At 53.3% G+C, this 142,961-nt stretch overlaps 4 protein-coding genes and 2 long non-coding RNA genes across 8 annotated transcripts in view; 3 read left to right on the top strand and 3 right to left on the bottom strand.

The window, feature by feature from the left end:
* The window catches only part of LOC119093284 (uncharacterized), a 24,687-nt gene extending 1,738 nt beyond the window's left edge, over nt 1-22,949 (top strand). Inside the window, exons 2-3 of the long non-coding RNA XR_005093628.1 lie at nt 22,147-22,253; nt 22,803-22,949. This is a non-coding gene — a long non-coding RNA (uncharacterized LOC119093284). The remainder of the gene's footprint in view (nt 1-22,146; nt 22,254-22,802) is intronic.
* Nucleotides 22,950-72,852: 49,903 nt separating this feature from the next.
* LOC119093074 (ATP synthase-coupling factor 6, mitochondrial-like) lies at nt 72,853-77,347 on the top strand. 2 transcript variants are annotated; one of them, XM_037215963.1, is made up of 3 exons: nt 72,853-72,939; nt 76,731-76,886; nt 77,083-77,347. In XM_037215963.1, the coding sequence occupies exons 2-3, from the start codon at nt 76,732-76,734 to the stop codon at nt 77,255-77,257; spliced, it is 330 nt and encodes a 109-aa protein (XP_037071858.1). In that variant the 5' UTR covers nt 72,853-72,939; nt 76,731; the 3' UTR covers nt 77,258-77,347. The 2 variants fall into 2 exon arrangements, with proteins under 2 accessions (XP_037071858.1, XP_037071857.1); XM_037215962.1 differs by having other exon boundaries at nt 72,858-72,951.
* Nucleotides 77,348-78,980: 1,633 nt separating this feature from the next.
* On the bottom strand, nt 78,981-83,299 carry LOC119093536 (uncharacterized). The gene is made up of 4 exons (XM_037216495.1): nt 83,249-83,299; nt 80,294-80,475; nt 79,181-79,267; nt 78,981-79,107 (listed from the first exon to the last, which is right to left on the bottom strand). Exons 2-4 carry the CDS (start codon nt 80,458-80,460, stop codon nt 78,981-78,983), a joined length of 381 nt encoding a protein of 126 aa, XP_037072390.1. The 5' UTR covers nt 80,461-80,475; nt 83,249-83,299.
* Nucleotides 83,300-83,338: 39 nt separating this feature from the next.
* On the bottom strand, nt 83,339-97,229 carry LOC119093535 (pecanex-like protein 1; the record flags this gene model as incomplete). Its single annotated transcript, XM_037216494.1, has 14 exons — nt 83,339-83,586; nt 84,190-84,457; nt 84,937-85,120; nt 85,613-85,764; nt 86,936-87,083; nt 89,300-89,403; nt 90,222-90,455; nt 90,782-90,975; nt 91,497-91,685; nt 92,046-92,913; nt 94,465-94,639; nt 95,103-95,863; nt 96,334-96,600; nt 97,146-97,229. Coding segments are annotated over 14 exons (3,876 nt in total), but the record flags the coding sequence as incomplete, so codon positions are not given.
* A 5,412-nt stretch (nt 97,230-102,641) lies between these two features.
* Nucleotides 102,642-107,952, bottom strand: LOC119093283 (uncharacterized). Its single transcript, XR_005093627.1, has 3 exons — nt 107,534-107,952; nt 103,205-103,371; nt 102,642-102,664 (listed from the first exon to the last, which is right to left on the bottom strand). It is a non-coding gene; the product is annotated as an uncharacterized LOC119093283 (long non-coding RNA).
* An 894-nt stretch (nt 107,953-108,846) lies between these two features.
* LOC119093698 (mitogen-activated protein kinase kinase kinase 10) lies at nt 108,847-125,797 on the top strand. Of its 2 annotated transcripts, none has more exons than XM_037216699.1 (13): nt 108,847-108,924; nt 112,999-113,288; nt 113,672-113,806; nt 114,334-114,423; nt 115,644-115,790; nt 116,036-116,147; nt 117,411-117,743; nt 118,185-118,360; nt 118,739-118,849; nt 119,181-119,265; nt 119,700-119,828; nt 120,681-120,824; nt 125,689-125,797. In XM_037216699.1, exons 2-13 carry the CDS (start codon nt 113,058-113,060, stop codon nt 125,700-125,702), a joined length of 1,707 nt encoding a protein of 568 aa, XP_037072594.1. In that variant the 5' UTR covers nt 108,847-108,924; nt 112,999-113,057; the 3' UTR covers nt 125,703-125,797. The 2 variants fall into 2 exon arrangements, with proteins under 2 accessions (XP_037072594.1, XP_037072593.1); XM_037216698.1 differs by lacking the exon at nt 125,689-125,797 and adding an exon at nt 123,665-124,201.
* The last annotated feature ends 17,164 nt before the right edge of the window (nt 125,798-142,961 follow it).

The following is a 142,961-nucleotide window of genomic DNA, read 5'->3' as shown; positions in this document are numbered from 1 at the left end:
GCGGGAGCATGGCGCAAATATCCTCTTACTGTCCGTAAATATCAAAGGATCACCTTACGGTCACGTTACAGCAACGTGTCAATCTCTGGTTATGTGCCGTTGGAGGCGGTTTGTGTTAGGCTACGCTGGTCACTCCAGGAAGCGTCACTATGGGCCTGGCCACATTGGCGGTGCCCTGTCGGAACAGCATTTCAGAGCGGAGCATTGGACAAAGCCCGATGGATTAAAAAATATCGCGTTTTCAGGTGGATCGGAAATAAGTTTATCACTCAGTTTTGTTACCAGCGGGTATCATATTTCCATCGCTTGTCTTGTCTAATATTTTGTCTCATGAAGACGTCCAATAATGTATGCCGCCGTGTTTGGTGGCCGGCAACAGTGTGCGTGATATGACCTAACGAGCTGGTCTAAACCGCTTAGCAGAAAATACAACGAAAAATGCTTACAACAGGCGCTGACGGTAACTTGGTTATGTTAGACCTCGTTTGAAGCGTTTCTTGGGCCGCTGAAGCCGCTGCATCAGCAGCACACGAAGCGGGGTGACCATTTTCAGTGTGGAACGATGCCTGCCTATGTGTGTCGGGAAACCTCTATTTTCCTAATCCGTGAAAAAATTAGGTTGTGTCCCTCGATACACCTATACTTAACAAATGTTTGGTTTGATGACAGCAAAAATATATCATTAATGTGTTTTGTAAGCGAACCAGTTTTGTTGCGAAAATGGAAGATTTACGAAAGAAATGAAAAAAGAGGAAAGATAATTAAAATTGATGAAAAAAGAAACTTGATGAAAAAAAATGATGAAAGGTTATTTGAAATCATGGACATGTGACAGACAAGCACCTCACCGCTTACCTCGTTTGTCTTTTCGCATAGTGCGGTTTTCAGTTACTTGCGATGATGTACTGTGACATCGATTACAATCTTGTATTATGTGTCGCAGCTCTGTTAGGATCTGTTACTAGCCAGTTTCTCAAAGCGAAAGCATAATCTTGCGCCAAATATTAATGTGCGCTTCCGATTTTACAAACTACACGTCAAGCCAGCTTCTCAAAGCCGTCGTCACGTGACATTTGTCGTAGTTTGTACATGTGATAGTGGCGTAGATATGTGCGCCCCGTTGCCAAGACAACGACCGCCAAACTTCAGATGACTCTACCAGCCATAAACATGCGTCTTATGTTTTGAGTATGTGTTACCCGAACTGCCATCGATTAAGACAAAATAAAACATACGTTTCCACTTGTTTGGCTCAACATCGAACCAACCACATTAGTTTACGATTTTAGAGATGTTATCTCCAGCTACAATTATGACGCTTTGGTTGAAAAACAACGCTTATCAGGACATGAAAACAAAGGGACAAGTACCGATAGTGCAGTGGTTAACGCGTCTGGATACGGGGTATGATTACCCGCGATACCCGCGTTTCCGGCAGTGTGGGAGGCAGTTGACGCCATAAAGCCTAAGTAGCTGAACGCGTCCTAAATCCCCAACGACGACCATCAACAAAGGAAGAGTACGGTTGTCGGTGTTCAAGAACACCAGAGAGAGTGGGGACAGCACCCCGTCCGCAAGGAATTTGTGTGATGTCATTGGCCGTCGACTCGCCCGTGGTGGTGTGCACCCACCTCTCAGCAACACCATTTAGTTGCGTCGACCGCTGTGCGTTTTTTTTTTTTGCCATCGACGCGCTGTGTTTGTAAGTCTACGTGCTACGTAATAAACAGAGCAGCACGTGTCGTAGGTGTATGTGACATTGGGCAGTTTCGTGCAGAACTAGGGGCTTAGTTTGGTGGCAATGTTGTCCATAATTGAAAAATTCTGCGAAGAAAGCAATTTTCCATTCCTCAGTTCTCCAGTGCTCAATTCCATCCTAAAATGTTCCACCCATGGAGGTTTTATTCTGTATAGCGATTGTTGACGAGACCATGTGAATGGTAAGTACATAATGTCTGCGCTTATTAGGCATATGTTGGGCATTGAAAGTGAGCCTGTCAGATTTAACCTTCAGAGATTAAGGGAACATGTGACGTAAACCTGAGCTGTCATTGAACACTGAAAAAGGGCCATTCATGGATCCAATCACAAGCAGCCTGCTGTATCTGTCATTGGGAACATGTTCCTTCTGCATGACTGACCACCGGAAAAAGGTTTCTCTTATATGACACTATGCAGGCTAGCTGCTGCCCTTTGGCGCAGTGATGCACAATATGTATGCAGTTATGTTATCCAAACGAAGTCAATTTTATAGTAAAGTTATTGTGTCATGCTAAGGTATCTTATTAACATTTATTGAACAGCACATTGTTTTCACCCAGGGTAGGCACTGCAGGCAATGATGCTGCCTGTATCTCACTTTGAAGGTGTCTGGAATGCAATTGACATGAACATGGAATGTATTGTATTCATGACAAGTATTGTGATAGCCACACAAATCTCTTTCAACTGGGATGTATTTTGATGTGCTTGCAAAGGAAGCTTCTTAACCAGGCAGTTTTGCCTGATCTTTTGATCTTAGCATGCTCACCTAAGGCTTCTTGTCTGAAAGAATGGAACACTCACTACCACCTGCCCACACGTAAGTGCTATGCTCTTTTATTCTTTTTGTAGCTGTTGCATGTCGTTTAGGCTTGTCACTTCAGCAGTTTGTCTTTTAATGAGCAGCAATCCTGAGGTCGGTATTATAATCTACGACACAAATGCTTGCATTGATTGCATTGCCAAATTCATCAAGGACTTATCAAGATCAAGCTCTGTCGTACATTAGTTCTGGGCTTTGAGATACCCATGTAAGATTGTTTGCGTATACTTGTGTCGTAGATCGTGCATTTTATTTACATTTTTCAGTGTCGTAGATTGTAGTTGTAAGTTGTATATTTTTGCTTTGATAAACTGGATTATGCGATTATACGCCAAAAATCTTCGAAGTTCTGTTTTGAGAAACTGGCTACTTGTGTTATTTGTCGCAGCTCTGTTAGCACCTCTTACAGCCTTGTTTATGGCATGTCTAGACGAAACGACTGGAAGCGATCTTGCATAAGAAATCACCTTTTTGTTTGGTCTCAGAATGTTTCAAGTGGTCATCTGTCTGTTGTAGAACCTGTCCTCACGTGGTGATGATTTGAAAAGTACTTAATTAGTTTGTGTGAAGGGAATGGGTCCTGTCAAATCATTTCTTATCTTCATTTTGATATGCACGAACAAAACAGCATTTTGATTCGAAAAAACAGCTTGCCGTCTCGTAACAGACTTCGGACTTTTGCCACTTATGTGCCTTACCTGCGGCTGCAATGTCATGGCCAAAGCAGACAGTGCACTAACACTTGGGCCCATGCAACGAAAGCGAGCAATCTGTTAGGGTCATGCTGTGGAAAAATGTGCATGCGATGGTTGCAACATCAGGCAAAAACCTGGTCAAAGAAAGTTCACCTTATGAATCGGGGACGCACACCGCAAGTTGTTATGCTTTTAACTGAAAAGAAAACTGCAGTGGGTGCGATCCATTGAAAAGCGACATTTACTTTTACGATAGGCAGAAGTTGGCACCTTGCTCCGAATCGGCTCATATTAGGTATACGCCAGATTTCGTTCCCAAACGTATCATATTCGGAAGTGTGTGGGTGGTCCACTATGCGGTGATATTTTGGGTCGTCTACGCCATGCAGACGGCCCACTGTGCGCCGCGCGGCGGGCGGCCTATTTCGGGCGAGGGCGGGCGGCGACGCCACCGCCCGCCCGCGCCGCCCATCGCCGACAGCGCCGCCAAATTTAGCAGCCGACGCGTCGGCGGTGACGACGCGCCATGAACGCCGCCCCCACCGGCCAGACGGGGTCGATGCCCGGGCCGGCCGCGCCCTGTCTGCCCGCCGGCGCGCCCGGCTGACCCGCTGCCGCCGCCGGCGGCGTCAAGGTCACTGAGCGGTCACGAAGGCCGCGCCGCAGTCGGGCCGGGCTCAGCGGCGACGGACGGCGCTGAAGGGCGCCGGGTCGCCGCCGGTGCTCTCGGACGCCCCGAGCCGCTCTGCCCGGCGGCAGCAGACGGGAGCCGGATGCGAGCGGCTCTAGCCGGCACAGGTACCGACCGTCCGGCGCCGGCGGCGCGCGCTGGCCCACTTACGGCGCGACGCACAGCCGGCGCCGGTTGTTACCGGTGCGTGCCGACCTGGGCTCCGGTCGGCGCCGCGCTGTAGCCACGAGGCTCAGCCTCTTCTACGGGCTTGACCGCACAGCATGGCGGGAAGTACACTTCATGCTGGCTGCAGTAACTGCGTTGATGCAGATCTGCCTTGTGGCATATGGTGTCGCTCGCTCAGCATGTACGAGACTATTGAAAACAAGCGAGAGCCCCACTATGGTTTTCCATTCGTGATGTCATATTATCGTGATTCGTGATCCCATTGCGACGTGTCCAATGATCTAGCCAGGGTGACTTTGGGACCATGCTTGCATTTCCCTTCTGTCCCCTGCACCCTCCCCCCTTCCCCTTCCCTGGATATATATATATATATATATATATATATATATATATATATATATATATATATATATGGGACCAGCCATTCTTCCCGGTCTTCAAGAAGGTTATGGTGCAGACCCCCCACAGTGTCACAGGCCTTAATCACTGCCGCAGCTGTGAAAAAGTATACACGACCAATACCATGGTTAGAACAACAGTGGCTGGAAAACGGCCAGATGAAATGCTGGACGGTGTGGACTGCTCGACGACCAGAGGGGCCGGGTCCCTGGACGTTGATCTTGCCGGTGTCACGACATTAGTGCTACGGCAAAATCTCCAACCGACAAGAGTGCTCGGACATCCGTTGTATACGTCATTTTGTCTGCCGCAAAAACTTATGCGGACTTATGTTATACGTGGCAGTACTTCTACTGCGGAGTCTTATACACGGCATGGATGTTGCACGACGAAATTTGTGTTTTAAAAACTCTAGCACGTCATTACCTTCACTGAGAAAACTTATACAGTCTTTGCTGATACGCGACACTGCGTCTGCAGCAAAAACTTATGCATGACACGAGTGCTATATGACAAAAGTAATGCTGCATAAGCGCATACTAGTCATTACTTCTGCAACAAAGACTTGACCACAAATATTAGCTGTGGCACTAATGTCGCGCATAAGTCTTTGCAGTAGAGGTAATGGCGTATATAAGCAATGGCTGTATAAGTTCCCGCAGTAGAGACAACGATGGGTGTAGGTTTTTGAAGCATAAGTTTTGCTGTGCAGCTTTAATGTCACGTTTAGGCGTTTGCAGTAAAAATAAAGCCGTGTCCAAGAAATGACTATGTTTTTTGCAGTAGAAGTAATGGCGAGCATAATGTTTTGCGGTATAACTTTACCACGTACCAGTAATGTTACGCGTAAGTATTGGCAGTAGAAGTAATGTCGTAGCACTCCTGTGAGCAGGAGTGTTTGTTGTAGCACTAATGTCGCAGAACTGGTCCTACTGACGTTAGTCGCTGGCGCTTCATAGCAGAGGCGCGCGACAAGTTACGCCACATGTTCATGGCAAAAGATTCTCAGCCGGTCTTTCAGCTTGCGGGTAGGGTCTAAGAAACCGGCACTTATAGCTCAGAATCTTCCACGCCGATAACTGTCAAACCTTACCATTCAGTATGCCATTTACCCTAATTTTCTGTTAAAGCTGCAAGTATGGTGTCAGTGATAAGTATGCTTTTTCCTTTACGTTTGTTTCCAAGGCAAGTGCAGCTTGGTTAGGCTGGCCTTATGAGGCTGAATTTCTGCTTAGCGGAGGTGTTGTGCTGAAAATCACGCGCTAAATTGTGCATGGTGTCGCCAAGATTACCACCTCCGCTAAGGAGAAATTCAACCTCATAAGCCCAGCCTCACCAGGCTACACCTTTTGTTGGGAGCAAAGATAAAGGGAAAGGCATAATTAATAATGGCACCATACTTGCAGCTTTAGCAGAGAATTAGAGTAACTGGCGCACTGAATGGTAGGGTTTGGCAGATATCGGCGGCGTAGATTCTGAGCTATAAGTTGTCCGCGAACAAGAATGTTGGACTTCATGAAGTTGGACGATTTTTGACCTGACCTAGGGTCACTAGATTTGGAACTTCACGTGGGAATCAGGTATGGGGCATCCAATGGTGAAGGTTTCATGGTGATTGGTCTAGTAGGCTCTGAGATCTGAGTTGCCGGCTTTTGCGTGTAAACTTTTCCCATCGCGCTTTCGAGGTATTTGACCTCAGGGCAAGTCTCGATATTGCTTCCCCGTGACTCACCTCATTGCGCGGAATCGATTGGTAAAGGTTTCAAGGCGATCGAGCGGTGCAAAAGCAGGGTCACGAAGTAGGAGCGGGGTGGGGGTGCGCATTTTTCGTAAAATTAGATCACAATTGAGGGTGCAGGCTGATTTTGCCCGAACGTGCATATATATATATATATATATATATATATATATATATATATATATATATATATATATATATATATATATATATATATGCACTGAGTTTGAAGCATTTAGGTAATATTTTGGAAACCGCGGCAGACGAAGACGCCAAGCCTTATATGACGAATGTACCGTCATCAAATTCATCAGCGATCGCAGCACCGGCTGACCCACAGGTACGCAAGTCAATCGATCGGATGACGGACAGTGTCCTTGTTTGATGACACTGGCGTATCAGCACGCTGCAGCCCAGCCGAGTGAGGTTGTACAATGAAAGTCGCGTAGACGTAAAGCCCAGCTCACGACAGGTAGTGTGTGCGCGGGATGCGCGGGGTTTTCAGATACCTGACACTTTCAAAGAAAGCGTCAGTCGACCACAATTAGTCTATTTCTCGCGTCGAAACGGTGACACTGTGCCAGGTCCGCTGCCAGCTAATTTTCAAGCGATCATATTCGTGAGAAAGTGCATCCATTCATCCATCCGCCTTTGTAAACCACTCTGCCTACAAGAACGCATCTGAAAGACTGTCTATGGCTTTGAGTGATAGCTCACTCTCACCTCCTACACTTAACTCGTCCACCGCTGCACAAGACGTCTTGCTAGCAGTCATCTACCCGGGGGCGATGCATAGCACACATGCAGAAGCGATTCACTTTAAAGAGAGTGCTCTACATTTGTATGGGGTTTAACTGAAATAGTCGCCTCAAAGACCCGTGGGTGCTGTTCATAGTTCTGCGCTTCTCAAGATCTAAGCCCCTCTAGTTTTTGAGCTGCACGCGCAACAAAAGGGGAAAGGTATATCGGAAGCGTATTTCAAAGTCACCTTGGCAAATTGCAGAATATAATTGTCGAGGCGTTCATATCTGGCTTTCGTGAGCGTGATTTCCTGATAAAACGACCGTCAACTGGCCCTCAATCAATGGTGTGCAAGGTACGATGACGTAATCAAATCATGGCTTATCGAGGAGCATGTGTACTAAACAGACAATTGTGATGTGCAGAACAATCTTTTTCGCTTAAAAAGTATACCAATTGGTATAAGTGAGCTTGTTTCATCATATCTGATGCTCGCTTCAGTATCTTCAAATATGGAACATTCCCTTTTAACACGGGTCTGCCCTAGCTCTTTTGGACGCCGCCACGCGATTGATGCCTCTGACATTTGGATGTTGAATAAGACGCATGAAACCCAGAAAGCGGTGCCTTCAAGGTTAGCGTATTCGTATTGCACTTGTTATAAATGATGATGTAAAATAATTCACCGATATTGGTCAGAGTATGACGTGATGTCTCGAGCTGAACAAGTATGACCTGAGTTGGGCTGGACAGGTCCGATTGTATATAGGCTGAGTGCCTGGCAGCGCGCCTGGGAAACCAGAGGAACAGGGTCCGACTCCCCACGGTGCCCGCCCATCCTGCCGGGGTGAGAGACAGTCGACGTCGCATAGCCGCAGCAGCTGAGTGCGTCGTTAAGCCCAATGGCAAGCACATGGTAGTGCATAGCACGTATCGGGTGTGTACCTTCCAGATGTGGCAGCGCAAATTCGTGAGGCCCCTTGTGCCTGGTTCTACTTGTATTAAGTCGTGTGTTCGTTACCGCGATAACAAGCAGTGTTTTGTGTTCACGTCAATGTAATGAAATTACAAGCTCTTACGCTCTAAGATGACAAGTTTCTCTTGTCCGTACTCAGTTTGTTCTGCCAGCCTCGTCATTGTTTCTTTATCCCGAAACATCAAAGCATTCGCGTTGTTCTCAAGATTGGTGCACCTTAACTGTGTGCACTTGGAGTTGTTGGGTTGTCCCAGAAGCCGACAGCTATGCCAGGAAAATTCAGTGCAGTAAGTGCTGACTGGTTCGAGCTTGCGAACCCGGGAGCTCTACTGCGTTGGCCGTGCGAGCTCAGACGGGCGGTGTCCAGGGGAGCCTGTGCCCGTGGTCCGCTGCAGCGGCGCGAGCCCAGACGGGCGGTGTCCAAGGGGAGCCCGTGCCCGTGGTCCGCTGCAGCGGCGCGAGCCCAGACGGGCGGTGTCCAGGGGGAGCCTGTGCCCGTGGTCCGGTGCAGCGGCGCGAGCTCAGGAGGGTGGTGTCCAAGGGAGCCTGTACCCGTGGCCCGGTGCAGCGGCGCGAGCTCAGGAGGGTGGTGTCCAAGGGAGCCTGTACCCGTGGCCCGGTGCAGCGGCGCGAGCTCAGGAGGGTGGTGTCCAAGGGAGCCTGTACCCGTGGCCCGGTGCAGCGGCGCGAGCCCAGGAGGGCGGTGTCCAAGGGGAGCCTGTGCCCGTGGTCCGCTGCAGCGGCGCGAGCCCGGGAGGGCGGTGTCCAAGGGGAGCCTGTGCCCGTGGTCCGCTGCAGCGACTGGCCACCTCAGAGCGACGCACGTTTTCCGCACGGCCTGGATCGGAGCTGGGCGCGCGGGCATCGATCCGGCAGCGTCGGCCCGGGATCGAATTACCGGGAATGTGGCGTCGCGGGTCGCCGCGCCGCGTGCCGGCCGCCTGGCGTCCAAAACAATAAGCTGCGCGCCAGGAGTGAGGGGCCACCGCGAAATTAACCTCGGCGATGCACGACGTGCATGCAGAAGCGGTTCGAATGCAAAAACGGGGGGCGGCCCCCCTGTTTGTGGGGTGCCGCCACGTGACTAATACCTTAAAGTGTGACGTTGGGGTGGTGAGATAATCCCATGAAAGCCAGAATTATTAAACTTAGATTTTAGGACGTAACACGTGTCACGAAAAATTAAGGAAGACAATTCACCAATGTCGGACGCTGGGCACAGCCTGATGTGGGCTGGGAGGAGGAAGCCGCGCCGACGCTCGCTGGAGGACTGTGTGTGAGGGCGGCATGGCCAATGGTTGCCTGTTGGCTAGGTCACTCGCTATTTCTCAAATCATCCGAAACACGTCTACATTATCATCATCGTCAAGCATCTCTAAGCACGCCCGAAGCTGTGACATGCTGGGAAAGCGTGCCCGTGACACCCATATTATATAAGTGATCCTTGTGTTCGTTGAGTTGGTTCTAAGCCTCTGACAGCCTCTGTGCAGTGTTTTCAATTGTTTGTGGTGTAAAAAATGACTGGACATTTCTGAAAAGTGCCCTTAGACTAGTGTGTGTTGTGCTGGTTGTGTAGTTATCGCGTGAGTCAGTCGCGAAGCAGCTGCTTTTTTATTTCTAGATGTGTCTGAATTAAACTGTCCCTGCAAAGTTTGAATGGAAGCACTGAGGGCTTTGGCATTTTACATCACATGCCTATTTCGAGACCATGCAGCACGTTTAATGTTATATGCTAACCGTCGCTTTGAAAGGAGAGGGGGTTTACGCCCCCCCCCCTCCCCTCCGCCCTTTCTTAGTTTCCCGAGGATACTTCTCTGGCATGAAATGCAATCGCGTCCAAATTTTCAATAACCTATGGGGCTCTGACACCGAAAACCCGTCCCTAACATTGTTGGTTTCGGAGCAGTGGCAATTTTTGAAGAACACTGCACGGCGTTCTACGGCCTGCGCGGGCGGCGTGGGCAAATGCCGCGGACCGCGCGCGGTGAGCCGACATTATTACATTAACGGAGCCATTTATCACAAATATGAGCCCAAAACACGTAGAAATAACCTTATTGTATCAAGAGTTCAAGAACGAACACCCCTGTTTAAATTTCCTATTGCTCCGAGGCATTGCCTCGGGCAATGAGCAAGGGAAGCTGAAAAGCTGCGGTAGTCTGGAAAATTTGACTTTTGACCTGGCATAATGGGATCAGTTATTGATCTAGAAACATAGAACTGACACCAATCGCAAGACGTCGCTCAGACCAATCCACTGATATTTTTCTAAAAGCTCTACCTAAGCTCTTAAGTCTACATATCAGTTAAGAAAAGGCAGGGTGGTCGCTTCGCCCCCCCCCCCCCCCGCCCCCACCCCCCACCGCATCAGTTTGTGTCATGAAAAACGATTAATTAGGGCGAGGGTGAATGGTTTGCATTCTTAAACACTTGCGTTACGTGTTATACAGCCATGTTTGTAGGAAACATTTACTTGTCATAAATTTGTTGGGAGCAATTTTGAACCTTAATGTTTATCTGAAACGTGAAATATGCGACGTTTGCATACCCATGTGGTCATATTGGGGTGGGTAATTTCACATTATTTGGATCTTTCAGTCGGCTCGCGCTCAGCTCTGACTGCGCGCAAAAAAGGAATGGTCTCGCTGAATTTCCGTGTGAACAAATCACCTCAGAAATTATTGCGTAGTTCCTTGATTACTGTACTTATTTTAACAGCAGACGAAGCTAAATGCGTAATTTGATGTCAATTTTAAGGAGCTGTTTACCTTCCTTACGCGACATATTACCATTTGTTTCATTTCGATCTCCTCAGGTTCTATTTCGAGCACATCCTGAGTTAAATGATTAATTATCATCGATAGAGATAAAAACAATTTTCAGCTGTTTTTAACGCTTCTTTGTTTGATTTTTTCTTGAAGTTCTGGCGTTGTCGAATGCTTGTACCAGAAGCACTATTGTTGCAGTAAAGTAACATGCTTAAAGCCCTACCATCATCAGCACTGACAATTTTGAACCAACCCAGCGCAGCACCATATCTTGGCATTCTAGCCTCAAATGGTGAGCGTTTCAAAAATAGGTGCTATTGATAGTTTTTGTGACATTTTAGCAAAGAATGCTAGATCTTACCATTTTAAGATGGCGGGCCTGATCAATCTGTGATTGGGTACTGCCCCGGTGGCCCGTCTGACCTTGTCCTGAACAGGGGAGCCCCACCCGAACCTAGGGACGTCACTGCCGACCGTCCGATAGTGTCAGCGGCGTTCGCTCTGACCAAGCGAGAGTCAGCAGTGGCCGTTCCGAACAGGTCAGGGCCAGACGCGTCCCGTTTGAGCGGGTTGGAGCCGGGGGCAGAGACCCTTCCGCGCCAGCCGACGTCGGCGGCGACCGGGCCGTTTCGCTTCGACCCGACCGCCGTCTGACCCGACTGAGGTCATCGGCGCCCGTCTGCCGTCCGGCGGGGAGCGGCGCCACCGGCGAGCTGCCATCGGGCGGCGACGGCGCCTTACGTCAGCTGGCCGCGCCGTTCCGCCCGCCATTGCGGGGCCGCCGGCGGTCTGGCCGCGCCGGCGCAGGGGCGCGCCCAGGCCCGCCGTCTGGACCGGCCGTGCAGTGGCGGCTGCCTTTAGGGTTCTGTGGCGGATGCCGCCTCCGGAACAGCCGGGCCGGCGCCGTGGGACTGCCCCGCCGGCGTGGGTCGCTGATGCCGCCCCTGCACGCTCTCTGGAAAATGGGTCAACTGATCGGTATGTCTAGACGGGCGGCCGGCTGTTGCTAGGGCGGCGATCCGGGACGGCGGCCGCGGTCGATGGCGGCAGCTCTCCGCCGGCCGGCCCCGCCCGGGCCCACTGCAGAGGTGGAGGGTGTCGGCCCAGGCCCATTGCAGTGTGTCGCTTGCGCTCACTGCAGAGGTGGGACATGTGCACGGACCCACTGCATCATTGGAGTTGTCGTGGTGGGCCCGCTTTGGGAAGTGGGGTTGCCTGCACAGGCCGAGGAGGGTTCGGAGTTTGAGCTGCACAGCTATCTGCACTGCAGGGGTGGGATATCAGCTCGGACGCACTGCAGGGGTGCGGCTGTTTGCACGAGCCCGCTGCAGAGGTGGGCGTGGGGCGTCCGTTCGAATCATGTCGCAGGCCGCTGGCAGGATGACCGAGTTCGTCAGTTGTTGTTTGTTAAGTGACGGAACTGCTGACAACATGCCGCCCAGAAAAGCGTGGTCACGACTGGCATAAATTATGCACCATTTGCTATCACAGTGCACGATGCCAACACAGCGTTGCTGTGTTGTCGCCGGTAAGTGTGATCGGTTCCGATAAGTAGCCGAACGGTGTTTTTCGGAAGGAGGGACGAATGTCATGCAACACAAATTCATATGCGGTGTGAGAGGCAGACGGCGCCATATAATCTTAGCAGCTGAGTGGATCGTAAAGCCTTAGTGACACACAAGTTCGCGTGCTGCAAATAACCGACCTTCAGGATGTCAAAAGGTGCTGGTTAAACAACGTACCAAGGTCTCAAGCTATGTTATGTCGAGCTATGCAAGGCATCGAGTTGTGTGTATATGTTACGGAAATGTTCGACGTGTCAAAGGAGCGCTCACGATTACAAGAGGTATCGACAAATGTTATGATACAGATTGTAAAGGTTATAAGGGTGAGATTATGTTATGGTAAAACGTGATATAAATTATAGCATTAACCTGATATCGTCGTTTAACCAGACCCCTTGACAAAATTAAAATCTATCACTCAGCATGAGAACGAATAATACCGAAAGACCCGTAGCCTAAAACTTCTATTGTTTATGTGAAGGTCAGAAAATTATTGGATCACTTTACGATCTCCACTTACAATAATCAATTGCATAAAGGCCATTCTGCGGATTTTGATTACAATGTTCACAAATTTACTTATCTTTACTCATATACTGTTTGCTTCGTGTGCGTCTGCCTGTGTGTCAGTTTCGCTGTCTGTATGCCTGTCCCATTTTTGGCGTCGCTCCCGAACCGAACGTCAGGTCGATGAATGGTGAAATTTTTACACGATGCGCGTGTGCACGAGACAACGTTCAGTGCGAAGTTTCCCGGAGTTTAGATCAGCGCGCTGTGCGTTGTAAGTGCTTCAAGCTTCGTTTTTAGGTCACTGGTTTTCCATGCGCTGGGCGGCGCGAGAATGTGGCCGCCGCCGAGCGAGCTGGCAGTCGTTCGAAACCGTGGCCGCATTTCGGGAACTGTGGGTCGGAACGCCACGAAATTGGCACAGTGGGTACGAATTTGAACGGAAAATCGTGTGGTGCAGGGTTTGTGGATGCACGCATCACGTATCGCGCGCACATGGGCGGTTGATAAGGACTTGGCCCGTTTTGGGATCCTGTAATGTTGCATGCCATATGTCGACAACCAGATCCGATGAAGGCGAGAATACAGGTTCTGAGTGTCGATCATCGTGATGTACACAAGTCCAACGGCTGACGTAACGTTATGCGGCATGCGCTTGTCTCAGGAATCTTTGGTAAGCCGGCAATGCCAGCATTTCCAAAAGTGTTACCGAATGCAACACGCTTTCATCCAAACCGCCGTCATGGCAACGGCGAGGTTTAGATCACTGCGTAGCGCAATTTTATTCCTCCATGTTCGACCCGTTTTTTTAGGACAGTTTGCCCTATCGAGCTCAGATTACGTTATTATTATCCAGCAGCGTATTTCTATCTTTTTATTCAGCTCATACGTCGCCTTTCACTTAAGGATTTGAGTGAGTATTTTCGTGGCATGAACATGCCAACGGCCGATCGCTCACTCATCATCGTCCAGTATTTCGAGCAAAATGACGAATGCGCACGCGCTCGACGGTTCCACGCATTAGTGCTGCAGCAGAAACATCTGCGGACGACAGTGCTATGACACCACTTCCACTGTCCATACATAGGCGCGACATTAATGCTACACGACAAAACTTATGCTTCAAAAACTTATGAGCATGAGTTCATGCAGAAGGGTTAATAACTGGTATAAGTTTTGAAGCATAAGTTTTGTCTCCTAGCACTTAGTCGCGGGTAAGCTTTTGTAGCAGAAGCGATGTGTGTAAAAGCTTTTGAGCATGAATTTATGTGTATGCATAAATATTTATGAATATGAGTTTTTGCAGGAGTAATAACGGTTGTAAGTTTTGGAAGCATTAGTTTTGTCGGATGTAAGTTTTTGCGGCAGAAGTGAGGTGTATAACCAAAGTCTATGCAGGTTCTTGCAGAAGTCTTGACGCGCATAACTAATGTCGCAGCAATCCTGCCGGCAGGAGTTTCACGACATTCGCAGCACGAATGTCGTGAAACTCCGCGCTTGATGCTGCGTTTGACTTAAATGAAATATTCCACCTTTACAGGGGATTTTGAACCGAAATAGCCATCTTGAGGACCTTTTGATGTAGTTCATGGCCATGCCCTTTTTAAGATCCAAAGCCCTCTGGTTCCTGAGTTACACGCTCGCAAAAGTGCGAAAAGGTTTTCGGGAGACTACTTCAAAGTCACCCTGGTACTGATGTCGCCATAGAAATGATGGAATTGCGGTTATATTACAGGCTGTTTTCTGCTTATAGTCAACGCAGCATGGTCGCTGATGCATTCGCAGGAGCGATGATGCGGCACGTATGATACAATCCGCGGAAGGTGATTGACTGTCAGTAAAGATTTCGCTGCTGAATGCGTGTCGCAAACGTAAGCGTGAGCACTTTCGGGTTGTGCGGCACACGTCGCCAGCGGGACATTTTCCATATTTCTAGACCATAGGTCAACGTTATAAAAAGAGAACGCTTCTGTCTGCAAAAAAGTACAGCACCGAAAAAAGAACGGTATTCTCCCGAATGTTATAGAACACAGGACGCGACGGCAGATCTGACTTTCTTCTGCTGGCGTCTTTTTTTTATTCTACTGCCATATTTCTTACAGACAGCGCGGTTGGCGCCTTGTCTATCGGAGTAAAGAATCTTGCACGTGTCTGCGGGTGGCCAAGGCATTAGAAAATTAGGGAAATATTACAGTAATCTCAGATATATATTTTACTAAATATTTAGCACACCTTGTAGGAGAAACTTAAATTGTGAACCAAAAGATTGTGTCCTAAAAATACGTTTTGAGTTGCATTACCACGAACCCCGTTGTAGCTCTCTTTTTAAGGGAGCTTGCGGTGAAATGCGGTGTTATAACCGAAAACCTGTGCGGAAATTGTGAGAAAACCTGCAATTTCATAATCCCACGATTTGTGCAAGCGTGGGATCGCGCTTATCTGACATTAGAATGCAAATCAGGCGCTGAAAATGGGTGTGGTCACTGGTGGTGGGCTTGTATTGATCTTGATGTGATGGAGGTGTTCGTGCGAGGCTTGTACTTCTGAGAGAGAACGTTGTTTTAGTATTCTTTAAATAGGATGGCTCCCAATAAAATGTGATATATTGTACCTGCCTCCATCTTTAGGTTCGTGTTTGAACATGACAAGGTAGTGATGTCGGCGAACTGAAAGAAACACCAGCACCCATGTTGCAGGGGTGTCCAAGGCGAACTTGCTAGTTCATTATAACCTTGCCAACATTTTGAACCTATTGAGGTGTTACAGCATGTAATTAATCCATCGCACGCCATTATATTGGCAACTCATTTAGGCAGTAGGGACGGGTCAGCACAGCTCATTAATGCACATGCTTAGTATAAGCTCGCATGGTGCAGCTTTGCAAAATTGTCTTTCACTTAAAAATTCTGAAAATATAGTGCTGTATTATTATGGATGTACCTAGGACTGTCTTAACAAATTCTGTATGCAGGCAAGCATTACTTGTGAGTCATCATGGTCATAGTCACCGCAACTTGTGTCAGATCTGGGTGCTGAGAAAGGTGGAGAAGTATTTCTGTTGGTTTCTTGGATAGCAGTTCATAATATTTTTATCATGAGCCTTGTGTGCACCGGCAGCTTCATCACTTCCGTGCATTTCGCCCATCTAACCATAACAACATCCACTTGCCATGTATCCGGCGTTGTACAATGTCAGCGGGTTTGCAGTGTCATTTCACTCTATGTGATATTTTCTTGTTATGCATGCATTATTTCTTGTATGAACAATATTCCTGGGTGAAGCAGCTTGGTGGCCGAGCATGTTGCATAACTCTGGAAGCAGAACACGTGTTTGCATCTTTGTCACCTATGTTTTTTTTTCCAAAACAGGCTGAGCAAGAGATGTCGCGTATTGGTTGTGCTTTGCTGAAAGTGATTTGTATATTGTGTCATGTGTTTTTGGTCAATCATGTGTCAGATGCGGAGTTAATACAAGAATGCATGCTTGACCCATCTTTTCATAATGAAATTTATTATGAGAGTAGCAGGGATTACGATACAAAAATCATATCATTGTACATTATGTCATGCCACGGCACAGCACTGAGGTAGTGCCACGATGACACTGTTGACCCGTGTCATTGCACAATGTACCACATTGGTTGGGCTACTCTATGTCAAGCCTATGAGATAAAAGCCTACAATTTATGAACGACGTGACATTTCATTTAACAACGCCAAAGGACTATCACCAGCGAGAATGCTGTTGTACCACGGGGGTTATATGAGGGTTAACTAGTAATTGCATAAATAACCCTAAGCAAGAAAGACATTCCTGGTAGCTCAACTTTAACATCTTTACCATAGAAATGGCAATGCCTTCGCAATCAATTCATAGCAATGTTACAGATTCATTGATTTTTACATGCAACTGCATATCCAGTCACAAATAATAAAGTAACTACTGCGGAGATTACACGATATAAATGTTAGGACTACAGCACTGCAGGCAAGGATAAGTCGACAATACAATATTGACATCCTCACCAGTCCCTGGCAGGTTTCGGTAAGAGATTCATGATGCTATATGACAGTCTTCACAGCATATCGTGCTTTGATACTAATAATCTGCCCTAAAAGCTGGCGATTGCTACGTTGCGTATGTCAAACAGCCCACCAAAGCTTCTGTTACGACCAGTGCCAAGACAAAAAATCCACAACAAAATTCACTAATCCGCCACCCAACGCAGTGACCGCGACGAGAATGGCCGATCGGCGTCAGTTGTGTGTTTCGAGGTATTCTTTAGGTCTGGCTGCCAGATGCTGCCAGGTATTACTGTCGTCACAAAACGATTCCATGACGCCATCAAACAATGACGTAATGGGGCGCATTTTTACAAACTTTGAAATTTTGCTGCTTAGGGTCGTTTTTGAACCTTGAAAACTTACTAATAGTTACAAGCAAGCTTTTCCCATCATATCTGATGCTTATCTCAAAATCTTCAAATGTGGAACATTCCGTTTAAACAGGTGGCCGGCAGAAGGTTATTCAACTTTTGTTTCAGTCATTCCTTGCGGCAGAGATGGTGGATCACAGAGACGATCGAAGGCATTGCTTCAGATCTTTGCTTAGAAAAGTGCTAAAAAGACTACTGGTATAAACGGTATGGTGGTAGGACGGATGACAATATTGGGGATACGGGGATGTTTGGAAGCCATTTGTTACGTGAAGGCGGCAGCGTACAACATTTTCGCAGGTTGTGTTTTGGAATCTTTGCAATGAAATGCGACAGTCCAGAAACATTGCGATAGCGTCAATGGTTGCTTTGGCGAACTTGGGAAAATATGGCGCTAGCATTGAGGGCCAAAACGGTTTCCTTGAACCTTTCCGAATGCCTACAGGAATCCGAACAAGACTTGCGTGTTTGCAGAGTAGCGTTGGGAATTGCACATTCGCTGATTTTAAACTTCAGCGCAGAGCGTGTGCTAAGTGGGATTTACGCATTTAAGGACTATTCTGGAACCTTTTTTGTCTCGTTGCGGTTTTGTGTCTTATCGGCTTTCCCGCATTACTATTTGACACAGAATCTGTTTGTGATTTATTGCTTTGCATGATGGTCTGGGCTGTAACTGACATCACGCATCAGTTTATGGTGCATTTTTAAGCAAGAGCGCCGCATTCTTAGGGTCCGTGTCGTGACTTGCCTCTAGAATACAGCTCTGGAAAGGGAAGGAAGGGGTGGCAAGCGGTCGCTGCCCGATTTCCGTCAAAGTTGCAAGGGATTCACCCGTGGTCGGTGCGCGAAACAAAGCAACTTTCGAATGCAGCTTCCCCTTGACAGTCATGGTTCCTGTCCTTGGCACATCGTTACAACGTCTTCCCGGCCCGACTGGATTTTGATTTTTAACAGCGGTTTGGCTGCTGTGGCCGTTTTGCGTCCGGTACCGACCGGCCACTCCGGACATTGAACAAGTGATGTCAAATATGTGCAAATGATGTAAATTGAAGTCGTGTACAGAATGTAACAATTCCATTCTCGCATGTCATGTTTTCAGCTCTGCCCTTTAGCGCCTGCCATATGCTATTCACGACGAGTTTACAATACAGCTGACAAGACCGCGCTGTCAAGACTTCGCAGCACCTTTTTTGAGGGGGTACTGTCGCCGCATTTTACCCGTGTTTGGCAATTCATTGTCCGTTGAAAATCGTAAGCGAAAACTCGCGAACAAAGCGAAAGTGTGGAGCATGAAAAACGTTGCGTTTTGGCTCCCGAATTATTGAGTAACCCTTTCCAAGAAGCAGTGGTATCGAGCCCAGCAAAACTCACCCGATTTGGGACCCGGAGTGTTTATCTTTGCATACAATAAGCCGGGCAATGAGATGTGCCTTTGGTGGCCATGGATGTGTTCGAAGGTCAGAAATTGGGCGAACCACTTTGCGCAGGTGGCTGCTAATGTGTTGCTTTAAGATAGCAGCATCACATTTTCTCCTAGCTTTGCTCTAGGCCTCCATAAAAGATCTTGGCAATTAACTAAAAAGGCTTATGTGATTTGCATGTGGTCGCATTACAGCAACGGATCTATTGAGCTTGTCCAAAGGTCGGCAGCTACCGTGAACTGTGGAATATTTGTTAGCTGTGCAAGAGGTGTTCATCCTTCGTTCGCCAATCCCCGCGTATAATTTTGCGTCGCGGTGGTCCTGCGCGCTCTCGTAAGGTCAGCAGTTGGGCAAATCGGTGATGCGGTCAGCCGTTAATATTATGCATCGAGACTGTTTGATCACATGCTCACCAATCTTTCCCACGGGAACCCAACAAAACCAATCACCTCGACGGGATTAACTTACAGAGAGTTGTATTGTGGCCCCTTGTGATTTCTTAAAGGTCAGAGGCCGGCTGCAGTGTGACGTCATAGGGAGTCGCCCTGCGCGGACACTACTGACCTCTCATTCGCCATACCCCGCCAGCCATGATAGCATTCACTTTGTGCAATCACTTCGTTTTTTACGGCGGCGACCTCAAACTGGATTAAAAGACCTCTGCGCAGCCCGGTTTCGCGGACTGCGCGGCTGAACGGACGCAGCGGCGCATATTGTCCTGCTGGCATTTCCGTGCTCAAAAGCAGCTGGTGTGGCTTTCATCGAACTTTCTCCAGCTGAATCATCATGCGCGCCAGAACCGAAGGCTGTTCAGTCGATACAATGCCTGTCTTGAACTATCAGCAAACCATTTGTTGCTTAGCATGTCGCGTCATAATGTCAAAGCATTCCGTACATTGGCTCGTACCCTTTTTGTGGGCGTTGGTGGGTGTTTAGGTCTGTGTGCACACTCCGCACACTCCTGCACATTCCGCACACTGGCTCGTTGTACCTTTTTGTAGGGCGTTGGTGGGTGTTGAGGTCTGTGGGCACACTCAACACATTCCTGCACACTCCTCGACATTGGCTCGTCGTACATTTTGTGTGGTTTTGGCGGGTGTTTGGGTCTGTGTGCACACTCCGCACACTCCTGCGCATTCCGCACATTGGCTCGTTGTACCTTTTTGTGGGCTTTGGCGGGTGTTTGGGTCTGTGTGCACACTCCGCACACTCCTGCATATTCCGCACACTGGCTCGTTGTACCTTTTCGTGGGCGTTGATGGGCGTTTGGGTCTGTGTGCTGAGCCGCGCACGTTACGCGCGCGTGGGCGGCGTTGCTTTGGGCGCATATTTGTTTGGCTGCAGTGCGTCGCGCGGGGGTGTGGACACAGTCGCGACGGCGATGGCGTGTGGGTTCGCGAACCAGGTGTCCGTCCTCCGTGGACTCCGAGGCGCTGCCGGCGCCGTGCCCAACCAGGCGGTCCCGACGCCGTGGACTCCGAGACGCTGCCGGCGCCGTGCCCGACCAGGCGGTCCCGACTCCGTGGACTCCGAGACGCTGCCGGCGCCGTGCCCGACCAGGTGGTCCCGACTCCGTGGACTCCGAGACGCTGCCGGCGCCGTGCCTGACCAGGTGGTCCCGACTCCATGGACTCCGAGACGCTGCCGGCGCCGTGCCCGACCAGGCGGTCCCGACTCCGTGGACTCCGAGACGCTGCCAGCGCCGTGCCGGACCAGGCGGTCCCGACCGGGTCGGTGTTTTTGCACGGCTCGTCCGGTTTGTTGTGGTTACATTGATCGGGCGCGGCCAGCTCGGACGTGCTCAATAGCTTGCGAAGCCGAGTCACGCCGGCTCGCCTCGGAGTCAGCGGTGACTCAGCCTAGCCGAGCCACACCGACTCGCCTCAGAGTCAGCGGGACGCAACCGAGCCGAGTCATGCCGGCGCACCTCGAAGTCGGAGTCGGTAGTGACTCAGCCCAGCCGGGTAATGCCGGCTCGCCTCGGAGTCGGAGTCGAAGTCAGTGGCGACGCAGCCAAGTCAAGTCACGCCGGCTCGCCTTAGAGTCGAAGTTGGAGTCAGCGGTGACTCAGAGCGGTCTGAGCAGTGCTGCGCTGTGTGTGCCAGCTGTCGAGTCTGGGAGACCTGAAGGAAGACGCAGGAGTCGCAGGCCATTGTTGTCTGAACCGCAAGCGCGACCCATAATTAGTTGAATTTATTTTCGTGCTCCATGAGTAGTTTTAATATGCCAGTTATTCCGGCTAAATTGCCGAGATGCACAGTATGTGCTTGTATGCATTTCTTAGAAAGGGTATCGATTGGGCCTTTTCATTTACGGATCATTACATAGCATACATTCATTGCACAAATTGGACAGAGTTTTATCAGGAAGCCACAAAAGGCACCCGAACGCCATAATTCAAAATGATAAGCATGGAGTAAGGTGGCACAGGTGCTCCGATGGTTAGGTGAAGACTTAACTTTGGATAATTAGGTGTTCTCTTGACAAGTCCATATGTTGCCTCCGAAAGGAAATGTGTGTCATTGCGCAGCCTGATATCGTGAGTTAAGCACATGTTTCCGAAAGTTGAACTGACACCACACTCTTATGTCCGCCGAAATGTCGGAAAGTAAGCGCTGTTACACAGCGCTCGTTGTCCGGTACGAACAGGATCGAGGACGGATTCCGAGAGGCACCTGGAACCGTGCCAGTTTCGGACACGGAGCACTAGCGGTCCCGATGGGTTTGAGCCACGAACCAGTAGTGACTCGGAGGTCGGTTGTGCCAGCCGCGAGTGCGAGTCGTTAGTTTCGTGTCTACATAGAACTGCAGCGGTCCGCTTCCCGCCGCTGTGCTGTCCTGTGTGCTCCGTCGTGCGCTGACCAGTCCATTTCCCGCCGCTGTGCTGTCCTGTGTGCTCCGTCCTGCGGTGATCAGTCCATTTCCCGCCGCTGTACTGTGCTGTGTGTTCCGTCCTGCGTTCATCAGTCTATTTCTCGCCGCGGTGCTGTCCTGTAGCAGTCCACTTCCCGCCGCTGTGCTGTCCTGTATGCTCCGTCGTGCGGTCATCAGTCCACTCCCCGCAGCTGTGCTGTCCTTTGTGCTCCGTCTTGCGGTCATCAGTCCATTCCCGTGGGTCCAGTGGTCCCAATCGCGGCCCCGTCCAGCTGACGCGGTGGTGGCGGACGGGTCCTGGTTGAGGGTCCCCTGAGTTAATGACCTGTCACGCTCGCCGGGCGGCGTGCCGGGGTCCTCCGGCGACCAGTCGTCATCCAGAGACGTGCCGCGGTCTCCACTGCCGCGCTGAATAGGTGACACGGGTTTCTTCCGTGACCTGTCATGGTCTCGCGGTGACCTACCGTGAACCTCCGGTGATTTGTTGTCGCCTCCTGAACTATCGACGTTCCGGGTGACCGGTCAGGATCCCGCGCTGGCCTGTCGTTGACCTATGGTGACCTCTCGTCGTCGTCCTCTTCAGATATCAGCCAGGAGATGGCCGCCAACTCTAATGACATCGTCAGCACACTGCAGGCAGTTGGTATCGTCAAATACTGGAAGAACAAACATATCATCCTCAAGAAGCAGGTGGGTGGCGCCTGGGACGGGGCACGTCGCTGCCAGACGTGAGTGGAGGGGGGAGGGCATGTCCCTGCCAGACGCGACTGGAGCATGTTACCACGGTCATCTGGCGACAGTCAAGGCGCGCCGCGTCGCTGTGTTCGCGCGTTGTGGCGACCAGAAACGACACACATCCTGCGCTTGTGTTTGGAGCTCGCAGGCGCGGATGAAGGGATCAGGATCGTTCGTCTGGTGTCTTTCCCTTTGAGTGAAGTTGAACATTTCCGGAACCTATCCCTATATTTACAGTTAAAAGAGTGTGGAGTGGTCACTTTTGGGCCTTCGGAACCCCCCAGCGGACTGGTTTGCGGCTCCTGTAGGTCAAACTGGGCGATTTTCCGTCGCATCCTCTCTACTCCCCCCCCCCGGCGTCCCGCTCGCACCCCCTCTCCCCCCAGGCGCCTCGCTCGCACCCCCAGCGTCCCGCTCGTACCTCCCCTCCCAGCGCCCCGCTCGCACCCCCAGCGCCCCGCTCGCACGGCGCGCTCCGCTCACGCCGCGCGGTGCTGGTTGCAGGACATCTTCGACGAGTTCGAGGAGAAGCGGCGCCGGCGCGGGCCCGACCACAAGGAGATCGACCCCAAGTGCCTGGTGTGGCGGCCGTTCCAATCTGCCGACCAGGCGAAGGCGTCGTGACGCGACCGGCCGGCAGGGGCGCGGGGATGAGCTGCACGCGCGGCCACTCCGTGACCCCGCCGCGTCGCGGTCGGCCGGCAGGGGCGCGGGGGTGAGATGCCCCCCGCGGCCACTCCGTGACCCCGCCGTGTCGCGGTCGGCCGGCAGGGGCGCGGGGGTGAGATGCCCCCCGCGGCCACTCCGTGACCCCGCCGTGTCGCGGTCGGCCGGCAGGGGCGCGGGGGTGAGATGCCCCCCGCGGCCACTCCGTGACCCCGTCGATTTGTGGCCACGATCTGGGAACGGCGCGACTCAGCCGTCCACGTGGGGCGTACTACACGATCCCCCTGCGGCAGGAGCGCGGCTCAGAGAGAAGCGGTGGGGAGGAAAAGACACCGTTCTCCCGGGCTTTTTCCCGGCGTGGTTTGGTGCGGCGGTCCGCGGTTCGATGTCGGTGTTCGTGGGATGGAGGTCGGTGGTCAGTTCTCGTCCCTGGCGCCGCTGGGTCCAGCTGCCGCCGTCTGCACGCCGGTGCCGGCCGGGCCCGGCGATGGCGGCCGCCATGTTGTTTGCGGTCGGTCCGTGGCGTGCACGTGTGGGTCCGCCCGACCCGGCGGGAGCCCCTCCTCCCGGAACAGCCGCGGCCGCAGCTGGTCTGGCGGCATCCCCTCGCTTGGCCGTGTGTTCGTGTGTGTCGTCGAGCTCGCTCCATCGTGCACAGTTGTAGGAGTTGTGTGCTGTCTGAAGCACTCTGTCGCGTGTCATCTGCTCCGCCGCCCGCGCCATTGCGCAGTGTTCCCCGCTCGTCACAGTCTCACTTCGAATACAACCGGAAACAGGAGACGGCTGTGAGTCGGTGTGCCACTTGATCTCGCGAATGGGAAAAGATGGTCTTGTTTGGACTGCTGAAGGCGTTTACGACCGCGGGCCTCTCACACACTGTGTTCTGCGGCGTATGTGCAGTGCCTCGGAGTGGCTGCGTCCGGCCGAGCGCTGGGGAGGGAGCTGCACGTCAGGGCGCAAAATGACCGTAGCAGTCGATCCACCAACAATTCCCTAACAACGACAAGTAGATGCATGCCACACAGATCACGAGATAAGACCGTCCTAGTGTCTCATACTTTATTTCATGCACCGATGCAACTTACGCCCAGACATAAAACGTCTAAAAATAACGATAGTCAAATGTTTTGTTCCTATTGTTCGTCGCACGTTTTTAGTTCGCTTGGACCCTGGAGAGCTTGGTGATATTTTGCTGCGCACTGAGATATCTCGTTTATCTCCCGGGCGTGAAAGCGTGCCTGCAACAACGCAGCCGGAGGCGCAGGTGAAGGTAAATTTGGACTTAATTGTCTGATGCTGTGCTCTCAAGCCGACGTGGCCGAACTCATGATTCATACCTCAAATATGTTACGGCTGTGTCACGCAAAACTTGTAGGATGTGTCCGAAGCTGTGTTGTGAGTCATGATGAACGTGCTGCAAGACACGTAACAAAAAATAATTTAGACAAAGCACTGACTGTGCACGAGGAAAAACAAGACGATTCCACGTTCATGAACGCTGATAAAACACGGTAACGGTACCAACCACAGATGTTCTACAGCCTAGAAAGATTGAATGTAAAACAGAAAATGCGCCGAAAAAGCGCAGAAGGTTGCGGCATCTACCACGCTCATTAGCATGCTACCTTTCCTTCGGTCAGAAATTCGCCACCCGTGCTGTGATATTCATCATTTGAAATTAAAAATCGCCGTTTGGAATCACGATTTTCTGCTGGTTCTGGACATTAAGAAGCTGGAAAATGGTTGGGCGGGGCCCTTCGAGCGGCTCAGGTTCGCAGGGCCGTCGCGGTCCGACGAGGACAGTGCCGCCTTGCTGGCAGTGTTGTAGCGGCCGAGTTCTTATCACAGAACGATAGTGGTGGACAACGTGGCTTAGCGCATATCGCAGATAGTACTGGACAACGTGGTTAAAGGCTGGCGGAGCTGGTCAATTGTTCGGCGGAAGACGGTGGTATGGACTGTTGTTGTCTTGTTGAAAAATGTTGCAGCTTTTTAATTCCATACTAGGGATGACGAGCAGTTTCAAGCACGAAGTGGCGGTAAAAGCCCGAATGGATCTGCCTTGTATTCTTGACTTATCCTCCGTGAGTTCTGGCTGTGGCTGGTCTCTGTCCAATTTTCTGTTTTCCCGCAGCTTTGGCTGACCGGACCTGACCTATTGCCGGTATTTCCTGTGCTCTTGCCTCGGAACACAGGGGCGCAGAACAAAGCGTGACGTCCCCAAAAGGCACCGTCCGTTTGGTTGATAATTAAGCTCGAGGTACGAAACAATGACGGGCGTGTTACTTACCCCGACAGGAAGCCAGCGGTATCCCGCTGAAAGGTATTAAAAATATTTGAAAAAGACTTGGCATGATTTGCAACCAAACCCGACCGCAATGTTACGCAGTGCAAACAACACCACCCATCCCTTGCAACACTTCGTTACGCCCCCACCTCTCCTCCTCCATGCGAACGTAGCGGCCCGTATGTATGTCATATGCATGAACCGCCCGGTGCTTTATCTAAGTATAGGAACTAGATCTATCCGACATGTCCGAGGTACGCCGCCAATGGACCGTGTTTAGCTAGGTAAACGTTGGGAGGGGCAGGGGGAGTATGTCTCAGAGGACGCTGTTAGCCCGTCCTCCTCCTTATGTGCTCTACAGGGGTCTTCCTCCGCATGTGCTCGCGAAACTAAACTGCAGGTTACGGCCAGAGGGTACAGCATTGTCTGGTTATAAATATCATTGTAAATCATTACGTACGTATTGTAAATCAAGGATGCGTTTGCAAGTACCACGTGCTGTCCCAGCCGGCAAATAACCGCATACCTCGACGCAAAAAGTACTTTTGCTGTGAGAATTTTTTCTCTGTGTTCCAGGGCCTTGTGACAGTTGCCGTGGTGATAATATGGTACCTGTAAACTTTCGGGAATCAAGTGACAGTTGCCGTGGTGATAATATGGTACCTGTAAACTTTAGGAAATCAATGCCCAATTGTACGGTCGAAGGCTGACCTGCAGGAAAATCGTGAATAGCGCATGTGACCAACACAGACGTAAGTCACAAAGCGTATCCAGCTCTTGCACCTCTACTGTGAAATGAGGAACGAGCAATATGGAAGCCAATCAACAAATGGACGTGGTCATTTGTGGCGATACCAAATAATGGCGATCAAGGCCGTGAGCCGAGTGGGTTTTACTTGAGCTGTGGAAAAGTTCTCGACTCTGCCTCGGCCCTGCCAGGCTGTCGCGCTGTCTAGAGTTTCATATCTTTGCGAGGATTGGTCGTAGTGTCTCACAGTTTTCGGCAGCTCGAGTTCCTCTTCTTTAAAAGACGTGCTGTGCAAATTGAGGGGCATCTGCTAGCAAGCCGTTTGAACAGACGGGCTTTTTCCCACAGCACGACAGCAGCACGATTTGACTTCCTCATTCGATTTACATGGAAAACGTAAAATGTTTAGCCCGCCAAAAAAAACCTGAAGGCCACGGGTCGAAACCGGGTCGGGATCTGGAAAACCTGGCGTTGCAGTAACACCAGACTAACAAATTCTGACGGAGGAGAAAACGGACAATCACGCGGACAAAAGTGTGAGCCGATGCGTGACGGACCGCCACGACCTCTCATGCGCAAACCGTGGATCGGTCCTGTTTGGGTGTTTTTAAGGATCAGTGTCAGATGTTAGCAATGAAGCAGATAAAACGTAAGACCACTTGCACGATGTTGGTGAATGCAAGGGCTCTAACTCGTTAAATAATCTCAAAGTTGTCTGACCCGTAGGCTCCCTGCAATCGACCGGAAAACGACCGTTTTTGCCTTTCCGAAACCGATTTCAAATACAAAATGTCGTGGGCAAAACAGAAATGAGTCATATGGAAATTGCATGGGCGTGTTATTCCGGTTTTTACCAATATTAATCAAAAATGTTGCGTGTTCCCCAATACGTTGGTCGCAGTTGACCAAACCGTAAATCATTGCGTATTAATTGATTATGGAATTCATGCTGCCGAATTTCAGTTCAATGAAGTATAGAGTGAACACGGCCTGGTTTCATTAAGTGACCGGAAAACGACTGGAAACAAGCCCATCTCCGGATCCTGAAGTCGTTGCAAAATAGGATACATCGGTGGGATTAAGCTGTTTTCTCCTCTGAACCCTTGTGACGCCAATTGAAAGGCGAAGTTCCTTCCTTTTCCTATTATCAACCTGGGCATAGGTTCATCGGAGCAATCGTTCCACGTTATTTATGAATTAGCTCATGAATGCCGCATCAGTGGAGAACTATCTGTTGAATTATCATGGGTGGTACTTTACAGCACGCTTGTCGAAATTGTCGTCATGTGTGGCCGAAGGTGTCTGTCTAGCACCACTGCCTTAGTTTTTGGCTTCATGTACATGATGCTTGGCAGCTTAGACAGCTAGTATTGCCTCGTTCGCCTCGTGCCTATTAGCCGTTTTCTAATTAGCATTTCCATATTAGGGTGTAGCCGACCTCACAGCAGACATTGGACGGCGATGCCTAGCGCCGCGGAAAGGAGGAAGGTCAGGGGGCTGAGCCCCCCCCCCCCCTTCCGCCCCCCCCCCCAAAAAAAAAACTAGATGCGACAATTTATTGGACCAATTCATTGCGATAATTCATTGCCATCAGCTGGAGAGAAATTACCCAAAACAGCTGTCAGGCTCTCAGTGTGGGAGGACTTACATTGGCCCACCTGTGTCGCGCAGCATTCTGGAAGACCAACGAACGAAACTGCCGGTATGTTTTTGTGCGAAAAAACGACATGGTCTTTGCAGAGAGCTAAGATTTTGCACTCGTTTGCTTGAATATGTATCATAAATTTCAGACATGAACATCAATCTGGATAACAGGAGAAAATGATCAATTTAGACTCAGCGTAACACAGTTTAATGCTGGCATCATCATAGCCTCCGGAAACGAAACAGCTAGCTACTGATTGGTTAATATTGCTGATTTAATAGAGATGGGCGAATTGGTAAAAGCTGTCCGTGGCACTCCCTACGTCGTGGCCATCTCCGGGATTGCCAATTCTAAGCTGTCACTGCGTTTAAGACGGGAGAACGGCGAAAAACTTCTTGTGGCTTTGTTTTGAACCAGACCGTGGGGGCTTGAGCTACAGTGCTAATGTCAGCACTGATTAAGAATAAGAGACAGTCTGCGACCTTGAAAGCGTGCCTGGTGACGGCATCATGGCTCACGTCAGATCCAGGCACTTTCGCGCGGTGTCGTTGTAGACAACAGCCCCTGAAACTACTCCCGGCTTTCTCGTTATCACAATCGTGCGACTGATGGCAGTCGTCCAAACAGGCTGAAGACCTGCAGTCTGCAGATGTGGATGATAGGCAAAACATCATGTTAGATTCGGCCTTACCTTGAACGTTATCCAAAGAACTGAGAACTAAATAAATCAAGAAATAAATAAAACACGCAAATGAACATGCCACCAAGATGCAACTTACCACCTATTTTAGACGTTCCGTGGCATCCACTTCAAACTGATGGTTACCATCAATGAGGAAAAATTATGCATGAGGATTTATGCTTATAACCTGAGCATAATTCCTGCATTGGTAGTAGAATGCCAGGTCCTCACCAAATTCCTCTCAGTGCTTTGGGTGTTTGTTCGATACCCTCATGTTTGATATGATGTGGAGGTAGTGACTTGCTTCTGCATTGGATATACACATATCAAAGATAACATTCTTTAAACTCCGGAAATACGCACACCATCCGGAGATTGATACGTTAGATTTTGGTTAATGGCGTAGGGTAGGATCTCTTCCAGTGGTTATATTGATCAGTTAATTGTTTTGCATCCTCTTCCCCCTGACCCTCAAATCCAGACGACGTCGCTGTGGAAAGGTTAAGTAAAAATGAGTCTTTGGACTACGAATGGAAGAAACCGAGCCATGAGCACCATGGTGAGATACAGAATTGAAAATGGTGTGCAGGTAAAATACTAACGCGGAATTTTGCGACTCAGTCACAGTCTGAAAATCTAAGACGAACGAAATCCCAAACAGGTACCGGGATGATGACGAAGCGATGTGGAACTGCTGTCCATCATATGAGATCAAGGTAATGGTTGATTAACATTCACGCATCACACACACACACACACGCACGCACGCACGCACGCACGCACGCACGCACGCACGCACGCACGCACGCACGCACGCACCTGCGATATTGACTACGGAGGCAAACGTATGCCTGAATTCCGCAGAGAAAACCTAGATCTCAAAGGACCATTGGTAAAGGTTTAAAGGAGTTCTGTCCTTTGAAAGAACCTTCGACAAATAATTCTAAAAAGATTCCAGATGCTGGAAGATACTTCCGTAAAATTGACAAATTGATCCCGGATCACAGAAAACCTGTTGGTAAAATTTCGAAACGGATCCTGGACTCTGGATGAACCGTGATCTAGGGCACGGGGATCTGATTCTGAGATTCATTTTTGAGATCTACGCATATGTCTGCTTCGGGTCACATACCACGCCTATGTCTACAGTGGTATTTTGGTTTCCAATGTAACTACCTAGCTCATGTTCTTTTTCCAGCTACATAATTGCTAAGTGTTGAGTGTTAAGTGTGAAAATCGTTCATGAACTCAAAAACCACATGTTGGTCCGAATAAGTGGTCATGAATTAGTTACAGAATTCAAATTTTGAGCATGGGCATTGGAAAAAAATGTTTGCAGAAACCATATTTTCACCTACGAGTATGTCTTAATGCCAGGTATTCGCAAAAACACAGACTGTACGAGATAAATAACTGTGCGCACCAGGCGTGTGGTCTTCGAGGCCTGGGAGAAGGATATAAAACTTATGATATAGTGGTACCTGGCGCATTGCGTAACAAAACTGACATGGGTCAGGAAATGTGATCCGATGGTCAGCGAAACGAGACAATGATGTGGTCGGCGAGACGAGACAACGAGAGGGTCAGCGAGACGAGTCAACAAGATGGTCAGCGAGACGAGACAGCGAGAGGGTCAGCGAGACGAGACAGCGAGAGGGTCAGCGAGACGAGACAACAAGATGGTCAGCGAGACGAGACAGCGAGAGGGTCAGCGAGAGGGTCAGCGAGACGAGACAGCGAGAGGGTCAGCTAACAAATGGTCGAAGAGTATCATCTGATCCAGCGCGGCAGTGCCGCAGCATTGCACGGCACATCAATCCCCGGCAGTGGACAGAGCAGCCGAAGACATGGCATAATTATTAGCCGAAGACAAAATTACCCGATGAACTTGATCGTCTTTTCTTGGATGCTGAGTTCAGGGTACACGATATAAGCTCTCCTAAGCAAGTGTTCTACACCCAGAACCACCAAGACAAATCATTTTACGATGTACACAACGAAAGGGAAGTCTGATTTGGATTGAAAAGCTCTGAACTGCAAATCGGATGGCTATTGCTTATAGCATCAGCCGTTTAGTCAGTTGGTAACTATCTGGAACGCTATCCTGGGCTGCACAGGCAAACATAGTCACCGAGATGACCTGCATGGGCAGATAGAAAAAAAACTAACTAAGCGTGTCACCTCCGTACATCCTGATTTGAACCACAATTTATGCTCTAGCTAACAACTTACAAGCTACAACTTAAGGCTTTTAGTTTTTCAAGGGCTTGCTGGAAGCAATGCAACGGATCGTGTTAAACACATAACACGATATTTCAGCAAATATGTGTAAAGAAATGAGCAATGATCACCTGATGGATAGATAGTCTTTTGCAAAGTGAGCTTTGTACTCTCAAAGCAAATGCCGGAAAAGCATCAATTCCCCAAGAATTGTTGTGATGTCATTTCGAGAGAGCTGCATGGTTACATCACCAAAATAAACTAAATCGCTCGGGCGCTTCCTGACCAGCCCGCTGCGAAGGAGGACTGGCTGTCTTATAGGCAAGCGAATGCTTATCGTCATTTCTAGCCTCAGTGAGTAAGTCAGTTCCACTCGCTTTTCGTACATGGCTGTCGGCACCAGCTCCAAGTCAGTAAAAGCTGTTGTGCCGTCTCCAGATTACTGATGGCGGCGATTAACATTTTTGCAGTGACGCAGGCAGCGGAAGAGGCAAGAAGGATGCGGGCGGCATTTCCACTGCGTGGAAATAAGAAAATAAGCGATGGACGTTGCAGGTAATTAGGTAATAGATGACAATCGCCAAAGTAGATCCTGGAAACAGCCCTTGGTCAAATCTCCTTAGGCTAAAAATCAAGCTCTTACATACGGAAAGCCTATGCGGTGGACAGCACCAGTTTGCGATGCAATACTTTGCACAACAAGGCACTGGAACTGCTGAATAGTCCCAAAATATACAGGTAATTCTTGATCGCGAAAGGTCATTTGGAACGGTTTTGAAGTGATTCTTAATTCGGGGATCCTATCTTGGGGACTAGGCACGTGTCTGTAAAATGGATACAAACCCCAATGCCAGAGCGACTTCTTTCACCCTCCGTTCGCTACCAACACTAAGTCACATGCGCGAGGAATTTGCACAAGAACTTCCTGAACTGTCGACACAGAACATCCATGGTGAGAAAACCTTGGACTAATCTGTCGCAATAAGAAAGGAGATTGGCGAGAGCGAATATCTTAGTCACCCTTCGCATCGACCCTACACGTAAGGCCAGAACATGCCAGAACATCAGGGCCCCGGCGCGACATTTTTGCAGCGTTCAGACATTGATCCACTTTTGAAGGAAGCATGGAGGGAAGATAAGCTGAGAATGACGGAAAACATATATTTTTCTACTCAGCATTGCACGCTCACCCAGCTGTATCCCCATGTGTCTCTGCAACTTTCGTGGGGCTCATTCGAGGTTTCCCGGAGTTGGAAGAGCAGCTGACTGCTCTTCTGCCCTCAGTTTCTGTGTCCAGGTGCCAGATGTTGCTGCGCTCTCGGGTCTTTCTTGGTTTATGTGCCCAGGTGCCAGATGTTGCTGCGCTCTTGGGTCTTTCTCGGTTTCTGTGCCCAGGTGCCAGATGTTGCTGCGCTCTTGGGTCTTTCTCGGTTTATGTGCCCAGGTGCCAGATGTTGCTGCGCTCTTGGGTCTTTCTCGGTTTTTGTGCCCAGGTGCCAGATGTTGCTGCGCTCTTGGGTCTTTTTAGCATATTTCGAGAACTTTCAATAACGAGACGCACATGTCTGTTCTTAAAAATGAGCATTAGTTTGAAGAAGCATGACACCTATATATGTTGATGCAAAAAAGGCTTGAAACGCCTCACCCGGCGTTTTGGTCCATTCATGAGCAACGAGCAGCATGAAATCAATGCACTAGGTAAACACTCACAGAAGGCTGGGTTAGCAAGTTGTTATATCCTAACTTAAACGCGCCATTTTTACCCGCCACCCCTCGTCCCGCCTAGGTTCCACTGTTCCCCTTCACTCTCGTGTAGCTGTCTCGAATGTTTTATGCGCACATGGCTCTGAGTTCAGAGTGCTTTGGGTTCAGAGTCCTCAGCGTTCCGGGGTTTGTTGCGTGTGTGCTGAGCGCGCCACCGTTAAAAAGCTCAGCGAAATAGGGCCGATCCGGTCATCTGATGCTTCGGCACGTGGCCTCCTCGTCAGACGGGGCCGTGGGGTCATCACATGCCGGGCAGCGTTGCCGCATGACCTCCCCGAGCCAGGTGGAACTTCTGTGGCCAGTTACCAGCTAACATTTCCATATTTATCGGGCGAAGCAACGCAATCGCTCTGGGTTCTGTGCTCAGCAACGCTGAACCGCGAGTCTGACTCCGACATCCTCCACCTATATACAGGCAACAGGAAAGGTTAAGTGCATTTCATTGGCCACACTAAGCTACCATAGCCGCTCTCAGATTAAAACTGCAGGCACAGATTAGCAAAGTTAAGGCGGTCCAGAGCCTTTTAAGGACCCAAACAATCTAGCATGAACTTACTGTTACTTTGGATACCTAATCCAGACAGGTCCTCATCCCCAGCCCCAAGAATCTTCAGCCCGGTTCCTTACCATTCGGTCGGGGATCTCTGGCTACTGACGTCATAGGAGCCAATCCTTTCTTGAGCTGTGTTAGGCGCTGATGACGGCGAAGTGTCGCCCAGCCGAGGCGCATGCGATATATCTATCATCAGAATCCACTATCCACCCAGCCCTAGTTTTGCTGACCGACCTACGTTTCGCCCCACCGCACAGAATTTCTCAGTCATTACCGTGGATCTTCTAACAAGAAGTCACTGCAGAACGATGTAAAGAATGCAAACTAACAACTTATAAACTTCGTATTGCACGAAAACCGGCCATGCCGTTTGTTTTGTTATGGATATTTCGTAAATTGCTTACCTAAACTTGCTGCATTTTTCCAATTTAAGTGGATTTGGCAAAAGCAGTTTGACTGCTTACACATGATGATATTCAAAATATTGTGTTGCGCAATCATTGCCAGCTGCTGTTGTGCCGGGTAACAACTTAATGCTGCGCTGGTAACTGGCAGAATGCTGAAGAATACCCGTGGGGCGATTTTGAATAATGGTTGAATTTTTAAAAAAACTTGAAGGAAACAGCCAACTCAAGGCTGAGAAAACATTATAGTTGATTTTTGACTATGTGTGGGGTCACAGAACGCGATCCATGCGACTCTCTGGCTACACCGTCGCCGGCGGTATTTCCTATCTCAGCCAAAACGTCTTCTGATACGCACTAGATGCTAGAACACCAGTCACCTCTAAACCAGACCATGATTTCAAATCCCAACTGCGGTCCAAAATGGTGGGTGGCCCGAGGCCTCGTGGCGGCAGCCGTTACCGCGACCTCGCGCTGGTGCCATTACGTTCCGCTCGGCCCCGCTGCCGCCGTCGTCCGCCAGCGGGGCTGCGCGCGCGCCGGCCCCGCGCCGGCCGGCCGGCCGTTCATGGTGGAGGGGACACAAAGGCTGGCTCGTACTGCACGATTGGTAGCGGCTTGTGGCCGGTGTGCAACAGCTGCCCCCGACACACCGGGCAGCTGGGGCCGATGATGGCCGCGCAAGCGACGGCGTTTCCGTTTTCCCGTTGGGCAAGGGCGGATTTTTGTGCTCGCGCTTCAGAATGTCGTGTAGGTGATCCTGATAAGCAAAATACTCTTCTGACACACCGATGACATATGCTCTGCCGACAGTTCGCTGTGTGAAGGGCATGTTGTGGTAGTGTTTGCTTTCACACACGCCGATGAGGATTTTGCATGAATCTATTGTTATGGGCAGGTGAGGTGTTAGATACGCAAAGCCATTTGGCAATGCATGTGTGATAATCTCCTCCATATCTCCTCCTTTGCTCCGATCCCTTGTTCGAAAATTATCGTTTGTACTCCTACAGCGCGAGCAGAGGCGCGCTCGCTGGAGCGCGGCGTATGTACGGTCACAGGTTCATTATTCCGCTGCTGCGTGACTCTTGAGCCGCACAGCAGAGGCCAGCGCTGGCCACGAGGCGGCCAATGTCGTAGGTTGGGATCACGCACAACATGGTCTCAGGTCGCCTGCCCGTGTGTCACGTGACGTCACAGGTGAAATGAGCCCGTAGCACGGTTACACCTTGCACAACACGCTGGATTTTGTGCTAGTGCATGCACTGTTACGAACTTCGATACTGTATAAAGTTGCACATTGAGAAAGTCCTGCCAATGGGAAAATGTTAGCATTATACCAAAGCATTCTTGCCGGATGGAATGGGGTTCAGTGAAACAAAATGGCCAAGCCTACCTTCAAAACTTGCCTTGGGTTGGGATCCGATTATCTCTTGCCCGACTAGATTTCTCTCCGGACATGACCTGTTTTTTCTCGGAGTTTTCTCGGTGCTGGCCTCAAAATTGCCGGGGGAGACCGCTGAATAAGCAGCGAGTTACGAGGATTTAGGAGGCTGCACGTGCGGGGGCCACGTTGTACGATGTTGCGGGTGATAAAACGACTTAATCGACAATGTCTGAAAATGTTGCGTTCCTATCGCACTTTTTTCAGAAAATCTTTCGCATTTACAGCCGTCGACGCCGGTCGACGCCGACGCAAACCAGTTATAATCCGATGACATACGAGTTTCTGTTGTGTGGCCACTTCGGTATGTTTGATCCCGGCTTTCCATATTGCACAATTGTTGCACGATGCTTGACCTGCTAACGGTAGCCTCATTTACATCGCAGAGGTTCAAGGCATGGGGCGTTTTCCAACGACGTCGAATGATTTTCTCTTGAAAACAGCCATGCTTAAGGAGCGACTGGGCAGTATGATGTTTTCCCAACAGTCAGCGATGTAGTGCATTCCAATTCATTCCATGGGCAGCTTATCCATCCTCCTCGCTGCTGTCCTGGCTGCGCCACTGCGACGGCCATCGCTGGGCGCGCCTCTGCGCTCCGCAACAGTGGTGTCTGAGAACCCCGAGGTTGGTCGGATGAGGTTGGCGCTGCCTTCAGGCGAGCTTCAGCGGACGCCAAGCAGCCGCGGTTGGCGTTCGCGGCGAACACGGATCAAAGCACGTGCTCAATTCTGCTCTTGTCGCGAATGTATGCTTTCAACTGTTTGTGAAACTTGCCGCAGAATTGAATACGGCCAGTGACCTAGCTCAACGTCACGAATGGTTGACGTTGCAGTATCAGCAGTCGCAAAATGCCTGGCATATTACGCTCTAAGACCAAAGTCACGTCCCCCAGCACCACTTATTTTGAAACCAGGATGAAAACGCCTGCTCTAGCGGAGAGAAAACCGGCGCAGACTTGCGGCCACCGCGTGACCATACCGGCCGCAGGGACCAGGTGGTCCAGCTAATGGAGACATACGCCGTAATCTATGGCATGCTTTTCATTACGTAATGATGGTGGTTTTCCGCCGTTAAAACACGGTAACCCACCTACGTCATGAGCAGAAGGCGAATGGCCTTTGACGCTGGTTTCCTTTCTGTAGCCAGTTTCTCAATACAGAACTTCGTAGATTTTTGGCGTAAATCGTATATTTTTGGCGTATAATCTTATAATCTAGTTGCTCAAAGCAAACACGTACAACAACAAGTTGCATTCCAGACGCTTTCAAAATGAGATATAGGCAGCATCATTTCTTGCAGTGCCTACCCTGGGTGAAAACACTATCCTGTTCAATAAATGTTAATAAGATAGCTTGGCATGACACAATAATTTCACTCTGAAACTGCCTTCATTTGGATAACGTAACTGCATACATCTTGTGCATCACTATGGCAAAGGGCAGCAGCTAGCCTGCATGAAGTCATGTAATAGAAACCTATTTCCAGTGGTCAGTCGTGTAGGAGGAACCTGCTCCCAATGACAGGTACAGCAAGCTGCTTGTGATTGGATCCATGAATGGCCCTTTCTCAGTGTTCAATGACAGCTGAGGTTTACGTCACATGTTCCCTTCAGCTCTGAAGGTTAAATCTGACAGGCTCACTTTCAATGCCCAACATATGCCTAATAAGCGCAGGCATTATGTACGTACTATTCACATGATCTCGCCCACAATCGCTATACAAAATAAAACCTCCATGGGTGGAACATTTTAGGATGAAAGTGAGCACTGGAGAAGCTGAGGAACGGAATATTTTTCACATAATTTTTCAATTATGGACAACATTGCCACTAAACTTAGCCCCTAGTTCCGCACGAACCTGCGCAAGGTCACATACATCTACGACACGTGTTGCTCTGTTTATTGCGTAACACGTAGACTTACAAATACAGCGCGTCGATGGCAAAAAAAAAGAACGCGCAGCGGTCGACGCAACTAAATGGTGTTGGTGAGAGATGGGCGCACACCACCACGGGCGAGTCGACGGCCAATGGTATCACACAAATTCCTTGCGGACGAAGTGCTGTCTCCACTCTCTCGGGTGTTCTTGAGCACTAACAACCGTACTCTTCCTTTGTTCATGGTCGTCATTGGGGATTTAGGACGCGCTCAGCTGCTTAGGCTATATGGCGTCAACTGCCTCTCACCCTGGCAGCAACGCGGGTATTGCGGATAATCAAACCCCGTTTCCAGACGCGTTAACCACTGCAATATCGATACTTGTCATTTCGTTTTCATATCCCGACAGGCGTTGCTTTGCAACCAAAGCGTCATAATTTAGCAGTAAATAATATCTCCAAAACCGTACGCTAAGGTGGTTGGCTCGTTGCCGAGCCAGACAAATGAAAACTTGCATATTATTATCTTAATCGATTGCAGTTCGGGTTAAGGTAACACATAAAACATAAGGCACATGTTTGTGGCTGGTAAACTTATCTGAAGTTTGGTGGTCGTTGTCCTGGCGACGGGACGCATACGTCTACGCCACTACCAAATGTACAAGCTACGACAAAGGTCACGTGACGGCTTTGAGAAACTGGCTTAATGTGTAGCTGATAAAATCCCAAGTACACACTTATACATGGCTTAAGATTGTACTTTCGCTTTGAGAAACCGGCTGCTGGTCATAAGAATTTGATAGAATGAAGCATGTGCACATGTAATTGCATCAGCCATGAGCAACGCTCCCATCTAGTTTCCCTCAGAAACTTTGAGCTTCTTTCCATGTGTCTGTAACAAAAATGCTGTGCTCTTTCTCAAAATAGTGGGTACGTTAAGGATTGCATGATATATTTTCCATGCATGTATTCGCTTTCCGTTTACGGTATCTGCGCGCATGAAACCTAACGTGAGTTCTATAACCCTATCATTTCGTCAAGCTTATGTCAGTTTCCCCTTTGTCTTGCGTGCAACATTCACCACAAAACATTATTTATCACGTATGACATTACGTACAGCATTCATTCACATGCATGTCTGTAGCATTAAGTGCACAGAACAGCTCTGTTCTCCGCGCATGTGAACCTGTAGGTGCATTGAGTGACAACATGAAATAAAAATAGCTCCATAAGTAATGCATCTGCTGAATCGATGCCACTGGTCGCCGCCGCACGCACGCGCATTGCACGCACCTGCACTCCCGGGCATATTTAGGTCGCGCATGACGAACGTGCTTACCCTGCTATTGCTTCGATAACGGTAATTGGTCTCACCAATAACATTTTTCTCGACATTTTCCAAAAATAAGACGAAAACCGTGATTCCGAGGAAAGATTCAGAACATCAACATACGCCCAGCAATGAACACCATAGAAATATTTCCCTTGGGCCCCGTGCTTTGTTTACGACACGTCGACCTACTTCTGCTACAAAGCGAGTACTACTGTAATGCGCTGCACTGATCTCTCAAAAGGCACATGTTAAAGCCAATATTTTGCGCAAATCTTGCAGCGTTAAAAGCGAACGAAGTGCGAAAAGTCTGCGGGCTATTTGACTGGGAGTACATGCAACATATAGGTTTTCACGGGACACAAGTTAAAACAACTTGTCACGAACTTTTATTAGATAGCATGTATATATCCTCACCAGAATAACTATTTCCGCCCACTTTATTTTATGCGTGAACGATAAACAAAACGCATGATTTTCAGAGGGAGGAAGGCATAAACCCGCATATATCATAACGGGCATGATCTTTGAATGCAAGCGTTCATTCGAAGGCGTACTTCGATCGTCAAATGCGTGTGGTGAATATGCGCCAATTAACTTGTTAAATGGCCATGCTTATCAGAGCCAGCATGTTTTGAAGAAGCAAATCCCCAAAGCCACCTGATTGAGATACTGACCTGATGGCGCCTGATTCAGAACGAATCCTGAAATTGTATGTCCTCTTTTGTTCGGTAAATATTACGAGATGCAAATGGCTGTATAGGAGAGGGACGGCCGCAACTTCCAATGTGGTTCATCTGTCGTTTTCACGACTGATACGTTGTTGCTGAAGGTATAACGCACAATGCATGTGCATATCAGTATGATAATTTGACGGCGCCGGCTCTATCGAATTCGCCGAAGATTCAGTCGTGTTTCCGGCTACCACTCAACAGTATGCAACGTTATGCCGTTATGCTCATCATAAGGAATAACTCCAACCCTTGCACCGAACAGTACAAGGTGCAAAACGGCCGTCCGGTAGGAACTTCAAAACAAATTAAGTAAACCTGGAGATCCTCAACCATTGTTGACAAAGTGCTTTATTGACGACGCGAGAATGATAATTAATCAAATGAGACGAAGCCTTAAAATGCACTAAGACGCGACAAGCAGCCTTTAACGCACACTTAACAGTACAACTGGCATAGATAAAAGTTAAATTTCCATGTTTTTGGTGACCAGACGGCTGAACTTACTTAATGAACGGGTAGCACCTGCATGCATTCGGCAATTTTCGTGTCAGTCGTCCCGAAAGAAAATGAAGCATTCACTAGCCGCTTTTATAACGCTCTTCTATGGCACAGACCTGTTAATTTTGTTGACGTCTACCTGGCCTGTGTAAATATCCTAAAGATGCCCAGTTAACATAGGACCTTAAAAAAGTTTGGTTAAGTTCAGATCAGGCATCGACTAGCATACATTTTACTATTCAGGACTAATTATTATTCCTTCATTAGCATTTCACGCACGACCACCTCCACCAACTCCGCCAAACTTTTGCGTCCTTCCATCTAAATGCTATCCACCAAGTACACTCATTTTTTCAAATAAAACCCACCAGATTTTAACAACATAACAAACAAGACTAAACAACCTAGAACTTAAACTCCTCTCTTCATTCGAGCTCGTTCATGGAGCGATCATATTTCCGTTATCTTTATGGTGGTAGTCTGCACAGGTTTGGAACATTGTCCTTTACTTGTCTTGTTTTAACCTGTTTAATTCGTAAATTAAAATATTCAGTTTTCTGTAACATCGTTGAAAAGAGAGCAGGAATACATCAAATGTCATTAAAGACTCGCCTTGAAGACATTGAAGACCACTATTTGTGCATCACAGTTCACAGGTAAGCAGTGGACATTGTCAGTTTTCACAGCACTTTAACAGCTCACAATCGCAGCATGATATCGGAGTGCGGAGGTGACTGGCAAATACTACACTGCAATGGGCACTTACTGTTGGAATACCTTTCATCATAAATCAGTGAAGTAATGAATCTACACCGGGGTATCAAATGGCAACATACGCCTTGTAAGGCTGTCAGTCCCGGCCTAACGCCCCGTCACGAATAGAGGTGAACATGATTAGACTGTTTTATGTGGATATGCATGCCCACTCGGGAGATATACTCCACATCCATCTATTTTAGTCCTCAAAATTCATTTCAGACTGACATGAAATTATCATGATGTACTTATACAAATTTTACATATCGTTCCCCAATGTTTCGTACATCTGAGCGTTTACCCTGTGCGCTGGATATAAAAGTGCAAATCTAGTGGCGGCATTGGCTCACCGAATAACTTTTTACCGGCGTAAGTCCACTTCCGTTCAGATTTCTGCAAATGCTGGCAAATTCGCATCTCTAGGCGAGGGCAGAACTGTAGGTTTGAAACTCCAAGTCGATTGGAACAAAATACATAATTGAGAATAATAATTGCGAAAAACCACAACTGCTGCTCACATCTACGCACAGATAATGGGTATAGTGTCATGCCATCATTCTTGAAAATGATGTTACACGGAACTCAGCGTTCTATTTATAATTGAGCCCAGTTCCAACACCAAACAGCCCAAAATCAGACAATAATACAGACAAAATCAAAATACAGACGACACGACGACGAACCACGTCAATGCTGCGGGTCGCCATCCATATTCAAGCACATTCCGCACATTCATTGCTTGCATTCCTAAGCACAGATTCGCCTTGCACAGCTATTTGACGATGTACACATTTCTGAATTCTTACTAATCTATGGCCAAGATTAAGGGAAGTCTCACTAATATTTATTAACAGTAAACACGAAATTGATACGGTGACATTAATCTAATTAGAATCAGGATTGTGTACCCTACGGTCCTCTTCAACTGGCTTAAAAGCTATCAAGTTATCCATTAGACTTTTAAGGACATGTTTCCCGAGATAAGCCCTGACAAACATGGAAAATTCTGACCTGATCTCAAGAGCAAGGCATTTAGAAGACAGCCACCATCAATGTAAACGTATAGAACGTACAAAACAATTCTGGGAGACAAAACATCTGTAAAGCACGGGAATGCATTAGTTTGCCCTTACAATTCTCTTCTTAACAAGATCTGTTAAAAAATGCATGTTTGCGGAACCATCATTCTCGCAGTGTGTTTCCAACATTGTTATCTGTTTCTTGACCTGTTTGGATAATCCGGTAGTGTTTTGAATCAACTCCAGACACGGAATTGGCCCTGCCCCGCTAGTAATCGCCGGCAGCTTAACAATGTTGTCGAGGCATTAATGTGACGAGCTGTTATTCAGCAGCTTTTTGACACGTTCGCAGTCTGGAACGATAGTTGCCCTACGGCCCACAGCGATACAGCCGCTGGTCATACGCTGCGCCGGATGATGAACACGCATCACATGAAAGGGACGCCAGCGGTAGCGCGGCATTCCCAGCGCGGCCTGTTTGCGGCCGCGGCAGACGTGGCGCAGATGGCCGGGCAGCGCGGCTGGCCGCGACCGACGCCTGTTTTCGCGAATTCTGCAGAGTTTTTACCGATCCTACAGCTCGTGTAGCGCGTCAGAGGGCGCTTTCAAGGAGACGCTGCAGCGGCGCGCCGGGCGGTTGCTGGGCGGGCGGACCGGTCCACTCTGGCGGGGTCGGGCTGACGGGCCGCAGCGCTCACAGCGGCACTGGCAGCAGCGCCGCTGCTGCACCGCTGCGGCCGGCAGCCGCCGCCCGCCGCGACAGCTGCGGCATTCGCGGCGCGAGCACGCGACGCTCGCGGCGCAAGCGCACCGTGACACAGCACCGTCAGGATGCCGTGAGTCACCCCAGTCCAGACGGACGCGGCGGCGCCGCTTTAGACGCAGGCAGCAGGATCTGCGCATGCTCAGGCTCCCAGAGCTGCCCATGTTTTGAGGCCACCTTTTCAGCAGTTTCGGCACTGAACCTGAAGGCAGTGGGGCCCGATACGTTGCGGTAATAACGCTGTCACCCTTTGTGTCGCCCCCAGTGCCGCAATCCACCGAACACCAAACAAGTGACACTCGTTCGTTGTCATGACAATGAATTGTGAGGACAACGATACAACGCAGACCGCAGCTCTTCTTTCGGACGCCAGTAAAAAGTTCCAACAACCTCTGGCAGGTGTTCCGAACTATTGGTCCGTCAAGAGGAGGGAATGTAATTAGCTAATCAAGCAGAAACAAAAAAATGAAACCTTCGTGACCGGACTGCTCCTCTCCAGACAGGACAGGGCCTCCTCCGCGGCAATGCATTATGAAACACAATTACGGGGATGGGGGGGAGGGGAATATCTGATGTTGCCACCTAGCCAACTTTGATCGCTGAAGACCCCGTATCCAGGTCTGGAGGCAGCAATCTATGCGCTGACGGTGGATGTATGTTCAGACAGCAAATCAGCCCACAGACTTCACGTCAGGCAGGCAGGCCGCACGCCAGCGCGCGTGCTTCATCTTGCGGGTCGCTCTGCACATGTCGGCCCAGAATCCTCGTTAGGGCAGGCCCGCAACGAGTGGTGATTGTAGTTTCGATGAAGCGCCAGAGCCGCCGGCTCGGCTCTGAGAAATGCCCTGCTCGTCAGTCCAGTTCCGAGAGTGGCCCAGAGAGTGGCGAAGGCGCCCGAGTCCGGGCGCGTGTTCAGAGCCGCTCCAGTCCGGGTACGGGCTCAGAGCCGGTCCAGTCCGGACGCGGGTTCAAAGCCGCTCCAGGCCGGACGCGAGTTCAGGGCTACTCCAGTCCGGACGTGGGTTCAGAGCCGCTCCAGTCCGGACGAGGGTTCAGAGCCGCTCCAGTCCGGGTACGGGCTCAGAGCCAGTCCAGTCCGGACGCGGGTTCGAAGCCGCTCCAGGTCGGACGCGGGTTCAGGGCCCGGCTGCAGCTCTAAGAAGCCCTTCAGTTCTGCTTACAAGGCTCGAGGCTTGACGCGACGACTTCCAGAACACAAGGATTCAGCACTGGGGCGACAGCATGCAGCAACGTTAATGTTACGGTCTGGAAGCTGGCTGCTGTTCAGGCATGGACAGCGATTCAGAAAGCCGCCAGCGTCTTGCTCGCTCAGTGAGGAGCCACCCAAAGTACAGTTCCCAAGTGCACGGTAAGGGCGTCGCTGGCGAGGAGAGCCATGTCCACAATCCCCCCCCCCAAAAAAAAAACTATGTCATTGGGGAAAACAGCGTTGAATATGCCTTCCAAAGCTCTAAGATACGTGCCTGTATAGTTTCAATCGTTTGACCTCTTGAAGGGCAAATCTGGTCAAAAGCGTCAAAGTTTAACCTAGCTCGACCTCACTGGGCTGACGTTGCAAAGGCAATCAAAAAATAGTAATGTATTGAAAATTTAGAGCGCAATGGGTAAAAAGTCGCCGCCATGACCATCACAGAGGCCATGACAGAAAGCCATCCAAGATCATTATCTTGACCGAGATCAAAAGATCGTAACAGAGATCGTGATCGAACCGAGACCATGCACCGTCAAGATCAGACATGGTTTTCGCATGCTTATAGACGACGCGACTCAGCTGTCCAAAACTTCAGAACTATGCTTAAAATGAAACATTTCTCAAAGCCAGTCCGAAAAATTTAGAGAAGAGGGAAGAAGAGAGAGAAGAAGAGGATATTTTTATTACAGAACAGAGCACCCCTTGTAGGCAATGCGCCGACCTATAGCTGCGTTTCAATTTAAATCGATGTCCGTGGAATCGAACCGGCACGCTCACGCGCCTTGGCCATGCACGCCAACACAGCTCCCCGCGTCGATGTACCCGCTGGTCGGCGTCGCTGTGCTCGGCGGACGTCGGAAGAAAGGAGATCGACACTCTTCCACGCGTTATGCTAATAAATAAATAAATAAAATACAATAAGTGGTCCATGGAATTGGACATCGCTGGTGAAAGCGAGGCTTCGTTTCGCCGGCGGCCAGTTGTGACGCCAGCCGGAGCGGCTCCGCAGTTCGCCGGCGGCCAAAGCCGCAGCCGGCTCCGAATCGCGGTGGCTGACGTCACCGGCACAGCTGACTGCCATCACGGTGCAATCACGTGACCGGGCCGGCGGCGGATCGACCAGCGGAGGCGGCCGCTGACGTCAGCCGGCATTCCAGGAATGCGGTGGTGGAAAGGCCGGTGTGGCCACGTCGCGGCGCGGGGCCGCGTCGTCACCAGCCGGGCCGGCCTCGGACCCGCCGCCGACGAGACGGCCACCGCCGCCACGCCCGTCGTCTTACCTCGCCCCGTACCAGGGCACAGGCGCCGGCGACAACACCGGACGGCACGGACGCGAGATACAGCAAACGCCACGGACGCGAGATACAGCAAACGCCACGCCCGCGAGTCAGACACTGGCTCACTCGCCGCAGACGACTGGTCGCTTCTTGGCAGAGGAGACCCGCGACGAGACGGAGTCGGTCACAGAAGAGCGAAGTATTTGCACAGGCAATTCGTTTGCACTCCAGCAGATGCCGGGATAAAAGCCACCAGAGCACCTGATGAAGTACAATGAACGCCAGGCGCGTCGTCGGTTCTCAGGGGGAGCGGTCTTGGCCCGGGGCGCCGCTCCCGTCCGCGGGCCGGCAGAGACTGGCGCGGCGGCGGGCCGGCGCCGCACCGCTCGCCCGTGGCGCCACCTACCCACCGCCGGCGCCGGCCGGGCGCCACTGACGTGGCCGGCCGGCGCGGCGCGCTCTATTATCAGCCGGCTGCTCACGTGGGTGTCGCAGGCCGGCCGCCGGCGGATATCGGCCCCCCGCCTGACGTCAGCGGCGCGGTGAGTCAGGAGGCGGCGGAGGCGGCGGCAGCGGCGGCGGCGGGCCTGGCGGCGCCGGCCAGCCTTTTAGGGCGTCGGTGCCGCCAGTCCCGGCGACCCGCCGTCCAATCGGTCGGGCGACGAGGGCCGGCGGCCCCGCGCGCTACTTCAGGTACCTGACTGGTGGTGTCACAGTCAGGCGTACCCGAGTAGCCCGCGGGACAGCCGGACAGGCAGGACGGCGGCTGCCGGCGAGGCGACGGCGACGACAGTGCCGCAGCCGCCGGGCGCGGCTGCTGATGGTGACGCTGATAACCTGCTGACGAGCTGTCGACTGTTGCGCAGACGCCATTACTTCGTGTTCAGCTTAATGAAGTTGCGACTAAGTGTTATGGTGGCGACTTAATAAACGCCATGTAGGTAATCACGCAGCGTGCTGCCTGACATGCCATTACATTTGCACGCGAAATTTATTAGAGACAAGCCACTACACGCATCAAACGAGGGGCGCCCCTGGTCAGCAGCGAACAGCTGGCAGCGTTTCACGACCATGCGCCCCGCACGCTCTGGTTCGAGACTTTTCCTCTTGGAACGCACATCGCCGAAAAACAGCCGGCAGTTTGCTGCAAGCAAGGACTAGCCGCCAATCTGACACGCGACCTGAAACATCGAAATGGTAGAACAGTTTAATCCCGATGAAACGGACCCCACGCTCGTCGGTTCCCCAGCAGGATGTCACAGCACAGCACAGCACAGCACAGCACGGCATGCCCGTCGGTCGCCGTTTCCTGCAGCACCCACCACTGCCAGCCCCCGCACCAGACTCCCCATACGTCCCTAGCACTCTGGCCACCCCGGATCCCTGAGGGCCGCGGCAGGGCCGTCGCGTCGGCCGGGCCGACCGCACATCCGGGACGTCAGAGACGGCGATCAGGCGTCACAAAGGCCGTCTGGCCGGGCCGCCCCAGGGCCGGGCCGTCTGCAGCCGCACACAAAGACCGAAGCTCGCACAAAGACCGTGTCGATCGTGTCGCAAGAACAGAGTGACGATTCCGGAAAGCGATTGCCACTGCCACTCGGACTCGCCGAATAACGATAGAGTTTGTGGGGCCAAGGTGAAGACGGGCGGGAGAACGGTGTGTCTGATGGAAAGGACGCGGAGCGCATCAGTTTGATGCTGGCTAGAAACTGGCGCATATTGAACGAAACTTAACACGCCATGTGAGGCCAGGAATGTGCGCATTCCGGCGTCCCGGAAGCTTCGCCAGGCACCCCAGGCCCCGGCAGTTATACCATTTTTGCATTCTCCAACCCTGTTTTGACCCTGCGGGCAGATATCAGTGCTACTCAGCATGCCCCAATAATGCTTTTTTGTTGTTGTTCATTGGTGTTTTATGGCGCGTCGACTTCAATGGTCATTTTGCGCCCAGATAATGCATTTTTAGATAACCCTTAAAACCCTCCAGCCTGTCCTCAAAGCGTCCATTTCTTCGTCGCAGTGAGGTGTGGTGAGGTAGGCCGGTCCTACGCCGCCGCCGCGTGCGCCACGCGGCGCGACGCAGCGAAGGCCGCGCCTGACGAGCCGGCGGCGGCAATCAGCTGATTCTCGGGAGTCAGCTGATGCGGCGGTCTGCTGAGTCAGCCGAGGCTCCAGAACGATCCGCACGCGCCAGGGCCGGCCGGGCCGCGCGTCGCACCCAGTCGGACAGCCTACTGACGTGTCAACAGTGCGCAGATGACAGGCGGCCGCAGCACCATATAAGGAAAGGAATGCGCGTGCTCGAGCGCCACGGAAGCTCTGCTCGGGCGACTAGGGGGCAGCGAAGTGTCCAAACGTGTCGGGAGAGGGTCTCATCGGGCTGTCCGCACGCGCGTTTCGAGTGTATTCCTGACGAGCGGAAATAACTGTTGTAAGTCAATACGCATCATGGACACCAGATTCGTCACGAAATGACGCTGGATGAATGCTTTCTATTCTAGCGTACGGCTGAATTATTTCATGCCCCTAAAGTGAATTTGCCCCTCGCTGTCAGTCCCCTATGTTTTCAACAGAAAAGAGTACATCCAACGACAAATTCACTTGGGGCGGCATCCAACGACCAATACACTTGGGGCGGCATCCAACGACAAATACACTTGGGGCGACATCCAACGACCAATACACTTGGGGCGGCTAGCTTATCCACCCTATCACTTACACAAATCGACGAACCTGGCTCCTACCCCATCTGCTGCGAACTGGAATCTCTGCGATCTCTCCCTCAAACTGCGATCTCTACTCCATCTGAGCGGTTGAGTCTCATCCGACGCGATAGTTTTCCCAACAGAGGCGGCGGCGGCAGCATCCTAACACCGCGGGCCTCTGATTTTCGTCCGAACGATGCACAATGGTCAGCCGCCCTGCCAAATTCTTTTCCACTTCTTGATCAGATCACGACAAGCGTTTGAATGAAAAGTACGGGCTTATTCTCCACGGAAAAAAGGTTGCAGCGTAAATGCCATATGGGTAATTGCAGTCTTCAGCCTGACACGTACCTACGCCGAAAAGACCATCCTTAAATGTCCAGGGAGGTGTGTACATTTACAAATCTCTTAGACCTGTCAAGCTCGAACTTATGACTGATCACTGAAATGATAGCATGCGAGTAGGAACGAGTGAGCATGGAGGCCATGTCCCCACTTCTTGAGAGCGTTTGACACAGACTACATGACGAAACAGAGGGAGTGTCCACTAAGAATTACATTGCCCGCATTTTCTAGGACCATTCCACGCCTATGGCCAAAAGGCACTTCAGCGGCAGGCACAGTCAGAACGGTACAATTCAGGAAATCTGTCGTCTCCGTCTAGTTCGCGGTCCTATCCACAGATGTCAGCAGCGTCGGCGGCGGCTACTGTTGCTAAGGCGCGGTTCCGTCGGCTACTCGTCACGGCCGGGCAGCAGCCAAAATGCCGCCTCGAGAGCGAGAAACCAGAGCGTTCTGACGTGCGGACGCGCCCATCGCCGGAGTCCGGGATCCAGAGAGACTCGAAGCCGGCGCAGAGGCGGTGCGATTGTGCAGAGGTTCTCGCAAAAATTTGCGTGTACGAGGGTTCGGTGCCAAGGCAATCTCAACAGTTGTCATGACAGGTTACCGTGCCGACGGTGCCATAATAGATTACTCACTGTGGATACACAGTACACAAGTGCCAGCACAGAGGAAGTGCGCTTTCTGGGAAATGGCTCAAGACGACGTGCAGGTACTAGGTACCTACTTTCTTGTGACCGGCACGGGTGCTTGTTGCTGGAATGGTACTTTTGGAAGTGGCACACGCCTTGCCCCGGCTCCGACGCTGTGCAATAGAGACGAAAGTACACGTGAAGGATAATCCTGCGCAACAAAACGGTTCGCCAATATCAAGATTCGCCAATATCATGCCTCTCAAGACGAGTTGTCCAATCGCCGCTAGCTCTGATCAATTTCCACTCCACACTCTACTCAATGAAGACACCCCAGCCTGCTGACAAATCGGCCACTTTGTTTGCCAAACCGATCCAAAAGACTTCCAGAGCGGGCCAGATCACAACTAGTCTTTTAACGGCCATCAAAGCTTGACAATGGGTCACCGGGCGGATATCACCAACGACGCCTTCTAACGCTGCCGTATCCGGTGTCTTGGCCAGAAGCTGCCCCGGCACCTCCGGCTGCCACGCGATCCACGCTCAACGCGTTGCTAACCGGGCACGCGGCCAAAATAGAGCGCTTCTGTTGGCCGCGGCCCGCTCCTGGACGGCCCGGCAGACGGCACGCCGGTGGGCACGCGGCGGATGTGGCGCACCACCATGCCGCCGCGGTGCCGTGCCGAACCCTCACCATATGCCTCCAGACCACTTGACCGAGTCTGGCGTTCCGCAATCCGGATGGATGTCTTACTTGGCTCAGTTCAACATTGGTCGACTTCATTCGCAGATTTGAACGAGCTCCGACGCCGCACAAGCAACTTCAGAGATGTTTCCCGTAAGTCATATACCCGCCGTACTTTAAACAGCACAGAAGTTTTGACAGTATAGAAGCTTTTCATCGTGCTGCAGGAGCCCAGACCCCTGGGAACTGAATCATCGATTCTCCATCAGAAGACACAGCACCAGGATTCGACCTTTGCTTCAGACGCAAAAAGCCAAGAGACCAACAAAACGCTCACGCAAAATCCTACGCAAAACAGCACAGGCGGTGTGCCCCGTGCGTCATCAGACGGCTCTCATCACCAGCCTGCTGAGTTTCGCGATGACTTCGGTCTGGTGGCACGCCCACCGCGTTGTTCACGTCGGAATCATTGCAAGACCTTAGAAGTGACGTGGAATCAAACGCCTTTCTGAAAATTGAGAACGTGACGTCCTCCAGAACACTCGCGCCACCCCCGGGATACCAGTGGACAGTGCACGGCCCCTGGTTCAAAATGACGCACGCGTTATGAAGTAACGGGGCCATGTGGACTCATTCCACCGACACGTGCCGCGCAGCGAGACGGCCCGCACAGCGAGGACAGCGCAGGTGGCCTTTCACAGCTCGGTCTTCCCCAGACTGCAGCGGTCTCTGGGCGCGTCTCCGAGCCCAGCTGGTCGTCACCGGAGGCAGCCTTCCCCAGACAGCAGCGGTCCCCAGGCGCGTCTCCGAGCCTAGCCGGTTGCCACCGAACGCGGCCTCGGTACCGGCCGTGAACGGTTGACGGGCGCGTCACACAGAATCGCGTCAAAGGCCGCCCACTAACCTGCTCGGCGGCGATGGCGCGCGCCGGCCTCGTCGCCCGCCGCAGGCATGCAGACGCGGCGTCGAGGGGCGGAGGGGAGCACGCTCGTGGGGCACGAGAGGTTTTGGTCTACGTTTGTCTACAGTACCGTGCGCATATATTGACACAGCTTGGTACGCAGCACTAACCAAAAAAAAAATCTTGAGAAGGCCTCGACGGGGCTTGGACTGGACTACGAGGTTATTTACCTCATTTTGATTATTTCGGGTCAGTTTAAATTCATGGATGACCACTTATCACAAGAAACATTCAATCTGACGCAATGCCTCTTCGTTTGGACGTTAGCAGCCAGACAAAGAGGCTTGACAAACTGGCCGCCATTTCAACTCCACCATAGTCACAGCTTTCGCCTTTTGAACGCGAACGCGGCGCACCTTATCAGCATACGGAGCATGTGGTGCCAACGGGATTCGAGCCACGCCCTTCTGCCGTGAAAGCTCTCTGAATTTTGACCTAATATGCATGGTGACAACATTCCGTGTACCCACGTCTCACAGGATATATGAAATAGACATCGCTGTAACATTACAATCACCCATGAATACTCTCAGCAATGCCCATATAATTAGCAGCGAGGCTTCGGGTAGGCCGAATGAACTCCACTTGGTCATTGATAACCCATCCATGTCAATGACTCACACATTCATGTCCCAACACTACACCTATCGCCGATCCCTCGGTAACAATGACTGTCAGCCGCATGCAACAGTCTTCATCTCCAGAACGCGCCGAGGTGATTTATAGCATGACTCTACGGATTATGACTCAGCAGATAAGACATCTGCCCGCCAAACGACTGCATGAAACCCTTGAAATTCACTTCTGAGTCTACACTATACATACTCCCGAAGACCAGACGACTGGGCGCTGCACGGGAAAGCGTCCTTGACACCAAGACTGGTGAGTGCTCCTCTGTCCAACCAATCAGCATGCTGCTGCTCCCCGTCCGCCCAACCAACACCAAAGGCACGGCGCGATCAGGCGTTCACCGCGAAACCGACAGTCTCGTGCGGGAAAATCGCTATCACCGGTCCTGACCCTCATCCAGAGGCCCATACAGACTTCAATGTGTGAACTGATCAGTTCGCATCTAGCACCAACTTCAAGCCGACCAGGCCTACAAAGGTAACCAACATGGAAAACTGAATGTTAAAGACATCACAAAAACCCGTCACACACGGACTCAATCAGCTGACTGTTCTCCCGCGGTTGGCTATCTCAGGAAACATACCAGCGCTGCATACAAGCGCAGCTACATTCCCTTGTGCTTGGAAAGCATCTTCACAACTCTTGAATGGCTCGGGAAAGAGCCGATTTTGTCATATTATTTCATGTGATTTTGTTGCTCGCTAGAAAATAACGGAACGTTGCGTTTGAGTTTGACACATAACGTCACATCCATGATGGAAATGACAGCCATAAATTAGGAACGACGCCGCCAGATCGCACGCCCCACCTTGGGATGCCTTCGACAGCACCAATGCCCGACCGGGGCCGACCGTCGGTACCTCAGCGGCAGCCGAACCCACCGACCGGGGACCGAAGATCCCGGGTCAAAAGCTCACGACACACACACGCACGATACACGAGCGACCGATTACCTGTGCATATCGACTTGGCTGCTGAACCTTAAGTCGCACGAAATTTTCCCAAAATGGCGGAAAACCACGTCAAACGTCTAGAAATAGCCTCATTCATGGCGACGGGCGCGAGCAGGAACTTGAGCAATGGCTCTGCAACATTCCTCGGATCACCGCTCTTTGAGATGAGGGCCAAAGGTGTGGAGAAGGGATAATGACAGTGCCAAACCAAACAGCCCGAACAGCCCCGGGGTCCCGCCAGACCACTTCCGGCGCGTCTCAGTCAGCGTCATACCCGCGAAACTAGTTCATTGAAAGCCGTGGATGGTGCAGACAACGAAGTGATTGAAGTCCGCCATCACGATAGCCGTGGGTCTCGCGTATCACAGCGCGAGACAAGGACGACCTGCCTTCCATAGTTTGCTGTGTTTGATGCGTGGAAACATCATCGCGCACATTAACGTATGAACCCATGCTAAATAAAATACAAAGGGCTGCATGAGCTGCAAGAACGAGCTAGTCACTGATGCGGAACGCCCGGACTGCCTGGCTTCTGGCTAATGGCAAGACAGTCCGGCCAGATCAGACTGCCCGCCCTCCGCACGGAGCCCAGAACTCCTCAAAGCTTGGCTCGAAGTAACCACCTTGTCACAACACCTTGGCAAATGCACAGCCTGACTGGCCCTGTTACCAGAGTAAGGGCCGCGTGCAACTGCACTACCCCAATTCACCCCCGGTCGCTACACATCGAACAGTTTTCTTCCAGTGCCTCGCCTGACCGCGCCAAGCGCTTCACTTGTGCGATCGCCCCAGCTCACCTGCAGCACCTCCCACTGGCCAGCACTACGCGGCCACGCGCACCACACCGCGGCGCCGCTGCCAACGGCAGCACCCCACCCGAGCACCTCATCTCTGCGACTGAGCCGGGCCCTGAGCGCCGCGTGCCGGGCAGACGCGCGACCGGTGACCCCCGCTCCCCTCCCCGCCAGACGGCCCCACCGTCCGTTCACCGGCGCCGAGAAGTGAGGCCGGCCGCGCCCGCGCCCGCCCCGCCGGGGGCACGCGTACGCGGAACAGGCGTTGACGAAACATTACCGGAATTTCCCGCCGATTCCGCGGATGTGAAACCCTCGGCGGCGCCAGCGGGCGGGCTTTCGGTCGCTGAGTCCGCCGACCTCGCCGGCATCCAGATGGCGACGGTGCGGCTCGGAAGGCTGCGTTCCCACCTTAGCCGGCCGCGCTGTCTGCATCGCGGCGTCGACTTCGTCGCGTCAGCCTGGTTCACTGCGGCTAGAAAGTGATCGCCCTGGGGCCTGCTGCAGTCTTTTTTCGTCAAATTGCGCCGCAAATGAAGTACATGTGACGCTTTTTGACGTGCCTGAAAAGTCTTCGTTTTGCGCTCTGAAAAAATCTGGAGCACTTACCGGCGTCATACGGTTTCTTCTAAGGTTTTATTGCGTGGTGATTAAAACTTAGGGTGAAGACATTTGCCTCCAGAAATTTCGTGCTCCGAAAACTTTTCTTGGCTTTTTATGGAATAACCGAGCTTTAAGCAAAAAATTGTGAAATTGCAATTCCCGGCAGCGCATTTCGGATCAAGCTTTTCTTTCGGTCATGTTGTACATGCATAGAACAACATAGAAATGCCAAAGTGCAGAGGTATCATGGAACCGCCACAATAGCAGATTGTTCCGTGCCCCCAGGCGTAAGGGAACTCAGAGCTGCACATCGGGATGCGCGAGTCACCCAAGCTGACAGGGGTGCTGGAAGTCAACCCACGCGTAGACACTGCAAACCGCTTACCGGTGTTCTGCTCTCGTTGAAAGTGCGTTGGCTTGTGGAAATGAATAGGGGGTGGGGAGCCTACGGCTGACAACCTAGCCTCCTTTCAAATGTGTCTCTGAACGGACTTGCGGCAATTTTACTACTTTTATGATTTGTGAGCCCTCGATTTCAGCAGCGTGCCAGTCATGGCCATTAAACGAGGCCCAGAGGAGGCAAGCTTGGTGTGATCACTTTCTTCAATTTGTTAAGCATTCCAGCAGAAATATTGGGCGGCCTCAAGCAAGCATTAGTGGTGGGCAGGGCCCTTAAAAAAGACTGCAGATAACACCGCTGCCCTCGGCTGACCTGTCCCGAACTCATCAAAAGCCTCGCTGCAAATGATTGAACTTATGCCTGTATCCATCCTCTCTTAGCTAAAAAATTGAATAAGATGCGAGCTTTAAGAGCATGAGCGGCCTCTGCCCCCTCCTCGGCAATCATCATCCATCCAAAACGCCACGTTTTCTGCCTGCAGTGGGTGAACCTGACAAGGTGTCCTTGGCTGTGCACATGACCACGTTTTCATCCCCTGGGGCCGCGCTTCGAGCTCCGGCTCCAGGGTGGGAGTGTTGACCTGGCCGCCGGTGACCTTGAGACGGTGTCCGCGGAGCCGGCACGCAGCCGTTTCCCCTCCCCCCCCCCCCCACCTTCCCCACCGGCCGGCGGCCGCGAGCCGGTCGGTCAGTGACCTGTGCTTTTTACCGCAGTCCCGACGTTTCGCCGAGTGTCTGTCTGGCTGTCGCGTCCAAAAATACCTCGCCCGCTGTGCCGCTCCTCTCTCTCTCTCTCTCTCTCTCTCTCTCTCTCTCTCTCTCTCTCTCCTCTCTCTCTCTCTCTCTCTCTCTCCTCTCTCTCTCTCTCTCTCTCTCTCTCTCTCTCTCTCTCTCTCTCTCTCTCTCTCCTCTCTCTCTCTCTCTCTTCTCTCTCTGCTCTCTCTCTCTCTCTCCTCTCTCTCTTCTCTCTCTCTCTCTCTCTCTCTCTCTCTCTCTCTCTCTCTCTCTCTCTCTCTCTCTCTCTCTCTCTCCTCTCTCTCTCTCTCTCTCTCTCTCTCTCTCTCTCTCCTCTCTCTCTCTCTCTCTCTCTCTCTTCTCTCTCTCTCTCTCTCTCTCTCTCTCTCTCTCTCTCTCTCTCTCTCTCTCTCTCTCTCTCTCTCTCTCTCTCTCTCTCTCTCTCTCTCTCTCTCTCTCTCTCTCTCTCTCTCTCTCTCTCTCTCTCTCTCTCTCTCTCTCTCTCTCTCTCTCTCTCTCTCTCTCTCTCTCTCTCTCTCTCTCTCTCTCTCTCTCTCTCTCTCTCTTCTCTCTCTCTCTCTCTCTCTCTCTCTCTCTCTCTCTCTCTCTCTCTCTCTCTCTCTCTCTCTCCCCTAACTTTCCCCCTCTCTATACGTATATCCCCTCTGTCTCGATATCCCCACTCCGCCGTTCTCAGCGTCTCCGAAGGTGAATGGGTTCGTTTCGCTCCGAGCTTGATGAAAGTGGCATTCCTGACTGGTCTGGGAGAGTATGGCGTCCGCCTGTCAGTGTAAACGCTTTTTCTCCGCTTTTGTCGCCTGGGGTCGTCCAGCCACAAGGGGTCGTCCAGTACAAACGCTTTGCAGAGGAACAGACACCAAACAGTTATGTTCGCCACCGCGCTTTACAGAGGCACGGTTCTACCTGCCACCACGCTTTACAGAGGAACAGTCACCAAACAGTTTTGCCCGCCACCGCGCTTTACAGAGGAACAGACACCAAACAGCTCTGTACGCCAACACGATTTCTTTTGCCAGGTAAAATTTGGCTCCGGAATCAAATGGTGCGTTAGTAATTCATCAGTCGTCATGCCGGCATTCATGTGATTTAAATATGTACAAGAAGAGGAATGCTTTCGGCAAATGTATGAATGTCGTTAATGCGCCGCTTGCTTGGCCTACAAACGTCAAGTCATTCTACCCTTGGGACCACGCCCTGTCCGCCCACCGCGTCGTGGTGGGGATGGGAGTGGGAGTGAGGGGGGGAGGGCTACCCCAGCGACTTGGCAGACCTCGTCGCTTCCAGCAGCAGGAGTGAGATGACGCATGACGTCTGCTTAGTGTGCAGCGCGATATCATGCAACATCGCCACAACGACAAAACATCCGTAAACGTGCGCCATAAGGAAAGAAGTGTACCAGAGACTAACCGTCTCTCACGCATGCGAAAATGTGTCGTTTGTTAACTTGTGGAACTAACCGGTACTTAAATAAAGGTAGTACCGGCCGCGTAATATATTGTAGTGACAGGCATTCGCCGTGGGTTCGGACTGCATCCACGCCAAGTGTTTCTCAGATATACAGACAGGGACAGCCGACCAAAGTGACAGCTCTGTTGGTCTACACATATCCCTTTAAGGGGTGTAAGAGGTATGATGGAATCAAACTTGAAATCGCATTGACATGTTGGGGGTGTCAAGTACTTCCTCGCCTGATATCGAGCATGTTTTCAAGCCATCTCTTTCCCTGTACAGGTATTGGGCCTTTGATAAACAAAAATGGGTGGGGTGCTGCGCATTCGGCCCTCCTGCTCTTACACCTATGGTAACGTCTGGAGCGTTGGTAGCGAGTCTGGCCTCTGTACGGGTGCAGCTCCGGCAGATGTCTCCACTTGCCCGTCATATATGTCCCACTGCACTTGCTTTGGCCTGGTGGTCATCGGCTGCTTCGTTCTCCTCTTAAACTCACTCCCTCTTCAGACCTAGCTGATGTTTTTGCGCGCGCTGCACCCGCTGCCTGTCCCACGCTAGCTTCGGATCTTCCTTTGTGGCTCACACTCGATCTGAATCTCGCTCTGACTTTTGTCGACCTCGTCTTTGCCTCGCTCTGGTCCTGCGCTGCCTCTGCTTTCGCTCTGGGCCTCCCTGGCCCTTGCTCTGTGACTCTCCCTCCCTCTTACACCACGCTTTGTTCTTACTGAGCTTATTCTTGCACTGGGCCCTACTCCCGCTCCGTGCCTCGCCCTTGTTCCGGAACCCACTCTCACTCTACGTTTCACACTCACTCCGCTCCCCGCGCTCTCCGAGTCCTCCGCTCTTCTGCTCTCACTCCGCTCCCCGCGCTCTCCGAGTCCTCCGCTCTTCTGCTCTCACTCCGCGCCTCACTTTCAACCTGCGCCAACATTGCGTTACCAGTCTCGTTCGTGCATCGGATAAGTGGCCGGATCGGCGCTAACCTCCTCGAAGTTACTGGCCGATGACGCAGTGGCTCTCCACCTGAAGCGCTAGGCCGTCTGGCAGGCGGGCATTAGTGTTTATTGTGCTGGACCGAGGTATCACCAACAATTGGTGTTGACATAGCCAACCCAAGTTTGGGTGAGAACGTGCCTTCTCAGAAAAGGCTAGTGAAGTGAATTGCATCCAACGGCTTTGGGTCTGCGCCTTCGCATTCTTTAGGAGCAAACGAAGCACCCAGCGTAGGTAATTGCAAGAGGGGCTGACCTTGTGCACCCGTGACGTCGGCGAATGTCACAGGTGAGGTTATATCTCCTGATGCACGAACGGGCACGCATCCAAAGTCTTTATCAGAACAGGAGAGAAGGGGATATCTAATTTTTATCAAAATCCTGTGAATTTGGAGTCAAGGACGACATGAAGCACACCCATGTACGCAGGTGCAACAAGATACAACCAAATAACTCCAAACCATGGTGGAGAGGAGGCAGCGTATTCACAGCATTCAAACGCCTACGACGGTTTTTGGACAGTAATAGTACCAACGCAACCGTCAGAAGATCTGTCAAAATCGTCCACGGCACAGCCAGATTTGTGTGCGAGTATGCCCGACATGCGTCCCTGGTATTTGTGGCGAGGGCGTATGACATTGACGCATGTGCGTTCTCCACAGTCCCTTTGGTGTCTGACAACACGCTAACGAAGAGCGGCCGCGACGGACTACAAGCGAGCACGTGAACAGCAGCTGTCAGCCTCGGCTCCCTGCTCGCCGCTCCCCGGCCTCAGCTCCCTGCTCGCCGCTCCCCGGCCTCAGCTCCCTGCTCGCCGCTCCCCGGCCTCGGCTCCCTGCTCGCCGCTCCCCGGCCTCGGCTCTCTGTTCGCCGCTCCCCGGCCTCGGCTCCCTGTCCACCGCTCCCCGGCCTCGGCTCCCTGCTCCCCGCCCCCCGGCCTCGGCTCCTTGCTCCCCGCTCCCCGGTGGCCCGCCCCGAAGCCAGCATCTCTCTCTCTCTCTCTCTCCCTCTCTCTCTCTCTCTCTCTCTCTCTCTCTCTCTCTCTCTCTCTCTCTCTCTCTCTCTCTCTCTCTCTCTCTCTCTCTCTCTCTCTCTCTCTCTCTCTGCCGCAGGGGCTGGTGCCACGGCCAGATATCGATCGGAGGCAGGCAGCGGGCGATTTTTTGCCGATTTTTTTCCGTTCCGCGCCGTGTTCCATGATACGTTCACCGGCGCACCGTGCGGCCGTCGAGGTCAATGCCCCTGGAGCCGCGGGCCAGCGAGGTCACTCGGACGAAGAGGCCGACAAGATGGCCGCTCGCCTACCCACCACGCGGCCGTTCCTTGGGTTACGGATCCAAAGCTCGCGCGCGGTGTCAACGGGTATAACACTCAAGAAGGCAAACAAGATGGCAACCTCTGCATGTGACGTCAATAATTGAAACTCAATTAACAGGGGAAAACGGTCGCAACAAGATAACAAAAGGAGAACAAAATCGTGGATCGGACAATATGGAAAGGAAAGTTAATGACCACGATGGGAACTGGAAATACCATCCAGTCATGACAAATATTCTACAGGCGTGTTCAGATGACACGCCGTGACATTGGGTGCTCGCGGTGCATCGCATTCGATGCGTTGCAAAACATTGCGAGCAATGGTCTAAAATGAATGATAAATCATGCAACAGCGAGACACCGGTGCCGTCGGCGGGACTTGCAGTCTTTACGCGACACTCGCGATGCCGACGTCATGGGGAGTATGACTGTCCAAAAAAGCTATAGTTGTATCTTGGTACGGGAAAGTGTGCCACCTACCATGGGCGACGTGGAAATGCCCAAGAAGGTGATCTTATATTTAGACTGATTCCGCCAGACCATCACCACGATAGCGTTGAACCTAGAAAAGTAGGAGAGGTGAGACTCTTAATCGCCCGCAACGTTTGTCTCAATCTATCAATATTAGGCCAAAATACCCCACCTTCCACTAACCCACTGAAGCCACCAAAAACGTCAAATTTTCAAGAAAATCCTCCTCATTCATGCTTAGAGGCTCGCATACAGCGTGGGGCCATGACCCTTTTGGTCCCCACTCCTCTGCTGTTTTTGCACCCATCTTTTTAGGCTGTCGGACGGCGTCTTCCGAGCAGCAGCTTTCCAGCCGCGTCAGCTCCGGTGACTTTGTGAGCGACTGCCGAGCCTCTGACAATGAGAGCTGGCCGACAGCCACGTGCTGCTGTGTTTTTAGCTCCTGAAAGCGTGATCTAGCACGCACATGAAATCCAGCTGTCTGATGCGACCATTGTTGTAAACCTGAACTTCCGGGTTCGCTCGCTGTCTGCGTTGGAACGCTGGGCTGCACGGAGGAATTGTGCGGCGCTGTGTGAGCACGTGGTGGTCGTGCACACGTAATACAAACAGCCGACGGATGCTTAGATAATGCATGACGCGTCCTATCATTCTGGTAATGGTACCAATGACCAAGACTTATCGGCCCTCACACGCGACAGACCGCTATCAACATCTGTCTATCGATCTAGCTATAATACATGCACACACATACATACATACAAATATATATATATATATATATATATATATATATATATGCTTGTATGCATATATGCATATACACACACACATATATATATATATATATATATATATATATATATATATATATATATATATATGCTTGTATACATATATACATATACACATACATATATATATATATATATATATATATATATATATATATATGTATACGATATGTATACAAGCATATATACATATATATGCTTGTATACATATATACATATACACATACATATATATATATATATATATATCCCTTTAGCTGAAAATGTCACTGCTCTGTTTCCATCAGAGTTACAGCGTAGCTGCAAGATTGTTCCGAGACGTAACTAATTTGTTTACGACAGGCTGCCGTAACTCTGCGCCATACTCTAAGGATTTTTACCGTAATTTGCAATGTTCGGGCCCACGCAAGAAACGCAGATATGGACATCGTCTCCAGTTGGCTGCCACGAGTGGTCTCAAATTGGTCTACGGGTTTTCCCAGTGCGATTTCGTTAAACAAAACAGGTGGGCAACTCAATGTTTATACTTGATATCAGCAAGAACGGCTTTAAAAACCTGTTTTTCACACCACAAGCTGGGAGTTCTGTGGCTGGAAATAGGCGACCTTCCATATGTCCTAAGGTTCTGCTATCTACTGCTGCTATCAAAGAAGTTATCAAAGAACTGCGCGGTAACGGTAAATGTGATCAAAGAGGCACTGGTTGCATTGAGTAAGACGGCGTTTTTAACCCTGCTCAACATCACGAGCATGTGTGAATGAACTGTGCAGCAAGATAGAGCAGCTTTCATGGCCAAACTGTGACGCCTCAGGCTGGTGTGTGCTGTTTTAAAGACCGGTTTGAAGATGTGGCGTTGGCCGCATCCCGGCCGACCTCCAGCGGACCCGCGAGCCGGACAGCTATAAGATGGCATTTTGATTGGTTGCCAGTGCATTCGCTTACGGTACATTCCCCTACACCCCGTGCATTTGGTGTCACGTCCTCATGCGCTCTGGTTGTTGGGATCTGGCATCAATCCCTAAAAACGACCAAAACGAGTCGATGTATGGTTACGCTCGGGAGCGCGTGACTGCATTGACACGACACACGCTTTTACGAATGCGATAGTTCATTCTCATCTAGTCCAAAATGTGTTGGTCTCGCGTCGCTGCTGTACGGTTTCGTCGATATCTGGGTCAGGCTTTGGCCCTTGCTGTGCATTTTTGTCACGAATCGCAATTTTTCTTTTTTAAGGCTAGTGAAATGGAGGATATCAGCATGGGAAAGGCAAGATAACTTTATATTGCAATGATGCAGAAAGTTGCAACCTACAGGTAAGACCTTCGATCATGGTCAAATGGCTCATATGGCTGTGCCTGGAAATATTTGCAGCATAACGTTCAACAAGCACACTTATTGTTACTGAATATCGCCTGAAACTGCAAACACTGGACGAAACGATGTAATAAAAACTAGAGACGGCTCTCCAGAAAGGAACTAGAAAGCAGCTATGCTTTGGTCGAGGCACCATGACCATGAAAGGAAACAAAGATCTTATGATGAGTGCTCACATGGAGGCAATGGAAGGGACCTGTGCCAGTTGGGGCCCCAGTACCAAACTGTGGACGCTCTAACCCAATTCCAGCATGGGCCCGTTAAGCCGAACTGGAGTCCATGTGCTAGTTACCTGACCACCTGCAGCGATCAGGGTTAGCGTTGCGTCAGTGACGGTGCATTCGTCGATCCGGGTCAAGTGCTCGGGTCAAAAGGCATCTCGGGTCAGGGAGTGGACCAATGTGATATGATGCATCCCTCCAAGGGCCTCCGGATTGGCCAGGGGATGCCGCCCCGTGTCGCCAGAATGACGACCGGAAGAAACACCGCGGTCCGAACAGAAAGGCCCCTCAATCCTTCACCGGGGACAACAATGTGTCCCATACTGTTCTACTCGAGGGGTCCCTTTACCGGGAATAAGGGGTTTCATTCGTGTACAATGGAGTGGGTCGAAATGAGTTCAAAAACGCACAAAGCCACTGCATGCTTACCTGAGAACGTTTATCCTTTTGCAGAATCGGCTAGTGAAACAAGTAACATCAAAAGGTTTGAGCCTGCTGGCAGGGTGCCGATAGTGTAGTGGTTAATGTGCCTGCGTTACCTACTGCGTGTTTGGGATACCAAAGGTACGGAGTTCGATTCCCCGTGGTGCCGGACCTTCCCGTTGAGGCGACAGGCAGACGATGCCATATAGCCTTAGTAGCTGAGTACCTCGCAAATAGCATGCGTCGTAATTAGCGCATTAGCCGAATACGCCCCAATAGCACGCCCGTAATCTCGCGAAGCAAGGACAGCGATGGGTTGAGTTCCAGTTTTCGTAAACCGAACGGCGTTGACTGTTGCATGTAGCGTCAGGCGGCGGGCGCAACAACGACCATCGTAAAATAATGTTTTTTGAGTGCCTTTCGTAAATAGTTTGTTACAGTTCGAATATGATACTGGGAGATCTTTTTTTACAACTTTGAGGGTGCCCTCATGACAGATTAACGGTAAGAGCCACACGAAAAACATAGATTTTACCTTCGCTCTTCCAGTTCCACCAGATTCCAGCACCATTTCGCAGCGCTGTAAAGGTCAGTCTGTTCTTATAATCAACTGAAAAATCGCACGCATCACAAATGTGCCTGGTATATCTCTAAATGCACGATTCTGTGTCCTGAAATATTTAACTGTACTTCTTTCAAATCCGTTATGCTTTTCATTCACCTGTTAGCCACGGCCTAGTGTTTACCACGAGGCATACGTTGCGCGGCCGAAGGAGACTGCAACGCCTAGCATCGAAGTTCTTGCTAGGATATGCGAGCGCGCATGCTCAAAACTACGTTTCAGACTTTGTATCACTGATCTATTCTGACTGAATATTGGACATATCCAGATAAACATGTTGTGACCATGTTAATGCAAATTGTTGACCCATATTGGCTTTTAATCTACATTCGCGGTGCTTTCGATATCTCTGTACATCCAAGATAAAATTTCTGGCGAAGCTCCTGAGTTCTATCGTTTTATCATTATTATGTACTTATATATATATATATATATATATATATATATATATATATATATATATATATATATATGCATATATAGTTATCATATTGATTATAGTTCTATATTATCAATCAATATAATCGGTTTAACAAGAGCCCATTGGACCGATGTAAAATAAAGAGCGCCGGTGATCTATTTTATAGTCATTTAACGCACGGCTTTTCTAGTTTAATGTCCTAAAACTTCACTCAGAATTGATTTCGCGATAGCATTTGAGCTTTTTCAGTTATAGAAGGTAAAATATGTCATATACATACATATATATGTATATATATATATATATATATATATATATATATATATATATATATATGTGTGTGTGTATGTGTGTGTGTGTGTGTGTGTGTGTGTGTGTGTGTGTGTGTGTGTGTGTGTGTGTGTGTGTGTGTGTGTGTGTGTGTGTGTGTGTGCGTGTGCGTGTGTGCAAGTATACATCTTAAGCAGCTACAAGCAACATGCCTTCATTGACAAATGGGCCATATCCGGCGATTTTTGGGGAGCCTTTTATCATCAGGGGGCCCTTTGTCAACCCCCGCCAAGACTCTGGCTGCGCGCCCGTCTGTGAGTACGGCATGCCTATGAACAAAGACGCTATAAGGATATCGGAGTTTGTTTCGTCGTGTCCGCGATGGAGACGGCGCCGAATGTTTTTCACAAGTTTTCAAAAGGTTCGGTAGGAGGAGGTCTGGCATCACACGTATCCATACAAGCGTAGTCTTGTTGATAGCCAGCTAACCACCATTTGTTGAAAAGGCCTTTAAATGCTGTGACGCCAGCGTCGGAAGTATGCCTTGCTTCTTACATGCATAAGGACTCGAATACCTTTTAAACTGGTCAGTGCGATGCCCAATGATAGCGTGAAGACCATCAAAGTGTTTTGGGGCGCGTGTTCTGGGTTCGCAGAGCGAGTTGGTGCGTAGCGAACATACGGGAGCTGGAATACATACCAAACTGTTGGAGACACTTATACGGAAGACGACAGGAGTGTTTTGTATGCGGCGTGATGCATGCAGTCCATGAGTGCACACACACACACACACACACACACACACACACACACACACACACACACACACACACACACACACACACACACACACACACACACACACACACACACACACACACACACACACACACACACACACACACACACACACACACACACACACACACACACACACACACACACACACACACACACACACACACTCTCTCTTTCTCTCTCTCTCTCTCTCTTTCTCTCTAACGTATATATATATATATATATATATATATATATATATATATATATATATATATATACATATATGAGCTGTATACTTCTACCGCTTTTATTCATAAAAGCCATACAAATATACATTCATTTCTACAGCTTTTACTCGAGGCCCCTTGTTGACATAGAACACCCTGTTTGGCACTGTGGCACATGCGGAAACCCCGACCAATCTTAATGGTGGACCCGGCCTTGTCCCTTCGTAAGAAACTGACCCCCCAGAGGCCAGGCCAACACGGAGACGGCTGTTTGTTGTTCGTGATCTCTGGCGGGCATTGAGGAGCGCTCTGTCTCAGGAGTCCTTTTCGTTGCAAAAGGTCCTCTTACAAACATTTGAGATCACGGTGCTATGGGCGGGGGTCCTTAACGTGACCCACAGCCAGCCTTTCGGACCCTTAAGGCTTTCAATTGGACCCTTGATCTTTGGCCTCGAGAGACTCTTCGCACCTCTTAGGGCCCCCTCAAACACCGCTCCGACTCGGGGCCCCTTGCTGCCATGGGCCTCCTCTTCGGACCTCCTTGAACACTGCCTTTGGCCGACTCGGGCCGCTTGTCAACGCAGGGTCCCTGCTGGTGCTGTGGGGCAATGACGTACTCTGCGGCCCCGCCCAATGTGAATCGCTGGCTCTGGCTTTGTTCCTGCCTGGGAAATTGGCCCGTGACCCCATTCCGCCACGGGGGCAACTGTGTGTTACTGGTGATATCTTACCGAAAAAGGCCTTTTCGACTCAGTGCGCTCCTGATGAGCGCGCAGAGCCCTCTGGCTGGCAATGGAATGTCTGGCTCCGCCGGCCGAGGCCCCTGAATGTGACCTCTAGCCGGCCTTTCGGGTCCTTCAGGCCCTCAAATCGGGCGCTTAATCGTAGGTTCCGAGGGGCCCGAAGGACCCTTTGGAACCTAAGAGGGCATGTCCCCCTGCCCCCTGCCTGCACTATTGCTTACAGAGCTTACTTTCAGAGCGTGCAGGGCTTACACACCCTAACAAGATCCAAGATGAATAATCCTTGAATAAAATGATCCCCAAAGCTTGCCCTGCTCTACACAGTACCGATGGGACAGCCGGAACGACGTCGACCGAAGCACGTTGGCCATCATGCCAGACCTATTATTTCCTAGACTATGGGTGAACTGTAGGCATACGCCGAAGAAATGTATACAAAGCATGTCATTTAATGCAAAAACTTATTCTTGGTTGGATATATGTCGTGTGCCAATTGCATATTAATTATGACATTGCATGAGGACAGCCTTTCTTGTCATAATATTAAGGTTATACTAAAACTTTATAGAAACATCCCTCACTTTTCTAAAGCTTTTCAAAGCATTGCTCCATCGTGACAGCGGTTAATGTTTGCTGTATGTACCCAGGATGGCGACGGGACCACTGAGACAGCCATAAACCCCTGATCTGGCAACAGCTAGGAGTGGGGCGGCCAGTGAAAAGGTGGCGCTGTTGGCGGCCCAAGACAGTTCCGTCAGGGCGGTTCCACAAAAGGTTTAGAGGAGCAGATCGCCGATGAGGGCTTTTAGATCCCATGGAAGCCAGGGAATTGGGGAAGTTTCTGGCCACTGGGAGGTCAATGGACTTAATGTAACGAAGGGAAACCGCAGTGCATTGGGGCACGTCGAGATGTGTGCAGAGCCCACATGTGTACGCCCCCAAAAAAGCTTATACGTTCGGCGACGTCCAGTAACGTCGGAGTGACTACAGCCCATGGCTTCAAATGATCAGTCAGGGCCTCAGCCCGCCAATAAGGCTAGAGGGCATATTACACAATAACGACTCCGATGCCTTCAGGAAGTTACTGCGAGGCTGTCTGAATCCCATGACAATCAGGACCAGTGCAGGTCACCAAGATAGGCAAATATCTCGAAAACTGAGTACGGATTACGGAAGGTCGCGCCGATCAGAAAGTCTCGATGTCACTGGCTGTTTGTGACGCCATTGAAAAGTCCTGAAACGGACCAACAAGGTAGCCAATCTGGCGGGGCCTCGTCGACACAGGTTCTTACGAGCCCCTGGCGACAGCAACCATTCTATTACGTCACGGCTTCGGTCCCCAAACCATGAGTTGTCCAAACCCTTCCCCCTCCCCGGAGCATCATGTAGGACCCCAAGATTATCGTTTGGCCTCCGGACATTAAAGCATGGTGTCGCTCCTGTTAATAGCCTTGACTGACGGCTTAGAAACGCCTGTAGGCATGACCAGCCGCCGTGGTTCGATTGCCACAGTGGCATTTTCATATCGCTTGGCTAGAGGGCAGATTGCGACCTGATTGTGCTCCACTAGAATCGTAAGTCTGCGGTATTGTTTCCGCCACTAAATTAGAGTTACGCAGCGTAATTTGGAAGCGACTTCGATTCCAAGTCGCCGAATCACCGGCTCAACTCTGGAATCGATCCTCGATCACTTCGACGCCATCTTTGGAAATGTACTTTTCTTTGACCCCTTTGAAAGCCTGTAGTGTACACAGATTCTGAGGAAGCAATACGTCTGGTGTTTCATATGCTACCCAGTGCACAGATGAGGGCTGTCGGAACAAGAACCGCCACAGGCCGAGCAAGCCGCACTTGAGAAACGTAAACGTTCTCATTTGAGAGGATCGGCTGCGTGGCGGCTGTCAGCGTCAATATCAATTATTTAGAAGTTGTGTTCTGTAAAACTTTGAGTTTTTGCATGCCAAATGTTTGCTCAGGCGCTATTTTCCCGACGCATTGCAATTTGAGCAAAAACACAGCCTCCCGACGCTGACTCCGAGCATCACAATATCATCTTAACTTGCTTAAGTTCAGACTCAAGGAGACATAGCTCAATGCCGGAATCGATTCCGATGGTATCGATTCCGGTGGTATCGATTTCGGTGGCATCGATTTCGTTGGCAGTATTTCACATCAGCAGTTCTATTGGCATCACGAAAGCATGAATAGGACATGTGTTTTGGTATAAATGATGTTACATGAGACGGGATTACATTAAACCCACACAATGCTTTAGGAACAAAATAAGCACAGCTAAACTGTGGAACTCCGAATATACGTTGCTTGCATATATTTTTTTGTGTCCAACTTGGTCTGACTCAAGGCCGTGTAAGCAGGGTCAGAGGATCTTATGGTAAGGGTCTCACCAAACCCAAAATCAGCAAATTTTTAAACAATGAGACAAACGAAGCAATGCGTGCGAACGCAACGTCAGTGAACCTTTACCTGGTGACCTCGTTTGAAGATGATATTCTGAGCGTCTGTTTGCTGAGGTCTGGTAAAAGACGAGCATTCTAGCGTTTTAATCAAACCATTGATTGGCTAAGGCTTGACCAAAGTTGAATGCGGGTTCCTAAGGGTACCTGGATTCATTGGTTCCGGTTTGGGAACTTCCTAAATGGTGATAGCTTGTATTCTCAAATATGTAGCCACCTTGTTTGTTCCATACTATCCACCGATCTATCCTCTATGCCTATCCATTACGCTACTGGATAGGTTCTCACATTGCTATGAAGTTGACTCGGTTAAGACTTAAATCAGTGCTGTTGACTCAGCCCAGAACTAACGTTAATTCGAGACTGATTTCGGCTCATTTCGAGTAATGCGCAAGTTTGCGACCACGCGGCGTAGTTCCGCAAAATGATTTGGGGGGGGGGGGAACTGGACGGAGAAAAAGATGTTATCTACCCCCACAATAACCATCAAGTGGATTCCTCATCAGTTTTGACTTTCTGAAACTTGGTGGTGCTGGAGGTCAAGTCGGGGTGGGGGAGGGGGAGGGAGGGACTTGCGCTCCCCTAACTATTTTCTATGGATTATGCCAAGCAATTTAGTCATTTCCAGCCCCCCTGTCCCCTTGGTTATGCTCTGGTAACGCTGGGCGAAAACCCCCCTCCCCTGGTTACGTTGACGTCCATTTGGTCGGGCGTCATTAAGCCAGATGTCGTAATTACAGGGAATGCTCCACAGTTGAAGATATTGAGATATACATCAGATATGGTGGGAAAAGCTTACTTGTAACAACTGGTAAGCTTTCAGGGTTTAAAAATGACCCCAAGAAGCAAAATTCAAATTTTGTGAAGATGCACCCCATCACATCGTCGTTTGATGGCGTCATGGAATCGTTTTGTGACGACAGCAATACCTACCAGTATCTGGCAACCAGGCCTAAAGAATGCCTCGAAACGCACGAGAGCTGACGCTAGCCGGCCATTCTAGCTGCGGGCGCTGTGCCGGGTCGCGGATTAGTGAATGGCTTGGTTGTGGATTTTTGTCTTGGTACTGTTTGTAAAAAAAGCTTTAGTGGGCTTTTAGACATACGCACCGCAGCGATCGCCCTCTTTTATGGCAGATTATAATATCAAAGCACGATATGCTGTGAAGGCTGTCATATAGTGTCATGAATCTCTTACCGAAACTTGCCAAGGACTGCTGAGGATGTCAATACTGTATTGTCGACCAATGCTTGCCTGCTGTGCTGTAGCTCTGACATTGATATCATGTGATGTGCACAATAGTTACTTTCTTGATTATTTGTGACTGGAAATGTAATCCCATGTAAACATTGATTAATTTGTATCATTGATATGAATTGATTTTAAAAAAAAAACATTGTCATTGCTATGGTAAAGATTGTAAGGTTGAACTACCAATAATGCTTTTCTTGCCTATAATTATTTATGCAGTCGCTGATTAACCCTGATATAACCATTGCGGTGCAGCCGCGTTCTCGCTGGTGGTAGTCCTTTTGGCTTTGTTTAAATCAGTTGTTACCAATCATCCATAAATTATAAGCTGTAGGCTTGACATAAAGTAGTCAAACAATGTGGCGCCTTGTGTAATGGCATGGGTCAACAGTGTTATTGTGGCACTGCCCCAGTGCTGTATGTACCGTGGACTGGCGTAATGTGAGATGATACGGTTTTGTGCTGCAATCCCTGCTGCTGTCATAACAAATTCCATCATGAAAAGATGGGTCAATCGTGCATTCTTGTACTAACTCCGCATCTGACATATGACTGACCAAAAACACATGATGCAACGTACAAATCATTTTCGGCATAGCACACAGCCAGTAAGTGACATCATTTGCTCAGCCTGTTTTGAGAATCCGTAAAACAAAGGTGACAAAGATGCAAAGACGTCTTCTGCTACCACAGCTGTGCAACATGCTGCAGCCATCAGGCTGCTCCACTCGAAAATATTGCTTACACGAGTAATAACACAGGTTTAATAAGAAAATATTACATATGGTGAAATGACACCGCACACCTGCTGACCTTGCCCAAAACTGGAAACGTAACAAGTGGTGCATGCAGTCGTGGTTAGATGGGCGAAGTGCAAGGAAGTGATGAAGCTGCCAGTGCACACAAGGCTCATGATAAAAGTATTATTATGTAACCAAGAAGCCAGCAACAATACTTTTTCACCCTTCTCAGCACCCAGCATATCGCACAAGTTGCAGGGACTTTTGCAGCGCTGTATTTTCAGAATTCTTAGGGGCAATACAATCTTGCAAAGCTGTATCATGCGAGCTTATACCATGCATGTGCATTAATGAGGCACGCAGACCTGCACCTATTGTCAAAATGAATTGCAACTATAATGACACGCAGTGAATTAATTACATGCTGTAGTACCTGAATAGGTTCGTTAACATGTTAGGAAGATCATAATGACGTAGCAAATTGCCTTTGTACACCCCTGCAGCATAAGTGCTTGCCTCTCTTTCAATTTGCTGGTACCACCGCCTTGCCATGTTCCAAAGCAAACATAAATATATAGGCAGATATCGATATGCCACATTTTATTGGGAGTCATTAGACTTAAATAATGTCAAAACAATGTTCTCTCTCAGTAGTACAAGCCTCGCACGCACACTCCCCATCACATCAAGATCAGGACAAGCCACTGGCACGCACCACCAGTGATCACATCCATTTCAAGCGTCCGATTCACACTCAGATGTCAAATAAGTTTGATCCCACGGTTTGCACAGCCCGCGGAACTATCGATTCCAGGTTTTCTCATAATTTCCGCACAAGTTTTTGGTTATAACACTACATTTCACCGTGAGCTCTCTTCAAAACAACGTCCCAACGGGGCTCATGGTAATGGAACTCGCGCGGTTGTACGGGTAAAAGCACTTTTTGAAGATTTGAGTTTGTTGCGCAATACGTTATATATATATATACATATACTATATATATATATATATATATATATATATATATCTATATATATATCTCTCTCTCTCTCTCTCTCTCTCTCCTCTCTCTCTCTCTCTCTCTCTCTCCTCTCTCCTCTCTCTCTCTCTCTCTCTCTCTCTCTCTCTCTCTCTCTCTCTCTCTCTCTCTCTCTCTCTCTCTCTCTCCTCTCTCTCTCTTCTCTCTCTCTCTCTCTCTCTCTCTCTCTCTCTCTCTCTCTCTCTCTCTCTCTCTCTCTCTCTCTCTCTCTCTCTCTCTCTCTCTCTCTCTCTCTCTCTCTCTCTCTATATATATATATATATGACTACTGCAGTATTTCCCCAATTTTATAATGCCTTGGCAGCGTGGTACCTTGGTAATATTCCCTAATTTTATAATGCCAATGGTAACGTATGGGCAGTCCCACCTGGGTGCCAGATGGGGCCGAAATACCGACCCATCCGCAACCTACATGGACGTGAGCATGGATGTGGCACATGAAAACAAATTGCACACAATATGGTAAAACCACAAAACTTTAAATACAATTCATGTACACATAATTATGTATATGACAACTTTATTGCATACGTGACATATGGGCAGCCCATCTGAGTCCAGGATGGAGCCCAAAGACCAGCCCACATGCGGCCCATGTTGACATGAGCCCAACTTACTCACATACATTCCATATGAGCCCCAACCCGTGCTGTTCTCCTTTGTCATGTACTCATTTGTACATGAGGAAAATCCAACGCGGGAGGACAAGGTAAAAAGCCAAATGCACCCACACCAAATATGGTAGCGTATGGTCAACCCATCTGGGCGCCAGATGGAGCCTTCATGCTAGCCCACCCGTGACCTACGTGGACATAAGCCCAGCTAGCCCGTGCTCAGCCCATACGGACCCCAGTCCAGGCAGCAGTCTCATGTTTTAGAATAATTGCACATGATATGACGAAACCCAGGCAATAAAAACAATTGGTATACACATCAATATTGTGTGTGGCAGCTTGATTGCGCATGTAGCATATGGACAGTCCATCTGGGCCCAGATTAGGCCTAGATACCAGCCCACCGGCAAGCCATGTTGACATGAGCCCAGCTTGCCCACGTATGGCCCACACGGATCCCACCAATGCAAGCATTCCCTCCTGGTGTGTTATTCCTTCTTGATGTGATAAATTCCGACGGAACAGTACAAGGCATGAACAGTTCTGGTGCGTGCAAAAATACGAAATGATGTGGGCGCCCCATGTGGGACCCAGCTGGAGCCCACTTAAAAGCCCACCTGTAGCCCATGCCCCCATTAAGCCAGTTGCTCCACGTTAAGCCCACATGGGTCCCATTTGGGAGTGCTGGATGGGCTGCTAACCCTTTTGAGTTAGTACCCGCGCCAGGTTCTTTGCTCCGATGCACAAGGCGCCAACCGAGCTCACTGTAAGAAATACGTCAGTAGAAGGGGAAAGAAAGTACCAGCAGGAGAAAAAAAGAGTTTTGCTGCCGCGTCTTCTTTTTTATAACATTCAGGACAGTGGCATTCTTTTTTCAGTACAGTACTTTTTTGCAGACAGTGGCGTTCTTTTTTTTTTACAACATTGGCCTATGGCCTAGAAATAAGGAAAAATGCCCGTTGACGAGTGCCGCACAACGCGAAAGTGCTAACGCTTACGTTTGCGACACACACTCAGCAGCGAAGTCTTACCAACAGCCAATCACCTCCAGCGGATTGTATCACACTTGCCGCATCATCGCTTTTGCGAATGTATCAGCGGCCGTGCTGGTTTGACCACGAGCAGAAAATAGCCTGTAATATAACGGCCATTGCATGACGTTTCTATCACGACACCCATGCCAAGGCGACTTTAAAGTAGTCTCCTAATAAACATTTTCCCTCTTTTGCGGACGTGTAACTCAGGAACCAGAGGGTTTTGGGTCTTAAAAAGGGCATGGCCGTGAACTTCATCAAAAGGTCCTCAAGATGATTATTTCAGCTCAAAACCCCACACAAAGGTGGAACACTCCCTTTAAGCTTAAGGTTCGAAGGAAATACGGACGCTTACTTGTCATAGTATGAAGCCGGTGGTATCCGGTTTAACACGCGCCCGGATGGCCAGCTGGATGCCCTTCGCTCGGGTGGAGGGGGGGGGGCAATTTGACCCCGCTGAGATCTTGAGAACTGTGAGAGCTAGGGACACCAAATTCACAGGGTATGTTGACCTGTACGTGAACTCACTTAGGTCGAATTTTGAGGTTCCTAGGTCATGACCTTCGGGTCAAATAAGGTCAAACAAGGTCAGATTCCAGGTTGGTCTCCAAAGCGACCCCATAACCTAGATAACTGTTTCTAAGCAGGTCATTTGCTCATGTTAGGTCAATGAGCTTGTTCGACCTTTTGAAGGTCATGGTGACAAAATCATACAAGACACCCGAGACAGTATGCTCCTAAAAACCGAGTGGTGACCTGGGTCGTTTTAGGTCAATGACCTATTTTTACCTCTAAGAGGCCCATGGAAGATGTAGTATACGGTTCCTGCCATCAATAAATTCCAAATGAGCACCAGGAACCATCCCATACAGCAAGCTCTAGAGAAATAAAACAAGTTGGCTTCGACCTTGGCCTAACCTTCATGCCTGACCTTAGGTCAATGCAATTTGTGCATTCACTTGTTATGTTGTCCAATAAAGCATTTACGAGATATATGGCTTCGTCTAACACTCCGTTGTTGCATCAGATTGAACGATTCACTAGAAATTGACTTCGCTGAAACAGTGGCCTGAATTTGACCTGCCATAGGTCAGCGACCTTACAAGGTACACCTAAATTTGCGTTACCAACGATCCGCTTTTCAATTGTCTACAGCCATGAAAAATTTGGCGCGGCTACGCCGCGCCGTTCGGAGCCATCCTGGAAAAACCTTCGGGAGGTCAATTTGATCCCCTACCCCCACCCGGGCACGTGTTAAAGATTTTAAGACAGTTAAAAACACATAAGCCTAATAAACAACCACATTTGACCGTATCGTCATGCTATTTAGCTTCATGCCCTCTCCTTGTCATGCTTCGGTGACGCTCAATCAAAAGTCCCTTCCTCTTCCCCTCTTCCCTATCAAGCCCCGCATTACTGCACTCTGGTTAGGCGACGCTGTAACGCCGTAATGAGACTAAACCGTACGGCACGAACGCTACGGCGGCGTAAAAATGTTGTTCTTTGCCGGCCGGTTTAAATGTAGATATTTCACTAAACCGGATTTTTCGACCTAGCACATTCAATGAAGCATTTTCATCGGGGAAATGGCCTTAGTCTGCACCAGAGCTACAAAATCATTGCTGGAATGTGGTTCCAGCCTGCACCCGATGGAGAGATGAGGTGACGTGTTTATCGGTGATTTTTTCCGAAGAGCGCTAGCCGGAAGTTCTTATAAACAGTCCGTATAAAAGAGTACAGCATATATCATGCCATATAAGTGTGATATCACATAAGGACGGTACCTTTGGCCCTCCAATTTTTCTCGTTACAAGGCCCGTAGCCAGTTCAAATCGGATCTGGACAGCTTGAGGACATTATTGGCTAATTTTGGTACAGCTTGCCGATAACCCACCTTTTCGAACATAAACAGAGGTTTTCTTCTTTTTTCGATGTCCTCATATGTAACAAATGCGTCAAATCTATGTCTGACCTTTTTCCGCGGCATCGCGCAGGCGGTCTTTGCTTTGGTGCGTTGTGTCTGGCGGCTGCTGCCATAATTTGAGAAGGTAAAATTCCAGGTAATATACGTGAAGAATGTTATTGGGTTTTAGAGCGTTCCGTCTCGCCACTTCGCTTTAAGTTGGAGGAAAATGGGCTTGTGGCTGAAAACTTGCTGACGGCGCTTTTATGTTGATGTGGGTTTTGTAAGGGCGGTGTTTTGACGTGGATGTTAACTAGCAGATGTTTTACCACATAACACTTACAAGAAAGTCGTCAAGCAAGTTAATCTGAGCTATGTTGAATAGGTAAAGATGAAAATTGGGATTAAAACAGGCCTGTAGCAAGAATAAATCCAGCCCAGAGCACATCATGTAGCATGTTGAATGTGAAACTGGTGCATAGACATTGCATATTTGATCACAGTAAAGATTAATTTGGAGGAACGAAAATCCAAGGAAATGTTAAGTTTCTCACTTGCAGCCTCACAAAGTTAGCATTGTTACATCCACTCACAAGCATTGAGTCTGATACAATGCTTTTATTATTGTACAACTCTGAGCTGAATTTATATATTGCCTTTTTGTACACTACCAACAAGTCACGCTTTCACCACTCCATGTGTGGCTCCTCCAAAAAAGGTTGGTAGGCTACAGAAATGGAGCACACACAATAGCTGTCTTCAGTGACTATGCCAGTGTAAGCTATTTAGCGGTTTTTATATTGCGTTTTAGGATGTTAATGATTTTGCAAAAAGTATTTGTGAGACCTGGCTTGAATAAAAAGTGGATCTCAAAAGGGTAAATAATTATATAAACATAAGACTAGAAGTTATCAAAGAAGAACAAGAAACCCTGGTTCAGCTTTGTACTCAGATCATGATTTTGTGGCACCACTCAGCAGATCAATAGAAAATATTCCATGCTTTTGTTTAATGATGCTTTTATGCATTTTCATCATGTGTTCAGCTTGGATTTCTAGGTGGAGAACATATCTTCGCCAATGCCAAATCTTCCTCAGGAGCAGAGACTCATGGAGCCGTGGTTTCCCATGTGCTCAAGCGAGTGTTTTGGATGGTGTTTGATGTCACTATTATACCTTCTATATAATATCTATTTCTGACAGGTTCAAATGCAATTTTAATAAGTTTATTATTTGAAATGAATTTAAACAAACTTTTAATCAACATATGATTAATTCATCTCATATTTAGAGGTACATTTTAGTGTGATATCATATACTTTCATATCAATTTTATTGTGTTACAATGATTTCTACATGCAATCCAGACATGTTGAATAGTGACATATACAAGATGTTCTCTGGGCTTGTCCCTGGCCGGTCAAGAGACACTGTTGTTTTGAGTGTGGGCTAAAGCTGGATGCTTGAGGGCATCATTGTTGTTTGACGGTAGATGGGTTGAGCATGTGCTGGTGAGTTGCAGCAGACCTGGGCACTGAGTGCATTGCAAGGAAAGACTGTGTGTGATATGGGAGAGATTCAGCTGTAACCCACAAGCAGTATCTCTTGTTTAGTTGTGAGTGCAGCATGCAATGCTGTTGAAGCTTCAGGAACAGCTTGCTTTCATCCGATGTCGATCAGAGAACAATTTTTACATTCTTTGCAGTGTATATTTGTGGAGAACAACATGTCTTGGGCTAAAAACACCAAGAAACACCCAAGTTTTAGACACTGCTTAAGAATTTGATCACAACCTCGGATTCATCTGTTATATTTGCTTTTGCCTATGGTTTTCATTTTCATGGTGGGTATCATTCCAGAGACAAATGTATTACATCATAAAAGTGTTCCATCCCTCATGTGAAGGGGAAGATTTTAGATTTACTGTGACACTCAGTTCATAAATATGTTACAGGGAGATGGTGATGACCAAACATAAGTCACATGGGCTTAGTATAATGCAACCTTACATTTTCTGCCAGGGTGCACCATGCATTAGGTGCATATTTGGTGAATCTCCCTAATTCATACAATTTAAAGTCACATCTTTGATCCATTAGCTCTAGGCATTTCTTTCCATGCCATGTTATGATAATAAGTGTGTTGGGACAATCATCTGATCCCTCAAAATCTACTGGTAGTGATACCCTCCAGTGTTGGAAATTCCAAAAAATGTCCTGGTAGCCGAGTACAAATTTTCTCTGGTGGAGTACAAAATTATCGAAATGCTGTGGGTCATTACAGTTTTGTTTAGGTTATCTTTGAGAGATAACACTACAATGGGTGGTACTCAGCGAAAGCACCACTTTTCATATACAGCAGCTCATGTAAAAGTGCTTTAAATGAAAGGAAACACCAATATTAAACATGGCACACTGAAACAACACAGTCTCATACTCTGTGCTATGAAACACATGTGCATATACATGAGTTTTCAATTTATGAAAGGCTCTGGGTCAGGGTGTACTTTCCTACCTAGCGCTAGAAGAAATAATTGTACACCATTCGTGGTGTTTAAGACAGGACATATCGTAAATAATCGCAAAACAGGTAGATTCATGCTCTTACCTTCAAATTTTTTATAATTACGATGGCGAGCTCCCGAGCACCGCATACGCACAGCAGCCGCGACTTAATGTGGTTCGTCATCAATGGCCGGTTAAGTCATGCTCAAGTTTGAGTTGGTCCGCGAACATAGGAAGTGACAGCTTTGCTAATCTACAGACCGGTGCGATTCTGGTACTTTCTCATTTCCCGGTTTCGTTCAAAGGCGATTCCATTCAATGTTCACACACTTTTTTACATTTCCATACATGGTTTGTCATGTACCTAGGTGGCAACACAGGCTGCTTGCTATTGGGCGTCTTAGTCTGGTGGGTGCAAGATTTTTGCTCTTGCAGATATCAATACATGGCTCCTGATGGAAGCAGCAAGTCTGAACCTGTTGCATGTTCTGGTTTTATTTTGGCCTGACACAAGAGGTAAAACAAGCTTTTACAAAAGCTGTTTTTGTTCCATCATGATGGAGTACAAAGTACTTCTTTTTACCTAGTCACAATCCTGGAGTACAAAATCTCCTGGTATACATTACACCAGGAAACGTCAAGTTTTCCAACACTGATACCCTCTTTGTCTGTGGGGCCACTACATTCAGCATATTTTACATAAAATAAACCTAATTTAACCACCACAGTTTAAAACAAGCAGGTATGTTCAGAAATCGGAATCTTATGGCCATCTGGGTGCATGGTAAAATAACAATATTCTCTCTTTTACTTTAGGAAAGGCCCTGAGACTTTTGAAGTATGTAAGGCAAATTTGTAACATATAAATTATGATTTTTTCCACACAGCGTTGAAAATGACAGTAGAGCATTAGGTCAGGGTGCTTCATTTTGATAGTCATACATGCTTGCGCTGTGGTATGCATTGTGATTGGCCTTTCCCTGTTGTTTTTGTATATACACACAGGAGTCATTAACTCACCATTTTCCCTTTTGGATTCTTTTGCTCAAAATGATTATCTAGTTGGCATCTGTGTTGGCCTGGGTCAGCCACTTTTCACAGGGTTTCACCAGGCTGCCAGTGGAAGTCATGTATAGGTAGCATATATCTAGCCAGAATTGTTCCCTGTGTCAATTCGTGATAAGCATCTGGGTTTATATTTTAGAGAGATATCGAGAAGAATCCCAGGATTTCTATTACTTTGCCAACTGCCAAGCCTCAGCTGTCCACTGTTCAGTGGGTGATGCTGACAGACAAATACATTGTTAAAATGTGGTTCATTCCTCTGCTTCATGGTCTTGTGCGTGCCGTGACAGTCTCTCAGTCTGAAGCAGTGAAGCACTCACCGGGCCATGGCCGTGCCACCGTGATGCAGGGTCTGTCTGTGCTGGCAGGATGAGCCAGCTGGCACGACCCTTGCGTCAGGCGGCCGCCTCCCTTCGGCTGGCGCGGCACATCAACACATCCGCTGCGCTCGGCCAAACCCAGGCGAACGACCCCATCCAGAAGCTCTTCTTGGAAAAACTCCGCGCATATGGCTCCAAGAGCAAGTGAGTTCATGCCCCTTTGTGCAACTTGGGTTGTTCGATGTGGCTGGGAGGTCCCAGCGCCCGATTTTCCGGGGCAGGCGGTAAACTTAAGCACGCGCGCGAAGACGCGTGTCGTACCGCTGTATCCGCCGTACCGGCTGCGCGCACTGCGCCGGCCGGCGTGGCCGCCTGACCGTTGCTACCCCGTCGCTCTCAGGACAGCCAAGGATGGCCTGGTGGACCCGACGCCGCAGCTGCAGGCTGAGATGAAGAACGAGCTGGAGCGGATAGCCCGCTCGTACGGCTTCAAGGAGGGCGAGGACGTGGCCAAGTTCCCGCAGTTCAACTTCCCGGAGCCGACTGTCGACCCGATCAGCAGCAAGCAGGCCTAGGCTGGTGCGCTCGCCGCCCCGTGTGACTGTTGCTTGTAGGTGTACCTGTGTACAGGGGATGGGGATCAATACGAGAAGCTGCGTGCTGTCTGTTCTGTCTGCTGCTGGAACTGCGGGCAGGCCGGGTGGTCGGACTCTGCCGTGACATGTGGCGTTGTCAGACGGGCTGGACGCGGCTCCGCCAGAAAACGGGGGGGGGGGGGGGGGGGGCAGGAGAGCTGGCTCGAGAGACGTTCTATAACTGCGGCAGCCGTCCGCGAAGCGCGCTCTCAAGGTTGCGTTGCACCAGGCATGGCAGCTCCTAAAGGTACAGCTTTCGGACACGCCCCTCAAATCCCGTCGGAAGCATTAGTCATTGATGTGTTCTGAATGGGCTCCTGCCAGTTGAATTTTGTGGCTGGAAGTCACCAGGTCTCTGATTACAAGGGGTCACGTCTGATGTGGAAAGTTCGACAAAGGATCAGCAGCCCACAAAAAGCAGCAACAAAGTCAATGATGTACTGATATCACCAATTCTTTCCTGCCAACCATGGGTAGGGCAGATTGTTGCGTTCTTTCAGTGACGGTATGGCTTTCTCCAGAGAATCATCCTCACCACCTGGCTCATCGCATAGCTCCTTAATGAACGAATATGATCATCGCAGGGCGGACGCCATGCGGCGCCAAATCTACGCTCGGCTCCACGCGATTCAGAAACATGCTGACTAACAGGGCAAAGAAATGAGGTGTGCATGCAAATCAACGAGGACGAACCAATAAGTTGAAATCAAGCACCGGTGGAAGGGCTGTGGTGCAGTGTTGGTTGAATTTCCAGCCATAGGCACCCGCCCTTTTCCGTGCCACGTTCGCCTTCAAATGGTAACCACCACATAACCACCAGGCCGCTGACCATTAACAGTTTGCTAACCATTCACAGGCCTGCTAACCGCTGTCCCGCCTCAACATAATGCCATCGATGCCTTTAAAGCGATATATTCCCCAAACCATCCTCCTGAAATGAGACCAGTGATTGTTCCGAGGGTTTATCCCGAGGCTGTGCATAATTCAAAAGTTACCCAGCCATTCCAACGTTCTGACCGCTCTGATAGCTTTCGCCGCCGATAGGTGGCAGTGGAGTACAAGCAGCCTGCTCAGCTATCTGCCGTAATGCAAAGCCTGTCCATTATCAGACGGGCGGGCCTCATTCCGCTAGTGCGCGCGCTTATGATCGTGTACGTTGTTCGGAAGCATCCGACAGCGCACATCGAACGCAGGGCGGCTGGAGTCAGCTGGTAATGCCGGAACACCACAGGGTAGGTCCCGAAACGCAATACGAATATCCATACCCCTCGTCTCGTAAGGAAAGAGAACATGCCTTAGGCCTGCCAATGGACTTTATTTCCAGCCGGCCGGGTCCACTACCTTCCAATGAGCACCAATGGGATCATCAACACAGGCACGGGTCGCATTACAACGTGATGATTGGAATTGCCGCACCTTCCCAGCACTGCGACGGTCACCTCGAAAACGCGGACACACACACACCGGCGTAAAAAAACTGCAACGCACGAATACAACCAGCACGCGGCCACGAAGCAGGACCAGCACACGCGGCCGAGCCTCGGCCGCGGCCGGCCTCTCGCCAGGCGCCGGCACGGAGGCGGCCGCGGCGCTGACGCGCGCAGCCGCCCTCAGCCTCAGTCAGTATCACAGTGTCGGGGTCGGCGGCGGCCGCCACGGCCTATCACACATCGACCACCCGCTCGGGCTCCGTGAGCGCGTCGTCGACCGGCTGGCAGCCGGCCTCGGCCACCGGCACGTAGTTGCCACCGTTCATCTCCAGCAGCAGGATCGTGCGGTCCACGTGCGACCTGGGGGCGCGGCGGGGCAGGTGAGATGAGGGCGGCACGTCAGGTGGGTGGGCCGCGGAGTCGTGCGGTCCACGTGCGACCTGGGGGCGCGGCGGGGCAGGTGAGATGAGGGCGGCACGTCGGGTGGGTGGGCCGCGGAGTCGTGCGGTCCACGTGCGACCTGGGGGCGCGGCGGGGCAGGTGAGGTGTAGGCGGCACGTCAGGTGGATGGGCCGCGGAGTCGTGCGGTCCACGTGCGACCTGGCGGCGCGGCGGGGGCGGGAGGGCGACGGCTGTCGTTCAGGTGGGCAGGTCGCCAGTGTGGCGCTGCACAGATAGAGTTAGAAGCGCAAATGGTAACGCTGCAATCTAGGTTCAGGTAACGCAGATGATAACGCTGCGTATTATATATTGATAACAATGATCAAGAGCTACCGAATGCATCACCACAGACTCCAGCTGGCCAGTGATTCCAGTCGAGTCCCGTCCAGTCGTACCGGCCAGCTGTTACGTCTGACGTCCATAAGGAAGAAGACCGACGCAGCGTTTGAACGCACAGTATTCGCAGTGACGGCTGAGATCGTGTCAGCTATATGTCAAGGAAATTATTTTAGCGATACACAGTTATTCCGCACCTGGTTTACGCCGCGAGAGTTAAAATGCACCCAGTCATATGCCAGACTTCACAGCCTGAAACTACTACTAGCCACGGTTCACTTCATTCAAACTATTACTGCCATTTCCCGTGGAGCATCTCGTTTACACAACACTCGGCGAACTAGCTTGCACGACACTGCCTTGTAACTGGGACTAGCTCCCAGTGACGTCATGTAGTGGACACCAGCGCGGCAAATGCCCAACCGACACCCAATAGCAGAGCCAGTATGCCAAACATGCAGCTGACGGGGGGGGGGGGGGGGGGGCGTGGACAGAGCACGCAGCGGATGGACAGGTGCATGATGGTCTGTGGACGGTTGTGAAAACAGAAGACTGTTCTCAGCTTCACGTAAACCTCACCACGGTCTCTCCCTTCATCCCGCTCTCTATCTCTCACCCCAAGAGCACGCCCCCACAACAGCTCCACGGGCTGAGCCACGTCTCAGCGTCGAGTAAGCCACCTCGGTGTCACCGGGCGGGGCGCGGGTGGGGCCTCCGGTCAGACCCGGTCGGCGGCACCCCGCCGCGGCGTCCATGCCCCTGCCCTCACCGGTAGCGCCTGTCGGGGTGCGACGGACACCAGAAGTGCACCACCGTGCCCTGCCGGCCGTCCGGCAGCCAGGAGCCCCAGTGGTTCTTGCCGCCGTGCTGGCGCCACCTATCGTCGGGCCACAGCACGTCTACCCGCCGGCCCTGGTTAATGCTGTCGTACACCATGTCGCCGTTGACGAGCTGTCGGCGGGCGGGGGGGGGGGGGGGAGGGGTCAGCGGGTGCGGCGGGCTGTTCACACGACAGTGTGATCGGCGCGCACGAATACGCATGCACTGGCGCACACGGTGGCACGGTGAGGTATCACGCGCAAACATTTACAGATGGGAAAACATCCACAGAAAACCAACCTACTATCTCTCTGACGCAGAGCATCCCCGCCCCACATCGATGCGCGACCGGTGTCTGAAACTTGGGTGTTCCTTGGTGGCTTTAGCCCCAAGGCATTTTGTTCTCCACAAATATACACCCGAAAGAACATAAAAATTGTTCTCTGTGAGGAACGTGAAATGAAGTCAAGCTGTTCCTGGAGCTTCGACAGCATCGCGTGCCACTCACACGACTGAACGAAGAATAGTACTTGCGGGTTTCAGCCGAATATTTATACCCCATCGCACACAATCTTTCCTTCCAATGCACTCAGTGCCAAGATCCGTTGCTGCTCACCAGCACATGTTTAACCCCCTACCGTCCACCAATGACACCGATGCGCTCAGACGCAGGGCCGAGCCCGCGCTCAATACAGTAACAAAGCCTCTTGTCGGGCCGGGGAGCAGCGAGAGGGCGGAGAACATCTCGTATACGCCCCGATTCAACGCTTCTCGATTGCTCGTAGAAGTCATTGTAATACAATACAAATTGATGCGGAAGGACATGATGTTACACTAACATGTACCCCCAAGAATAGCGTGAACTTATTTTATATTGATTAAAAAATTATTTTAATCCATTAAAAATAGCATTCTGATAAAACTTGCATCTGAAGCTATAAAAAACGGACACTGCATAGAAAACATAATGATGACATCAGACACCATCCCCAACACTCGCTTGGGCACGAGGAAATTCACGGCTCCGCGAGTCTTCGACTCTTGGGGAGGATTTGGCATTGGAGAGAAGGCAAATTCTCGACCAAGAAATCCGAGCTGAATTCTTGACGAAAACGCATAAAAGTAAGTTGTTCAGTACATTAGGGAGAAACGTTATTCACACAGATAAGATAGTAACATTAGCCTTATTTCTCGGAGAAAAACCAGGAGAAGAGAGATACAGTTGGGTTGATATTTCGGCAACGTGCCTTTATCGAAACAATAGAAGTGACGCCTTGAACTTAAGAATTTCACTTCGCCTATTGTTTCGATGAAGTGATGTTGCAGACATATCAACCCAACTATATCTCTATTCTCCTGCTTTTTCTCCAAGGAATAAGGCTAATACTGCTGTTCTATCTATGAAAACGCATAAAAAGGGCATTAAATAAAAGCATGCGATTTTTTTTCTACCGATCTACAGAGCGTCACCACAGAACTGTGGTCTGAATATAAAGCTAAAGCAGGGTTTCCTGTTCTCCGTTCAGCAGAACTTTTGGTTTTGAATTTATATTTTTTACGTTTGTTAAGATGTGCCTCTTATTTGACCGGGATCTTGCCAACGAAGAGCTTTCGAAAATCATTAAGGTCCTAAAAAAGCAAGATCAGAACCGATAAAAAACTTACAGCGGCTCTGCCGTTGAAGACTGTTATGCAGTGCGCGCCCCGTGCAGCCTTCCGACGTTTTATTTTTTGCAGCCGCGTGCGGGGTGACAACGCGATTATTTGATGGTTTAGGTAAAGGCAATATATAAATTCAGCTCCGCGTCATACACTGAGAAAAGTATTGTATCAGACTCAACGTCGGTGAGTAGATGTGGCGACGCTACCTTTGTACGGCTGACTTGCTCTATGAGAAGGGAATAACTACCCCGCCCCTACTGCACTGCCGTCCGAGCCGGATCACGCAGCAGCCTGACGTCTCAGATGGTGTAGTTTTGTACATAACTTGAGAAGCGGGTGAGTCGATAATTCTTTAATCCCAAATAAATGGTGCAAACCATGATCTCCACGATTTTGACCAAGTTTCTTCCCAAAGTTGGGGAGGGGCTAGTAGCATCCCATCCCACTGCGTAGGAAACTGCACCCCTCGTCACAAATTAAAGTGTATCTAGGTCAGTAAAAGCCTAGGCAGGTACCACATTGCCCCAGAATCTCTCCCTTTAGTGGGAAAGATTGCGCCTTGGCTAAACATAGGTACACAAACTACTATGCTACAGATGCTCCTATTCATGTTATCATGAGCTGCATGACATTTTAATAATGAATTTGTCATAATGTGCTCTAGGAAATTGTTCATTAGGTGCACAACATTCTAAGCATTGCTTTCTGTCAGCCTTAATTGGGACTCACACCTTTACAACATAATTATCAATATAAACAACTTTCTATCAGGTCCATATCATCAAAAAATACAGTAGGTGTGAGCATAGACTTAGAAAGAAAGCACATACTTGAGAAGCTAGAAAATTTAAGATGCAAGCAGCCAATCTCTAAAGGTCTTTGGTGATTACTGAGACCAGCTAAAGGATCATGTTTACTGTCATCTGCTGTCAAAAAATATCATTCAATGCAAGCAGTGCAAATTTGCCTGGATTATTTTGTTCTCACTACAACCCAGAATTTGAGGATTTTTGTTCTCTCCCCCAAGAGCCCAAACCAAATTTCAGATACTGTATGCGACCCTAGCTATACAACTATGGCACAAAGTAACAGCAGTCATACACGGCGCAACGAACTGTGCACTTGGAAGCAGAGCGCCTTGAGTCCAGCCACACATCTGGGCAGCCAGCTCTCTGCCTCCACCTACTCTGGACGACCGACCACACGAGCCACGTCCTTCGAGCACTCGACCCTCGCTACTGACCTTGACCCTGGTGCCGATGGGCAGGCGGGGCGTGCGCGGCGCCGGGCTGCCGGCGCGCACCTGGCGCACGCGCGCGCGCGCCGGGCTCGCGCCGGCCGTCGCCGTCGGGTAGAGCATCAGCACGGGCGAAAGGTCGGCGGTGGCGACGGCCGGCCGGCGCGGCGGCAGGCCCCGTGCCGGCCTCACACACGGCACCACGTACGGCCCAGAGCGGGCCGGCAGCGTGGCCGAGGTGGGCTTGACGCTGGGTGGCGCCACCAGCTGCTGCGGAAAGGTGCCGGCCGACCGCGGGCCGAAGCTGACCCCCTCCTGGCTGCCGCTGGTTACCGGAAACGCCGCTGCGGCGGGGAGGGACGGTCAGAGGGGCGACACAGTAGCGGTCTGGTGCGGGGAGAGGCGGTCAGAGGGGCGACACAGCAACCGGTCTGGTGCGGGGAGGGGCGGTCAGAGGGGGCGGCACAGTAGCGGTCTGGTGCGGGGACGGTGCCGTCAGGGGAAGATGACGGAGGGTGTCAAAGGCAGACGCCAGAGATGGATCTTTCAAGAGCGGCAAACAAGCGGCGGAAGAAAAGAAAACATGCCCTTGCTTAAGCAATTGTCGCAAAAGACCTTTCGGGCCGGAAAATGGACGACTACACGGCCATAAACCAGGGACTGTGGACATTGAGATGTTCCCCGCCGGCAAGCGCTCCAATACGTCAAACCGAACTACGCACCCACACAGCTCAAAGGACAAGCCAACGGACTCGGTTGACGATGGCGCCACCAAACGTCACAATGCGCGGTCACCAGGGCCCGCCAGAGCGCTCTCAACACTCCGAAAGGTGCGCGGGTGCGCCACTCACCCACCTGGACCGTGCAGGGGTGCGCCACTCACCCAGCTGGACCGTGCAGGGGTGCACCACTCACCCAGCTGGACCGTGCAGGGGTGCGCCACTCACCCAGCTGGACCGTGCAGGGGTGCGCTATGTAGCGCACGCCGTCCTCCTGCAGCACGCTGCCGCCGGACACGCAGCCCTGGCCGCAGCGGGCGCAGAGCCGCTGCCAGGCGTCCAGCAGGTGCCGCTTGACCCAGCCGAAGCTGATCGGGTCGCCCAGGATGCGGCTCATCGGCTCGCTTGTCTCCACGTATGACGTCATCAGCGGCGACACGTAGATCGGGTAACCGATCGGCTGATCGCACGACGAGTTGATGATGTTGCGCAGAGCCTGTGGAGGTGGAGACACACCCAGTGCAGCGGCCAGGATGTGGTGGCCCTTTCGCTTTCCTCTTATCTGCGATGCATGACGCTGGTGTGGTCATTCGCGCTGCTAGCTACGGCTCGCCGCGGTGGAGAGGCCGACACGCCTCCACAAACGACGCCTGAACTGCCGACGCATTAATCGGCGACTCAGTGTCACAATAACCGCGCCGTGAATGATGCAATCGGTGCTTAAGCTTGAACTCGCCAACGGAGTGCGGCCCCTACGCCGGTGAAGTCACGTGGCATCGTGCACACGCTTAAGATGCAGCAGGAGGTAAGACCGAGCGATGTGGCTACCACACAGCTTCGCGAGCGCCCCGCGCCCGTCCCAGCTCGTTCAGATCTCGGCCCTCCTCTCCCCGCTTTGCCATATGTCGACACGACCTATGAGGCCCGCCGCACCGGGCCGCCGCGGCTGCCGGCGGCGCTCTCCAGCAGCCTCACCTGCTTGGCGTTCTGGATGCTGCCCCGCTCGGGGTTGCGATTCCTGAGGTAGATGAGCTCCTGCTGCTGGCCGGCCCACAGACCGCGCACACACTCGCGGTTCAGCTTGATGACGCGGAAGCTGAGCTGCCGCTTGTTCAGCATGATGATCTTGTATTGGTCCGATCCGTCGTCTAGGATGTGCCTGTTAGGGAAGGAGGTCGGACCACGCAGGGAGGTCAGACCACGTGGGGAGCTCAGACCACGTGGGGAGCTCAGACCACGTGGAGGGGCCAGACCAGGCGGGGAGGTCAAACCACGCAGGGAAGTCAAATGAGTTTGGGTCAGGCCCGTTAGCTACGGAACGGGGACCACACCGTGATGACACGAGTGTTCAAACCATAATCTTGTCCTTCAATTTAATCATCTCTGCGTTGTATTGCCGTTAGCATAATTTGATCATCCCTGCCTTGTATTGCCTTTTACCAGCTGAATCGGGCCACAAACGGAGGCGCATCTCGATGTCACCAGCCCTCACTCATCATATGGCCACTCCAACGTTGAACCACACCTTGTCGTGTCCTTTCGCACCCTTCACCTACAAACCCTTACGCCTCCCAGCCAGCCGCCGTGGGGGACACACTGGCGCGGCTCGCGACACACGGCCGACGCCCGCCCGCCAGAGGGCTCGACCCACCTGAGCGCCAGCAGGGACGGCACGCCAGAGAGCACCGCGTTGCGCCAGGCTGGGTCGCCCTCGTGCGATATCACCAGTTTCTCATCGTGTGACCGGATGGCCTCGTACAGACAGCTGGGCTTCTCGTAGTCGTCCGGCGACATAAAGTGGTCCTGCGGACGGCGGCAGTGCTGGTGAGGTCCCACCCGCGCGCCGCCTGGCGCTGACGTGAGGCCAGCGGGGTGCAGCCACCAGAAGACGCTGACAGGGGCGGCACAAGAGGGGACGCCGACAGGGGCGGCACACGAGGGGACGCTGACCGTGGCGGCACACGAGGGGACGCTGACGGCGGCGCACGAGGGGACGCTGACAGGGGCCGCACACGAGGGGACGCCGACAGGGGCCGCGCACGAGGGGACGCCGCCAGGGGCGGCACACGAGGGGACGCTGACAGGGGCGGCATACGGGGGACGCTAACGGGGCGGCACACGGGGGGACGCTGGCAGGAGTGACACACGAAGGGACGCTGACGGGGCGGCACACGAGGGGACGCTGACAGGAGTGACACACGAGAGGACGCTGACGGGGCGGCACACGGAGGGACACTGACAGGAGTGACACACGAGGGGACGCTGACGGGGCGGCACACGAGGGGACGCTGACAGGGGCACCACACAAGGGGACGCTGGCGGGGCGGCACACGGAGGGACACTGACAGGAGTGACACACGAGGGGACGCTGACGGGGCGGCACACGAGGGGACGCTGACAGGGGCACCACACGAGGGGACGCTGACGGGGCGGCACACGAGGGGACGCTGACAGGAGTGACACACGAGGGGACGCTGACGGAGCGGCACACGGGGGGCCGCTGACAGGAGTGACACACGAGGGGACGCTGACGGGGCGGCACACAAGGGGACGCTGACAGGGGCACCACACGAGGGGACGCTGACAGGGGCGGCACACGACAGCCGTACGGGCCCGCCGAAAACTAATCTGAGCTGCCTGGAGAGGCGTGCGGCACCCGGCCACATATCGACGAGGTCGCTCAAGTGACCGAGGCGTGACGATGGGGCCAACCAATCGCGCAAAAATTGATAAAAAAACGGAAGAGGCATTTGCAGAGCAGCGAGCATGTGAAGCGGGGTAAGCCAGCACAGTTCTCTGTTTGCCGGGTCTTCCGTTTGCCAAGTCCTGGTGCGATGGTGTAGACTTGTGCGATCTGCGGCCTCGGGTAAGCACGGTCGGCTTATCTCCCACAACCCAGTGTATGTCCGACCCCGCGCCCCGGGCCTTCCTCCGACCCGCAACAGTTCGGGTCATGACCCGGTCAGCCGCTGACCTGGTGCAGCTTGAGTGACATCCGGATGCCTGGGGCGACCACCTTTCGCAGCAGGTCCATGTCGGTGAAGACCCACTCGTCTCGCAGAGAGGTGATACGGAAGTCGCCCTTGAACAGCGCGTGCAGGCCGTACAGGAAGAACTCCACACTGGAACACGGGAGGCCCGGCGTGAGCAGGAGGCCGCCCGCGCGCGGATGACGCCCGAGGCGGGCTGACCTGACTAACAGAGCCGGCACCAGGGGGCGGCCTGCTCTGGTCGACAGGTGGGCTCGGGGCCGACTCCGGAGTCGGGCAGACTATCGCTGAGCTGGAGTGAAATACACTGCTCTGAACATTCGCTGTGAGTTGGAGTCCGAGTTCAGTCAGCCCAAGAATCAGTGAGCCTCCTGTAACATATGTATGCGACAAACTATACCGATTGTTCGTAATTTTGAACGCCAGCTATTACTGAAACGCCATCGTAGAAAACTTACATTCTTATCAACGTTAATTTGTTGAGTAGGCCTTTTCAAGACCATGGAACGCTTTATACAAGCAGAATAAGCTGTTTGAGTAATCGTCCCACCAGACTGGACTCCATAATAGAGCCATTTATGCTTGATAGGGGTCGCCTCAACATTGTGCTGTGATGCTCGGAATCGGAGTCATAATCGACTCCATATCTCGCGAATCAGAGTCAGAACCGCCTCCGCCGGAGCAGGCTCCAGCGCAACGCTGGCTGATGGAGGGCCCTGCCGTCCGTCAGAAAAGCCAGAAACACGTAACTAACATTTTTCTCGACATGGAGTTATTGGTATAATTAGATTCATCTCGACGAGCTGCACATTTTGACGAAGTGAAAAGTAAACATGAATGCTTTTAAAAAGAATCAAAAGGGATGTAAGGTTGGAAGATTCGCGTATAAGTTGTACCTGGGGAGGGGAGGGGGGCTTTGCAAAGATAAAAAGGAGTTACAGACACGTATCTGCGGAGCAAGAGCCTCAGCTGTTCCCACGCGGTCCATTTTCAGGGTCAAAAACGCGTATCCGCTTACATACGCGGTTTTGTCACCTACGATCAGCGCCATTACCGTGCCAAACGCGCGTACCTGTGAAGTTACGCATTTTCGTCATTGGGAACCGTCGTAAAGTGAGCAGTTGCGCATTTTCGCCATTGAAAAATGTTTTTGTTCCTTCAAGCTGTTTCCAAATCCATGCAAATACGCGCATCTTCACAGCGGAAGTGCTGCGGTCATATGCATGCGTTGCAGTCTTTCATACAATGGAACGATAGCAGTTTTGCTGTGTTTACACCATGCAAGGCTACTAGAGATATTTAGTACCAATACACTACCGTCATCTCGTCATGCACAGCGGGTACGCCTGACACCATGACACTCCGCCCAACAGATGTTTAATTTTTGCAGATGCATTCCCGGCCCTGAACTAATAATGAATGATATATGACATCCTTCCCTGGTTCCATGCAGCTGTCCAATCACCCATGCGGTGCTTAGTAACTGCATAAAACACGCGTCACTGCGCAGATACGTGTTTTGCCGACATACGAGACGTTGCTGAGTCCCTTACTACAATTCATGAAAACGCGTGTGCTTATCAGGTACGCGTTTGCGCCAAGATACGCCTTTTTATCTCGACCACTCTTTGAACACAAAAAAACGTTTTTTGAATACAAAAACGCTGTCCTGAACAATTATAGAATTGGTAGTTACGCGTTTTTGACTTTTGATGGCAGGACTACGGTCAATGGTGGCCACTAACGGTGTCCGTCACCACAGCGAGGACATACGCCGGTCAACTGCAGAGCGTATGATGTCTGGTACGCTCACCTGGCGCGCCAGTCCAGTAGTCTGGCGCGGTGCACCAGAATGAGAACAATGTCCATGCAGGGCGTGTGTGGTGATAATGGCGAAGCCTGGCGACGGCAACTGGAGTGAGCGTTGCGCTCGGTGTTACAAAGGTATGCCAATGTGGAGTGGGAGGTGCTCATCTGCAGTGGAAGTGGTGCTTTCCTGGAGTGGGGGTGATGCCCACCCGGAGTGGAAGTGGTGCTCACCTGGAGTGGGGGCAGTGCTTACCTGGAGTGTGAGTGGTGCTCACATTGAGTAGGGGCAGCGCTTACCTGGAGTGTGGGTGGCGCTCACCTTGAGTAGGGACAGCGCTTACATGGAGTGTGAGTGGTGCTCGCTTGGAGCGGGAATGATGCTCACCTGGAACTGGGGTAATGCCCGCCGAGAGCATGGGTGGTGCTCACTCTGAGTTGAATTGGTGTTCAGCTGGAGTGAAATTGGTGCTCACCTGGAGCGGAAGTGGTGCTTACCTGGAGTGGGGGCGGTGCCCACCCGGAGTGGCAGTGGTGCTCACCTGGAGTGTGAGTGGTGCGAGGCATCGCTGAGGGTGCGGCGGCCCAGCAGACTAAGCGCCAGGCACAGCGACACCACCGGCGAGTCTCGATTACACTCCATCTCCTGCGGCGGACGGTCGACGCTGTGACACGGCCGGCGACACGACACGGCCGCACAGCCGGTCAGCCCGCACAGCCGGTCAGCCCGCACAGCCGGTCAGCCCACACAGCCGGTCAGCCCGCACAGTCGGTCAACCCGCACAGCCGGTCGGCTCGCACAGCCGGTCAGCCAGTCAGCCGGTCAGCCCACACAGTCCGTCAGCCCACACAGTCCGTCAGCTCGTACAGCCGGTCGGCTCGCACAGCCGGCCAGTCCACATAGCCGGTCAGCCCCACAGTCCGTCAGCTCGCACAGCCGGTCGGTTCGCACAGCCGGTCAGTCCACACAGCCGGTCAGCCCGTCAGCCCGCACAGCCGGTCAGCCTATCAGCCGCCGCTACACGGCAGCGAATTCGCCTGCACTGGCCGACGATGTATGTTGGCGGCGTGAAACCGGACAAAGACACCAAAAAAAGAAACTTAATGACCCTATCATGCGAACAGGCAACCGGAATGGGAGGATTACTGGAGTCTTTCAAGTTCATCACCGTTCAGAGAGTCCGTGTGGTTTACGATGCGACACGTGACCTAATCTGTGATGAGATGGTTGGCGAGTACTGGGGGACACTGCTAATTACTTCAGACGCGCAAGATGATCTGACTATCGAAAGGTCGCAGATCGGGGCCAGCTACGGCCTGTGGGTAGGATTCCACCCTCCTGCAACTGCCAAGCACAGGATAAGCACCGTATCTGTAGCCCCTGGACATTGGCAGATGATAGAAGCGCCCTTACTGCACTGTGACGTCCCACAACAGAGGGCATGGCATCCGAGGAGACCTTACCTTATCGCACTGCTGGACGCAGTACTTGATCCAGTCGAAGTATACGTTGCAGAAGCTGTTGCGCGTGATGCCCGAGGACCGGAAGTCGTAGTCCTCATCGATGTTCATGTTGAATATGGGGTCGACGTCGACGAAGTTGGCGTTGGTGGTATAGTCGAGCACGTGCGACATGATCTCCTCCCGGCCCAGCCAAGTCTCCAGCTTGGGCGAGCGCAGCGCGTAGAAGATAATGCTCTGCACAGGAGGGGCGCGGCGTGACGCGGGGCGAGCCCCGACCAACTGACGCTGAGGAGCCGCTGCCAATGCCGACGCGGCCCACCGGCTCCCGACACAGGCATGCGTTTGAGGCGCTGTCTGACTGCAGACAGCCCGAAGGTCAGCCCTCGGCTCATGTGGCTCATGCCTCATTTACTTCACTTGTTCCACGTTCATCCTAGTCAAACTGAAAGCCCCAACCCAATCAAACTAACACATTTGGTTTATGCACCACACACGCCAGCGAAAGGGCACCGGGTGCCGTGGCAGTCATTGCAGAACCTACCAATCGATCACCCACTGACCTTGACGTAGTAGGTGATGAGCACCTTCCTGAGGTCGAACACCTGCAGCATGGAGGTGGCCGAGTTGTCCGAGATGCTGTAGCCCTCGAGCACATACCGGGCGGCGGCCACCTCCCAAGCCAGCCAGCGCTGGTTGAAGATCTGGTTGGCGGACAGCAGGTGCGGCAGATGGCCCGGCTCGCAGCAGCAGCAGCCTGTCGCATCGACGCACGCCCTGAGGCTTGTGACCCACAGTTCAGAGCTAGACACGTGACGGGGAGCAGCTGAAGTTGGAGGAGGGGGGGGGGGGGGGGACAATCACGAGGCAATGACGCATGCGGCCAGCTTCACAAACCGATTCTAGCAGCGTGAGGACTGTTGATCTGCGTGGTACATGAGCGCACGGACCAACAAATACTTGACGGGCAGCCCATTCGTCAATGAAGCGAAAGACAAAACGGTCCAACCAGCCAAACTATCGAAAGTGGTTTGTTCACACTCATCGACCGACATCGCGCTATCTATAAAATATGCAAGCGCTTCTTTCGCTTCGTACAACTAGTCACTTGGGCGAAGAACATCCCGAACTTGGAATCCACCGAAGCCGACAGGCTTCCATCACAGACTGGCTTGCCCATATGACTAAGACAGTCCACGCAGGGTGCACCCGACCCATTCAGCGCCTGAACATGCACTGTTCCGCGCCCTCCAGCGCCGCCGCCGCCGCCGAACGTACCGGCGTCCTCCTCGACGCCCTCGGTGATGGCCTCGACCTCGCGCTGCTGGCAGTAGGTGCCGCGGAACTCGAGTCCGCGCACCTGGAACGTCACGAGCCCGTTGCCGAGCTCGACGATGTGCACCAGGCAGTTGAGGTAGTCGGAGGCCAGCACGAAGCAGTCGCCCTGCGAGACCACGCCCCACCGGCCTGTCGGCACGGCGCAGGCGGCGTCGGTCAGCGTCGCGCCGCGGCCGCCGCTTCGGCCGGGGTCGTGAAGCGCATCAGTCTCACAGTCCGGGTCACGAGGCGGCCCTTCGTTGGGTTAATAGCGGTCTGCGCGCACGTAACGAAGCGCAACGCAACGGTAACGGAGCACGCCCCTGTTACAATTACGCACCAGCGGCTGGCCCGGTGGCCGCGCCGGAGTTTCAGCTCCCATGAAAAGCTGCCCGAGTTTAGGCCGAACAGAAGCGGCCTGCATTTGGAGAGTCCGGCTCTGCAGTGAGCTCTGCACAGGCGGGGACGTCAGTCAGAAGTGGCGTCCTCCGACAGCGCCACCAGCCTCACCGAGCATGATGTCGCCGTACAGCGAGTGCTGCAGCGATCGGCTGAGGTGCTCGTAGAAGATGGAGTTGAGGTTGTTATCGTTGGCGCCGGGACTGCGGTCCAAGTGCAGCGACAGCCGCGTGTTGCTGTGGTCCACGCGCTTGGTGTTGTAGTCGCGCTCCCAGAACTTGACCGGCCGCACGTACGACAACACGAACACGGCCGAGCCGAGGAACGGACTGAGCGGCGCCGAGAGCAGCGCCGAGACGGCCGCCTGCGCGAACAGCAGCGCCGAATGCGGCACTGAGAACGGCTGCGCGAACGCGTGGAACGCCGAGCCCCACGTGATCTGCCACGGCGCGATGTACGTGGTGACGAACTGGATCTTGAGCAGGAAGTCCCGCACCTTGTCGAACGCCACCGCCAACACGAAGAAGTCCACCAGGAACGTCTCCGAACGGGCCGCCCAGTCGAGCTTGAACAGCAGCAGCGTGAACACGAGCACCAGGTAGGAGTAGCTGGTGTCGGCGTACGTGGTGCGCAGGCTCTTCATGCCGCACACGACGACAATCAGCGCAGCCCACTCCAGGCCGAACTTCTCGGCCAGCCGCGGACTGTCCACGGTGAGCGCACTCAGCACCACCAGCGGATACAGAATGTTGCGCTCCAGCGAGCAGAGCCACACGGAGAGCCGCTCGAACCACACGATGCGCGCCGGCTCAGACACCTCGAACTGGCGGTACTCGGCGGCGCGCAGCACAGGGTGCGCCACGCACAGCCAGGGCACCTGTTTGCGCAGTTGTGGCAGCAGGTAGTGAATCAGGAAGCCGGTGCCGGCCGGCAACGACCACAGCACCCGCTGCAGCTCCGGACCCAGCGAGGAGAACACCTGGCGACGAGGCAAACACGAGGTCAGACACACTGCAGAGAGGAGCACAGAGACCAGAACACCCGCTGCACCTCCGGACCAAGCGAGGGAGCACCTGCGGAGCGGAGCACCGAGTTAGATACGGCTGCGGATGGCAGCATAGGGGACGCAGCGTTAGTCGCAGCTCTGGGTTTAGCGGTGAGCACACATCGAGCGCGGAACTTGAGGGCCAGATGGTGTGCAGACGGCGCGAGAAGGGCGTGCACAGCTATAGATAAGAGCGCAGAGGCAGACATGGACGTGCGTGGTCTCCGGGAGCCGACCAAGGGAGCCGACACACCGCGTCAGACGTCAGGTGATTATGCTCCCGTCACCAGCAAAGGAAGCAATGCTGTCATACAGATACACGTTAAGAGGCCTGTTTCCGTGTCGGTGGTCACAAGCAGGCCGTGCTTCGAGTCCATACATGTCGCTCATCCGCGCACCTATCTCTTGGTGGCAATGTCCCTCGTCCTGCCCTTTGTTGTGAGGATAATCCTTGAGTTTGACACGATCGTGATGTGCTTAAAAAGTTAACAGCTGCCTTGTCCGACGGCCTTGGCGTAGCGGGGTATGTCCTTGTGTAGCGGGCTTGTGTGGTATCGTTTCTGATACTGTGTGCCTGTGCAGTGCCTGCGCATGAAATACGCATTGCGGCGTAAGTGTGCTAACCCATAAGCAACCAGATGTTTGAAAGAGCTAGCAGCCAGAGCCTGTCCCGTTCCTTTCCGCCTTATTTTGAGGCACGACTAGGATCACACATGAAGTGATTAGTCCGTATTTGTAATAACAGCCCACGTGATCAGCCACCCGCCAATGATGTCAACGTACCTTTGGCGTTAACTGCATACCAACATGGTTATTGACGCCATTCGTTGGGCGGTCGTGTCACCATTGCAGCATGAACATGCAATATTCGTAATCTAGAACTGAGTGTCAAGCCTTAGTCATTCTGTTCTCATCGTTCGGATCGGGCTCAGTGGATAGGGCTCCATATCATACAATTTCGGAAGATTTTGACTTGAATACGTTATCTCCGACAGACAATAACTAGCAATGAGGCAGCAGTTTGTGGTCGTATGGAAAGGTGTTTGAAGGACGGAAAAAGGCCTACAACCCCTAGATGGCATGAGGTCGAAAGCTCGTTGTTCTTTTGATTGTCTCAGACATTTCAAATGTAATCATCGGCACACCATTGATCACGTATACTTGTCACAATGTCTACCATCGCGCCCCACACCCTCCGCACGCTACAACTGTCCGCATTTACCGTAACGCAACCGCTTGCCTGGAGCTGACCGAGAGCGGTGCGCGGGAGCATGGTATGACGTCACAACACGGACCTCTGCCATTGGTCGTACGCCCGCGGCGACGGCAATCTCCGGCCCGGCTCAGCGGTATGTGACTTAGCAGCGGTATGTAACCGAGCTTATGTAACTTTTTTCGAATTTTGTGCGCTGCAGCCTGCATTAGAGTCCCGGACAACTTCCCTTCAGCGGCGTCCGAGTCTCTCTGTCCGTGCGGGCGCCTCACCGTGCTGCAATGAACGGCGAACACCATGACGCCGATGATGGTGCAGGCCAGCGCGTCCGACTTGAGCCGCGTGCGGGCCGTGCGCAGCAGCTGGTCCGGAAGCGGGTCGCCGGGCGTGTCCGGCGCGTCAGGTGCACGCGGCGCCTCCTCCACCAGGTCCGGGCACAGGTACCGGCTGCCGGCGGTCGGCCACGTCAGGGTCCAGACGTGCTCCGAGACGCTGCCGATGGCCGGCCGCGCCACAGACGACATGGACAGCGACTGACCAGGAGTTGCCGACACAGACCCGGCACACCAGGTCGGGTCACGATACCACGGCTCTGTGTCGGCCGGCTGACCGACCTGGCCAGGTCGGTCAGCAGACTGCTGACAGGACGCCAGAAGACAAGGCTCACCAGCGGACGGCCAGCTCATGGTGTGAGGTCGACTTCAAGGAAACTGGTCGCACCATTCATTTGTCAAAACCGTGAGCCTTTTAGCTATGCTGAGCGCGCCGGATGGCCACACTCAGCGATCTGCGGCACCGGCTTTGGCCCAGGCCTCGGAGTAGCACTCGGTTCAGCGGCGCGGAATCTCACCTCTACACCTGGATCAGCAGGTATCAGAATAGCACTCGGTTCAGCGGCGCGGAATCTCACCTCAAGACCTGGATCAGCAGGGTGGGATCACTGGGGCTGCGGCTCAGGTGGTAGCTGAGCGACACCAGCAGGCCGCAGAAGATGCTGAACAGGATATGCTGCGCCGTCGGCTTGGTACCGTTCTCGCGCAGGCCGCCGTACGCGAAGCCGTAGAGCGCGGCCACGGCCAGCAGGCTGCGCAGCCAGGCGGTGGCCGCCGCCCAAAGGCTGGTGGCCGCCGTGCCCCCGCAGAGGTGGATGTCCGCCTGCTCCAGCAGGTACATGGCGAACGTGTCCACCTGCGGCAGCAGGCCGGACGTGAAGAGCAGCGGCAGCAGCACCAGCAGGTAGCGCAGCAGCTGCAGCGCCACGTCCAGCAGCGGGCCGGGCGCCAGGCGCAGGCCATACAGGCGCAGGCGGGCGCCGGCGTGCGACTGGTCGACGGCGCGGCAGTGCAGCAGCAGCAGCGTGAGCCCGCACAGCAGGCAGAAGTACAGCGGCCGGCCAAACGCCACCAGCCGGTTGTGGCCGTGCGTGGGCGACGCGGCGTCCGGCTGCACGCTCTTGACCAGCGAGTACAGGCTGGAGGCGACGACAAAGCTGAAGAAGAAGACGCCCACGTCGTCGTAGAAGTCGGCCTGCAGGAGGGCGGCGGCCAGCAGGGCAGTGAGCATCGCCAGCAGCACGGACAGCAGGTTCTCGGCGATGGAGACGTTGCGGTCGAGCAGCGCCAGCAGGGCCAGTCGGTCGAAGCGCACCTTCAGGCAGGCCCGGCCGCCCAGCTGGGGAACGGAACGGACGGCCGTCAGAGCGGCGCACGGCGACCGGGACGGACGGCGCGGCCACACGCGGACGAAGCGCACCCGTTCTCATCACGATCACGAGGCCGAGCGTCGAGATGCAGATACATGCACGGCGTGCGTCGGTCGTTCGAGCCGGCCAGAGAGGGGGTGGGGGAGGGGACTGGCTGACGGGCGCTCGGCTACTTTGTCGCTGGTAGCGAGGCGGGACGAGCGGGCCCGCAGCCTGCCGCTCAGCTATCCCTCCCTCACCCACCGCACTCTATCAATCGTGTTACGACGCACCTATCACATTTATAAAGCGGGCCCTTCCGGTCATAGCCAGTGGTCTGCCTAGGACCTACGGCTCCCACAGAAGCCTGTAAGGGGTCCCCCACTGACACAACGACTTGAGGGTAAGAGCAACGGCACGTCTCTGCCGTGCCGTAGCTCGGCTGCGGTGTTGCCCAGACCTGCAGCCGGTAGTGGTGTTTGGGCGGCAGCGGCGGACTGTCGGCGGCGCGCGCCGCCGGCCCCAGGCCCAGGCTGGAGTGCAGGTAGCGCAGCAGGGGGCCGGCCTGCTCGCCGCCGCCGGCCGCGTCGCCGGCGCCGTCCAGGCCGCCGCCGGCCGACGCCAGCTTGAGGCCGGCCGAGTCGACGGACCAGTCGCTGCCGGCCGGCACCGGACCGCCCGGACCCCGCTCGTCGAACGCGTACGCCAGCCAGTTTCCGAACTCGTCCTGCCGCGCGAGGGCACACGTCGCGCCGAGCATGGACACCGCGCCGGGTCGGCGCCGCGCCCAGTAATGCTGTCATCGGTGATGCCGTACTTGACAATTGCCCACCTCCGATATCGGAGAGAAAAGGACGCGATACATAGCGGTTCAGAAATGAAGTTGCCAGAGACGACGCGCAAGCTGTCCAACTTTGTCCCGTGCATGTGTAAAAATGTGACTAAAGACGAATAAAAAAGCGCGCACAACTAGCATAGTGCACGACCCCTACCAGAGTGCACAACAATTACAGAATCTGGTACGTTTTGGTCAGACGACTTCTCTAAAACGCACCAGACAATTGCGGTCAGCACGCCTACCGACGACTCAATGGGAATGACGACTATCATACTGGTGAGTGAGTGTCAAGTTATTACACCCGACATAGAAAACAAGCAACCACCACCCCTATCAATGATCTGCAGCACATCGCAGCCATTTTTCCAACCTCCTGCTACACCCCATCTCACTTCCGATGTCCCCAGGCGCGAGACGACGGCTCGGCCACCGACCTGGAAGTAATGCACAGCGCCCTCGGTCGTGTCATCGTGCGAAGTGGCCAGGTGGGTGCCAGCGGCGGTGAGGAGGCCGCCGGCCGGCGGCGGCACGCTGTCCTCGTGTCCGGCCGGCCGGCGGCGACGACACGCCCGCCGCGGGCTGGACGAGCGGCGCTGACGACCCGAGCCTGGTGGCGCGGGACGGGCCACGAGCGCCGGTCACCAGCCGGGAGGAGTGACCTCAGCGCACCAGCTGCCACGCACCGAACCCGCGAACATCACCGACCGCGGACGGCGGCCGCTACGAAGGGGTTCCCAGACGGTGTCATTTGCTTCCCCTGGGCACTGAATGATGTTCTCCCGCCATCTATACCAGTCCCAACACATCCGGCCGTTCGCTCCACGCTCAGGGCCTCGCTGGCCAGGAGACCGCCGCGCCGCCGCCACCGCCACCAGCCGGGCCTCACCTCTGTGGCCGTCGCGGGCGCGGCCGCCGTGGCCGTCCCAGTGGGCGCCGTGGCGCCGCTCGCCGCGGCTCAGCTCCGAGCGAGACGACACTGGAACAGCGCCACCGGCCGGTCACCTCGCGCGCGCAGCCACACGGCGCCGCTGGGGTGTTCCAACACAGACACAGCGGCTCCGCTCGGGGCGCACGACTCGGGCCACGCGGGCACGTGGCGCCGCCGGGGTGTGCCAAAACCGACACAGGGTGCACACGCTTCGGGTCACGCGGGCGTGCGTGAGGAGCAGCCACGGGCGGCGCGTCGGCGGTTACTGACCAGCGAAGGTGCGCGAACGATGGTGCGTCCTCTCCTTGGGCACGGCACCCTGCTCGGCGGTGGACATGGCCGGTCCACCGTCCGGCCCCAGGCCACCTGGCGGACGGACGGAGCGCGTGTAGGGTCAGGCGACTGGCATCCCGGGCCGGAGGCGGCGGACAACCGGGGCTCGGCAGGCCCATGAGCAGGTTGGTGCTACGTGCATTCTGCGGTACACAGCTGGGGCTTCCACCACGTGATTTGCTCTAGTGGAGGTTCATGATCGTGCAGATGCACAGACTACCCAAACCACACCACGTGGAGAGGCACAGACCTGCTCACCCGTCCCCCTCCCCCAGGCTGTCCCGAGATCCCCTCGGGTCTGGGTGACCTCGGCTGCCCCGAGGCGGCGTCTGACCACTCACCCTGCGACAGCTCACGAGTACCAGCTGCTGTTTACGCCAACTCACAACCTGCTCCGCGAAATACGGCGCAATCCAATCCAACCAGCGCTCTTCCACAACACAGGCCACAATGCCCCACGAGAGCACACCCGACCACCGACCTCTTTGGCCGGCCCCTACCCTCACCGGAGAAGAGCCGCTGCAGACCGGTCAGACTGTGCACACTGATGTCGTCGTCGACCGTCGAAGGCGAGCCGGAGTCGGTCGGCGCCGGCCGCGACCACAGGTCACCCGCTGCCGAAGAGCGCGCCGACCGGCCGTCAGTGGGTGGGCCGCGTTGACGCGGCAGCGGCGGCCTAGTTGGCTTGGCGGCTTAGGGCAGGATGGAGGCCGCGGGAGGACTTCAGGCCCAGGTGGTGGCGGTCAGGGCGAGGCGGCGGTCACGGTGGAGGGGACCGAATAGCGGCTCAGGTGTAAAGGGTCGAGGTCAAGGTCAAGGCGGCGGCGGTCGGGGCGGCGGGGTCCGGACGATGGGTGTCGAGGAGGCGGACGGCAGGCGGGTGTGAGCCCGAGCCACGCAGGACACGGCAGCCAGACGCGGAACGACAGCTCAGCTCTGCTGCACACACGCAGCGGACGGGGAGGGCGGGGGGGAGGGGGGTGGGGAACTGAGCTGCCAGACCATGCTCCGGAGGACAGCAGCTTTGATTCAGGCTGCCCCATCAGCTGGCACTGGTCGGAGGATCTCTCTGGGAATAAGTCCACCCCACATTTCCGGTGGTTCTTCTGACACAAATCGCAGTGAAAACGAAGCTTGGGTATCTCTTCGGAGCGTTGGTCGGTGCACCGGCACTAGCCCGCCTAGGGTGATTTCTGACAGGTTCGCGGGCTATACGCCAACTCAGGAGCGTCACAGGCCGAATAGCCATCACGGACATGGTTGGGGAAGTAAAAACTTGTAGGGCATATTGATTTGTGAGATTCTTGCACTTCAAAGGCTTCGAACCGGATATCATTTGCCACAAAAAAGATAGTCAATTATCGGCGCTCCGTTGGGGCTGACGGCTCACGTGATAACTTTTAAGGGTAACAGCGCCTGTAACTCTGACCGCAAAGCGCTCACAACGGCCTGAAAAAGCACAAATAGCCCGGCCAACTCCCCTAACCAAAACAGTTCCCAAACAGCCACAACCAGGCACTCAGCAGGGCGGGAGCTGCCCACCCAGCGGCGCGCCTCTGGCGGTGACGTCCCAACCGGCTCCTCGGCAGGGCGGGGGCTACCCCCCCCCCCCCTCTGGCGGTGACCTCTGGCGGTGACCCCTCACCGGCGTCGGCGCCGCTGTACGCGGCGGTGGGCGCGGCGTCAGCGGACTGGTCCTCCAGCAGCGGGGAGTCGCTGCTCCGCGCCTCGTCGTCGCTGGCGCTCTGCTCCACCGCCTCCGACGACGCCGACGGCCGCGACTGCGGGCACACACACGCGCACGCACGCATGACGACGGCACTTAGGTGCGAGGGAAGCTCAGCGAGGTCACAGACGGGTGGAGCCGCTGTCCGGCGGCCGTCAAGCCGCTGTGTTCGGCAGATGGATGCGAGATAGCCCGGTCCCCATCAAGCAACGCCCTCCGTCTGCTGCACTTCTCGCTACACAGAGGCGACTGAGCTAGTTAGCTATTTGGACTTCAAAGCGCCTCGACAGCGGCAGTCATTTTGCGCCCGACGGAGGCGTCTGAGAGAATCCTCCCCTCCCCCCAGTCCACTCGCCACGATTGGCGACTGTGACAGCCTGAACGACGGGAGAGTCCTCACGAGAGAGCGTCCCCGATGAAGACCCCCCCCCCCCCCCCCCTCCAGGCCGGGGTAGGCGCCAGCCGTGACGCTTCCACCCACCTGCTGCGGCTGACAGTGAGCGGGCGGCGGTGGCGGGGGTGGCGGGGGCGGTGGCGGCGGTGGCGGCGGCGGAGGGGGTGGTGGCGGTGGCGGAGGGGGCGGCGGCGGCGGCGGCGACGGCGCGGAGTGCCCCGGCGCCGGCCGGCCGTGCCGCAGCTCCACCAGAGACCGGCCGACGCCGCGCGAGTCCGCCTGCCGGCCCGTGCTCGTGTCCGACACGCTCAGCGTCCGACGGAAGTAGCCGGAGGGCATCGTGTTCTGCACTGCAACATCGGAGACGGCGCGACGGTCAGAGGGACGTAGAGGTGCCGCCCCCGGCGTCGAGGGCCGGCGCGCGTTCTGTCGCGATGCGCCATTTCTGAAGAAAAAATCCAGGCCTGTGCCAACAGCGGTGTAAATGCATTTGCAAGCCTTGACGAGCGCCGGCATCCAGTTTGCATATCGTAACCGTTTGTAAAGAATACTGGGTGGTGACGTAATAAAAAACATTTCACATGCGACATCTAACTGAAGCCAACCATACCATTCAAACCACAATGCAAATCTGACTTTCATTTCTCCGCTCACACGTACCCATCACACCACCAGCCGCTGCGAGCCCTGCCCGACACGCGATTGCAGGCGCGGCGAGCTGTACGCCGGGACATTCGACCTCAGCGTCGGCCGCGTCAGCAGACGGGACCCGACACCGCGGCTCCGGCCGGCGCTCACCTCGCTCGCGCACGGCCGACAGCAACGCCGGCAGGTCGAAAATGGCCGACTCGCGAATGTCGTCCATCTCCGGCGCCATGGCGAGCGAGAGGCGGGTCGGCAGCTCCTCACGGCCGGTCTGCCGGGGAGGACGGGGTCAGGAGGGGCCAGCGGAGGGGCGGCACTCATGGACAGCCGGGCCCAAGCCAGTCACGGCCGCGCGGCGGGGGCCAGGTACGGAAAGACGACGGGGGCAGACAGGTGGCGTCTGACGAATGCAACGCGGCACCGATCATGACGTATTAGGGACGGTGGCATGCATGCCTGCGGTGCAAGCGCAAGGAGACAAATGGCAGACAACCCCAGCAACACAACTCATGCATTCCTTTTCAGCAGCACGTCGTGCGCTTAAGGATACCGGAGATCGTCTGTTACGTGCTGCGATGAGCTTAGGCGGGCCCAATAACGCAACGAAACCCACGGAACAGTGAAAAGGCGACAGGGCGGCGGCCAACGCGCCAGCAGAGCAGAGAGGTCGCTCGGCTGCCTTTGCGCCTCACCCACCTGCATAGAAGAGACGGAGAGCTTGGTGTCGTCCTCCGCCAGCCTGTCTTCCGGCAGCTCCGATATCAGGTCAATCGGGTGATCTGCAGACACGGGCCAACTCACAATAACGGGTCGCCACTGACGAGAACGCCACTGCGTGCCTCCGCCTGCTCCAGAACCAACAGCATCAGACGCAAACGGAGGCCCAGCACCGCGTCTCTGTCCGTCACCGGAAAGACCACAGCCCAGTCTTGAACCCGCCTGCTAGCGAGCCACAGCAGGAAGTGCCGCACCTGTGGCGCTGGTGGAGGACCCGTGAAGGGGGGGGGGGACGGGGGCGGGACGGCGCCACTCCTGTATACCTGTGACGCTGGCGGATGACCGGTGGCGGATGGGAGACCAGCATCATTCCTGTATACCTGTGACGCTGGTGGGTGACCGGTGGCGGGTGGGGGACCAGCATTATCCCTGCATACCTGTGACGCTGGTGGGTGACCGGTGACGGGTGGGTGACCGGTGGCGGGTGGGCGAACGGTGGCGAGTGGGCACGTCCCGCAGGGGTCCCAGGCCACTCTCCACCTGGTGGACGTCCGCCTGTAGGTCTGGTGGCACCGCACAACGCGACCGTAAGTCCTAATGCCGCAATATGCCGTCATGGTTCAACATCGTAACACCACGTGATCGTAGAACAAGACCGCGAAAATAAGGCACCACCGAGATATTGAAAGACAACAGTTCCATAAGCGTAACATACCGTCCAAATACCGCGTAAAAGAATGACAACATCGGAGGATCATCCACTCGTAGGGCGGGTCGGCGTAGCTGCGTGAGTCACCAACCGATACGACTTCGCCTCGACCGATGAGATTTGGTTATCGGTTAAATGGCACCGAGAGACAACGCCGAGACAAGAGTCGCTGCAGTGATCGTGGCACGCTTGTGCCCTGACACGATCGAAAGCTTCCCTCCAATGCTCCACGCACACGGTATCGAGTCATGAAGCGACAGCCGCTAGGCACGGAGGGCGTACTCTCCGCCCGGCCGCCGCCGTGCCCGGGCCTCACCGATGCGCTCGGCGCTGTACTGGGGCACGCCCGGCGGCGGCGGCCGCCGCCCCGTCGGCCACTGCGCCAGCGCCAGGTCGTGCGCCGAGTTGCGCGAGCTGCAGCCGGCCGGCGGCGTGTCGGCCGGCGGTGCGCCCGGCCGCCGGCCGTCCAGCACCGCCAGCTCGATGCTGTCCGCCGCGCGGCTGTAACACGGACGGACGCCCGGTGAGCGGGCGGCGCGGCGCGCAGCCGTCCCGCGGCCAGGACCGACACGGCCCGCTGACAGAGCCGGGACACAGTCCGCCGCCTGGCCGGGCCTGCCGACAACGACTCGCCGCGCGTGCATGACCGTACGCGCCGTCGGACGCCGCGTACGTTCGCGCTTCAGCAGTGTATGAGACATCAATGACGACGCTTGTAAGACGGGCCAGGCCCGTGACGCGTCCGGGCCGGATCGAGACCGGAGCAGGGGAGTGGGGGAGGCAGCCGCCCCGTCAGCAGCGATCACCGGCGGAGGCCGATACCGCGCGGCCACTCCCGCCGCTCGCTTCTCCGATGATGACGTATGCGAGGGGTGGGTGCAATGCAACACGATTTATCGGCACACCGGCCGCCTCAAGGTCATCACGACAGGGTTTGTTATTTACAGAAAGGCGCACCGCCGAACTGCAGGCGCCCAGCGACTGGTCCGCCTGCAACCCGCTGCCTCGGATAGCAACGGACCACCAGGGTCGCGATCTCACCTGTTTCCGCCCTTTTCTGAAGAAACATCCGGTTCAGATTTTTCTTCGACATACTCCGATGTATCGTACATTTTGTGCAGTTGGTAATTGACGAATTTGATGGCGGCAAAGACGATGAATGTGGACGTGCAGTACATGGCCCAAATCGTCGTTGATCGCGATGAGTACTAAAAAACACACCATGGAGGTTAAACCTGTCATCGTACGGAACATATTCTTAAACAAACTCGGCGCCGCTATCAGCATGAGGCAAACTCACGCCAGATTTCCCAGAAAACACCAGCGAACTATGACAGTACCTGCCTAAAAGTCACTGCATTACACACATCTAGAGAATCTTGCAAAACTCTGGGATCGCAACAGGCATTATTGGCTAAATACGCTACAACATAAAGCCAAATGTTCAGACGGCAAACCGCCCCTACGTCAAACTCGGTTCGATCCTGCATGGCCGCCCCTCACGGCACAGGCACAGTCATACTCCACAGTCACAGTCACAGTTACAGTCACAGCCACAACCTAACAACCAAATTGGTAACGATTCCTGGGAGCGAAAGGTAGTCCTGAGCGTAAATTCGATCTGAATCGATGAAGTGAGTGGGTGATGCGGGCAGACAATGGCACCGAGACGGAAGCCAAAACGGTGTAGATAGATGCTGCGGGGACCGTGACATGCGCTGAGAACTACCAGAGGAGGCGGAGATCCCTCCGCGGCGGACAAAACATGACCTTCCCGCGGGAGAGGCACCGTCGATGTGAGAGCCCAGCTCCCGCAGGCAGGGACTGGAGACCCGGTTACTGACGCGAGGACCATAAGGCCGGCCCGGGGCCGGGACGCCAGGATATGGGCCGGACCCGGCGCTGCACGGGCTCAAGTCGTGTCCCAGCGCCCCCGTCAGCGGCACTTGGACCGCGCCAGACTAGACTGCGGTAAGCGCGCAAGGGCGGTACCATAACCATCCCGGCAAATACGCGCGTCGTCAAAAGGCGCCACGGGGAGCCGGCGGTGGTCCGCTGTGGCGAGTCTGCTGTCCGCGGTCCAGCATGTGTGGGGTTACCGGGCTATGCACAAGCTACCCTTCCCACGGCCTGGACAGCATCAGCGTCATACATTTTGTAAACAAACTAGTATTGGTACAACAGTCAACTACCTTTACACCGAGGCACTCCTTGCTAGGTGGCAATTATGAGTTGAATACACAATCGACCCTCAAAAAACATAAGTCACCAATCCGCAAATAATTTGGTGAGAATGGGCACCCGTCTCCTCGCCTGCAGCCAAGAGTATTTATGTGGCAAGATCGCTTTACGCCGATGCCGTTGGTAATCTGGTACGTTGGAGATAACTGCAAAATCACCGTCGCCAGCCACATTCCGACAAAGGCCGGCCACAGTCCGACGAAGATCCGCGGAGAACCTTCGGAACGGGAGCAACACGAGCTTCTGCTCCTGGTGGTCTGTTTCAAAACCCACCACAGCATAAAAGTGAAATTCCAGCAAGGCAATAAAAGGATGTTAAGACTTGGTGAGAAATAAGTTGCTGATATTAAGAAGACATTGCTCACACTATAAACAACAGATTGCAGTTGGGATAATCAGTGGCTGCTATGCGGAAAAAACACTGCTTAGCTCTTTAGGACACAGTGTCTTCCCAGTGACTACCAGGACTGGCACAGATCAATGATGAATCCATGAACTCAAAATTCCATGGCCAAAACATCACCCCAATCATATGCTCCTGAATACCTGTCATATGAAGCCCAGTGTAATAAAGCAGTTAATGTAACTGCAACTGAGCAGCAAATGTGGCTGCAATGAAGCAGCAAATATCATTGCAAGAAGGCAGTAAATATATGAACAAGTTAGACTTTGGGCAAAAGTTGAAAAAGCAACACTAGCCAGAAGACTGCATTCAAAGAAATAAAGTGATGAGGGCAAACAATAACTAGCTTTCAGTGTTGGGCCCTGTCCAAGACAGCATCAACCATAACATGAGCCTGTGCTAACAGAAAGAGCTCAAGCTGCCTTTCCTTGCAGGCATGAACATGCAAGCAAGCTCTATGTAAAAAAAAACAAAGTAGCATTTTCCATGCAAATGCTCTAAGAGAATGCATGCAAGTATCACTTCAGCCAACAGTTTATCTCTGCCACATCCTGGTAAGACAAATTGTTTTCATGAGCACATGCAACATTAAGAGTAATTGCAACAGAGGATATAGCTCTCAATCATGTCATGACATCCAGTGATGTTGGGTATTTATATCTACAGGGTGCATGTCTGGCACATTTTTCAACTCTTTAAGGTATCTGACATAGTTTCATCATAATCAGACCCAGAGCACAACTAAATGTGAAATCAGTTACTTCAGTACTAAAAACTGAGTACATACATTCAAAATCACACCCAGAGTGTGGAGAAGCAATCCCAGGGGATGAAAATTATTTTCTAGAGGCCAGCCTGTGTAACTTAGCGGACCAGGGTGTCTCCCGCAACAAAGCGAAGGAGGTACCACAGAAGTGGTTTTGGCAGATGAGACTGTGACAATGGCAGGAAACACCACCCTCTCAACACCAGCAATAACAGTGCATAGAATCCATTCATTAATAGTTAAGTGATCATCACATGGGACATGAGAACAGAGAAGTGTGCACTTTGTATGACAGTGCTCTTGCTGAGGCAATACCAAACAACTATATGGTGGCTGAACTTGGCCCAGGTTATCATTGATGATATGAAGCAGTCTGCCTGGTATTAGGGTGCAAGAGCAGGTCTGTGGTGCTGAACTGAGGCCCATCTGGAGTGGTAACATGGGTTCTATCTGGACTGGCCATGTGGGTCCCAGCTGGTCATACCCATGTGGGTCCCAGTTAGGCCCCACATCAGTTGTCCATGTGGGATCCAGCTGGCTGGCCATGACATGCCCACATGAAATCAAGGTCAGCGGCCAAGATGGCCCCATATGGCCACCCATCATGGACTCACATTGGTCTCAGTTTGACATGTTAGCTGGGACCAAACAATAGTGGCATTAACTCCCATCATCAACTGCAAAATGATCAATAGTAACAGTGTGAAATGGTAGTGTAAGCATATAAATCCCATGTGGAAAGATAACAAACACAGGAACAATATGCTGGTCTTCAAGGCATCCAGGGTCTGGAGCCCTAGATAGTCCTATGAATCCCCAGACCAGACATAGCCATAAACTGGGGCCCTTGCTGAAAAGAGAACCCAAGCCCTGAGCTGCCCCTTCCTGGAAAAAAATATAGATGCACCACTAAACCTATACAATTCATTTGGTGATAGTGCTACTGGCAAATGTGAGTGAGCATAGGGAGCTTTGATTAGAGAACAACATTGTTAAGGCAAGTGTTATTCCTGTATTGCTTTTTACTAATCACAGTGGCAAAAGAACAATCCAAAATTTTGTAATTTTATGCCAAAAAGCAATACTGGAAAGGTTGTGACAAGGGCTATGCCAATAGATGCAGCTATTAAATAAGCATATCTCAAACCTTTTCCATCTGCAGACTGATTCTGATGTCAACAGAGAGTATGGGTACATGGGAATAAAGTAGAGAGATGTGAACCACTTGGGTATGGCATAAGTTTTCTTGGTCCATGATAATTGCAGCTAGGTTACATTACATGCAGCTTTAAGCTGTTTGGCTATGCTATGGTTAGACTTAGGACATTTGGCTTCAAATTGTCATTGTGATATCATAGCATCCTGCTAGCTGACTGCTTTCCTGACACTTATCCTGCATGCTTACATGAACTTTTCTGCACAGCCATGACCATTAGATGCCTGAACCATTTGAATGTAGTGCATTCATATGCCTTGCATGTTGACACTTCTTTCCTGGCACTTCACAAAGCTCCTCACATATGCCCAGAATTTTACCTGGTTTACTAAAAGCATTTATACAGCATGTGAATATGATGTTGTGACTGAGCATGCATGATATTCCAAGTCCAATTCTCTCCATGGCTATCAATATCAACATACATGTAACCTGCCACACCAAAAAAGAAAAAGGGTATGCTGCATATTGTCCAAGCCAACTACCCAGGCCTGTTGACCACGTGAAAAAATTAACCATGGGCAGCTGAGAGCTTAGTACCACAAACTAGAGACAAGTTTGCAATGCTGCTGTTGTCCATTATGTGCATACAATGTGCAGTTGTTTGAGTCACAATGATATTTTAAGCATAGGCACTTACATTTGAGAATCAGCCTCAAAAGGGCAGAAGTAAGATGTGTTTTTCTTTTTTGGGTAGGCAGTACAATTGCAGTAGGTAACAAGAACATCAAAATCTTTGCTTACCATGGTGATAAGAAATGGAGCACAAAGAAGTAAAATCCAGAAGTAAAGCTGAATAGTATTGATGATGACATTTTGATGTGGATCATAAAACCATCCTCCAGTAACAGACGTCCACAAGACATGTCTAAAAATCTCAAGGTTCTGGGAGGCCATATTACGCAGCGCTCAAGACTGCTGACAGGACCTCAAATGAAACCTCTAAGCGTGAAAAATGCAACACTTCTCATCACAAGCCTAGAGTCATCTCTGCATAATTATCGGTACGACCCCATCGTAGTCCACGACCGACGAACAGCAGCGCTCCACTTCCAAACCAAACCCGGCTGAATACAGCCTTACTCATGACTACTACACGGAACTTCGCTGTATGACCGCATGTTCGGCGCTTAGGACCAGCTGGAGAACCATCCCTGTGTTCGCTTCATCTGGCTGTCAGTTAGACCATTTCAGCAAATCACGACGCAATGTATCAACAACTATTTCGCTGATAGCTGGCTGCGAATGCAGCATTGGATCATCGCATGTTAATCAGCGTAGTGGCCATAATTAAGGAATAAATTGACTAGATACGTCTTCTTCTTGACCAATTGTGCTTCTTTATAGAATCTAAAACCAATCACAGGCCAGGCTTCCAGCAATTTTCTGTCTTAAGGATGTCTCCGAACGGGATGTTCTAGAAATGAAGAAATGCTAAAGTGCTGCTAAGTAGTGATATGACGAAGAAAACAGCTGTAGTCGAGTTTTGCCGTAATCTTTTGTCACTTAACAAGAAGAAATAGCAGTTTTGTGATTGAGATTTTTCAACTGGTGATAGTTCAAGAAAATGATTGCAAATTTTTGCCCTCGTTCGGTGTTAAAACTTTGACAGTTCAAGCGGGTAAACCAAGGTCAGTGCGATGACAATAATATTAGCTACCCTGAGGCAGACTATTAGAACATATTTCGTTTCACCATATTTTTGTATACCAGGCAGCTAAATGAAATTACACCTATGAAGGTGCATTAAAAAAATTGGAACTAACTTGCTTCTTACCACAAAAGGGTTATGAAAATGGTACGGCGGAGATGTAGCCTATGTGGGATTGTGGCACGCACCATCTGCGTCGTCCATGCGGATGGCAGACTAATGGGCCACCAGGAATGATCTTCCTTTATTGGTGCGAAACTGTCTCGCGTTCTTCAACAGCGGAGCATCGGAACACCAGTTGTATACCCAAGTGAAACAGTGTATTGCACAAGCGTTTCAGCGAAGGGCAACAGCATGACTTTTCCAGTCTGTTGGTTTGGGGCCATGGCTCGTCTTTTTGGTTAACCTTGGTTGATTGCTATCCGTGGATTTCAGCGCATCGGGACAGCAAGTCGGGATTGGGCGCAGATGTGAAGGTTTTCAGGTAAATCACCTAATTGAACGTTCCTAAGCCTTTCGGAATGGCCTCTTGTAGATGCTTTGTCTGTAATGAAGTAGAAAACTCGTACCAATGGGCGGGGTGCTGTGCGTCGCCCCCGAGATCGCTGGGTTTTGATTATGGGCAGCGCGGCGTGATTGGCGAGATTCCATGTCAAACATGGGTGGTGCCAGGCATCCTTTATGTGGTGGCGCCGAGGAATGTTGTGTTTCAAGTGAAAGTGGTACAACTGCTTCTCATATGTATGCTTTAAGTGTGTGTACTGGTATTTGGCTCACCAGTAAATGTCATCAAGGTTTCTTATCTTGTAGAATCAAAAGTGCAAGAGAGTGATGATGGGGTCATGCCTTGGAGGAAGTTTAAGCATGAGCCTTAGGATTAAGCTTGTATGTTCCATCTAGTATCTGTGCAGGGAATGACACTTATTAATAATGCCTCATTTAATGAATAGATGTCTAGTGTTGATAATGTAAGGCATCCTGAAAACAAAGTTTGTTTTTGTTGTTTGTTTTGTTAGATGTGTGTGTGGGTACAGTATAGATATAGTGAAATTGTGTGTCTTTGTCCTGCACAGTCTTTATTTTTTAAGGCTATAGTTGACACACCAGCAAAATTATTACAGAACACATAAAAATCAAGATTGATAGGAATAGGATGCACCCAGCATTATTAATGCAGATTTAGATTGTGACCATCTTACCTGTTATTCAGCTGTTATATCTAGGTTTGCGATTAAGCCTTGTTTATATCTGGTGCATGATGGTACAGATTAAGGTATTAGTATTACAGCACCTGCATAGAAATATGCCAAGGCCACAGTTAACAGATGATTAAGTAGTCACTAAGGTGTATCATCAATAGCATTCCACTATCATGATCATTGTAGAATGCAAATGTAAATGAAAAAAATATGATGTCAGCACCATGGCTACATGGTTTGTGTTCCTTCATACTCAGCTCCAGAATGCAAGGGCAAGTTTGTTTGGTGGTAGTAGCTCAGAAGCTGCGTAACAAACCATGATTAACTTTGTACAGTAGCCTAAATTTGGTAGCGCTTAATGTTGTTGCATTAGATTGAGGGTCAGCTGAGCAGTGATTTGGGAGTAGCATCATTTCTAATGTTCTGCATGTTTTGGGAGCAAAACAATTAATTTAATAGCACAGTTTTCAGCTTGTAAAAAGTGCAAGATGGCTTGCATGTACATGCAAAAAGTGGTATGTACATGTAAGAAGTGGTAAACACCTTTTAAAGTGTGAGGAAAGAACTCTTGTTCTTTAACACATGCACATTTCAAAATGTGTGTTGTGTCAGCATGCAAACAGGGCTAACTAGTCTAGGATGACTGGCTTTCTCCCTATTCTTTCTGGTCTTTATCATCCTCAACAGGACATCTCATGAGGATGTTCATGTGCTGTGCTATCTAATTGGTCATTGCATGTTCATGCTAAGAAGTATCAGGTCCTAAAATGCCATTGGGCAGATATGAAAAGGAGAGTTTCTGTCATGTATATAAGAAGTACGTGAAGCCTTGCTTGGCTATCAGTTAAGCTTAAATGTCTGTTTAGAAGTGGTCAGGCTGGGGAGAGCTTAAAATGGATAAGAAAGAGAATGACAGGACTTTGGTTCAAGAACAGTTATCTCAGGTCAACATCAAATGGCATAGAGGTACCTATCCCTCCTCACCAAATCACAAGAACCCTCATATTTCTGTTCCTATAGTCATCAGAATCTGTTGGTGTTGTCTGGATTTTAGTTTAAGTTCATTGCTGGTCCATTAATTGTCTGCTTCTATAAAAATCTCCTAGTCCAATTATGATGTACTTTTCTATGGCTTTTGGCAGGCTATCCACTTAACATTCACCAGTCTCATGTAATTTGGTCAACAGCACAGTTGTAGTCTGGGTGCATACTGCTAAGAAAGGCTGTACTAGAACTGATTTCATGCTAGTTTCAACCATCCTCATAATATTTTGTACTAGTGTTTTTGTAGCCTATATACATTCAGTGTGTTCTCTGTATTGTGAATGTTAAGCTGTTTCAGAAGGATGAGTAGCCTATGCAGGGGTTAGTTTTCCTTTTCCTTCACCCCTACAAACTTTGAGCATGCCTTCAATATCAAGGATCAGATGCTTTACAAGGGCACAAAACAGGAGCACAAAGTGTGGGCAATAACTGTGGGACAGGATGGGCTGTTGGCAGAGGATACATGAAATTGTGTAATACATCTTCTCTTGCTAGAGTATGGTCTTGAGTCCAGCTTAGTGTGGAGGGTGCCAATAAACAAAATCATCATGGTTGTGTGTGTTGCTTGGGTGAAGTAAGGCAACATACCAGATGAAGACTGATTAAGAGAAGGTTCATTTCCACAAACTCTAGCAAGTGGCAACATGGTCTGTGATTTAGCTTGTCATTGCTAACTTGTAAGGACTTGTTTGCTTTGTTCATGAAGCTATAAGGATGGAAATAATTGTCTACATTTTACACACTCTGATAGAGTTGCCAAGCCTCTCCATGTGAAAGAAGTGTGATTGTCACTCTGCAGGCACCTTTCATTCAAAAACAGCTCCACATTTTTTTAGTTTATTAAACAATGTGACAGCTACTGTGCTTGTGATTCTGATAACCAGCATACAGCCTTATTGCACTATTTCCACTTGTCAAAACCATTGAGCAAAGCCACTGGACTGTCAGTTTAGCAAGACAGGGTGCTGGTTGTTGCAGGCATAAGCCATGAGAGCATTACCATACTATCCACCCATGTGATTCTATGACTTTGGCTGGGAAAACATGTATGAGAAAGTGATAAGGAGCAGATGCTAAAAGTGACACCATATTTATGTATTCTTGCGCTCAGTATTGCTATGAGCTATACAAGCAAGCGGTGATGAGGGCTGTAGTTGTGCTATATTTCTGGCTGGCAATTTATATGCAGGCTTTTTCTCTTTTGGAGGCAAGCAAGCACAAGCTTAATAGTTTCTGTCAGAGTCCACATAACAGGGTGCCTGTCCATATCATGGAGTGAGTGTGTGCCTGTCCATATCATGTAGTGAGTGTGTGCCTGTCCATATCATGGAGTGAGTGTGTGCCTGTCCATATCATGGGATGAGTGTGTGTCTGTATCATGGAGTGAGTGTGTGCCTGTCCATATCATGGAGTGAGTGTGTGCCTGTCCATATCATGGGGTGAGTGTGTGTCTGTATCATGGAGTGAGTGTGTGCCTGTCCATATCATGGAGTGAGTGTGTACCTGTCCATATCATGGGGTGAGTGTGTGCCTGTCTATCATGGAGCGTGTGCCTGTCCATATCATGGGGTGAGTGTGTGCCTGTCATGAGACCATGGTAGGCTGTGTTGGTCCATCCAATGGTGGGGACTTGGTTAGTCCATTCAGTGGTGGGGGCTTGGTTGGTTCCATTCAATGGTGTGGGCTTGGTTGGTCCATTCAGTGCTGGGGGCTTGGTTGGGCCCATTCAATGGTGGGGGCTTGGTTGGTCCATTCGGTGGTGGGGGGGGGGGGGGGGCTTGGTTGCCACACCTATTAACAGTGTCTGTTCCAGCCCCATTCAGTTAAAGCAATGCCTCCTATTCACATTGTTTTAGTGCATGCTGGTCTGACTAAAATGTTTAAAGGATGCAACTTTGCATTGCCCAATGCCTATCTGCATGACAAGTGTTCCCTCAACCCCCTTATTCTTAATGCCATTGCATGCCTATGATGTTATGCTGGTGTCCCTGTGATTGGTTACAGCACAATGGATTGGTTACAGCACAAGTTCGTCCATGTGTTCTGATTTTTGATTCCATGAATATGTATGTAAAGATGGCAAGGGTATCTTAGCAGCTCCCGAAGTAATTCTCGCGATAGCAATCCCCACAGAGAAAGATGCGCCAATTGTAAACAGTCTGTCGTGCATTTTGACTCGGTATTTCCACCATCCGCCACCGCCCTCCCCCCCCCCCCCCCCCCCCTCCCCTCGCCGCCTCGCCGCCTCCCCGCCCATCACGTCCACACAATTGCTGTGGTCGCTCCTACAGTTGACCTGGTGCCGTGCGCCGCAGCTGTGGCCGCCCCCGTGCGATGTGCGGATCGGGCCGGGCCGGAGCGTGAGGGCGCCGCCATGGAGCCGGGCAGCGCGACGGCCCACGCCAACGGGTGCGGGCCAGGCGCGCACGCCGCCGCCTCGGCCACGCCCTCGCCGGAGGGCGTGCGTCTGCTGGTGTTGCACGACTACGAGAGCCGCGGCGAAGACGAGCTGACGCTGCGCCGCGGCCAGAGCGTCGAGCTGCTCTCCACGGACACCAAGATCTCTGGCGGTGACGGATGGTGGATCGGCAAGGTCGACGGCCAGGTGAGGGTGGGCCGGGCGGATGGCGGAGATGCCGGGGAGGGGGGCGGGGGGCGGATCACGAAGAGGCTGGGGAGGCGGCGATGATGACGATTATGGCACTTCTGAGATTGACGCTAAAGAGGTTGCGTTAGTATGGGTGATTTTTTAAAGAAAAAAAAGTATATAGTTTGCCGACGCAGTCACTCGTTTAGCGGACGTAGAGCTTCACATGCTAGCTGGCCGTGAACCGTCCATTCTGCTACCCTCCCCCTGCCTCAACGCTCCTCGCTTAGGTTCTCTGGGCAAGAGCTCTCACGTTCTGGCGCAGCGCACCACCGCGGCTGATGCCGCGCGCGGCCTCGCCCCCGTCGGCCACCGACCAGTCGCGCCACCTTGTCCGCCAGGTGGGCGTATTCCCGGCCAGCTTCGTATCGGCGATGGAGCCCCAGCTGCCGTCGCCCAGCGCCGGCGACCCGCCCATCATCGAGTTCTCGCAGATCGATCTCGATGAGATCATCGGCGTCGGCGGCTTTGGCAAGGTCGGTGCGGTGCAACAGTAGGCGCGGCCGGTCTGGTGGAGGCTCTCTGTCTCAGTGGCATGCTCCGTGGAGCAGGCGTGGGCTGCATTATCCCAGCGGCCCGCGAAGGGGCTTCGAATAGTCAGCGGGACCATTGAAGGTCATGTTTGTACCCTCCTTGACACTGGCTTCTGCATGGTAAGACGGTATCAGGTGTGTGAAGGACGGCTCAAGTAAGTAAGGCCGTGGTTGAACAGTTCGGGATGAAAGTCCCCGCCGCGCAAGACCGTGAAGGCATTCCGCGTCGCGATGTCTTTAGGGGAGTTTTCATTTATACATATTCAAACCTTAGATAATAATATTGGTCTGGCCTCTCGAAGAAGTGGTGAAGGCAGTTTGAGTGGGTGGTGCCGCGTGTACTCGGTGATCCAGCAGCCTGCCAGTGTGATTGGGTGCCTGATGACGACATGCCCGGTCACATGCCGGGGCGGGCTGACCGGCCCTGCGTGCTGCGCCGCCGCTGACCGGGTGCGCCGCCGCTGCCGCAGGTGTACCGGGGCGTCTGGCGCAATGAGCTGATCGCGGTCAAGGCTATCACCAGGACATCAGATGACGACTGGGCCACCACCATCGAACAGGTGCGCCGGCGCGGCGCCAGGTGCCCGGCGTCGGAGCTGGCGGCGCTGGCCGGTCCCAGACGGTCACGGACGATCACGGACGGTCACAGACAGTCACGGACGGTCACGGAGGTCACAGACAGTCACGGACGGTCCCAGACGGTCACAGACGGTCACAGACAGTCACGGACGGTCCCAGACGGTTACAGACGGTCACAGACAGTCACGGACGGTCACGGACGGTCCCAGACGGTCACGGACGGTCCCAGACGGTCACGGACGGTCACGGACGGTCACAGACGGTCACAGACGGTCACAGACAGTCACGGACGGTCACGGACGGTCCCAGACGGTCACGGACGGTCCCAGACGGTCACGGACGGTCACGGACGGTCACAGACGGTCACAGACAGGGACGGTCTCAGACGGTCACAGACAGTCACGGACGGTCACGGACGGTCACAGACAGTCACGGACGGTCCCAGACGGTCACGGACGGTCACAGACGGTCACAGACGGTCACAGACGGTCACAGACGGTCACAGACGGTCACAGGCGGTCACAGACGGTCACAGACGGTCACAGACGGTCACGGACGGTCACAGACGGTCACAGACGGTCACAGACGGTCACAGATGATCATTGACGGTTCCAGACTATCACAGACAGTCACAGACGCGCCCAGATAAACAGACATGGCCCTGCCTGTGGTAAAAGGGGGTTGACAGCTGGATTGTGCTGGTCCAGGGCTGACTTGCTCACCACTCCTTTGCACTCAATGCTGCGCACATTTTGACGTGATTTGCTAAATATGACGCAAGTTGCATGTCTTTTTTATTTTACATGACTGTAGAGGCCCGCGTCCATCCCGGCACGCTGTAGTCTTCTATGGGGAATGCAGGAGATGGTTTGTACCCGTCGACCTGTCCATTTGCTAAGTTAAGAGTCTCACTCCTGGCTGTCATAACGCTGCAAGCATTTTACACTCAAAACTAAAAAAAACATCACCGGGCTCTGCACTTTCGGATCCGTGTGCATGCCTTTGGTGCCGAGCAGTGAGGACACGTGCATGGAGTCGGAAGCGGACAGGGAGCCCCTGCATCCCGTCAGCTGATCCCTCCTCTGTTCAGGACCGGTGTTAGACCCCACCAGCGCTGGGTTTGTGCCTGTAGTGTAGGTGTGTCCCGCGTGCCTTAGCCAGCTGGCTGAGTCTGACGACCGTATGTGCTCGCCGCGCTCAGGTGCGTCAGGAGGGCCGGCTGTTCTGGCTGCTGGAGCACCCGAACATCGTGTCACTGCGGGGTCTGGTGCTGACGCCGCCCAACCTCTGCCTGGTGATGGAGTACGCGCGCGGCGGCTCGCTCAGTCGCGTGCTCGCGCAGAAGAAGGTGAGTCGCCGGCCAGCCCTGCGGGCCCCACGCGCCGCGCCCGGGTATGCTGCAGCGCAGGCGGGAGCCAATCGGCGGCGAGCGTTGTCTGTGTCCATATGCTCGAGTATTCCGGGCTGATCAGCACGCGCAGTCCATAAGGATGTGCCTTACACTGCCGCGTCTGTTTGTGGCGATAGCGGAACGCGTAAGCGATCGAGCCCGGCGACAGCAGGGCGTGAGCCTGGGCTCCTCTCGCTCCGCAGATACTGCCGCACGTCCTGGTCAACTGGGCCATCCAGATCGCCACCGGGATGAACTACCTGCACCACGAGGGTCCCATCTCACTCATACACCGGGACCTGAAGTCGTCCAACGGTCAGTGGCAGGCGCTGGCGGCGGCCGGCGGGTCGGCCGACGGTCCAGGCCCCGGGCCGCCCCGCACGCGCCCTGTGCTCGCCCGTGCCGGCCTGCTCGGCGACCGTTGCCCCCGCGCGGCAACGTTTTGTTGTCGTTTGCATGTTTGCTGCAATGGACTTCAATGATCGGGATACTAATCAGCAAACAAATGGGCCAATCGTGGGTTGTTTATGTCCACGCTCGTGCAGTGGCCATCGGCCCTACTCGGCCGTCAGACGGTCCAGCACTGGTGGCACGTGACGCTGACACCGCCCCGTGCCGGCTGTCGGCGCTCACTCGGCCCGTCAGTGGCGGCACGTGACGCTGACGCCATCCCGTGCCAGCTGTCAGCGCTCACGAGCTGACCCTGATCACCAGCCGGTCCATCAGTGGCGGCACGTGACGCTGACGCCGCCCCGTGCCGGCTGTCGGCGCTCACGAGCTGACCCTGATCACCGGCTGGTCCGTCAGTGGCGGCACGTGACGCTGACGCCGTCCCGTGCCGGCTGTCGGCGCTCACGAGCTGACCTTCATCACCGGCCGGTCCGTCAGTGGCGGCACGTGACGCTGACGCCGTCCCGTGCCGGCTGTCGGCGCTCACGAGCTGACCCTGATCACCAGCCGGTCCGTCAGTGGCGGCACGTGTCGCTGACGCCGTCCCGTGCCGGCTGTCGGCGCTCACGAGCTGACCCTGATCACCAGCCGGTCCGTCAGTGGCGGCACGTGTCGCTGACGCCGTCCCGTGCCGGCTGTCGGCGCTCACGAGCTGACCTTCATCACCGGCCGGTCCGTCAGTGGCGGCACGTGACGCTGACGCCGTCCCGTGCCGGCTGTCGGCGCTCACGAGCTGACCTTCATCACCGGCCGGTCCGTCAGTGGCGGCACGTGACGCTGACGCCGTCCCGTGCCGGCTGTCGGCGCTCACGAGCTGACCTTCATCACCGGCCGGTCGGCCAGTGGCGGCACGTGACGCCGACGCCGTCCCGTGCCAGCTGTCGGCGCTCACGAGCTGACCTTGATCACCAGCCGGTCCGTCAGTGGCGGCACGTGACGCTGACGCCGTCCCGTGCCGGCTGTCGGCGCTCACGAGCTGACCTTCATCACCGGCCGGTCGGTCAGTGGCGGCACGTGACGCTGACGCCGCCCCGTGCCGGCTGTCGGCGCTCACGAGCTGACCCTGATCACCGGCCGGTCGGTCAGTGGCGGCACGTGACGCTGACTCCGTCCCGCACCGGTCCGCAGTGCTCATCAGCGAACTGCTGGAGACGAGCGAGGACCTCCGGCGCGTTACGCTCAAGATCACTGACTTCGGCCTGGCGCGCGAGACGAACCGCACCACGCGCATGACACAGGCGGGCACCTACGCCTGGATGGCGCCTGAGGCCATCGAGTTCAGCACGTTCTCCAAGGCCGGCGACGTGTGGAGCTTCGGCGTGGTGCTGTGGGAGCTGCTGACGGGCGAGACGCCGTACCGCGGCATCGACGCGCTGGCCGTAGCGTACGGCGTGGCGTCGCACAAGCTCAGTCTGCTCGTGCCGTCCACGTGCCCGGCCGGCTGGAGTGAACTCATGCTCGGTGAGTAGCGCTCACTGGGCATCTGAGGGGGCGGGGAGGTCGGAGGTCAGAGGTGGTCTTGCCGAGTGGGTGGAACGGCATATGTCGGAGTCGGGCTACGTGGATTGAGTCTGTTGCGTGGAAGAAACGTCACACGCACTTCTTAAGTGTTGTCTTCAAAGAACCACAGCGATTTGTGTGACGCATGCTCAATCATGCCTCCATGTTATGCACGTGTCGACCAGGCATGCTCGGCCATGCCTCCATGTTATGCTTGTGTCGACCAGGCATGCTCGGCCATCACATTGGCGTGGATATGAGCTTATTTGTTGAGCACTGTGTCTGCTAAGTCCGACGAAGCTGCTGGTCGCAGTGCGCCGCTGCACCGAGCGGCCGCCGCCGCCGCGGTGTGGGGCGTGCTGGCGTGTTGATGTGTACCCTTGTCATGTGTGACGCCGCCAGCCTGCTGGAGCCGGGACCAGCATCTACGCCCGACCTTCGAGCGCGTGCTGGCCAAGCTGCAGGACATCTCGCGCTCCGCCTTCATGTCCTACCCGCGCGAGAGCTTCTACAACATGCAAGAGAACTGGAAGTCTGAGATCGACGAGGTGCTGCGCGACATCCGGCACCGGGAGAAGGTGGGGCTGACGACAGGACGGCCGGACAGACCTCGAGCAGAGCGCGCCGGCGCTGTTGCAGTCGGCGGACCCTACCGTCCCCCTTGCGTCGACAGGGGGGACGCCTCCGCTGTCCCGACTCGAAGGGGCGGAGGGAGCTGGGGCATGTGATGTAGACGGACTGTTACGGTAGCGTGTCGGCGGTTGACGGACTGTGAACGGCAGTGGTCGTGGTAGACCTGTAACATATCGGTGCGTCTATACAGTGCCGGTAAAGTGCATGCGACAATGGCAAAATTATGAAGCGTACTGTAAAACAGCGCGCGCGTATGATTGTGCGGATGTGCTGAGTGGCGCGCTGATGGCGGCGCCTGACCCGGCGGCCGCGGCTTGTCCCAGGAGCTGCGCAGCCGAGAGGTGGACCTGCGTCGCCGGGAGGAGGAGCTGGCCGAGCGCGAGCTCAACGTGCTCTCGCGGGAGATCCAGGTCATCGTTCAGCAGCAGCAGCAGGTGGGCTGCCGGGCCGGCTGTGCCCAGTTGGGAGAGAGGGCCGCCGGACCAGCAGCTGCGGCCGCGGCGGCTGTGCCCGGTTGGGAGAGAGGGCCGCCGGACCAGCAGCTGCGGCCGCGGCGGCTGGCGTTGGTTCGCCACGCGGTCTGTCGCTGCATACGTTCTCAGCACTGCTGCGGCGTGTGGAGACCTCTGGCCGTGGCGCGGTGGGCCAGCGTGGCCAGCTGGGGGCCGGCGGCGGCCCTGCGTGTCGCGCTGCCGCAGCAGGCGGCCGGGGCGGGCCGCAGCACACGTGACCTCACTGACCACCTCGCTTGCCCTTCGTCCGCAGACGGCGCCGACGCCCAAGCGGGCCAAGGGCAAGTTCAAGGGCCGCATGAAGCTGAAGGGCGGCCACCAGATCAGCAAGCCGTCCGGTGAGCGGGGGCGCGTCTCTCGCGGCCGGGAGGGGCGCGGGCGACGCTGCCGAGCGGGCTCCACTCGACAGCCCGGCCGGCTCGGGACGCACGGCCGGTGGGCGGCGCTGTGCCGCCGAGCTGAGGGTCGAGGTCGGTCCGAGGAGGAGCTAAGATGGATCAGCTCCAGTCACTGACGCCGGCGGACTGCGAGACCTGCGCGCTGTCGGTGCGCTCGGTCCGAGCGACGCGGATGTGGTCTTACGTCTCCAGCACTGACACCTTTTGGCTCACTAAGTGATCGTTCCCCGGATTGTTGTACGCACTACGCCGTGACGGGCACAGCGCTGTCGAGTCAGCCGTGTCGTCCGGCGACGGCAGTGGCTCGTGACGGGCTTGCCCGCGGCCGAGCGGTGTCCGCCCGTCTGACGCCGCCGCCGCCGTGTGTCCGGCAGACTTTCGCCATAACTTCACCGTTCAGAGCGGCGCGCTGTCTGACCGGCTGGCGGCCGGCGCCGCCTGGCACCAGGCCAGTCCGGAGAGTCCGCCTGCCTCGCCATCACCCGCCCTGCGAGCCATCGCGCGTGAGTAGCCAGCGACGCCAGCGGCGTGTCGCACGCTCCAGTCCGGTGCGCGGCGCGCGCGGCCGGCGCACGAGCGCTCACATCCTGGTGGTGATCCTCTGAGGGGACGCCCAACTGCCGCTGTGCTTTTCGTGACGGGACCCGTCCAGTGTTCCACACCTATCTGCCCCTGTGTCTAATGCTCAACTGCATGACTGTAGCCGTATTTATCTTTGCATGCACGTGGAGGGGTACTGAGGACCGCTTCGTGCTATCCAAAGCCCTGAACATGCGTTAAGAAACACTAAATAGACGTAAGGCACATGCGTTTTTACAAGTCTGCTCTCCCCTCCCTTCAGTATACCTAAAACCCGCTTTTGACTGCAGCCACCTGCAGTTGGTGGGAAAGCTATGCTCTCCGGTCCGAGTGGGGCCCGTTGAGCCTCAGGTGGCGGCGCCCCGTGATCCGTATGATGTCACGTACACCTGGTGTGTGATATCAGCTCACGAACCCCCCAGCCACACGCCACATCCGTGTACCACTGTGTGCTGCGCTACGGACCGTGTGAATACGCCCTTGGAAGTGGAGAAACTTGCAAGCGACAGCTGTTAATCCACCCATCCGTCTGCGGGCGGCTCTAGCACAAATCGCCAGTGCCGCCCACGAGGTTGCGCTTGGGCTTGGTTACGCAGGCTGTGTGGGTTTCATGCCCATATGCCAGTCCATTGACGGATTCTGGGCGACCAGCCGCGCGTGCCACGGTGTCCCCACTCTCCGGTCGCAGACTGTGACCCATGTGGCACCCTGTGGCGTACGGCGACCCGCCGTGAACAGTCCTGGCCTCCGTGACCGTCTTACATGCGCCGCCACAGTGCCGGCGGACGGCGTGAAGGGCAAGACGTGGGGCCCGAGCTCGGCCCACCAGCTGAACCGGCGGGCGCCCCGGCCACGGCCAGCCCTCATGGAGGCCGGACAGACCGCCGACCCGGACCAGGTGTTCCCCGAACTCAGCAGCGGTGAGTCGAGCGGCCGGATCAGACTGGGACCAGGTGTTCCCCGAACTCAGCAGCGGCGAGTCGAGTGGCCGGGTCAGACTGGGACCAGGTGTTCCCCGAACTCAACGGCAGTGAGTCAATCGCTCAGGCTCTCCATCAGCTCGCCCACCCCTGAGTGTATGGACAGTGTCGTGCAAAGCCATAGCCACCGTGCGCCGCCCCGAACAGCTGGTACTGTGTCCACCCTCGCGCTGCCCGGTCCTGACCGGCGCTCGGAGCTCTGGGCGGGCCGGAGAGGCGCCGTGGTGCCTGTCTCGCTGGTGGAGAGTGGTACCCGTCGCCACTGTCGAGCTGCCGAGCATCACTCCCACCCTGAACTGTCGTGGCGGGCGTGTGGCGTTCCGCTGTGCGGCTGGGTGAGAGGGACGGTTGCGTGGCTAGGGCGGGGTGATGCCGGCTGCGGAGGGCCCTCATCGCCGTCATGAGCCGACGTGTGCACCCCCGAGCGTCTGTCTGCGCCTGACATGCGGCCGACGTACGCCAGAGCGTGCCGCCGGGCTCGGCGTGTTGGCGCCCCTGCGGCGCTGGCCGGCACTGCCTCCCTCCGAGCTAGCCAATGGGAGTCACACACCAGCTGCCCGTGGGCTGTCACATGGGTGCGATGCCCTCCGCCTCGCCGGGCCGTTCCAAGGGATCCACCACTAGCCACGTGCGCAGCCAACATTGGCTGTGACCGGATGGGGCGGTCCCTCCCCGCAATGCACGTGTTCGCAATGCACGCAAAAGGTGCTTCACCAGACCAGCAGGCCCGGAGCGTGCCGGAGCGGGAGTGACGGCCGCCGGCGGCTGCTGAATGGGAGGCGAGCCAACTAAGGCTGGTGTCGGCACTGGGGACCGGACTTGTATTGGCCGTTGCTCTTCAAGCAGAGATGCGTCTGCTTGCCAAACGCCTCCGAGCCGCAACGGGCATTCAGTGCGAAGTACAGCTGGATTATTAGAATACAAGGGCGTCTAGCTGTGACGGGCCCCTTAAGCACAGGGCTGTTCTCCGGAAGCCAGGCGTTGTGGTAGTTGTCCGGTGTGTTGCCCGTGACGTTTGTTGGAGGAATCTGCGACACCTCAGTTTTTGCCGATACGTCACGCATGCTTAGCTACATCATTACCGTTTGGACAAACGCGCAATATGTCTGCCGGCCAAGGATCACATCCACCTTGTTTGCACATTGTCTCACACTTTTCGTCGGGGGCTAATTGTTTCCTCAGCTAGTCTGTTTTATTCTCAGATTGTCGTAATGTACACTATGCTACCCCCTAATGTGAGGTAGGTTTGGCTGATATGTTGCGTGAAGCGACTTGCATATATTTGTCCACGTTTTGGTGATCTTTGCGAAGGATTATGTGGAATGCTACTCACAGCGTTATTTCTAGCGAGAATGACGCCACGAGAGATCCAGGCGCGAAACAGTAGTGTGCTACAAGTTCCTGTTTCGAGGTTAAAAAAGCACCATCACCGTCAGTGTTGTGGGTTAGCAGAGTAATTTATTCTTGAGCTACAATGAGTTGGGTACTAGAGGGAGTATTGGGGCTTTTCTCATGAAAGCTGAGTGGCGCCCGACATGTGTGCAGTGAAAGACCAAGTGTACCGCACGGCCACGTGGATTTGGGGGGCTTGTTGAGCGGCCGTGGTGCTCACAGCCGTCGCTCAAGGTTGGCGTTGTTGCGAACGAGTGCAGTCATGTGGGTCGGCTATTCCCTGTCTCTCGCTTGGTCTGGGACGGGATGCGGATTTCTGTCGCGCGGATCGGGGATAAAAGGATACGCAGCTTTCCTCGAAGTACGTGTCTGCGAAAATTGCTGAAAACTGACGAAGTTCGCAGGCTCCTGATTCACCAACTGATTCATCAAAGAAGGGCACTAAAGAAGTTTCGATATCGGTTTGAACGGAAGCTGTATTTGCTGCCCTGCTGAAAGCTCGCGCACCTCATCTAAGAATAGTCGCGATTTCATTCGAATGACTGATGTATACACGATTTCTTTCGGATGACTGATATGTTTGACGGTCAGAATTTTATGAGTCAGACTTTTTCGTGGGCTAATCGCGGCAGGAGCGTGCGACATTGGTGTCCAAAACTCATAGTAAGAAAACGCTGAACGAGAGAAAACACACCGACGCCTGCGGATCGTATCCAGTGAGCAAAGGCCCTCGTATGGCACACTCGCCTTTCCGTATCCGACTGCGGCAAATCGAGCCTGCAGGTCGTTTTGCCGCAGTCGTCCCCGTCCCCCGTCCCCGACCCTGCAGGTCGTTCGATTTCGGTTGGCTGTAAATATGATTCAGTAAGCGACAGATCTGAGACACGGGCATGCCTCCTCACCGCCGTCGTTGCCTTATTGGTTTCGGTAGGAAGCGTCCCGGTATGGCGTCCGGCGCTGGGCCATGTAGGCACAGAGCTTTGTTTGCTTTGGTTCCGTCGGTGTTCGGAGGCTCCGGAACGCCCGGGCTTTTGCAAGAGGGCACAGCCATGTTTGAAGTGTGCTCGCCTTTCGACTTTAAGTCTGCCAGTTATACCTTAGTTCATCATGCGCCATCGCTTCTATAAGTGGTGCTGGTCACTTGGCAAATATTTGTATGTACAGTGGCACCAATGTACAACGGATTGCTACACCACCTGGATACCCTGCCTGAAGTTCCTTTCGGCTTGCCGTTCACATCTGTCTGCGCGTGCGCTCGTCTTGCACGTCCACCACTGCTTCAGTCCGGTTTAATTAGCGCACAAGACACCTGCCACGTAGCGGCGCATGTGGCGCCCGGCGGTGCGGGCCGGGCCGAGCCCGGCAGCTGACGCTCAACTCTGTTGCAGGGGCGTGGCGGGGCCGGCCGGCGCCCGTCTCTAGGTCGGCCCCCACCAGCCCCGAGGAGGACGGCTCCGTCCAGCTGCGCCACACCAGCGCCACCTAGCGGCCCGCCGCGCAACCCCACCTCCCCGCCTTCCTGCCTCCTCCCGCCCGCCTGCCCGCCGTGCCCGGACTTCTGGCTGTGGACGCGGCGCGCTCGGACCGCCCGCAGAGCCGCCAGGGCCGCGCGCGCGTGCGTCGGTGTGTGTGTGCGTGCGTGTGTGTCGGTGCGTGTGGCCTCCGGGTGCGTCGGTCGACGACGATGACTGATTTGGTGCGGCCGCCGGCTGGCGGTGGGCTCTGGTCGGTTCGGGCGGAGGCGGGTGATCAGCTGGCGTTGGTCTCACCGGACACTGGGGCCGGCCGAGCGCTCGCGTCTCGCACTCTTGGTGGAGGGACACAGACGCGCCAAGACGGCGCGACGCCGCGGAATGGCGCGTGTTTATTTTCTATTTTGTACATCGTTTTGTTGGTTTCTGTAACATGCTCGACATGTATCACGACGGGCTGTTTTTCTCGGCTGCTTTTGCACTTGGAGGAGGCAGTCAGGAGGCAGTTGAAGGGATTGCGTCATGGCCGGACCGGAATACAGTGCGACTGCACTATAGTTGCCGAGACGGGCGACGCGCGCGGAACCGCTGCTGTCGGCTGAGGGTGCCGCCCCTGGCGGCGGGCGGCGGCCGTGCACGGGGCTGGGGCGGCGCAACTTACGGACCGGGCCCAACCTCTCGTCGCTCGCGCGCGTCAGTCGTCAGCGGCACGCGTGCTGACGACTGGCGTGCGGGGCAGGGTCCTCCGCCAGTGCGCCCCGCCGTCTCGGGGGCGCCTCCCTCCCGCGGCCTGTCGCGTCTGCTGGGCGGTGGCATGGACCGGTGTTTGAGCCTGCCGTGTGCTGACGGTACACGGGGAGTGGTGACGACGCCGGCCGGGGTTTCCAGACTGCGTTGTGATACGGCGCCAGCGGCCTCTCTCGGACAGGTGTGGGCCTCTCTGGCGCAGCTGTGCGCCCCGCCGCTCCTCATCAGCTGGGCCAGGGACGCGCGCGCGGCCTCGCCCGAGCGTCCCTCGGCACGACGCCTGCGCGCCTCTGGCACCTGTCCGCCTGCACTGCGCGCGCCTGGCATGCCCGCTGCACGCTTGCATGCCCGTGACGCGCCCCATGTGGCGGCCGGCAGGGGCCGGCGGCGGTGCGCCGCTCGGCGCCTACGCCGCCGCCGGCAGCACGCCCTACATCCCGGTGCCGACACTCTACAACGGCTCGGCCGAGCGGCGCGGCGGGCCGTCGCGGCTGGGCGCCCTCCAGCTGGCGCTCTACAATGTGGCGGCGCAGCTGGCCGGCGTGGCGGCCGGCTACGACGTGCGCCTCAGCAACGTGTCGCCCGTCCACCCGCGCCTCATTCCCGCAGCGTGAGTGGTCGCGACGGGCGGGGAAAGGGGGCTGGAGCGACCGGGGGACACGTTGCAGCCTGAGGTAGGGTGGGACGGTGCGGTAGTGCTGAGCTGTTTTGGGTGTGATTAAATTGCATGGCATTGTTTTGTGTTGGTTGTATTACTACTAGGTTTTTCAGTTACTAACCAGTGGGGTGGTGACAAGTCGGCTTAGTTGACGTCGGAGCGCCTCCGATGATGGTCGCGCGGTGATGATAAGCTGGCGGTAAGAAAGCGTACTCGAACGGCTCGCGGCAATAAGATGAGTCAAGTTCGAACACGCCGGCTGCAAGTTTGTCAACATGCAGTGTTGCATTTGCCGCCTCACAGGTTCAGATTTTTGCCGCATATCTGTGCCGCCCATTGTGTTTACGCGCCATCCTCCGTCATTGGTGTCCCTATTAACTCTGTCTGAACCTCCCCCCCCCCCCCCTCCCCGCCCCAGCAACCGGAAACAGGCCTCTGACCTTCGCCTAACCCCGGGCAGCTGGAGTCTGACCCCTGACCTCCGTGTGACCCCTCTCCCCCGCCCTGGTCTGACCTCGGTCCGTGCCGCCGGCAGGACGGACAACGTGAGCGTACCGTGGTGGACGACAGACGCACCGCCGCCGCCGGCCTCCGCCTCGGCTTACCCGCACAACACCTACCACGGCCCGACCAAGCACCAGCGACCGCCGCTCAACCGGGACGCAGGGGTGAGGGCTGGCGCGAGGGCGGCACGACAAGGGAGCCGCCGCCAGAGCTGGCTGACTGGAAGGAGCCGAGGGACGGTTTGGTGGTCGTTGTCCGGCTGAGGCCCGAGCTGCGAGAGCGAGAGAGCGAGAGCGAGAGCGAGAGCGAGAGAGAGAGCGCGAGAGAGAGAGCGCGAGAGAGAGCGCGAGAGCAGAGAGCGAGAGAGAGAGCGAGAGCGAGAGCGAGCGAGAGCGAGAGCGAGAGCGAGAGCGAGAGCGAGAGCGAGAGAGAGAGAGAGAGAGAGAGAGAGACGAGAGAGAAGAGAGAAGAGAGAGAGAGAGAGAGAGGAGAGCGAGAGAGAGAGGAGAGAGAGAGAGAGAGAGAGAGAGAGAGAGGAGAAGGAGAGAGGATGAGAGAGAGCGAGAGAGAGAGAGAGAGAGAACCTAACATGATTGCAGGGAAGCAGTGGGGCTGATGTTCTCCGGCACCCTGAACTTGTATCTCGGGGCCGTGGCGGACTTACATCACGCGGAAACCTCAGGAGATATTAAAGTTGGCAATGGACGTCAGAGATCTGAACGAAATGACTTGACTCACTCACTAGTGTTTTCCCAACTGACTGTCGAGAAAGTGTTACCGACAATCCCATGGCTATCCCGCTGTGCGTGGCTGGCATGCCTTTGAGCGCAGACTACTACGTGTCTTTGAGCGCAGATGACCACAGCAGTCGGCGCACTCGCAAACTCCTGTCATTAGCATGTTTCCCGTGAGTGCTGACGTCACCTGTCGGCCGTGCCCGTAAGTCGAGCTTCCCATTTCAGCCGCTGCGCTTCACGGATTCTGCCTGGCTGCCGCCGGCGGCGCCACGTCGCAAGAGGTCGGGCGCCTCCTCCAACGCGGGCGAGGTGCGCTGTTCCACGGGCGCGCGGTTGAGCAAGCCTATGGGCGAGGCGGGGCGCGGCGTGGTATGGCTTGGCGGGTCGCCGGCACCGGTCTACCCCGCGCTGGCTGGCACCGTCGCCACCCTTCGTGCCGCTCTGATATCAGCTGATTGTTCGTGAACAGGGGAGCTGCTTGTTGTTGTCTTTGTCGATAGTATGAGACGTCTGTGATGGGGGTGGAGTGTGTGCGTCCGTGGCGTCGGTGACCTTCACCTCGCGCTGCCGTTGTGTGACGACTCTCCGACCCGTCCGATGCGTCCTGCTCCCGTCTGTGTTCATCGTTTGACCCAGTCGGGATGGTGTCTTGGCTAGTGTCGTCGGACGTGTGTCGTCCGGTCTGTGCGGTGTTATGTGGTCCGGTCCGCCCGTGTCACGCCCAGTCAGCCGCTGCTGCGCCGCGCCCTGACTGCCCCACCTCCGCCAGATGTCGCCCCGCACGCCGTACCGCGGCCGCTCGCGGCCGCCCGACTACCTCCGACCGGGCGTCGACGTGGAGGCGTCGCCGCCGTCCGATTTTGTGGCCAGCGTACACTACAGCGAGCGCATCAGTCCGGAGTACGCGCACCACCTGGACGGCTACTCGGCGGCGTACGACCCGACGGTGGCGGCGGCGGCAGCGACGGCGCGGCGGCCTCCGCGCGGCGCCAGCGTCAACGCGGCCTTCCAGCCGGACCAGTCGTGGTCTGCCGGGCGCCGGTGGCGCGCCAGCCCGCCCGAGTCGGACGAGAGCGGCTCGTCCCGCGGCGAGCACCTGCTCGACCTGCCCGTGGAGGGCCAGAGCCGCGACCTGACGGTGCCTCTGGCGGCGCTGCACGTCAGCGGGCGGGCGGCGGCGCGCGCCGGCCGCTACAAGCTCTGACGCGCGGCTGGCCAGGCGGCGCCGCGCGCACACCCGTGCAATAGGGAGCGGCGGGCGGACGGCGGGCCGACGGCGCCGGCGGCGGCCGCCGAGTAGCGGCCGGTGTGGGACCGCTCTGCGGCAGTACAACATATCAGTGGTGCCGGCCGCCGCCGGCGGCGCCGGCTCCTCGCCCGCTGTGCACATTCCGATTTGATGAGCTGGCTGCTGGGCGCGTGGCGGCTCGGCCGAGGCCAGCTCGCGCCGCGCCGCACGGCGCCTCCGTCCGCCAGAGCATAATCGTTCCGTTCGTTTTGATATGTTGTTTTGTACGGGCCACGTTGACACCGGAGACTGGGTCCTCCCGCGTGGTCGGCGCCGCGTTGCACCGTGCTCGTGCTCTGCCCTGCCCTGCCCTGCCCTGCCCTGCCCTGCCCTGCCCTGCCCTGCCCTGTCCTGCCCTGCCTGCTCTGCTCTGCTCTGCTCTGCTCTGCTCTGCTCTGTCCTGTCCTGCCCTGCCCTGCCCTGCCCTGCCCTGCCCTGCCCTGCCCTGCCCTGCCCTGCCCTGCTCTGCTCTGCTCTGCTCTGCTCTGCCCTGCCCTGCCCTGCCCTGCCCTGCCCTGTCATGCCCTGCCCTGCTCTGCCCTGCCCTGCCCTGCCCGACATTCGACTTGGTTGTGCCATTATTTATTGTGAGAGGTGGCTGGGCGACGCCGGCGCCATTTCTCGACCGAACTGTGCCAACCGGTGCCCGCTGCTCAGCGCGACGATTTGTAAGCTAGAATACACGCCTTAGAGGTGGCCTGCGGCCTGTGTTTGGGAGTACAGCCCGCCGCGGCCAGCACGATAGTGTTGGCCCGGCGCCGGTCGTAGAGACCCCGCGGCGCTGGAGGTCACGCGGGCGGGTGCAGTTTAGGTGACATCGCCGGCTGGGGTGCTTCACTTGGCCCGAAGACATTCCTGTTCGTCGTGCAGGTTACGGGGGCCGGGAATGTAGTGTGGTCACCCGCGATCCAGAGGGTTTGGCGAGCACTACCCCCGGGGAGGCGGTGCTGGGGCAGGCTGAGAATGGTCAACTTCACACTAGTGACAACGGCAGGTGCTGTGGCATTGACATACGTACCCGTCAGAAGGCTTTTAAAATCACGTATATTGGGACAAGTACTTTTACAATGTGAAAACAGAGCTCCACATGTTTTCTTGTCGTCTCCGCGTACGCTACAGCGGCTTTCATGTTCATGACGCTGTCGTATGCATTGCGCTGCATTGGCAAGGCTCTCACCGGCTGCCGAACTTGGCCGGACAGATAAGCTGCTAGGGAACTCAACCTGTGAAAGACTTAGGAGCGCAGTCGCCAGAAACAGCAGGCTTAGCGATCTCCCCTCCCCCCCCCCCCCCCCCGAGTGTAAAATGTCGCGTGAAAACGGCACAAAAACGACGGCGACCTCGCGAGGCCACTCTGATTTTGCGAGGCCAGCAACGCTTTAGATGCTGCGCCAGGCATGGTTGGAGCGGCGCTTTGACGTATCAAGGTCATTGCTGAAATATTGCGCCAATGTCATGCAGTCGCAAAGTAGTCTCGTTACCATTAACCGAAAACGTCGATAAAAATACGTATACCATTTTTGCATCCATATTGCAGGCAACTGCCTGGGGGTTTGATAAAGGGCATCAGGCTGCGCAACCAACACCCGTCCCGATGGCTTAGTTGGAAAAAGCGCCTGCCTTCCGATACCCCCAGCCGTGGTGGAGTCAGTTTGATTTGATTTAGGCCCTCGCTGTTCATCTCTGACAGGTTTGGCCTGCGGCCGGTGACAGCGGCGGCGCTTAAGGTCAGCTGACGTCAGGGGGCAGGGCGAACCGTGCCGAGCATCGCCGAACGTGAAACGTTCGCAACCAAATTCCGCCGCTTACGTGGAATTTCACGAGCCGATGGTGGGGAGCAGGGCTCTTGCAACAAGCGCTGTTTAGCGTGAGCTCTGATCCTTCCATCCTAAGACTCATGCAGAAATTTCTTTAAAAAGCGGCATTTGTGTCGTTCATGTTCTACCGTGCGCCCGGGCGTCTCAAATATAGGTATGCTTATTGCCCGCCCTTTCTGATGTCCGTGAAGTTAGCGATTTATTCAGTGATTTTTTCAGCGACGAGTTCCGACTTCCCCGAAAAAGGGTTTCAAGGCCAACTGTGGCATGAAAACAACAAAATGACCCTCATTTTGCAATATCACGTGACATTCAAGGTCAAAAGCTGGGTCAAAGAACGGGGAATTCGATATCACGTAAAATTTAGGGATCGATTTGCAACTTGCAAATGTCAGAATATTTACCACAGAAAGAACTAGCGTCCGTCAAAAAGTCAAGACCTCTTAAGGTCACCCTTCAAGGTCAAACGCGGGCTCAAGGGACGGGGAACCCTATATCACCCAAACGTTACCGGTCGATTGTTAACTTACAAACATCAAAACATTCACCACAGAAAGAGCTAGCGTCCGTCAAAAAGTCCTGGCATCTCAAGGTCACCCTGCAAGGTCAAACATGGACTCAAAGGACGGGGAACTCAATATCATCCCAAAATTATCGGCCAATTTTAAACTTGCATGCATCAGAGTACTCACCATAGAAAGAAGTAGCGTCCGTCTAAAGTTCTGACCTCCCAAGGTTGTCCTTCAAGGTCAAACCCGGGCTCAAGAGACGGGGAAACTCCATATCATCCAAGAAGTTTGAGGCAGAGAGGCTGCCTTTTTAGGAAACGGGCTAATGGTGGTAAATGTCTTGTTTGTGTTTGTCTTTCAGTATGAAAGTTAAGGTTAGCTGTCCGTAGAGCATCGAAATTGTCTTGTGAAGTTATTTTGGCTGGTTTTTAGGGTGCCTTTTAGAAATGAGGTGCGTTTAGTTTATATTTTTAAACGTTTCTCGAACATGGAATTGAATTGTTTTATGGCGCATTGGCTTGAGGTGCGGCGTAGGCGTTTGGATTACCTTGTTTCTCTTCTGATAAGTTGCGCAACGTAGTTGATGTCTGTAAGTTTAAAATCGGCCGGTAATTTTTGGGTGATATGGAGTTACCCGTCTTTTGAGCCCGCGTTTGAGCCTGAAAGGTGACCTTGAGAGGTCAGGACTTTTGAAGGACGCTAGATATTTCTGTGGTGAATGTTTTGATCTCTGTAAGTTAAAAAATCGACCGGTAATTTTTGGTTAATATGAAGTTCCCCGTTCTTTGAGCCCGCGTTTGACCTTGAAGGGTGGCCTTGAAAGGTCGGGACTTTTTGACGGACACTAGCGCTTTCTGAGGTGAGTATTTTGATGTCTGTAGGTTAAAAATCGGCCGGTAATTTTGGTGTGATATGGAGTTCCCCGTCCTTTGAGCCCGGGCTTGACCTTGAAGGATGACGTTGAGAGGTCTTGACTTTTTGACGGACGCTAGTTCTTTCTGTGGTGAATATTCTGAATTTTGCAAGTTGAAAATTGGCTGATACTTTTTTTGGTGATATCGAGTTACCCGTCCTTTGACCTAGCTTTTGACCTAGAAGGTCACACCATATTGCAAAATAAAGGTCATTTCTGGTGTTCTCATGCCACAATTGACCTTAAAACCCTTTTTCAGGGAAATCGAAACTCGTCGCTGAAAAAATCGCTGAATAAATCGCTAACTTCATGGCCATGAAATCCCGCTGAATTTCGGTAGGTTTGATGGTGCCCGCGTCGATGCAAGACAGTCTCAGTTGATTGTGCCTGTCTCCGGATTCACCCAGCCATGGCGGGATGGGTTCGAGATGCCAGTGATTCACCGGTGTCTGGGATGGCCTGCGGCTGGAGGCAACGGCCGCGCTAAAAATCAATCGGCGGACCACGCCGAGCGTTGCGACAAGTGAAATTCTCGCCACATATCCTGTTCAGCGGGATTTCATGACCGGATGGTACGGTCAGGGATCACGCAACAAGCACTCCTCAGTATGGGGTCTGATCCCATAAAAACATCCCATCAAAATGCTGGACGAAGTCCTTATTTTTAATAACATGTCCTTCGCCAGGACCATACGAGGCCAGCACAGGGACATCGGCCGTGCAGTATTACCCTCAGCGCGATGGAAATGCCTCGGGCATACTCGGGTTTTCCACACACCCCCGTCCAAACATCTCGGCTGGTGCTGTTCTCTCCGGCGGGGAGCTATCACCACTCGGCTAGTGCTGGGTTCTCCGGTGGGGAGCGCTCACCACCCGGCTGGTGCTGTTCCCACCGGCGGGGAGCGCTTACCACCCGACTGGTACTATCCTCCTCGACGGGGAGCGGTCACCACCCGGCTGGTGCTGTTCCCGTCGGTGCGAGCCGGTGGCGCCGGCGGATCTCGCTGGTGGGTCGCAACCATGCTAGCCTCACCCCGCGTCCATTCCTGTCCAGTGTCAACATCTATATCACGTGATACGCCTCCGCCGTGATACACCTCCGCCGTAATACACCACCACTGTGATACGCCACCATGTTCAACGTATGTCGTGACCCAACATCGCTATGGTGACCCAACAATGGGGCTCATCGTCGTGACCTATCGGCGTGACCCACCACCGGCGCAGTGGCGGCCGGCGGTGTGACGGCGGCACACTCTCTTCGAGTGAGGGGCACTGCTGCCGCGGGCCTGCCTCGCGTCCTGTGTGACAGATGACCTGTCATCGGCCGCGGTCGGCCGGGCCAGTCAACCACCGCCGGACCGTCTGGGAAAGTCGGCGCGCTGGACCGGCACCGGCGGGGACGGTCTCCGTCGCCACGGTACGGCAGAGGGGGGGGGGGACTGGACCTATACGCGGGACCGGCACCGGCGGGGACGGTCTCCGTCGCCACGGTACGACAGAGGGGGGGATCGAATCCATACGCGGAACCGGCACCGGCGGGGACGGTCTCCGTCGCTACGGTACGGCAGAAGGGGGGGGGGACTGGACCTATACGCGGGACCGGCACCGGCGGGGACGGTCTCCGTCGCCACGGTACGGCAGAGGGGGGAGGGGGGACTGGACCTATACGCGGGACCGGCACCGGCGGCGATGGTCTCCGTCGCCACGGTACGACAGAGGGGGGGGGGGACTGGACCTATACGCGGGACCGGCACCGGCGGGGACGGTCTCCGTCGCCACGGTACGACAGAGGGGGGGGGGGGACTGGACCTATACGCGGGACCGGCACCGGCGGCGATGGTCTCCGTCGCCACGGTACGGCAGAGGGGGGGGGGGGACTGGACCTATACGCGGGACCGGCACCGGCGGGGACGGTCTCCGTCGCCACGGTACGACAGAGGGGGGGGGGATCGGATCCATACGCGGGACCGGCACCGGCGGGGACGGTCTCCGTCGCTACGGTACGGCAGAGGGGGGGGGGAGGACTGGACCTATACGCGGGACCGGCACCGGCGGGGACGGTCTCCGTCGCCACGGTACGGCAGAGGGGGGAGGGGGGGGGGACTGGACCTATACGCGGGACCGGCACCGGCGGGGACGGTCTCCGTCGCCACGGTACGACAGAGGGGGGGGGGATCGGATCCATACGCGGGACCGGCACCGGCGGGGACGGTCTCCGTCGCTACGGTACGGCAGAGGGGGGGGGGACTGGACCTATACGCGGGACCGGCACCGGCGGGGACGGTCTCCGTCGCCACGGTACGGCAGAGGGGGGAGGGGGGGACTGGACCTATACGCGGGACCGGCACCGGCGGCGATGGTCTCCGTCGCCACGGTGCGACAGAGGGGGGGGGGGGGATCGGACCCATACGCGGGACCGGCACAGGCGGTGGCGGTCTCCACGGCCACGGTACGACAGAGGGGGGGAGACCTTTATGCGGGACCGGCACCGGCGGCGACGGCCTCTACGGCCACGGTACGACAGCGGAGGGTCTGACACGGGGCGGAGGAGGAAGATGTATGCTCTGATGCGTATCTAAAAGCATACTGTTTTGAGAGATATCGGCTGACGGAGAGCAGGTGACGAGACTGGCAGGTGGATTACCGTACGTCACAGTGGTAGCGCGCTGTCGCAGTCGTGTCTGCATTAGCCACGAATGAGCCAATTCAAGCTGACAACTTGTACAACATTAGGGGGAAAATTTCAGTTGGCGTTCTGCTTGTTCGTGCGCCTACCAAACGAACAGGTCAATCTAACGGTGGTAAGCATCGCCTGCGGCTTTTGGCCGCGGGGCCAGGCCGTTGAAGAGAATCATGTCTCGGAACATCACCTTATTGAAACAGCGCCTTTTTGTTCTGTATTTGTTCGGCATCGTCGGGGTTCTTACGCATGAACAACCAGTCCTTGCCTCCGTCGTGTCTTTGACATGCTCGATACGGTCATCATGCACATTTTGTGTAATCCGACTAGGAACGTTTCATGAAATAAAACACCACGACTGGCTCTAAAATTGCATTTTAAATGACCGTTAAGAGTCGTAACTCCAATAAATGACGTATAATTATCTTAATTGTCTCTACTTTGATTACAAAAGGGACAGCCCTGGCCACTTTTAGGAAGGTTAGTGGGTAGACAACAAAGCTTCGGCGAAAAGGTAATCGTCCTTTCGCTAGCGCCATTTGTTGCAAATGTCCTAAATGCTTGGAACTGGTAGCCAAGGTGACGATGTCCCTTGTTGACAATTTGCAAATCCATTGCAAGCTGTATTGTTATAGCAAAGGACAGAAACTGTATCGTTGGAAACATGTCCTACATCATGATGCATTGCGGCGGGATGTTCGCAGCTGCACCGCTCGCAAGGATCCGGCAAATCCAGGAGGGGGGGGGGGGGCGTTAAATTAAAGGGCGTTCTATTAAAGAGGGCGTGGGAGCGCGTCTCGTCTCTCCCTCAGCTACCATACGATTACATATCTCAGCATACATGTGATCAAATGCTGACAATTCAAAAGTCATGGTACCCCGCAAAATGAAACTGAAAAGATGCCATGCTGTTACAAGCCCCGAAAGAGTTCTGAGAACCTGCAGCCCGCTGAAATATTTTGTGGCGGACAATTTCGAGTAACTCTCTTTGTGAAATAGTACATATTTATCCAGACAGGTGCCCGGTAGTTAAACTGTGCAGATAAGCAGCAATTGTTTGTTGTTGTTTTTGCTGCACACAAGCTAATACTGTTCATTTAAACGTCCTCACGGACTTCGTATCAGCGAACCATGGGGCATAGAAACAGGGGGGCCAGGGGGGCCATGCCCCCCCCCCCACTTTTCAAAGTGGGAGGTCAGCAGTGTTAACTACCCCCCCGCCTCACTTTTCAGATTAAAGTTGTGTTTAGCTTACTTTTGCACCACATTTAAATATACAAGCTGATTTACCTAGTTCACCAGCCATCTTCCTCAAGACGCGTCATCTTTTTCGTTTGCTTATTGGCCCTCGGTTAATGTCACAGCTGCAGGCCGACGCCACGCGGCCTATGGAGACTGCAACGCCGGGCGTTCAGCCTGTTGTTGCTATGACTTGTGACCGCGTATGTTCAAAACCACATTACATAGTTTTTTATCAGCAATCAATTCTGACTGAATCCCGAACATCTTAAGACGAACATGGATTAGCCATGTCAATACAAGCTTAGGATCCCATTTCATCTACAATCCATGTTCAGGGATTCCTCAACATCTCTGCTCTGAAGAAAACAGAAAAGCACGGAACTGGAGCCTGTGTGACAATTATAGGATCACCTTTGGCGGCCAGGGATGTTGTTGCGTCAATGAGGATTCCTGTGCTGATTCGGGGTCAACTGCGCGGGTCAGAAGGTCTCCCGTGTCAGGGAGGGGAACAATGCGATATGATATATCCTTCCAATGGCCTCCGAATCGACCAGGAGATCCCGCCCCGTGTCGCTAGAATGACAGCCAGAATACGTTTCGCGATGGGACGGAGTGGCCCTTCAGCCCTTGACCGGAACCGGTAATGTGCCCCTGGTGTTCTACTCAAGGGGCACCCTGCCCGGAAAGCAATATGGGGCCTCATAATTGTTGAGTAGAGTGGAGGTCTAATTATTGTTGAATAGAGTAGGTCGGAATATTTATTTTTTTAGAAATGAACAAGGCCATCCCATGTTAACCTGAGAACGTTCGTATTTTCAGAATGGATTAGTGAATAAAAAAGTCCTCAAAAGGTTTGAAGATGGCCGCCCGCAACCTCGAGAGCAAGGACAGCGATGGTCTGGGTTGCAGCTTCCGTAAAACCGAGCGGCGTCGGACACTGGAAGTGCTACCAGACGGCGGGCGCCATGTTTATCTGTCTTCTGGACAGATTAATCGCTGTAGAAAAACGAAAAACACAGAATCTACCTTTACTTTTCGAGTTCCAACGCCATATTCCAGCACCACTTTGCGGTGCTTTGAGGGCCAATCCGTTCTTATCATCGGTCTAAAAATCGCACACGCGAAATATGCGTCCAGACTGCCTCGTAGATGCAAGGTTTAATGTCCTGGAGTGTTGAAAGGTACTGCTTTCAGAAGCGTCGTCATTTCCGTCCGCCCGTTGACCACGATCAGTATTAGCTGTTGAATCGACGCTGTGCGAGCTACGGAGACTGTAACGCCTGGCGTCGAGGTTTCTTGAACTAAGATTTGAGTACGCATGCTCAAACTTATGTCATATAACTGGTATTACTAACCGATTCAAGTGGTTAAAGATAATTATGTCAGAACCGTCATCATTTTTATCCACCGGTGGACCATGACGAAAAGTTAACCACTGAACTATGGAGACTGCAACGCCTGGTGTCGAGGTTTTGTTGCCAAGATTTGCGAGCGCGCATGCTAAAAACGACGTTATATGGAAGTATTACTACGTTGTATGGAAGTACACATTATATTGAAATGGAAGAATAATATTGGGAAGCTGGATGGCTGGATTTCCCGAATGACATAGTTGGGTTGGATAGGCAAGAGTGTGCACCAGTGAGAAACAGCTCTAGATGCATATCTAGAATAACAGTCATTAGATTTGAATAGAGGACGATAACCTCCAACTCTATCCCCCTCCCCCTGGTCATCCGGCTCGTTTTCCAGAAAAAGTTCCTGAAGTATGCCCTGAGCTCGGCCCCCACTTCTTCAAACGTCCCTACGCATACACAGCGAGCACATGTTCTCCAGAGACGTTCGTCACCAGGCGGGTGCAATATGGCGCACCATCCGCCACAGTTCCTTGAGGCAAGCCAGTTGCCGTGACGATGTCGGAGATACCAGACATTCATCTGGGCTTATTTGAGAGGACACCGGGCAATGCAAGGCATGCTGCGTCTGCTCACAAGAATTGGCCGCGAGAGCCCTCTGCCGCCGGGGCCGGCGCCGAAGTCCACGCACCAGCCGCTGCGCAGAATGTGGCGCCACCGTCGTCCGCCTGCTTGAGTGAGTTCGTGCCGCCGAGCTAAGCCGGCGAGCCAGACCACCGACGAGCAAACTGGCTGAGCAAGGTGAACAGGGCAGGCGCGCTGAACTGGGCCTGCCGTGGCTCGGCTGTGTCACGAGGCGGCAACAGGCCGGCGCGGGGCCGGCGCGGACCCGGCGTCGGCGACGTCACACGTTGTACACAGGACTGGAGCGTTGGCAAGCTGGTCAGCGCTGCACACTCGTCCTTGGCGAGTGATGAAGAGGCCGTGCTCGAGACGGCAGCTAATTTAGCCTATTTCGCGGCGAGCTATTTGTTTGCAGGAATTATAACAGGCCATGAGACCGAATGCATGTGCATATGCTAAGTACATGCTTACGGTTATTCAAAGTTCAACATAGGTGGGCAACTATTTGGCGGAGTGCTACATCGACTTCAGTTGGCCATGTCAGCTAGCCGATGGCACTGTGCAGCACTGGAAATAAGACGCCCGTGCCTCCATCCTTTCCAAAGCATAAGTATGGAGATGTGTCGGAATCCGGACGCGGGTAGGTTTTGGTAAAATTGAACTATTCCTATGTCTTGGCAAGGTGACCAAAAGATAAATAAATCCAGAGATCTTGTGCAGACAGCTTTTGACCATAAATAAATCAGACGGCAATAGACCGAGCGACGCTGTCAAGCAAACATTGTCTTTGTATTCAAGACTCAACGCCTCATGCAGTTCTCATGATCACGAGGTCCTTGTGCACTTGTGCAAGAACGTGCCTGTCGCTCTCTGCAAGACCCTCGTTCACTCGAGACCATTTGCACAGCTTGAATCATCGAGCTTTGACAACACAAGCAATGTTTGCCTTGACGATGTTGCTTGACCAGTGCTTGGTGGTAAATTGAAGGTCAGTAATGCTATTCATCAGCATGCGAACTCTGGCTCATGAGGTCGAAAAAGCACAGAAATTCAAGGCCTAGCTTGGTTACATCAAGTATGAGAGCTGAGCAAAGTATTGCTGTTTTTGCCACATGTCCACTGCATTGCACGGATCTGAGCATTTGACCTCAAGAATTAGGGAGTCATGGATAAACCACATTGAACTGTACCACAGATTCGCGCCATTAACGTAGAGGGGGAGGGGGTCTTACTCACCTGCGATACGCCGATATCAGTCATTAAAACCGCGCATAAATCAGGCACGTTCGACTCTGTGTCTTGTCGCGAGGCAATTCACAAAATGGATGGCATAGATCAACATTAAGAGAACGTCGTCAAAATTCAAATCCCACCAAGAAGTGGAAACCCATTCTGATTCTTTGGGCTTTCTTTGTCGAGCAAAGTCAAGAAAGCCAACACCGATAGGCCTCACCGTAACGCTCGCTTACATGTTATGTTTTATGCTTGGCTTTTACACCAGCAAGGCTGCAGGTTAGCGAGTTTAACGCCAGTCAAGCGAAAATTCTGCAGCTTTGGAGGCCCGGCGCAGCAGATCTGGCTCGGCACGCCGTGCCTTTGGAGGCCCGGCGCAGCAGATCTAGCTCGGCACGCCGTGCCTTTGGAGGCCCGGCGCGGCAGATCTGGCTCGGCACGCCGTGCCTTTGGAGGCCCGGCGCAGCAGATCTGGCTCGGCACGCCGTGCCTTTGGAGGCCCGGCGCAGCAGATCTGGCTCGGCACGCCGTGCCTTTGGAGGCCCGGCGCAGCAGATCTGGCTCGGCACGCCGTGCCTTTGGAGGCCCGGCGCAACAGATCCGGCTCGGCACGCCGTGCCTTTGATGGGCTTATGTCTTTGCTACTGCTGGTGTATCGACGCACCAGCTTTAGCAACAAGTAGCAACATTCCTTAAAATGCGCGCAGTAATATTTTCAAAACGCTTAATGCAGGCTGCTTAATCAGGGGGCGCATCTCTATAACGCCACAATATCGCCATTATCGTGCCTCCCCATTCGACTGACGTGTGAAAAGCAAAATTTGCAGCAAGTAGAAAAACGGAATACCGCCGGTCAGAAACAAGGTCAGGTCACGGCGACCAGGTGCCGCAGGGAAACAAGGTCAGGTCACGGCGACCAGGTGCCGCAGCGAGAGGAGGCGAGCTTGTTTCAACCGAGGAGAAAACCAGTAATTGTGCTGGCACAAATGTAGCTCAGTATGTGAGGACTGTCACGTGCGATCGGGCACATTCCATGAAATTACCCTTTACGGAGCTTTTGCGAATCGATCCCAAATATCGGCAACCAGGGCAGGTGGAGACGTACAACCAGCTGCATGAGTAAGGCGAACGTACCGTCCACATGTTGTGCGGGCAAGCTTCACACTCCCCGACCCATCAGCGGACTAGAATATCCCAGAGGTCCGCCAATGTCACCTGTTCGGGAACTGGACCCAAGCACAGGACGCTTCGGCCTTAGCCGAGGAAGATCGGATCGCGAAGGCAGGTTTTTACACATTCGACCGGAATGAATGCAGTAACGCGATTGAGGCAACCCGCACTTCCCACCACTTGCGTCGGTAGAGAGTGCGAGTATGTAGATGTGGCAATGGTCACATTAACTTTCAGGTGCCTACCCACTATTGTGAACATCACGCTGCTGAAAAATGACCATTTTGGCAGTTCTCCACGCATTTTGGCAGTTCTCCCTGGTGGCCGGCGTGCTACACCGCCTGCCACCAGGGGGCCTGGGGACGCGCCGGTGGCGTGGAGCCAGCTGGCACCCCCGGTCCCGCTCATTGTTCTCCCAATGAACCTAATCCAGACCATCAGGCCTGATGAAGACTGACACGGCCTGTATGGGTCGGGAGCTCCACAACCATGGGCGCACGTGTGCTGGGATCTCGAAAGTGGGCATCCGATTCTGAAGGTCCGGGTACTAAAGCTCGCTCAGTAATACGGAGTCATGGCAAGTGCTACCTATGCATACCGTGCTGAAATGGGATGAGACGTCACGCAAAGTCCACCACATCAGCGCGGCGGTCTGCCGTGACGTCTCGGTCCCGAGCCTGAGTCAGCTGAGGCGCCTTCTGCACGGAAATGCCCGGAAAACTGAGTCGTAAGAGCGGTTGTGCAATCCAGCAGGTTCTGAATATCGGAAATATCAACACTTTTGCTTATTATCTTCGGCCCTGCACTTTGGACTAAATGCTGCCAGAATGAAAGTGCCGCCGTGCTATGTGGTACTCGCATGCAAGCATGTGCTGGAATCCAGCGGAATACAAATTCTATTCCGGAATCGATTTTGTTTGGGCCAGATCAGATTCGGATTCGGTGTTTTGAGATAACCTGGAGTACTTTTGGTAGCCAAAGGACTTATTGGTCGATATCAGCTTACCAGTTTGGAATACTATTGGTAGGATGAAAGGCGACCGCCGGCCGCTCAAAAGCGTCAACAAAACGGCCCAATGCACCACAATAGGATCCGGGGCGTTAAAGTTTTTATAACCAGATACGGGCCTCAAGTGACAGTCAGTGGGGAGCCATCTTGCCTTGACTGAAAGAGCCCCTTGACCCCATTTAGCCCCCTCCCCCTTGGACTTGGACGTTGATCAGGATCAATTAGATAACGCTCTGAAAACGCCTGTTCTGCTAAATGATTCAAGCACAATCTCTGGAGTATTCGCGTGGCCGACTCGACGCCGTACGAGGCGAATCGACTGGCTATCATGCGATAACATTACATGTGACGGGGACTCGTGATGAGCCCCGTCCGCCCGATGAAAGGATATAGTTGGGAGCTTGGAGGTGTCAAGACCCAAAGAATTGCAACTTTTGGAAGACATACTAGCTTACCCTTACTCTCACGGCTTATCTACGTGTCCAAGTTTTCCGGAGTGTATTATCAATGTACAAAGACCTTCCTGTATGCGCAGAGGCACGTACATGACCGCCACACGGCAATGGACTCTGACTTGACAAACCCACCAGCCGTCCCACAGACTGATCGAAGACGAGCCTCGGCGACGTCATTCTCCCGAAGCACTGCTCCCGCTCCGAATGCCGGCCGACCAGCTGCGTGGAGGGCTGGAAGTTGTGCGGGATCGACTCCCGCTCCACCTCCTCGCGGAGAGTCGCCGCTCACCGTTCGAGGACGAGGTCCTCGCTGTCGCCAAGGCCCCTGCTGAATACCGAGTGTTTCACGCTGGGGGTAGCGCTCTCACGATTGCAACTGACCACGAGCATCTGCAAGCCTCGTCGATACCGTTCCCTAGACGGCATCGACGCCTCCCGGTTAGACATGCCGGCTCCAAGAGCAGCTGTTCCACTCATTTCGTGTCCTACGCAGTTTCGCATCCACTAATACACATAGATCCGGCGATGCTGTATGTCGACCTCTTGACCTGACCAGGGGGGGGGGGCTTGCACACCCCCACTCCATGTGGTAGTAGTCAGAGGCACTGTCCTGGCGGGCGCGCCTCCCGACAATGGGGACACATGGCGACCGGCTGCTCGCCAGGGAGACAAGGTCGAGGCGTGAAGGAACGGGGGACGAGGGTTTAAAACGTCGCCCAGTACGCTGCTGAGATCCCACCTGATGAAAAGTAAACAGAAGCCCAGGGAGAGAAAAAACATCACCGGCGATTCACTGGAAATATAATGAAGAAAGCGAAGGTAAAAGACGAACATTTGCCTTAAACAGCAGAATGTCAGCAGCCAAAATCTCCGAACGCTTGAATAATGTCACCGTTCTGCTTTATTGTCATTCTAACATAATGGACTGAGGCTTTGCCATCATGCCGGCATCTCATGCCGTGGGTGCCTGTTTTGACATCTGTATTAAGCTTGAAATCTTGCAGAATGTTACAACGCAACAAGACAGCTCCTGGCAGAAGGAACGGAAGCAAATGAATTGGGAAGGCCCGATGCCGCAGCTGTTAGGCATATGCCTAACTCAGTAACGATTGGCCGGTGGTGGAATCCCTTTAAAGTCCTGGATCCCGAACTATCTTCGACGAAATCCGCTTGGGATGCCCGTCTTCAGGAACGCTTCAGTGGATATAGCTGCTTACACCCAAGGCGATCTCGTGGTATAGCCAAGATTTCGCCCAGGAGGGAGGCAAATTGAGATAAAGGGAGCCTTTCACCTAAAGCCCCCGCTTCGTCACTACGGGGACCCTATTTTTTATTCCGAAGACCGTTCTATACTCGGAATAAAAAATAGGGTCCCTGGGCATATAAATAGGGCTTATATATTACACATTATAAATTTAATGTAATATGTAAATGCATGTTGCATAGGCTAATTTAGTTGCGTTTTATTTTGCGTTCTCCATTAGAAAGGGTGTCATATAACCAATACCGTCGGCGCGTCCAGAAAGACAAGGCACAAGGCAAGACATCATTAACTCATTCGGGCTACGCCCCGAAAAATGGAGCACTAAGGCATATTCTAGCCAGACCAAGCAAAGGTTTTAGGCTAGAAGTCCTGGCTTGACCGAGACTCTGCCAACACTCCAGCCAGAACTTGCTCCTTTAAGCCTGGTGATTTGAGATCAGAACCCGCACACGAAACTGTGCCAGCGAATGGTGTCGATAGAGTGAGCAGGATACGTAATTCATAGACCTGAAAGTCAGTTAAGAGCCGCGTTAGCTTAAGGGCATAAAGAGAAAAAAGCGTGCATAGCCATGCATCTGGATGACTGGCTGATGAGCAGTTCCAGAAGACCATGGCCGCCACCGCTTTCGGTAGTGAGGTTTGACTATTTTGCACCGATTTGCTGGCCACCTGCCAAAGCCAGCGCGCTTCCCAGCGCGCCACGGAGCACTGGCCTGCGCGCGACTACAAAACAAAGCTGGTTCGCAAACCTGAGCACCTACGGAGCTGGCCGGAGGGCAGGTAGTTCGGCACAAACACCGGGCATGGTCGGCCCGGCACACACGCCCGCCAGCGCCGTGTCAACAGGGCCATCGTGCGTCGGGGCACGGCGTGTGTGCCGAGGTGGCACGGGCGACTGTTTGGCGGCGGGCCGGCCGTCCGTTTGCGACCCACTGCAAACAAAAACAGCGGCGGTGCGACCCTTCCGCGACGATTAGATAGGCGTCGCGCCCGCGCACCGACCGG

Source organism: Pollicipes pollicipes, unplaced genomic scaffold (genome assembly GCF_011947565.3).
Source record: "Pollicipes pollicipes isolate AB1234 unplaced genomic scaffold, Ppol_2.1 Scaffold_4002;HRSCAF=4701_pilon_pilon_pilon, whole genome shotgun sequence".
Lineage (NCBI taxonomy): Eukaryota > Metazoa > Arthropoda > Thecostraca > Pollicipedomorpha > Pollicipedidae > Pollicipes > Pollicipes pollicipes.
The sequence above is the reverse complement of the archived record's forward strand: the minus strand, read 5'-3'. Positions and strand labels throughout refer to the sequence as shown.

Coding starts and splice junctions, on each gene's coding strand:
- LOC119093074 (XM_037215963.1), top strand. CDS start 76,732: ATGAGCCAGCTGGCACGACCCTTGCGTCAGGCGGCCGCCTCCCTTCGG. Junction 76,887..77,082: donor GCATATGGCTCCAAGAGCAA/GTGAGTTCATGC, acceptor CGTCGCTCTCAG/GACAGCCAAGGATGGCCTGG.
- LOC119093536 (XM_037216495.1), bottom strand. CDS start 80,460: ATGGTGTACGACAGCATTAACCAGGGCCGGCGGGTAGACGTGCTGTGG. Junction 79,268..80,293: donor CACCCCGACAGGCGCTACCG/GTGAGGGCAGGG, acceptor CCGCGCCCCCAG/GTCGCACGTGGACCGCACGA. Junction 79,108..79,180: donor GCCGCGCCCCCAGGTCGCAC/GTGGACCGCACG, acceptor CCGCGCCCCCAG/GTCGCACGTGGACCGCACGA.
- LOC119093698 (XM_037216698.1), top strand. CDS start 113,058: ATGGAGCCGGGCAGCGCGACGGCCCACGCCAACGGGTGCGGGCCAGGC. Junction 119,266..119,699: donor CCAGATCAGCAAGCCGTCCG/GTGAGCGGGGGC, acceptor TGTGTCCGGCAG/ACTTTCGCCATAACTTCACC. Junction 120,825..123,664: donor GTTCCCCGAACTCAGCAGCG/GTGAGTCGAGCG, acceptor ACTCTGTTGCAG/GGGCGTGGCGGGGCCGGCCG.